At 41.0% G+C, this 144,179-nt stretch overlaps 2 protein-coding genes and 2 long non-coding RNA genes across 5 annotated transcripts; 2 read left to right on the top strand and 2 right to left on the bottom strand.

Moving 5' to 3' along the window:
• Nucleotides 1-71,113: 71,113 nt before the first annotated feature.
• LOC134213336 (diacylglycerol O-acyltransferase 1) lies at nucleotides 71,114-113,783 on the top strand. Of its 2 annotated transcripts, XM_062692320.1 has the most exons (9): nucleotides 71,115-72,062; nucleotides 91,311-91,494; nucleotides 111,332-111,460; nucleotides 111,527-111,618; nucleotides 111,680-111,841; nucleotides 112,035-112,181; nucleotides 112,609-112,934; nucleotides 112,996-113,162; nucleotides 113,227-113,783. In XM_062692320.1, exons 2-9 carry the CDS (start codon nucleotides 91,379-91,381, stop codon nucleotides 113,546-113,548), a joined length of 1,461 nt encoding a protein of 486 aa, XP_062548304.1. In that variant the 5' UTR covers nucleotides 71,115-72,062; nucleotides 91,311-91,378; the 3' UTR covers nucleotides 113,549-113,783. The 2 variants fall into 2 exon arrangements, with proteins under 2 accessions (XP_062548305.1, XP_062548304.1); XM_062692321.1 differs by lacking the exon at nucleotides 91,311-91,494 and having other exon boundaries at nucleotides 71,114-72,062.
• On the bottom strand, nucleotides 103,592-104,419 carry LOC134217598 (uncharacterized). The gene is made up of 4 exons (XR_009981108.1): nucleotides 104,352-104,419; nucleotides 104,218-104,287; nucleotides 104,095-104,162; nucleotides 103,592-104,020 (listed from the first exon to the last, which is right to left on the bottom strand). It is a non-coding gene; the product is annotated as an uncharacterized LOC134217598 (long non-coding RNA).
• On the top strand, nucleotides 105,076-105,754 carry LOC134217596 (uncharacterized). The gene is made up of 3 exons (XR_009981107.1): nucleotides 105,076-105,331; nucleotides 105,382-105,431; nucleotides 105,495-105,754. It is a non-coding gene; the product is annotated as an uncharacterized LOC134217596 (long non-coding RNA).
• Nucleotides 113,784-126,368: 12,585 nt separating the features above from the next.
• LOC134217595 (aspartate--tRNA ligase, mitochondrial) lies at nucleotides 126,369-128,984 on the bottom strand. The gene is made up of 5 exons (XM_062696373.1): nucleotides 128,655-128,984; nucleotides 127,883-128,578; nucleotides 127,278-127,826; nucleotides 127,097-127,219; nucleotides 126,369-127,029 (listed from the first exon to the last, which is right to left on the bottom strand). The coding sequence occupies exons 1-5, from the start codon at nucleotides 128,766-128,768 to the stop codon at nucleotides 126,454-126,456; spliced, it is 2,058 nt and encodes a 685-aa protein (XP_062552357.1). The 5' UTR covers nucleotides 128,769-128,984; the 3' UTR covers nucleotides 126,369-126,453.
• Nucleotides 128,985-144,179: the final 15,195 nt, after the last annotated feature.

The raw sequence follows: 144,179 nt of genomic DNA, 5'->3' as shown, positions 1-144,179 counted from the left end.
ATTGGTCAACTTCCGAGAAAATAGAACTTTTAACGAGATCCACGTTTAGTCGTTCGCACATACATACCCACTCAATCACTGTTTGCACTCGGTTCAACCAGAAAGTTTGCAATTTTTTCCTCGGTGTTTCGTTATTGGACCGTTCGCCTTCCGCGTGTCAATAGTGCAGTATTCCTGCTCCGACAGAAAGGTTCACCAATAACTGCCCTAATACTAATCCAAGTTTGTTCCATAGCAGCTGTACGGAACTGAGTCTAAACGGTACCCCAAATCGGGAATATTTATTTTCAAAGCCATCGTTCCTCTGCAGCAGCTGAAACTGCAGCGATGCACCCTCGCGAAACATTCCGATATGCCTGCTGTTGGCTACCTTGGTCAAACGAATGCCACATCTGCATGTGCCTACCTACTTCCGTCCGTTGTATTGGTCACTCGATCAGCCCTGTTGAGCTGCTACGAATGTGAGTTGTTAGTTTAATGCAACTCGAGTCCACTCAATTGCAAAGCTACCACGCTTTCGGTTGCCGACCAGCAACCGCCATGTGGACCGGGTGCCGTTCATCAACGCAACAGTCAGTAGTCGGCAGCAACGATGCACCGACTTCAAGCCTGTTAAGCCAGTTTTGAATCCTACGAGGACTTCATCATGGCTCAATTCGTGATTTGGCGAAATCGCGAAGACCTCGATGCCCGCCCAATACGCGCCTGTCCCTGCCAGTAGTAGCAGTAGCAAACATCACCGGGCGACACAAACTGGGCTATGGTATGTTGTTTTTATTCCGCTTGGTGAATCCCGTTTCGTGCTGTGGGGCGGTGGAACACAGTGACAGACCTGTAACAAGAACATGAAATCAATTTGAAGCCGAGTCAAAATGTATAGCAAATGGCTTATTAATCGAAAAATAGAAATGAAAACATTTCACACGAGCACCGTGAAGATATATTAGATATATTCTACAATGAAATATGGAAGTAGAACAAATTAGAAAATTGATATTAAAGTTGTAAAACCATTTGTTTGTTGAAATTACATAATGGTTTGAATTCGAACGATTACGTTACCAAATAATAAAAAATATTTTGTACATAATTCCAGCTTTAGGTCACTGTGCTACGGTATGAGAAGGAGTCACACGCCGTGCTCTAGAATTGCAAACGATAACAAAAGCATTAGAGAAGTCAATTGAACCGGGCATGCATTGCATGGTGGATAGTCGCTAGCAACAGGAGGATAGAGGAGAGTCTATTTTCCTAAATCCCCACAACACAGGATCCATAGGAACGCAGGTACAGGCAAACGTCCCGTCAAAATGACCATCCTAGCAGACGAAGTCCGTACCATAGTGATCGTTGCTATGCTGAATGAAACATTCGATTTCGTTATAATATTTACCAAGTACCTGTGTGAAATTGACTAGCTGTGAACAGAAATTCTAAACTTAATTTAGTTTCTAATGACTGTATGATACGTATCGTTCGATGCATACGCCCGTGAAGCGATTGGCTACGCGTGCCGACATTAGAAATAGTTTACACCTTACTGCCTCTTCTTCTAATTGATTTACGTTATACGAGACCCTGGACTGTCAGTACTATTTAAAAACATGTCCTTATGCAAATGAGCTAATTAACCACGAGAAAAACAACGTTAACTAAAATACCGTAATCTGGAAAATGACGTAAACGCCATTTTCCAAAAATGATGTTAACAAGTAGTACTCATCGCAATCTTTAACAGAAAATGGAAACCATGTATGTTGTAAAATGGCGCATACGTCACTTTTTTTTATTACGGCAATATGGTAGTAGGTAAAAATAAGAAAAAGGATATTTTTCTTATTTACTCTCAGTAGCTAAATATTGTAAATAAGCATGTGTTTCACTAAATCCAGTAAATTATACATGAAAACTATTCATAATGAAATTCGTACCTAGTTAAATGCTCCAATGCTGATTTCAAAAAGACAGAAACGAAAGAGCAAATCAAGCTTAATTTGTCATAACTTACTCTGTAATAAAAGTAAACAAAACGAGGTTTTTAATACAACGTGATGGGGAGCATGCTTATTATGTGACATGTATTGATGTATGCTTGTGGGAAAAAACTATTGAAAAATGATTTAGTTTTAAAACTGTTTGAGAAAAGTAAGAAAAAGGTTCATTAGCTTTCTCAAAAGGTTTCCTTGAATCTTAACAAATGTACAACAGTCGTTAAAATTTATGTTTGATATATTTATATATGGAGCATATTCTACTAATGCAATGAAGGGACATAGCCCATTTGATGTGGTGCCAGAGATTACAGAAATCGCTTTCAGTAGATAACAAACAACGATAAAAGAAAGACAAAAACTGTTCCGAATCATAACAAGCCATGATAACAAATTTTTTTAAACTTGTATACAGGTGCGAAAAAACAGAACCGGATAGGCAGCCCCCCAGAGAAGTGATGATTTTCGCTTTGTTTTCGCTCATTTTGTGTTGGGAAAATAAGAATCAGGCCTTCATACGAATAATTAGACGCTTTCAAGCAATTGAATTTTCATACATGTTCAACCATAAAAAAATAATCCATCATGCGTCTCCATCTATTTATATGTTTTTTAGAATCGAACTCTACTACGATACTACCGATAATGCCACTCCGAAGGCCATTACCCCGAATAGGGCACCACACCGAATGAGTCACTTCCCCCAATAAGACTCTAGCTTGAATGAAAGAAATCTCGAACGTCACATATCCTATCCTATGATGATCGTACACTTCGTGTTGTCCGAAGCAAAATCGAATGTAATGTCTTATTCCAGGTCGCTCGTTCTTGGGCCGCAAGTTGCCAGGCTCCCTGCTGTAATTTTTCCAGCTCAGTGATTGGGGATCTCGGGGTCGTTTGGAACTGACTTGTTTCTCAAATCTCCAGCTGAGGACGCGTCTATTGTGCAGGACCAGTTTACGGTACACTTACCCACTCATGTTTCGCTAATAGGTCGGCTGCTTAGCATAATGAACAATTTTACGTTGGAGGAGAATGCCAGAAAAGTGACGCCTGATAGCTCCGTTCGAGCTCGACAAAGCGAAACAATAACAAATGTGGTGGAAATATTTTAACCAAGGGCCATGCTCTTCAAATAAGTTACCACTGTGGAACTTTTTTACAAACTGATCCTATTTATTCTATAGCATTTGCGTCACTTTCGGGGTATTTTTGGTACTTGCGGTTTTCTAGTTTGTGGTTGGTAGTGGTGTGGTAGGGAACCTCTGGTGTTGGAGGTGTTGGAGGTACGATCCGACAACGAATTACTGCAGTCGGCGATAACAAGCCCCGATCAGACGAAATGTTGCGGATTCCAACGGCGAACCTGCAACTTTTACAATGGCGGATGGCTGCAGATGAGCGTGTCGGCCGTAATTCTGGTCTTTTTGGGGTCAAAGACACGAAATTGGATTACTAACATCTTTTTATAAGATGTGGAATATGGGGGTGAATGCGCAAGATTTGTTTTTCCACACGGCCTGTTTCTTCGGCTGTATTTTCGAAACTATTGGAAATTTCGTAATGAAACCCACGCAGTGTGAATAACACATGCTGAAGCCGTCTTCCACAAAATTTCGTTAAAATCAGTCTAGGAGCCGAAATGTTATTGACTTTGAAAGTGATGCAATTTGATTCCGTACAATCTTTATAATCCAATGTTATGCGCCGACCGATGCTGCCGATTTGCAAGACAAAGAGAACTTCTACAGCCAACTCAATGCCATCGTAGAAAGAATTCCGAAGGGTGATATCAATATCTGTTTGGGCGAATTCAATGCGAAGATCGGATCCGACAACTCGAACCATGAGCGCATTATAGTCTCGGAGAAATGAGCGAAAACGGGCCTTGAACCCACGACCTCCTGCTTATAAGGCAGAAGCGGTAGCCACTAACCCGACTAGAAGGTCATATCAAAATTATATCATACTATGTTATTATGTTATACTAAATTTTTATAACAAAATTTGTTAGAAACATGGTGCAGACAGGATGTTGTTAAAATAACTAAATTTCTATCAAAAACTGCACTACTGGAAACAAAAAACTGTCAAATATTGTTACAATTTTATCATAACATATTCTGTTAGAAATTTATAACAGAATCAGATACAAAATATATTGTTTCTGTGCAGTTGGAATTTTTACAGGTCGTGATAGGTCTCCAGATTGTGATCAACAATCATAATTTTTTTTGTTTTTGTCTGAACAAGAATATTTTTCGAGAACACGAAATTAACAACCAGGGTTGGTTCGCTCTGAGGAGTATTCAAGAGAAGGTGTAAAAACTTCTCTTTTCTCGATCTGTTATCCGAGTGTATTCCAAATCGTTGGATGTAAACACGGTGACCCCTTCCAGTTTCACAGTAGCCGGGCAAACAGTTGAGAAAATTGAAAGCTTTCAATATATTGGTAGCCAAATGGCGTCAGACGGCGGTATCAAGATCGACATAGGCGCACGGGTCAAAAAAGCAAGAGCTGCCTTTACGAGTTTAAGAAATATCTGTAAAAACAGGCAGATAAGCAGGCTTCGGAATTCTCACTCATATGAACAAAAACCCAGGATTGATCCCAACAGCGGAGTGCAATTTTTCCATATTCTCCTTTGAGCAAGTGTTCTCACACAATATTTTATCCGGATAGAAAGACGGGCGATAAACTCGCGAGCGGCGACTTGCCGGATAATTTAATTTTGGGCCTCCAAATTCTCCATCTCGCCACTTCTCCAGATAAGTTTTAAAAGCATATTCACAAAAATGTAGGTCCGCGACGGGATTCGAACCCAAAACAATTTTAAAATGTATAGAGCGCCCACTATAACCACGCCACCACACGAACCGATTGAAAGCAAATAGAAAAACTGCTTTCTTGAACCTACTACTTATCGTGGCGCATCGTCGTATGCAATCAGTTCGGAGAAGCAAAGTAAGCAGCATTTGATTTTCACGAAACATGGGAAGAGGGATAACAATTTTTCGCACCATCGCTTGTGCCGGAGTTTATCGCACTGTAATTTATCCGGATAAAATGGATGGTGGAGCGATCTGTTGTCGCGTGAGTGAGTGAGAAATCCGAACCCTGCAGATAAGTGAACGCACCAAAATACGAATTTTCAACTCTAACGTGAGATCTGTGATGTTATACGCTAGCGAAACATGGTGTATAACAGTGGAGAACACTCAACGGCTGCAGGTGTTCATCAACAAATGCCTGCCTTATATTATTAGGGCCTGGTGGCCTCACAACTGGATTTCAAACAACGAGCTCCATCGTCGTTGTCACCAGAGGTCGACAGCAACAGAAATTCGGAAGTGGCGCCGTGTCGGCCACACTCTACGTGGGGGCGGAAACGAAATCTGCAAACAAGCATTAAACTGGAACCCAGCGGGACATCACAGCAGAGGCAGACCCAGAGGCTAATGGCGACGAAGCCTCAATAAAGAAATAAAAGAAGTCGACCGAAATCTAACCTGTCAACAGGTTAAAGCGATAGCTGGACATCGCTCAGGATGAAGATCAAGTAGGTCCTTTGCACCACCGGCGGAGGTGTACAGGACCTATAAGTAAGAAAGTAACAGATTCGAAATGTTTTCGGAATAATGGCCTTTCGGGGTAAAGGTTTTCGGGGTAAAGGTTTTCGGGGTAAAGATTTTCGGGGTAGTGGCCTTCGGGGCAATGCCATTCGGCATTGGAAGTAGTGAGGTGGAGCCATAAAACACAGCATCTCTCCTTTGCTATAAAAACGACAATAATTATGAAGAATTGACCATATTTTACATTAGTTCCGAAATTGGAAATTACACAATTATTAAACCAAACCACCATTATGCCAAACAACCTTTATGCCAAACGGCGTTATGTCAAACGACTTTATGCCAAATGACCTACCACCTGAAATTCATGGCATTTTTTGAAAGATTTGTCGTACAGTAAAGATCTGGTTCGTTGTAGAGCGGCCGTCAACGAAGCCGATTTGATAACTTTCCACGAACTCATTCAATATTGATAACGGACGACGGAAGATGTCTGGCATTTTGGATACTTACTTGATACTTGATAGGCTACAGCTCTTCGATGAACCTACGCCGAATGGAGTATCCTTCTCCACTGGACTCGATCCTGGGCCAATCGCTTCCAATCGCCCTGAACATTGAGCGCCCTCAGGTCCTCTTCAACTGCAAAAAGCCATCGTGTACGCGGGCTTTCACGAAGCCTGCGGCCTCTTCCGGGCTCTCTACTAAATATTATCTTCGCTTGACGTTCTTCCGGCATACGAACAACGTGACCAGCCCACCGCTGTCTGCCGTGTTGTATAAGCTTGATAAAATCCAGCCTTTTATACACCTGGTACAATTCGTGATTCATGCGACGCCGTCAGATACCGTTCTCCTGTTTACCACAGAGTATTATCCGCAGCTCAAACACTTCGAAAGCTCTCCGATCAGCCTCCTTTAACGTCCATGTTTCATGGCCGTATAAAGCCACCGGAAGAATCAGAATAGTATACAGTGCGAGTTTTGTTTTCGTTTGCAGACTACGGGGCTTAAGCTGGTTACGAAGTCCGTAATAAGCCCTGTTTGCAGCTACAATACGCCTTTTTACCTCGTGGGTAACATCATTAATGTTACCACTAATTACCACTAATAAATGTCACCACTAATTAACCCACGTTGTTTGCCAGCGACCATGTACTTCGTTTTGCTGGTATTTATTGTCAGTCCAATCCTCACTGTCTTCCTCTTAAAAGGCACAAAAACCTCTTAAACGGCACGGCGATCAATCCCGATAATGTCGATATTGTCCGCAAATCACAGGAGCATATGCGATTTTGTGATAATGGTACCGCTTATTTGCACACCAGCTCTCCTAATCGCTCACTCGAGCGCTATATTGAACAGTAAATTCGAGAGTGCATCACCCTGCTTTAATCCATCTAAGGTAACAAATGACATCGATATTTCTTCTGCAGCCCTTACACTTGATTTCGATCCAACGTTATACGAATCAGCCGTATCAGTTTCGCCGGAAAACCATGTTCAAGCATAATTTGCCATAATTCATTCCGTTTTACTGAATCGTACGTCGTCTTGAAATCAATAAACATATGATGTGTCTGCAAGTTGTACTCCCGGAATTTATCAAGGATTTGTCTCAGGGTAAACATTTGATCCATCGTTGATCGGCCCTCACGAAAATCTGTTTGGTATTTCTATCTCCATTTTTCGTGGTACTTGAGAGGCTTCAGTAAGCTACCTTACCGGGGTACACAACCCTTAGCTGGCGGTCTTTTGTCATCGGACAACCCGTGGAAGCGTGAGATAGGAACTTGTGGGGACCAGAGCTCTGTAGGGCGCTTCTTCCTTGATATCAATCCACCATGCCACTATGGGGAATTCTCATACAAATGGGTGGCCAAAAATATTTTTTCAATGAAAACTGTTTCTATGCAACATATTTTATGTGCAGGAATATTTGAGAACCTTTTTTTAACCCTTTAAGGGCCATCGTTAACCCTTCAAAAAAGTCACCCGTGAAAAAACATTTTTTTTTAATTTCGGTATTTTTTTTGTTTTTTTTTTCAATACAGCATGCATAAAATAGCAAACAACTATGTTTTGTAGTAATAATGTTGTTCATTTTCTAATCATAACGAGGTATCTTATCTTCTTATATATATATATATATTATATATATATATATAAAACTCAATGTTTGTATGTTTGTATGTATGTTTGTATGTATGTTCCAGCATAACTTCTGAACCCATGTACCGATTTTAACCAAATTTGGAACACATATTCTTTATCTTAAGGAGACGACGATAGGGGGGTTAGGCATGCTCTTTGGAAAAGGGGGAGGGTGAGGGGGGAGGGGTATTGCTTAGTTATCGGTCAACTCAGTGTAAATTATGAACCTCTTGGCCGATTTCAACCAAATTTGGAACACAAATTCTTTATCTTGCAGAGGGGTCGATAGGGGGTTAAGAATGCTCTTTGGAAAAGGGGGAGGGTGTGGGGGGAGGTGTATTGCTTAATTATCGATCAACTCAGTGTAAATTCTGAACCCCTTGGCCGATTTCAACCAAATTTTGAACACAAATTCTTTATCTTACAGAGGGGACGATAGAGGGGTTAAGCATGCTCTTTGGAAGAGGGGGAGGGTGTGGGGGGAGGGGTATTGCTTAGTTATCGATCAACTCAGTGTAAATTATGAACCTCTTGGCCGATTTCAACCAAATTTGGAACACAAATTCTTTATCTTGCAGAGGGGTCGATAGGGGGTTAAGAATGCTCTTTGGAAAAGGGGGAGGGTGTGAGGGGAGGTGTATTGCTTAATTATCGATCAACTCAGTGTAAATTCTGAACCCCTTGGCCTATTTCAACCAAATTTGGAACACAAGTTCTTTATCTCACAGAGGGGACGATAGGGTGGTTGAGCATGCTCTTTTGAAGAGGGGGAGGGTGTGGGGGGAGGGGTATTGCTTAGTTAATGATCAACTCAGTGTAAATTCTGAACCCCTTGACCGATTTTAAACAAATTCGGAACACAAATTCTTTATCATAAGGAGACGACGATAGGAGGTTAGGGATGCTCTTTACAAAAGAGGGAGGGTATTGTTTAGCAATCGATCAACTCAATGTAAATCCTGAGCCCCATGACCGATTTGAACCAAATTTGTATCAAATATTGTCTAACAATAAGGAAGCGATTTTAGTGGATGTGGTTAAGTCATTTTCAGTTTCATTTTCATTTTCATTTTCAGTCAAAGGGGGAGCGTGGGAGAGGGGTATTGTTTAGTCATCGATCAATTCAGCATGACTTTTGAACCCATCTATCGATGTCCACCAAATTTGGAACCCATATTATCTGTCTAAGGAAGACTATATCAGACTGGGTAGGAGTGCCATAGCTAAATGAGAGAGAGGGTATATTCATTAAATGAACAGTTTAGTATACCTTTTTATCGTATAGGTCAATTCAAACCAAACACGTAAACACGTAATCTCTTCCCAAAGGAAACTATTATAGAGAGGCTGGAAGGGACTTTTGGAATGGGAGGGGGGGGGGGGGTACTGGGATTGGGTATTGTTTATAAAACGACTTAATTTAAAAATCCTTTATTTAGTACATCCGAGGTTCTTTGACATTGTACAATGCTCCGAAAACAAATTGCCCGAATTCCTTAAAAATAGCAAATCCTTGACAATAACATTTTCCAGGTCATAACATTTCCCCAAAAATGACTAACGAAAATGATATTTCCCGAAAACGATACTTCCCGATACACATATCCAAGAATACGACATTTCCATTAACCATTAGCCATTAACATAACACTATTTGGCTTAAGGTCATTCGACATGAAGGACATTTGGGATAATTATGAACAGCATCAGAAAAATCTTACATAGAAAGCAAGCATTTGCTGGGTATAAAACAATGATAATTGTTGTTCATCGGAATAATGGTATGCTCAGTGAAAAGCAATGATTAATGTGTTTCCTTCTGAATGGTGGATGTTATTGCTTCCTTTAAAGTAGGCATTTGCCCGGAATAAGGCAATAGTGGGTGTGATCCCTTCTTTGAAAATATGCGTTGCCCGGATGGCATCGATGGATGTTTTTCCTTCTTTAGAAATAAACGTTTGCCCGGAATAAGACCTTTCAAACCCACGATCCCTTTTTCAAAATTAGTCAATGTTTCCAAAAGCCTTTTTTATTCCAATGATAAAGTATGAATAAGTAAACACAATTACCCTGTTGACCAATTGGTTTTATCATTTTCCGATTGTAAAAGAAAACTGCAAACCAAACTGGCAATTCCGAGCAAGGCCGGGTACATAAAGCTAGTAGAGAATAAAAACCACAATTTACAAGAAAATTTGTAATTGCAGCTTTCTCGTAAACGCGCAAATATGCGCAAGCAAATCACTCACTAGAAGGTGGTACTAGGGTTATATTTTAATCCCCAATTTACAGATCAGGGGACATTTGGGGACATTAGGCTTGCGGGACCATTTTATAGCAAAGAATTATGATAATTAAAGTTTTTCTTCTACAATTTTTTGATATTTAACTTCGCGTGCAAAGCAAACCAATCTATCGGAAAGCTAAAGTTTTAAGCTTTGAAATGGTATATAAAACCTTATATTTGAAGAAAAAATGACTTCATAACATACAAATCAAAGTTAGTAATGATTTTATATTTTTATCAGCTTTTTTCACTTTACCAGCCCATATATTTTGACTGAATAAACACAGTGCATCAATATTTTCCTATTCTCTTATCTAGGGTATATACTCTCATATGATATATAAATTAGACAAAATAGAGATAGTAAATTTTCCGGTTAATGGCCACCCTTTTCCCCATAGTGCATGCTGGGCTGCAACAGCATTTTGGATAGTCGCTCAAAAATAATCTCACATTCCAGCTTGTCGTCTTTCTTGGGTCTCCAGTACGCCTTACAAGCAAAGGCGTAAGATTTCCAATCCGGAGATGGCGAGTTCGATTCTCGGTCCGGTCTAAGATACTTTCGGGTTGGAAGCATTATTGACTCCCTGAGCATAGTGTATCCATTGTACTGGCCACACAAGATACATACTCATGCGGGCGGGCTGGCAAGCTTTCAATATTGATAACTGATAAAATGCTAATAGAATACTTAGTAAAAAGCAGGCCAAGTTCCAGTGGGAATGTACAGCCATTGAAGAAAAAGAAGAAGAAGCTGATGACCTCTTTCTTCAACTCTTCTGGTAGCTGTTGTTTCTCTGATTCTGATTATCAATCTGTGCAGACAAGTGGCCAGTCTTTCAGTGCAACTCCGAAACAATCCTCATTAGCTGCTGGCCGATCTGTGATTCTGTCTGCAGTTGTGATCTCCAGGAGTACCGATAGGTGCTGCAAATGGCCATATACTTCGAAGCGGCAAAATAAATTATTCGCAGACAGCGTGGAGAGCATAGACTTTTCGAAACTATGATCTTCACCGATTGTTCGGATCTGTATTCTTTTCTGTTTGTGGGTTGGAAGTGGGCTAGTTCGCTTTGAGGGGATACGGTGGGGTCTGTCTGCGTATTTGTGCAGCTTTTTTTATAGAAGTCAAACCCCACAAGTCGTAGTTGCCTGGAGAGCAGTTGTCAAGCTCTTGGACATAGTCCCTGTTACCTCTAACTTAAAGACTGGTGAAAGCTTGATTGGTTTTATATAGATGTTACAAACTAAGATCCACGCCACGAAAGTGATTGTGCAGTTAATGAATATTTCATTTCGAATTATTTCATCCCGAATCAATGAATTAACGCAACAATCAATCAGTCTTATTAAACTGACTAAAAATTCAAACTGTCGCTACTATTGCACATAGCTCTCACCTCATCAGGAATAAAATGCGATACCGAACACAAATGAGGGGAACAATCAGCAAATGTTTGCGTAACTTACGGTCTCATTTGACAGTCATCAACCCTCATCGGGGTTGACATACAAATGGGGCTTCAGAGGATCAGACAGAAGGCAACGAGAAGTAATAAACTGATTACAGTCAATCATAATCAACGCCAATCGTTTTACCGGAAAATTGTAATAATCATATATACACGAGGAGTGAGACACAGCCGACTTTTATTCTGCCATTACATCCAATAAAGGGTGATCTGGTTTGTCGTCACCTCTCTCTATATGTGTATGTGTGTAATATTATTGATTTGTCTCCAAGTACTCATTCACGAGTAAAATTTGAACGCAATTTCAATTTCTATTGGAGCAATCTAGAGCTTTGGACAGCTTTTACCAATTTCAGAACACATAAATTAGAAAGCATTATTCATTATGAAGGGTTCAAGGTCTAAAGTATGATCCTCACCATCGAACTATGGCAAAAGTATTACACGCATAACCAAACTACGATTACGCATCGCACAAAAAGGTTGATTTAATAAATGGCCCTCTGCTATATTTATGCATGTTTGCACACATTTATTCTCCTCCGATATACGTTGGCGCATATTATTTTCGATATATTAAATTGATTTTTTTTCTCCTTGTTCATGATTTATTGTATTTATCGAATGAGAATGAAAAGGGAAAGAACTATGGGGGAAAATAGGCTCTAGGTCGAAGCACAACCGCGCCGGCATATCGAAGCAGACAGCGCGCGAAACAGCTAAAAATTGGCGATCCGATTTTCCGGCGCTTTTCCAGCCCATATGAAATTTACCCGTTCCCATTATGTGCGTGAGACGAAAAAAAGAATGGAAGCCAATATTGGTTTCGGGTATGGGCGGGCATGTGTTGGATATATCCTTTCTTACTTTGATTTATTCGTTGCGACATTGAATCAAGCAAATAATGTCAAAAAACTCTCCACCAGCATGCCGGAAAACTTGGTGCGCCTCAAGCATGCTACAACAAAAAAAACTCGAATCATATTATCTTCCATTCCGCCGGTCTCAAATGGTAGCACATCGTCGTTTCTGTACGTACACATTTTGGGTCTTGTGTACATTGAGAGGGGGACAGGGGGCTTATGATAAGGGTGTAAATTAACTCTACCAACAGGCCCTGTGAGTGGTGTCGGGTCGAACTCTGATGAAATTATGGAGCATCATACTATCAATGAAGGTAGGATGGAAGGTTCATTATTTATGCTGTCAATTTAAACATTTTCTTTGAGCATTTTTTTGGTGCTGTTGTTGTATGATCAATGAGAATCGATCATTCTATTGGAACAAACTCAAAACCTAGCATTGAATATGTCAACATATTTATGTTTTTACAACCGCCAAATCATTTGAAGGGGAATTTTGGCGGATGTGGGCCGATTGCGGTTCTGGGCTTCTCTAAATAACTTTTGAAATTTTACAGATGCGTTGTCTGAGTAATGTAAAACTACAGTATGGCGATGAGTTGACTCAAAGGATTAGAAAAACGACTATCTAATGATCTAGAACAGCGGTGCTCAACCTTTTCCTTGAGAGGTACCCCTTCGAACTATTGCATCAATTGAGGTACCTATTTTGTTTTGTTTTTGCTGTAAATGAAAATAATCATATCTCTTAAAATATTTAAAAAAAATGGCGTAGGTGGTTTTCGAGCCACTTAAAAGGAGGCTTCCGAAAGGACGGCTTGACCTTACGACCCATTCTAGGAGAGGCTTCTGAGCCACTTGCAAGGTGGCTTCTGAGTATCTTGAAAGGACGCTTCTAAGCCGCTTGAAAATACGTTTCAAGCCTCTTAAGAAAAGAATTCCGAGCATCTTGATGGGAAGTTTTCAAGCCCTTGAAAGGAGGCTTTAAAGCCTATTGAGTGGCGGCTTTTTAGCCACTTAAAAGAAGGCATTGGAGTATGTTGAATGGACGCTTCCATGCTTGAAGGAAAAAAGGAGGCTCCCTTTTTTTTAAAAAGGTCTTCCAAGCCTTTTAAAAGAAGGGTTCTAATCAAGGATGTTAACGATCATTCAGTAATTTGCGTTCGATCATTTAGTAGTGTGTCAATAACACATTCCAGGAGCTGAATTTCAAAATATGTTGTATGGTGGACTTCTAGTGCGAAGGTTTTTCCACAACTCTGCCTAATGATTCGTTGTTTGAATTCCACTTGTAACGGAGATATAGCTATAGTTTCAGTAACTTAGACTAAATGCTAACAAAATTCCAATCATTTAGTTTAAGTTGCTGCAACTAGCGCTCTAACTCCGTTATTAGTTGAATTCTAATAACAAACCATTAGCTAAGTTTTAGAAAACCTTCGCACTAGAAGTCCACCATAAAACATATTTTGAAATTCAGCTTCTGGAATGTGTTATTGACAAACTACTAAATAATCGAACGCAAATTACTGAATGATCGTTAACATCCTTGCTTCCAAGCCAATAGAAAGGAGGTTTTGAGCCTTTTTAAAGGAGCCCGAGTAGCACTCGTGTCATACACGAGTTTCTGTAACTGTAACTTCTGAACTCATAGCCGCCTCGCAACTTAGTGTTTATTAAGCACTTCCACAGTTATTAACTGCGAGGTTTCTAAGCAAGGTTACCATTTTTGCATTCGTATATCATGAGGCTAGCACGATGATACTTTTATGCTCAGGGAAGTCGAGACAATTTCCAATCCGAAAATTGCCTAGACCGGCACCGGGAATCGAACCCAGCCACCCTCAGCATGGTCTTGCTTTGTAGCCGCGCGTCTTACCGCACGGCTAAGGAGGGCTTCGAGTCTTTTGAAAAAAGGCTTCCGAACCACTCGAACCACTTCCAAGGCTTTTTGGATGAAAGGATGCTTCCAAACCACTTTAAAATAGGTTTGTGAGCCTCTTGAAAGAAGGCTTTCGAGCCACTTAAAATAGGGCTTCTGAGTATGTTGAAAGGACGCTTCAAAGACTTCCGAGAGTACGGTTCCAAGCCTCTTGAAAGGAACCTTCCGAACCTTTTGAAAAGAGCTTTCCGAGCCTTTTAAAAGAAGGCTTTCGAGCCTGTTAAAAAAAGCCTACACAGAAAAAAAAATTGTTTTTAGAAAAAAGCTTAGAAAAAGGCTTTCGGGCCTCTTGAAAAAATGTTTCCGAACCTCTTAAAATGAGGCTTCTGGGTCACTTCAAAGGAGGCTTCCGAACCTTTTGGAAAAAGGCTTACGAACCTCTTGAAAGGAGTCCTCCAAACTGCTTGGAAGGAGGCTTCCGAGAAGCGTAGAAGAATGCTTCCAATTCTCTTGCAACGAAGCAACTGAGCTTTTCAGGAAAAAGCCTTCATGTCTCTCAATAGGATGCTTCCGAATCTGTAGACGAATCTGTAGATTTTAGTTAACAATCATATTCTTAACATATTATTCAACATTCTGTTTCGATTTCGTAGATTGCATAGAAGATTTTTTAAATTTGTTCGTTCGAGGTTTTGCTTTTTTGATCTTTTGTCCCACAGCCCTTCATCTATTGTACTGGTTGTGGAGGGCAGGATTCAATTAGCCATGATTTACTGATCACCATACATATTATGTACAAGACAAAGTTTTGAAATGAAAAAATAATTATCAAAACTTTATCAATACATAAGTTTTGATTAAAATTGTAATTCATCTGCCATTACGCATCCCAAATAACATTTTAAGTTTTATAACCCTCTTGAAGACCATAATTTACTCTACAAGAGTGTTATAAAACATTCATAAAACCAAAATGTTACTAGGGATTGTTGTCCAAGGTACCTCTTGGGCCCGACGAAGGTACCCCCAGGTTGAGAACCACTGATCTAGAGCTACGAAGAGCAACTACAAGCAGCTATGATTGGATCCCGTCTGCTGCAGAATATCTGCTCACCATACAATCGTCACCGTCACCATACAACCAAGTTTCATATGGACAGATTCGGCAACAGTTCTTCTCGATATCATAAATTCGTATATTTCCATGTAGGCGAAATTCTGTCACTCATCAATGTGAATAAATGGCGTTATCTCCCCTCGAGAAAATAAAGTGGAGGACGCTAGGAAATGGAGTCTTTCATAAGGTCCTACATGCCTAAAAGCTCCAAAAAGTCATTGGCCACACGAGTAAAAATCCGTTCCCGGAAATGAATCCATCGTGTTTACACGTAATGAAAATACACCATAAATATAAATTATGATTTTATGTCAAAATGTACATTATTTGGAAGATTTTGATTTCAAAAATGTATTGGGGGTAATCACATTTACTTCGATGGGACTTGAACCAACGATCCTTAGTGCGCTAGACTGGTGCTTTATCCAACTAAGCTACGAAGGACTACCGTCGGCCTTTTTCGAAACTTATCGGCAACTGAATGTGCCCGAGATTCCCAAATTGGGCGCATAATCAAATCACTCACAATCCATTTGTCAAGCCAACCCTTCCACCATGTGTATAGTACACGTTAACATTAGAGGAGCGTGAGTATTTAGAATGTCTGGCGGCTACACACATTCTTCATCAGCAATTGTACTGATCAAGTGAGGTTGTGTGTAACACCACGTAATACCCCCCCAGAGTGGAGGACCGAATGTCTGGGTGAGGGTGGCGTTGAGGCACTAGTGATGTGCCAGGTGTTACACGCCCAAATGGATGCAAAGGAGGTGCACAAAGGGGAGACATAAGGGAGATGGGGGTATTACAAGTAATACCCACACGGAGCGAGTGACTGAATGTCAGGAGTGTGGTGCACAAATGGTACACGCGATTCTGAGCTGGAGGTATTACAAGTAATACCCCCACAGAGTGAGGTACCGAATGTATGGGCGAGCACACAATTAAGTCTCACATGGTACGTGTGGTCAGTGTGACTGCTTAGGAAGTATTATGATCCGGCTCTCAGTGACGGTATGCTGTGCTTGCCACATGTGGTCTGGACACTACCCCGGACAACCTAGTCCGGAGGATGTGTAAAGATGAAGTTGGCTGGAACGCCGTTTTATCGGCTATCGTCCAAATCGTCTCGGAGCTACACAGAAGGTGGCGCGTGGACTCGAGGAATGGCTAGTTCAGGCGCAAATAAGAGGTGGTCCAAGGGTTCGGAGTCGGCTTCATGGGTCATACCGGTGCCCTGTGGTCGAACTCGATCCTTTTATCGAACAAATGGCCGCGTGAAGAACAACATGGTATCGTCGCTTTCGCGGCGTCGGTCAACCGGGCGGGTTCCGAGCCCGAGGACGGAAAGGGGTCCTCGTCAAGGCTGGGGCAGGCGTAGGCACCGCGTCGGCAAGTCCCTCTGTGTGCTGGCGAATAGGCCCTATCGCAGAAAGGTCAATTTGGGGTGCACGCGGCATCATCATTCTTGATACCAGTCGTGCAGAGGGAAGCAGGCGCGAAGTCGACCCTGCCCACCTTCCGAGGACATAGGGCGTGGTAAGGCCACCTGGAAAGCCGGCAATGCGCTGGCACGACACCATGGTGCTCTTCTAAAAAAGCGAGTTACGATGTTCGGTGCTGCAAGGACACGCAGCTAACCTCGAGGGTGCGTTATGCACTGGCCCCCCTTTGAAGCATTACTTTCTGGTTGTACCGAAGGGACGATGGGCTTGGCGGCAATGGAAACGGTTTAGCTGGTCGGGGATGCAGTCCTGCCTCCCTCATTGGAGGTGGCCCCTAACCCAGCACTTCCTGGTCAACCCAGGATGTCTGTTGAGCAGATTCCCCCTCCATTGTTTAGGAAGAGAAAAAAGTGACGGTATGAGTGAAGTCTCGCTAGGCCTGACAGGACTGTCGGGGGGCAGATATCGCCGCGGCACCTCAGAATTAGGGGACACGAAAGTCCCGGTATGCCTGGTGTCGGGGGTTGATGCTTCTGTGGCGCCTCAGAAATAGGAGACGTGAAAGAGTCTGCCTCATAGCTAAGGTAGGAGCGGCATAGGAGTCACCTTCGCCTCCCGCTTGGTAGACAAGTGGTATTACTCCAATGCAGGACTGATAATTACCACACTGATTGAGGACCAACTGAGTCGTCAGATGCCAACTCGGGGTACCTCCTGCAAGGTACCTGGCCGTCTACTTGTTGGTGGTCTCGCGGCTCAGGTGGGTGAGTGTTGGGGTACATGTGGTGCCAGTGTGTCTTTGTGCACAGATGGTGCATGGGAAGTACATGGAGTACATTGAGGCGCATAAGTGCACTTGTGTACGTCATGTATCGTTTTGGAAGGAGTTCGTTTAGTAATACTCCAGAAGTAGTCCTGGGGGGATCAGGGTATTAGCAGAAAGGGTAACTCAAGTACCCTTCCGATAATTGGGTGGGCTTAGTGGGTCGGCCTTCTGTCAACCCCACTCCCTGATTGATAATTTCAGGTGTCTGTTTGCAGATTTGCCTTCATCCCCCTATAAAAAAAAAAGGAAGAAAAGACAGACATTACCTTAGTTCAATGAGTTTGATAAATAACCATTGGCGTAAATAAGGGGGAAAAGAAGGTGGACCTGGCCTCCCTCCAGACCTACTTGTGCCCCCACCCAGAAAATTTAGAAAAATAATTCCAACTTGGTTAATTTTAATTTCATTTACATATTTCCTACATTTTTACTTTGAATTTTATAAAACATATTTTTTTGCACGTTGAATTATATCACATCTAAACTAAACTAAAATCAATGCCACTGCAAATTCCGTCGCTGGCTTCAAAAAATAAATTTCTTCTGCATTTGTTTACTAGTTTCCTGGTCGAAGAAACCGATATTTAAATGAAATTTGTATGGGATCAGTTTGTTCAATATGGTAAGCGTTACAAGCGTTACTCTTAAAATCGTACTTCGTTTACGTGTTCGTTAAAAATCTGAGCATGTATACACTTTAAGTTCATGTCGAAACTGTGAATTAAAAACGCAATAATTTTTCTTATTGATGCATGACATTGGAAAAATAAAACTATGCATTGGGTCATTCGACCAACGTAACAAAAAAATTCGATTATTTTTGGAATGTCCAAAATGTGTACCCTTGGATGGCTTCTCAGAAAGATGCAATTTCGGGACATTAATGAATAATGCTCATTCTAAATTACTATTTCATTAATAAGACTTCATGGTAATATTCGTAAGCACTTTCTCTAAGGGTCCAATGTCGATATAACGCTAAGTATGTCTTTTTGGATTTTCATAGCCTGTAACGCTTAAACATTCATCTTATTTGTATACATTAGACTGGCCCAGGAAACAAAAAGTTGGCTAATTCCACGGGGCACCCCCCAGGATTGTGTCTTTGGGTGAGAAAATCAATCTCTGAAAATTTTAGCTCAATCGCTTGTTGCATAAGCTGGCGCATTTGATTTGAAGTTTGTATGGGGATTTCAGCCAAAATGTATAGGAAAATACACCTCCGTCACTCATTCGATCTGGAAATTGGTTCTGATTGCTCGATTGACCTCAAATTGCAAAACGGCAGTTGGTATGCTACAGAACAATTTCACAGAACATTGTATGATGATTAAATGATCTTTTATATAGGTTTCGACTGATGCGATTCGATCAAAAAATCCAAAAATACACAAATCAGCTCCTAATAAATCAGCTGAAACATATATAAATGTTAATTTAATCATCATGCAATGTTCTGTGAAATTGCTATGTAGCATACCAACTGCCGTTTTTGCAATTCTGAGGTCAATCGAGCAATCAGAACCAATTTCCAGATCGAATGAATGACGGAGGTGTATTTTCCTATACATTTTGGCTGAAATCCCCATACAAACTTCATATCAAATGCGCCAGCTTATGCAACAAGCGATTGAGCTGAAATTTTCAGGGATTGATTTTCTCACCCAAAGACACAATTCTGGGGGGTGCCCCGTGGAATTCGACAACATTTTTTTCTCCCCATACTAATCTGGGCCAGTCTAGTATACATTAGGAAGTTCTTCTGATTGTACCAAGCTCAGGAACAAAATTGTTTGAAGATATTCATTCCTGCTCTATTACACTGCAAGCTCCGATCCGCTTCTAAAAATACTAAAGCATTTTAGAACTACATGAAAATGAGCACATGTGCACAAATCCGGCCAATGAAATTTCGAACGATCATTCTTTCGAAAATCTTCGAGTCAATCGCAAAGTATGCCGCAAAACAGTTGATCAAATTCAAAAGAAGAAGATTGTTGATTGCGCCACTCAATATAATTCTGCACAGAAACTTATAACTGAACAAATATAAATAAAGCTGTTGATTAAGAAAGAACAGAACTTACCCCTTTTGAAAACAGTTTGAATTATTTCAATTGAAATGGATTCAGAATCTTTTCGGAATTTTACTAAGCATAATCATACACATTTAAAACTATGACTAGAACTTCAGAGCATTTTACGAAGAATCTCATGTATCTTCAAGATATCTTAGAATGCTCTTCTTTTAATACTTTAATAATCCTTTCTGGATCTCAACATTTTCTCAAAATTCCCAAACACCTTTTCAAAATTATAAAACAAAAGAATCTTTGTTGCAATGACAGGAAAAACTGCAAAGCATTCGAATTTGGTTCAAATATAAGGACAAAACTACACTCATATCGAATTCCATTTAGGAAAGGATTATTCAATCTTAGATTTCACATTTATCTGCTTTTAGTTATATGGTCACTGGCAATCAACGTGGGTTCATTAGTGGTGGTGGTAGCGAAATGGTGCTGGATGGTGAAAAATTTGAAGTGGTAAAAGAATTTGTGTACCTTGCAATATTAGTGACGTGCGATAATGATGTTACCCGCGAGGTGAAAAGGCGTATTGTAGCTGCAAATAGGACTTATTACGGACTTCGTAACCAGCTTAAGTCCCGTAGTCTGCAAACGAAAACAAAGCTCGCGCTGAATACTACTCTGATTCTTCCGGTGGCTTTATACGGCCATAATCATGGACGTTAAAGGAGGCTGACCGGAGAGCTTTCGGAGTTTTTGAGCGTAAGGTGCTGCGGACAATACTCGTTCCCGTAATGCTGGGTAGACACCTTTACGTGGTGTGTTACGGGGTAAGATCTACCACGGTCACATTGCCAGCTACAGGCAAATCCTGACCCAACAAAAACCTTCCCCAATTTCCAATTCTGTAGTGCTTATGAAATTGTCGGTAAGTCATTAAGTAAATACTACACTAATCCTTCCTTCCAACTTCCTAGATGCTCCCCGACCGCAAATAGTAACACTCATGTCCCTGTAATGTTCTACTTAGATTGGAATCAAGGATTTAACCCCCCTTGATTTCTGATAGCAGTCTGGAAAAGTATTTCAAAAATAACATGAGTATAATTAAAGTGTCCAATCTTCTAATGTTGTGCTAGCGCTTCTTTTATTTTCAGAATTGTCATCACATCTATTACCGAGGAAAGAAGCTGACGTTACCGTCTACTAATGATGATTTTCTTCTTTTCTTATTAATAGTGAACGTAGTTAATCTGAACACGACGTCAACCATCACTTGCCGAATGGAGTATTTCATAACTTTTAAATAGCTTCGCTCCCAACGAAAAATTCGTTAGTATAATATTTGATTACTATTTATACTAACTGGAAGCGTTTGATACGGGAGGTCCACGCTTTCTTCCTATCCCCTCAGTTTCATGGTATGGATCGACTTTAAGGGTTTACAAATTCTGAGGTATCAGAATCTAGTATCAGTATCTAGAAATCATCTCTGCGGTACATACTGCGTAGTTGGCCTGGCCGTATGAAAAGAAAAATGACGGAATTTATAAAGGCAGCCCTTACTTTGCACCGTTCAATGTGGAAAAACGATCCATAAAAAAATGAAAAACGATCCATAAATAACATCTGAATGTTCCATAAAACGCTACCATAAATCCATAAAATAGTTCGAGAGATTCCATAAAGAATATTTTTATGATCCATAAAAACTATATATTGATCCATAAAATTTCAAATTTGCGCAATTTATATCCTGATGATGATCCATAATTTCAGCCATATGATCCATAATTTTGGTCATATGATCCATAATTTTGATAATGTGATCCATAATGCTTGGAAAGAAGGCCAATGAAACTATATTAATTGATCCACACATTTAAAAAAATCTATGGATCATTTATCAAAATTTATGGATCATATCACCAAAACTATGGATCATTTGAACAAAGTTATGGATCATATGACTAAAATTATGGATCATATTAGTGAAATTATGGATCATCATCACGATAAAAAAATGCGCAAATTTGAAGTTTTATGGATCAAAATATAGTTTTTTATGGATCATTTTCCAAAGATTTATGGATCATTTGTCATATTTTCATGGGAAAATAGCAAGAATTGTATTGTTTTTCTTGACCATGTTAATGGAACATATTTCCCAATTAATTGCTAAATTTTAGCTTAGCTATGGATCGAAAAATTATTCTTTATGGAATCTCATTAACTATTTTATGGATTTATGGTAGCATTTTAAGGAACATTCAGATGTTATTTATGGATCGTTTTTCAGTTTTTTATGGATCCGTCTTTATCGTTTATATGCAAAAGTATGTTTTGCCATTTATAAACCGTCATTTTCCAGGATGCTTTCAAGTATTGGCTGCGCAGGTATGAGATTAGATTAGATTAGATTAGTAAGGTGCTGCGGACAATACTCGGCGGTAAACACGAGAGCGATATCTGACGGCGTCGCTTGAATCACGAATTGTAGCAGGTGTATAAAGGGCTGGATATTATTAAGCTTACACAACACGAACGACTACGGTGGGCTGTTCACGTTGTTCGTATGGCGGAAGAACGTCAAGCGAAGATAATATTTAGTAGAGAACCTGGAAGAGGCCGCTGGCTTCGTGAAAGGCCGCGTACACGATGGCTTTTTGCAGTTGACGAGGACCTGAGTGCGCTCAATGTTTAGGGCGATTGGCCCAGGATCAAGTCCAGTGGAGAAGGATACTCCATTCGGCGTAGGTGCATCGAAAAGCTGTAGCCCATCATGTATCAAGTTTTATGGAGAAGACAAGTTTACACAAACAGCGTTTTGAAGCAATCACAACATCATTTGAAATCAGTTGTATTTTTCGCGAATTTCGTAATGTTAGTTCTGGGTGCACGCTTTAATATTCACTATCGTTTTGATAGTTTCCTTATTTTTTACCATTTCTCTACTGTCTGTATAAACGCTTTTTCGACATCCAACAACCGGCTGTAGTGTTGGACACCCATGGAGAAATGACTTAATTTAATCCCAAATCAAATGAATACAATTAATATGCACCCGTTGGGCACCAACAACGCAAAAGCCGCACCAGCATTGGTAATCTGGAATTAAAAAAGAAACCCCTTTTTCACCACTACCAACTATAATGAAGTACCTTTTTGGGTGGTTTACATTGGATTGGGGAGCCCAAATAAATGTCGATAATATGCATTTATTATTTCATAAAATTGTGCACAATTGTCAGCCTCTTCTCTTTGAGCTCGCTACAATGCCAGCAACAGGGATAAACCTCCATTAACAACCTGTTCGGACGAATACCACGATGCCTGCGGAAAAATAGCATCAGCAAATGGTCGCAACTTTTAACCGCACACTGCAGCTTACCGGGCGAAAAATTTATCATTATTGTTATATCATTGTTATTATCCTCATTATAATACAACTGATTTACCCTGAATGGCCATCGCGGTGAGGTACTTGTTCTGCTTCCCAAACGCCAAGGTAATTGTTAAATTGCCCACCATCCAGCCACTCGCTGCTCCCAGCCGGATTTTCTGGGTGGGTGGAATGTGCCTCCGGGCAATGTATTTTTTAATTAGCTTGTTGCAACAAGCTATAATTGAATTCTAGCCACCAGGTAATGAATCATTATTCTTTCGATCGCTGGCATTATTATTTTTAAGTATTTAATTAATTAATTAATTAAATTATTATTATTCGCGCGGTCAAGCCTCCAGCATTTGTGGGTCGCGTCGGGTCACCCTCCTACGATAATTGGATATAGAGACCGAGACAGACAGCAATTTGGGTTGAATTTCGTGCTAACTAGCGCCGGAAAGTGGCGTTCATTTTGCTCTAACTGTTGGCTGATTGTTCCGTTTTTGCGGTTTTTAGTTCGTTAGTTTGATGGTCATCCACTATCTATCCGTCGCCAAACCCAGTTTGTTTCCTGAACACGTCCCGGTCCAGCACCAGAGTGAAACAGCATTGATGATGTTGTTTAATGGTCTTTGACATCGCTTATTATTTCGATTATTATAGTTTGGCACCTGGTGAAACGTAAAGAGTGCTTTGCACGATGCAATTATTGGCACAATTTGCGCGTGGAATTGGACAGTTACCTATGTTGCGTACATGGTTGGTATTGGTTAGATGAAACGCGGAAAATGGTAAACGCTATGCACGGAAAATAGTTTGTACCTTCTTCAGTGCGCAAGCTTTTCTTGACTTTATATTCCCTTACATGTTAATTTATATTATCTCAAAAACCGTATTTATAGTATTATTTAGATTTCGTTACCAAAATAGTACACTTCGGAACATTTGAGATCTATTCCTTTTTTTATAGCACTCGGGTGAATGAGGGGTAGAACATTACACACACTTTTATAATTCACTTTTTTATCCCTAAAATAAGTAGTTTTACCCAACCTTTCCAATCTTTAACAACGTATTAAAAGATACGATCCATAAAAAGTGTGCTAGCAGTAATTGACAATTGATCCCTTAATCACCGCTCAATAAGAGATAGTATTCTGCTGAGAGCACGCATATAAAAAAGAAGCACTTGGCAATTCCGATGCCCCTGCCTTTTTTGCTTACCCCCCACATGGTGATAAACGACGAACATCAGAACTCTCATCCATTTCAGAGGAAAACGCTTTGCGATGGGTAGTGGTGGTGAAACGACTCCCTTTTATCGTTGAATGACTATAAACTGGCCAAAGAAAGCAAAGCATCCCCTGCCTGCTGCCAAGGATGACTCTTTATAAACTCACTGATCCGCATACATGAAGTAGGAATCGCGCGCGAACTCTCGAGCGGGGGAAGAGAAATGGGATAGCGAAAAAAAAAACGTTTAGGATTTGCGGAAAATTGCTTGCGGATTGCGACGTTTGGGAGACCAGCGTGGACGACACTATCTTAAAGCTATTATCGCGTCATTTAGTGCTGCATCGCATTTCAACGGGATGGTGTGGATCAAGCATAATGGTTCACATGTGGAAAATCTTTCGAATGGGACACTTTCTTTTCGCAGTGAGTGATCAAAAGATTTTGGGTGGCATTCATTTCAGTCACTGGGACCGCTTTCTTGCTTTGTGTAGCCAGACACATTTGATGACGAGCCCGATTTTGAAAACGAGATAACAATTTGCTCGAATCAGGAAATCGTAGAATGGTTAGATGTTTGTCCACTTAAGTGGTGTAACTTGTTTTGAAAGTAATTGGAGCGATAGAATCTTTGGGCAAAGTTGATGTTTTCTTATTTGTAGGATAATCTAACGAAATTCTACTTCTTGGTTACGAAAATGTTTGAGAAAAAACAAAAGAATTCACCTAGCGGTTAACTCGTCTTCCTCGCTGCAAAATATAACTAACAATTAAAATGCTGAAACTTTAGAAATAATCTATCTATCTAATCTATCTATCTAATCTATCTATCTAATCTATCTATCTAATCTATCTATCTAATCTATCTATCTAATCTATCTATCTAATCTATCTATCTAATCTATCTATCTAATCTATCTATCTAATCTATCTATCTAATCTATCTATCTAATCTATCTATCTAATCTATCTATCTAATCTATCTATCTAATCTATCTATCTAATCTATCTATCTAATCTATCTATCTAATCTATCTATCTAATCTATCTATCTAATCTATCTATCTAATCTATCTATCTAATCTATCTATCTAATCTATCTATCTAATCTATCTATCTAATCTATCTATCTAATCTATCTATCTAATCTATCTATCTAATCTATCTATCTAATCTATCTATCTAATCTATCTATCTAATCTATCTATCTAATCTATCTATCTAATCTATCTATCTAATCTATCTATCTAATCTATCTATCTAATCTATCTATCTAATCTATCTATCTAATCTATCTATCTAATCTATCTATCTAATCTATCTATCTAATCTATCTAAATTGTTAAATCTTTGACTTCTGGACGCAATGACCAATTGCAACCAAATTTCGAATACACGACGATAGAAGGGGTGGGGGCGGCTGTGATGATCTTTGGAATAGGGGGAGGGGTATTCTTCAGAAAACGAACGTTCAACTTCTGAACCCCCTGACCGATTTCCACCAAATTTGGAACACATATTCTCTGTGTCAAGAAATGATCATAGTAAAAATAGGAAAGTCATTGGAAGATTTTTTTCTTTATTTTTGTGATTTTTCATATTAGAAACCTTCACTGGTTTCAACCAAATTTGTAACTCACACATGTTTTTTGTCCTACGGAGACGATTCTCATTGGAAAAGAGAAAGGGTAAGGGAGGAGGGGTATTTTTAAGATATCTGTCAACTTAGTGTGACTTCTGGGCCCCTTGACCGATTTTAACCAAACTTTAGGCACATATTCTCTATTAAAAAAAAACATTATAGAGGGGCTGGGAGTGTCATTTGGAATGCGAAACGATATTGGGGTTGAGTATTAGCATTAGTATTAGCATTGAGCAATTCGCACAAATTCTTAGGTGGTACAAGTCAAGAGAGTAGCATCACTTTCATCCGTTACCACACATATTTATTTGGGACTAATCAGGATCTCTTAGATAGAAGCGATGTACTGTCCAACAGTCGAGATCTGTCCTGACCACGTCATTTCGAATGCTGAGGAGGGGAAGGATGGTTAGTTGGACACCTACTTAAGAAAGATGCAAAGAACTCTACGACCTCTCGTATATGCCACGGGAGGTTTTTGGAATTGTTAGTGTGGAAGGTTATATAATAGTAGGAATCATTTTGGTAGAACGTGAAACACAGAAAGAACGAAGATAGAAATACAAAGTAGGAAAGGGAAAGGCTCGGGATTGAACCCACGACCTCCTGCTTATAAGGCAGAAGCGGTAGCCACTAGACCACCGAGCTCGTCACGTTATTGGGGTTGAGTATTATTTAGAAAACTAATAATTCAGTATAAGTTTTAAACCCCTTGACCGATTTCCACCAAAAGTGGGACACGTATTCTCTAACCTTACCAAACGATTATGCAGGGGGTGGGACGGTCGTTGAGAAAAGGAATGTGTGGGTGGTTATGCTTAAGTATGATAAGCACAATAACATTAGGCATAATGGACGTTAGGCATTATTTTAAGACCCCGTTCTTTAATTCATGTTAGGTTTTTTTGAGATTGAATAATTCCTCCAATTACCAAAATTTTGCATAAAATGGCAAAGTCCCGACTTCCGAACCGAAATATTTATCGACAATATTTATCTGAAAATCTTATGCGACGTTTGAAAAAATAAAGAAAAACAAGACAAAACTGGATGACCTATTGTACACTTAACCATCTGTTTACGGCACTTTTTATGCGTCACTTCGTTTTACGGTCCTATTTTTACTTTTATTTACTTTAATTTTATGTAATATTGTCATCCAAAAGTGAACCTATTAGAAGGCACTCTTAGAAACCCAAAGAACTAAGTAGCTGCTATGCTTCCTCAACCTTTGCCTTTAACAAGTGTTCCATCTGTCATAAGACGAGTTTATACAATCCCATTGAATTCCACCACTTAATTGTATCTTGACAGATACGTATTTCGACCTCAAAAGTAAGGCCGTCTTCAGTGTCTCGTACTTGACTCGACTTACTAGTGTTCCATTCCAGGTCATCCAAGAATTCCCTGAAGTCTACACGCGAAACCGAGACTATAAGATCTAAACACATAACCAAAAGGCTGATATCTCTTTCAAAAACTGGTTCATGTCCTATTTGATCCATAAAACCAAATTGGATATGTCTTCAATAACTGTTCAGTTTCAGGTCATCCAAGAATTCCCTGGAGTAAAGGCTCTAAGATCTACACGCGTAACCAAAAGGATGTTATTTATTTTAAATTCTGGTTCATGTCCTATTTGATCCATGAAACAAAATTCGATAGGTCTTCAACAACTGTTCATGGGGCCCTCCTTAGCCTAGCGGTAATATGCGCGGCTATAAAGCAAGATCATGCTGGGATGGCTGGGTTCGATTCCCGGAGCCGTTTTAGAAAATTTTCGGTTTGGAAATTGTCTCGACTTCCCTGGGCATAAAAAATATCATCGTGTTAGCCTCATATGCAAAAATGGTACCCTGACTTTGAAACCTCGCAGGTCATAACTGTGGAAGTGCTGAATGAACACTAAGCAGAAAGGCGGCAATGTCCCAGTTGGTGATGTAATGCCAATAAGAAAAAGAAGAAGAAGAAGAAGAACTATTCAGTTTCAGGTCATCCAAGAAATCCCTGGAGTAAGGTCATTAAGGTCTACTCTGCACGCGTAACCAAAGGGCTGTTATCTCTTTTTTTTTCAATGGATTATGTCCTATTCGATCTACTGAACCAAAGTGGATACCCTTTTAATAGCTGTTCCTTTCCAGTTCATTCAAGAATTGTATGGAGTATAGGCCTTAAAGTCTACACGCGTAACCAAAGGACTGAATTCCCTTGAAGTATAAGCCTTAAGGTATCTAAGCACCACCAAAGGGCTGATAATTCTTTTTTGAAAATGGTTCATGCCCTTTTCAATGCGTATAACAAAACTGTATACGCCTTCAATAACTATTTCGTCGTAGATCGTCTAAGGATTGTCTGGAGTCTAGTTGTTTCCTCTTTTTAAAAATAATTTATATCTTTTTCAATCCGTAGAATCAAATTGGATATCTCTTTAATGTTTAAATGTTTCGTCCCAGGTCATCCAAGAATTTCCTTTAGTACAGGCCTTGAAGTCTACATTATCTGTTTAACCAAATAGGATAATCCTTCAATAACTGTTCTGGTTAAGGCCATCCATGAGTTACATGGAGAATAAGCGCTAAAGTCTACGCGTGTAACCAAAGGGGCTGTTAACTCTTTTTGAAAATGGTTCATGCCCTATTTTATCTATTTGATCAAATTGGATACGGCTTCAATAGCTGTTCCTTTTCAGGTCATCCAAGTATTTTGAAGTTTAGGTCTTGATGCCGTCACGCGTATCCAAAGGTCCATGCTCTTAGTAATCCATAGCAAAAGAGCTTCTATATAAAAATAAGCTTCTTGTATATTAAAACAAGCTTCTTCAGCTGAAAAACTAACTGGTTCAGCTAAAATTGTTTGTTGGGGCGTATTGACTCTAAGGTCTGTACTTTAATTCTTGGAATTCATGGATAGCCTGAAATGGATCATGTATTCAATTCATAGTCAATTTGGCTCAAATGATCACTGAGAACTTTTTCAAATTATAAAAATGATCGCAAAGAGCATGTTCAAATTATAAAAAAAAAATTGTTACGCGTTCTAACCTTAAGGCCTTGAGGACCCTAAATTTAAAAACGACTATTTTGTTCGAAATCCATTGTATTGAAACAAAAGTAATAGATTTTCCCTATAGTTCAAATGGTTTTGGTTCCAAATATTATTGTCTCGGGTGAATGCGTTGATAGTTCTGCTTCATCTTTCTAGAATATTGTTGCCATTAAAACGTTCATCGATTCATCGGCAGCCATAGTACCATCTTTCCAAAGTTACGTACCATAATATCTATGTCGTCGGCGAAGCCAAAAAGCTGGACGGAATTATTAAAAATTGTACCTCTCGTGTTAATCCCTGCTCTTCGTATTATACCTTCCAAAGCGATGTTGAATAGCAGACACGAAAGACCATCACCTTGCCGTAACCCTCTGCGGGTTTCGAAGGGACTCGATAATGCCCCTGAAACTCGAACTACGCACATCACCCGATCCATCGTCGCTTTGATCAACCGTGTCAGTTTATCCGGAAATCCGTGTTCTTGCATTAGCTGCCATAGCTGGTCCCGATCGATTGTATCATATGCGGCTTTGAAGTCGATGAATAGATGATGTGTGGGCACGTTGTATTCGCGGCATTTCTGCAGTACTTGGCGAATGGCGAACAACTGGTCCGTGGTTCGCCTATAAAACCCGCCTGGTACTGCCCCACGAACTCCCTTGCAATTGGTGCTAGTCGACGGCATAAAATTTGGGAGAGTATCTTGTAGGCGGCGTTCAGTAATGTGATTGAGCGGTAGTTGCTACAATCCAGCTTATCGCCCTTTTTGTAGATGGGACACATGACACCTTCCATCCACTCCTGCGGCAAAACTTCCTCCTCCCAAACCTTGGTAATCACCCAGTGCAGCGCTCTAGCCAGTGCCTCACCACCGTGTTTAAATAGCTCTCCTGGTAGTTGGTCAACAATAGCCGGCCGATCTCCTCCTGGATTTCCTGGAGATCCGGAGCCGTTATAATTATGTCCTGCGCGCGTTCCCCCAGGTCCATCACCATACAGCCATCTTCGTCTGCCACATCACCATTCAGGTCCTCTTCGTAGTGCTGCCGCCACCTTTGGATCACCTCACGCTCGTTCGTAAGAAGGTTCCCGTTTATGTCCTTACACATATCAGGCTATGGCACGTGGCCCTTACGTGAACGGTTTAACTTCTCATAGAACTTTCGTGTGTTATTAGCGCGGTACTCAGGATAATAATATTTACAATAGATATCAGGATAATGATATTTACAATAGATATCATCTTATTACTAACAGTTAGCGGGACGTAGACCAACTTACTGGTGGTGACTCCAGGTTAGGGGCTTTACATAATTCTAGGACGAACAAGGTAGTGATTTGCATCTTGGGTTTTTCAGCTCATCCGGGCATTAAGCGTCATGTGAATCAGTGCGGTCAGAAAATAAATCAATCAGTGCCATCAGAAGTGAATACCAAGGCCCTTTCTCGTGGCACTCACGGAGATGCAGAAGATTCCTTGGTCTATTGTGTCGAACTATTGCAATGAGTGTCGAACAAATCTTCCTCTCCTAATACTAAATTGATTGTCTGGACGTGACCGGCATCGTTATTGATCTTGAATCAATGAAACTCCAAAGCATGTATAGTTTTCTAATCCCAAGAGGGCTATTCCATTTGTTGAACTATGCATACTTGTTCTTTCTCGACCAACAACTACGAAATGTACAGTCAATCAAGCTAAGCTGAGCATCCAGACCTTTAACGTCAAATGTAAAAATTATTGTTGGGATTGCAGAAATCGCTCTCAATAGATAACGAACAACGATAAAAGAGAAGCAAAAACCTCTTCGAATCATAACAAGCCATGAAAACAAAACTATCGCACTTGTATACAAGTTGAAAAAAAACTGATTCGGATAGGCGGCCCCACCGAGGGGGTTTGATAAAACGCGTTGTTCTCGCTCATTTTATGTTGGGGACCATATTTTTTCGCACAGCTGTGTAAAACAAGTTGAAATGCATCATCAGAACCAGTGCCCCCCGCAATTGGGGCTTATTAAAAGAAATTTATCATGGGTTGTACCCCCTCAAATCAGTTCACTATCGTAATAGCTACCGAAAAACGTCTCTCACGGTATGCTACCTATCGAGAGTGTATACAGACATATAAGTGAGAGATTTTCTCATTCTCCTTTGGATTCAAACCCTGACTTAGCCTTAATCCCTTCACAGGCATCTTCTGGCCGTTGTTTCTGTTTCCAGGATCGCATCTGGAATACGCTTGCTGATCGACGCTTCAAAATCTCGTCCGCTTGCTTCGTCAAGGTGGCTATGATGTATTGAAGAAAATCGTTTCTGATCAATTGCTTCACGGCAGAATCATTCAAAAATCAAATAGATTATGCAGAACTCACGGCAGAGTAGTTCCTCAGCAACTTGCATAGGTTCTAGGGCTTAAATTATTTTCCCAACCGCCTAAAAATCATTGGTTCAATTCAAATTGAAGCTTCAACTCATGGATCCGTTTGAGCATAAATAGCATGATATTCCAGCGGGATTTGGGGTCAGCCACTAATTCAAATTCTCTTTCAAAACCAGAACGGAAATATTTTTGCAACAAATCGTTTTTCACAGGTGATCTCTGGAGAAGAACTGGCTTACTGATAAACTCTAGTAATGAGAAAAAATAGTTCAATAAATCAGCTTTCAAAAATACTGTAGTACGTAACTTCTTCACAATTTCATATATTGCGAGAAAATTCTCGACGATGTCAACAATGTTCATTGAAGAAAAAAGCCATTGACAGATGGCTAAGAGAATGAAGCAACACGTACGATTAATGACAAAGATGATCATTTTTTGCTGTAGGTGAATGTCGTCATTGATGCTTGGTTGTGCAAAGCTGCATTCATGCGCGCATTCAATTGTTGTATTTTTTGCACGATGATTCTTTACTGCTTGTAACCGAATATTTCTTCCATCTTTACTTTATTTCTAATTTATATAGGACAGATATGCGATTACAAGGAGTTTTGCTGATATATGTGGGTGAAAACTATTCAAGATTTTACATTCTTGCAGCAACATTTGAAATACCGAAAATACCGGTATTTTCCGTCTCTAAAACCGGTATTTTCGGTACCTAAAATTGGCCGGTAATACCGGTATTACCGGTTTCGGTACTACCGGTTAGACCACCCTACTTGTAGTGTAGCATGGTGTTCGAATTATGAAATGGCAGGGCTTTCGGATGACAATATCTTCGTGATGCATAGAACAATATGGCAGAGCCTGCATATCAAGGGTGTCTACAGGAAAATTTCATCTCTAAGAATTACAACATCATCGGTGATTCAAATGCACAGGTCGGAAAGGAAACGTCCTTTTGTCCAGTCATTAGCAAGGAGAGCCTCCGCGCCACTTCCAATGGCTACCAGCCAGAGTAATGGCTATCTGTAGGATCTATTTTGCACGCAAGAATATTTGAAAGCACATCCCCGCGATACGTGCTCTCAAATCGTTCATGTTTTGACAGACGGTCGGCATTTCTAAGATGTCATGGATGTGAAGATCTTCCGATGCCAAATATCGACTCGGACCACTATAACTATGGATCAAGTGACCCAAATAACCAATAGGTTTCTTCTTCTTCTTATTGGCATTATATCCCCCACTAGGACATTGCCGCCTCGCAGCTTAGTGTTCATTCAGCACTTCCACAGTTATTAACTGCGAGGTTTCTTAGCCAAGGTACCATTTTTGCATTCGTATACCATGAGGCTAACACGATGATACTTTTATGCCCTGGGAATCCGAAAATTGCCTTGACCGGCACCTGGAATCGAACCCAGCCACCCTCAGCATGGTCTTGCTTTAAAGCCGCGCGTCTTACCGCTAGGCTAACCAATAGGCACTACAATTCGCCAAATCGCCACATAAGGCTAATATACGACTATTCAAAAACTTGTAAGCATTAAAGTTGTACTATATGGCCGATTTTGCAAATTGTAGTGACAAGGTTAAAATACTTCCATTTACCTTCGCTGTATTCACTTTTGTATCAACAGATACGTATTTCGTTTTCTATTTGAAAACTTCTTCAGCGTTTTGTTATCGACTGTACAAACTCGTCTTATGACAAGAACATACATTCCACTAAAAGCTTAAAATAATTTTCATACTTAGATTCGCATTTGGCTGAACATACAGCGACTGGTGCGGACGACATTGCAGAGCGATTCGCCCACAAGCTCGACGATCGAATCAAAGGACACCCATCTTGAAAAAAAAATAACGCATTGTGCCAACAAATCCACGAGACAATCAATACAGCAGCCGCAGAGGTACTTGGGCTCTGTCTGATTTCCCGAACTAAATTTAATTTAACATATTCAACTTTATGGCTACGCAGCCCTTATTAGTAGAAACGGTTTGGGCGAACGTTGGGCAACGAATAAACCCGAATAAACGAATAAACGTTGGGCAACAAATAAAGACTGCGTAGCGTACAAATAAAGTTACTGTCAATCTTGCATCAATATTAAATTTAACTTAGACTGATACAAATATTTCACATCAGTTTTGTCTCCCTCCCTCTCGGATTTTATTGTCAAAAAATAATATGTTGAGGGGGCAACAAAATACAATACGGATAATTTTGAGGATTTTCAAAACATTCTTTAAGAAATCCGAGTAGATTTTTTATTTTTTTATTTTTTTCATTTTAATATTTATTTTTTATTAACCACCCCCCCCCTTGAACTTTCGGAGATCAGTAGGACAAAATGTAAATTAAATATTTGTAACGGCCGGAAGCACGGAAATTGAAAAATCATTCGGTTAAAGGCCAACAATTCCAATAAGATATCTATCAAGAATTATTCCTGTCACTTTTAAGTTTATTTAAGTCGGGAAATGAGACAGACCTTGGTACTACACAAGGAAGCCAATGAAAAGGCTGGTTAGATGTGGAGCGACAGATGAAAAAAAACAGAATCCGCGTGCTCGTAGCGGTTACACGCCGAAATAGAATGATATAAAGAACTAATATCAGCTGAGAGAAAACTCCACCGCCAGCGCCGTAAGAAACGGTGCCACGATGAAAAAATATTCTCGGAGGCAGAGGGAAGCTTCGCCAGAAACGACGCGCGAAAGATCTACAAAACGATCAACAACATGGGTAAGAAAAGCAAACCGGCGCCAATCATGATCAATTGACAGGAAATCTGCTAAACGACCGAGTAGGGAGTGCCTGCTAGGTGGAAGGAGTAGTTGGGTTATTGTTGAATAGACAATTGGACAGAGAGAGCACAAACAGAATCAGAGTTAAGGGTTATGGACAGTGGAAGCACTCATGCTAGATGTAGCGAGAAAAGCTGTTTGAGGTCTAAAGATCGGTAAAGCCGTTGGAAAAGCACGAAATCCTGGTCAAGCTTCTAAAAGTTGGAAGTACCCGGCTGAACAAAAAAAACGCAAGCGATTGAAATGATTTTGAAGAGATAAAAACTGTCATTGATCTAGCTTGATGGCCTCTTCTTATCTACTTATGTACATATTACCTTCTTATCTACTTATGTCTTATGTTATATCCTACAAGAAAGGGCACAGACTCAATTATACTAACTATCGTGGTATATCACTCCTCAATACCGCTTACAAGGTACTCTTTTGAACTCTGTTTAGCAACTCTGTTTGTCGGCGAATTCCAAGGCGGTTTTTGAAAAGGACGGTCAACAACGGTCCAGATGTTTACTCCTTGATCCTTGATAAACTCCAAAGCCTTGATAAATTCCGGGAATACAACTTGCGGAACCATCATCTGTTTGTGGATTTTAAGGCAGGGTATGACTCAGTAAAATTGAACAACCTGTTAATAATGCTAATAATGCTAATCCATGGCTTTCCAGCAAAGCTTCCCGACCAGTAGATAGTAATAGATTTACATCAGAACTTGTTATTCTGTTACTGCGGTTTTTATAACAGCGGTTGATATAAAAAATGTACCAATAGTAGTTAAATTAACAAAAATTGTAACAAAAACTCTCTTAGCTTTAACAAAAATACAACTAAACATGTTATTAATTGAACAAAAATATAACTCGATTACATAATAAGTGGTATAAAAAGCTTATACTATAACAAATTGTGTTATTGAAAAGATTATGATTATTCATAATGTAGGCAATTAACTTTGTCTAGCTGGTTCAACTTTGAATGTAGATTCAAGTTATACCTAGGATAGGATGTGACAACTCAATTGGGATTGCCTTGTTGTTAGTTTAGTCGGTTGCTCTGACGAGGTGGTCGCAAGTGCAGCCAAATTAATTTGGTACAAAATCTTCCAAATATCATGTATCAGAATTTGATGTTTTTCTTCCCGCTCCATCCACTATTTATGTAAGAGAAGTGAAAGACTAACAGAGAGAAGTTTTCGCTACTGAAAAAATGACTTTTAGATCGAAAATGACGGAAAGGTGAATGATAATGCTTAAAATAAACAGTTTTAAACCTGTACAACCCTTGAGAATAATTTATATGGCGTTTGCAGTTCAATATAAATTTATTTCTTACCAAAAAACTGGAACTCAATCATTTTTGTATTTTGCTTAATATCAACTTTAAAAACCTGCAACACGGCCAAACTAACAACATGCTGCCCTATGGAAAACGCGCCGCTACCAATCGAAGTAATCGATTGTCATATTCAACCAATCAGCAACCGGTACGATTGTGACAGCAAATCGGTACGATTTTTACTGACTACTTGTCACATCCTATCCTAGAGTTATACTATAGGTGGTACCTCACTTTTTTTCCAATTCCTATCTACCAAAAAAGTAGGCTTTTTTTTCTGGGGAAATAAACATAACACATTGTGTTATAATCATGTTATGACTATCATGAAATTTTCTTTCCTTCATCTTTGGCAGAGAATTTATAACAAAATTATTGCAAGTTTTGTTATTTGTAACACATATTGATATAATTGTGAAAAAATTTTGTTATGACTAACTAGTCGGGTTATTAGGCTAATCCATGTATCCAAGTAACATGTATTAAACAAGCGGCACATACTGCACAACGATTTATGTAACCCAAATGAGCCAAATGATTTATGTAGCCTTTTTCATTGGTACGGAAATGTAGGCCGTTTTATCACTCAAACACAAGTTGTACGCCAGATATTAAGATCCGGATTTCGAATCAAAGGATCAAAATCCGTACAGCTATTTTTTAACTGAATATTTAAATTGAATCAGAACGATTGACTAAACTACCACTGTAAATAGTTCAATACGCACCTTGAGAACGATCCCTTCGATTTGTATTCCGCTTATCTTATGTAATGATTTGCAATTAGCAATTCAAATGCAGTAACTTTTGGTGCAATTATGCTCTACCCGCTAAAAAATAACAGCAGAAACTCCGCGTTTGGTGGGTGGCGATTTGTTTTTGATTTTTGCTGTTTTAATTTCAAAGCCTACTTTTCATTTTAATTCCCTAAAAGCTTACTGTCAAGTATCTGAACAGGATAAGATAAAATATTTCTGAATTAATTACCCTAAACTCCTTGTAATTTATTGATATCTCATGAGGTGGACGGTTTTCGGTGCTGTACGGATTTGGGTCCCACAAGGTAGTACAAACTCGTCTTATGACAAGTGTTCCTTCAATGGTATTTTCAAAAATTCGGGAAATTTCCCAATTAAACTTACGTGGTGTAAGTAATACACAAAAATTAACCCAAACGGCAAAATGTTATCGATCTTTGAAAGTTATGCAATTTAACTGTGGACACTTTTCAAAATATGTATTCCCTAAAAATATTGATAACTTAGTAATTTGATTTCTCTTCTGTTTTTTTACAGGCCAAAAAGTTAGCTAAAATAGCTCTATAAGATTGCTGAGTTCGCTTCTTGTCTGGTTCAGAAATTTTTTAGATGCACACTTTCTCGATTCTTGTTGGTATAAAAGTATTTGCTTGTCACATAATATACGGATGCATACATGATAATCCCTTTCAAATACCTTGCAGCTAAAAACCAGTCATAGGATTCAATGTCATTAAAATAGAATATCTTAACAAGAACCTTCCTTTAAATTTAACCAAAAACTACTAACATGAAATGAACGAAGCATTCTTTAATTTCGTCAACAATGAGTAATTGTGTGCATCTCCTCGCACTATAGCTGCACCCTGCTATAACGAGTCCAGCATAGTGCTCGGACATTTTCTCTAATTATCGTCCAGAAAATAAAACCCTTGCAATTAAACCTAATCTCGTCGGTCCAGTGACTCCGGGTCTTTTGATCAAACATCCGAAAATACCAGCTCAGCATCGTTGTCATCATCATCGTCGTCGTTGGTGTCGTCCTCTGCTACGACGTCGTTTTCTATTGCCGGATGACACATGTTCGAATAACAATGGCCTCATATCGCCTTTGAAGAGGTAGTCCAACAACAACGTGGCCCACAGCTGCAACTCAAGCCTTGAACAGCATCAGATTCCTCCCGATAGCGCTTTCTATGATGTACACCGAACGTCCCCCCGCACACACACACACACAGCTCAAGCCAGAGGATCAGCTCAGGAATGCGGTGAAAACGCATCGGAGAATAGCGTCGGAATTAACGTCCTCTCATTATCAACCGGTTTCGTGGTTGGTACCCCAGGTCCTAAATATCGACGTCCAGACCGGGGCTAGTAGTCAACCGAGCAAGGCATTCAGCAGGGTAGATCCACACCTCTGAACCCATCCCTGGCACGTGAAGCGTACTGAGGTGAGAGAACGATAGAATATGACTACACTGGCAAACGGTTCGTTCCGTTCGACATCTCTCCCCAGCAGGAGAGCAGGCCCACTGCCTGAGCAGCCAACTTTTAGAACTCCCCCCCATAAGCGCACAGAGACAAGCTTATTCAACCACGCTTCATCATCATTATCATCATCAACTTTCTATTCAGCAGAGAACTATTTCTCACTAATGAAGGTGTATTACGTTCCACAATGAACCATTTTCGATTCCCAGCGAACGTCAAGTGGCAGACTGGATAGGTGTAAGTCAAGGGGGGAAATGGCGATGTAGTCTGGTAAAATCGCAAACCGCTAGCCATCAGGCCAACGACGATGCTGCCGGTTTCGCCGTTCGTCGCACTAACGAACAAGATGTCCTCTGACATTCGGGGGACAATCTCAAATAACTTCCCTGCATTAGCGAGATGCGATGCCGGTTTAATTTGAAGGGGTCAGATCAAAAGGAGCGAATATGGTCGAAATTTTTCGAAGTAATTCTTTTCAATAGCTTTCTGTTTGTCGCAAAAATAAAAATGTATTCCAGTTCACCTTGTCTCTGAATAAGATTCTGGAAATTTAAAAACAAAATTGCGCTTCAACGTTCTCAAAAGTTCAAATAATAGGATTTTTTAAGCCGATAGATGCGGAAAGCGAGGACAATCGAGCCCATCTCTGGCATAGCTTGAGGAAAGATTGAAGAAAATCTTGATCTCACTTGATTGGATGAAGTTTCCGTTTTCCATACAACTGTGCCTCACTCTAATCTACTTCTTCTTCTTCTTCGATGGCTCTACATTCCAACTGGAATTTGGCCTGCTTCTCATCTTAGCATTTCTTCAGTTATTAATTGAAAGCTTTTATATGCCCTGCCCATATTTGTATGAGTATGTATCTTGTGTGGCAAGAACACTATGCACAGAGAGTCGAGAATGTTTCCCACCCGAAAACATTCAGATCGAGCCGAGAATCGAGCCCACCTTCTCCGGATTGACAACCCTTCGCCTTTGCTCGCAAGGCTTCTGGAGACCCCACATCTACTTTAAAGTTTTATACTGGTTTTCAAACATTTTTGTAAAGTACATCTTAGTCTTCAAGACCATTTTGAAACTAAAAATGTTACTCCTGGGCTCAAAGAATCCATTCCTTTTATCACAGTAAATGAAGCAAATTGATGAATAATTCGTTTTCCCTGCGAATCATATGCATTGTTTAATGCCAACCACAACATAAAAACAAGAACAATGACTCTTTTCGATGTTAATATGTCAAAATCAGAGCGAAATTATAATCGCTTAGCTTTCATCCACGTCCTGCCAATGTAAAAGTGGGGGATTATCATGGGTTTCTCTCGTCCTGCTCCATCCTCGACCCTTTGCACTTTTTTTATAACATCGATCAAATACCGAAATTACCCCCCAGAACGGTTTTGTTGTGTTATTTTAGCTTATGGATGGAAAGCATTGATGGCTGCCAGCAGGCAATATACAATACATATAAAGCAGCAGATTTTGTTTTTTATTCCATCATTGAAAATTTTCCACCAGCTCGACGGCCCCCCAACTTTTAAAATCATCGTGCTGCTATCAGATAAATTGGCCACCTACCACTGAATTTAGCGGCCACCAACCTATAGACCCCACCCACCCCGGCAGCAGCACCCGAGAAAGCACAACAATGCGGCAGTGTGTGTTGAAATTGTTCGCGTTGACGCCACAGATATCGTTGCTACTGCTGCTGTTTGGCGTGTTATTGTTTTCCACCTACCTGGCTGGTGGATGTCGTTTTTTGACGCATGTGGTTCCTCCACATGATGTTCGGCCAAACAAAATCGCCAAACCCTCAAACAATCCACCTATTGGACAAATTGTCCCGAAATGTGTCTCCCCGTTTCTTCTTATTTTAGTTATTATTTCCGGAGTTGTAAACTGTCTTCCAATTCAGTAATTAAAAGACCTTTAAGGTCATAAATGTTATTTACCACTCGAAATATTGTTATTCCACGATCAGCTCATTGTATCCTTAGAACAAATAAAGCTATATTTAATTATCGAGTCTAAAAAATATTCTATACAATAGAAATGAAACATGTGGAAAAAATACCCATGGGCAACTTCTTCAAAGATGGAAACAACTCGAAATTGCTGTAGAGATCACCTTACCCCACCTCACCGACATTATTTCACATTATATAGAAGATAGATATGGATAAAATTTGTAATTTGAGGAAATTGATATCCATTTACGCCACTTTTCAGCAGTGAAAAGTTATTACAAAAGTATGATGAGTGTTCAAAAATTTGCGTTTTTTTTTTCTCTGTGTTCCTGGAACGATTATTTCTCTCCATTTGAATACCCCAATTTAACGGCTGGCGCGGTGCGTGGGCGGATTATTCCACTGGGAACAACACCGAAACTCACCGGCAGCGATGATTGTGATAATATTTATTGAAGTGTAATTAATGCGATCCGTTTTTGTGCTCGGGCAAAATTAGCGAAAGTTTTGTTTTGAAATCAATCAGATCCGTTCGTTATAGAGGGCAATGCTTTCGGAAAATTTGCTGCGAACAGATCGATTTCGATTTTTTTTTAAACAATAAAGAAGATAAAAATGCAGTTCAATTCCTTCGCAAAATATAAAACAAAAGAAGACTAAATATTATTTTAAAGTGTGCCAAAATAGCAACTACCAACACCGTTTTGATCTTTCGTTGTCTACATTTTCCCCTCAAATGTGTTGATGATGTAGTCACGAATCACCAATCACGATGCTTCATTAAGCCATCAATCGATTCCTACTAGGTATAATTCTACGCTTAATTCATACACTAATTGGATAATTTATTTGATAAATTATGAAGAAAATAGTGCTGTCCAATGAGCAGCTCAAAGTTGTTCCCGTCATGCTCGTTCTTTTTTGTCAACAAATGCACATGGGAGGGATGGGAATAACTTCGAGTTGCTTACTGGACAGCACTAAATGATATATCGAACCATGACAGATCGGTGCTTGAATAGCTGGAAAGGGTTTGTGGAAACCGTAAGGTAGACATTATTAATGCTGTCCCAATGAACTGCTTGAAGTAGCTCGAATTTCTCCCGTCCCGCTCGTTCTTTTTTGTCAACAAATGGACATTAGCGGGATAGGAATAACTTTGAGCTACTTCAAGCTGCTCATTGGACTCTAATTATGTTTGGTATTGAGGTTTCCATCTACACACCCGTGACGAGCTCGATGGTCTAGTGGCTATCGCTTCTGCCTTATCAGTAGGAGGTCGTGGGTTCAATTCCAGGCTCGTTCATTTCCTACATTGTATTTCTATCTTAGTTCATTCTGTGTTTCACGCTATACCGATAAATGCATCATTAGGGCCCATTCACAAATTACATAACGTTTAAGGATGTGCGAGGGTACTTGTCTGAGCGTTAAGAACTATATAAATTTCGGAACGCTACCATACATAAAGCGTTACGAGTAGGGTGACCATATAGTATCACAAAGGAGGACATGTCCTCCTTTTTCATTAAAAATCAGATCCTTTTGGGCTAAAATGTACCTTTTTGAATATTTTGAGAAAACAGTTGCATGAATATTGTTTCTGAAGATATTTTAATTTAATAAACAATACTACAACAGAGATCCATTCGCTAATAAAACGTTGCACACTATTACGTTTTTTACTTTCTAATCTATAATATTTTTACTAAAGTTTTCGAAAAAAAATCAATCATCTTCTTCTTCATTGGCATTACATCCCCCACTGGGACGTTGCCGCCTCGCAGCTTAGTGTTCATTAAGCACTTCCACAGTTATTAACTGTGAGGTTTCTAAGCCAAGTTACCATTTCTGCATTCGTATATCATGAGGCTAATACGATGGTAATTTAATGCCCAAGAAAGTCGAGACAATTTCCGAACCGAAAATTGCATAGACCGGCACCGGGAATCGAACCCAGCCACCCTCAGCATGGTCTTGCTTTGTAGCCGCGCATCTTACCGCACGGCCAAGGAGGGCCCCAAAAAAAATCAATGGAATCTCAAAAATTAAATGCGTGCGTTACAGTAATGGATGCCGAAGATATCCAAAGAATCGGATTAGGAAAAAATCTTCTCAATACTTTCTATCGAATTGCCTTTTTAACGCATCGCACCGTTTATTTATTTATCACCAGATTGAGGCCGGAGTGGCCTGTGCTGTACATAAAAGTCTTCTTCAATCGGCTCGGTCCAGGGCTGCACGTCGCCAACCACGCAGTCTGCCGAGGGTCCGCAAATCGCCATCTTGTTCCCGTCGGATCGTTGTCGAGAACCATTTTCACCGGATTACTATCCGACATTGTGGCTGACCCGGCCCACTGCAGACGTCCGATTTTCGCGGTGTGAACGATGGATGGTTCTCCCAACAGCTGATGCTACTCGTGGTTGTTTCGCCTCCTCCACGAACCGTACGCCATCTGCACCCAACTATAGATGACGGGGCAGCAGGGACATTGTCCAAGGGCTTGACGATCTCTCCCCAGGCCATTTGCGAGTTGTGGTGCCTGCCTAGGATGTGGTGGGGTTTGACAGTAGGCTCTGTTAAACTTCTATAAAAAAAAACTACATGTATCCGCAAGTGGGCTCTGCCAAAGCGATCGTGTGCCGCTCAAAGCGCACAAGCCTAAGTCCTGGTGTTAAGTGGGACGCTAAACAGACCTAACACGACGGCCCTCCGACGAGACAGGAGGTTTGCGCAGGCCCAATAAGCCGCCTCTAAAAACAACCATTACGAACGACATAGAAGATAATACGCATCGCACCGTACGTTTCTTGAATATGTGAGGCGAAGAGAAGCTGCCATCCTATGCCTAGAATGAAACAGAAAGTTAAACTAATCTGAATATTTGCAATGTTCTGAAAAATCAGATGTAAATATGTACATTATGTGGAAGATTATGATTTAAAAATGTATTGGAGATAACTAACTACTTTCCTTCGATGGGACTCGAACCCACGACCTTCAGTACGCTATACTTACTTGATACTTGATGGGCTACAGCTCTTCGATGAACCTACGCCGAATGGAGTATCCTTCTCCACTGGACTCGATCCTGGGTCAATCGCTTCCAATCGCCCTGAACATTGAGCGCCCTCAGGTCCTCTTCAACTGCAAAAATCCATCGTGTACGCGGCGTTCCACGAAGCCTGCGACCTTCCACGAAGCCTGCGGCTTCTTCCGGGTTCTCTACTAAATATTATCTTCGCTTGACGTTCTTCCGGCATACGAACAACGTGACCAGCCCACCGTAGTCTGCCGTGTTGTATAAGCTTAATAATATCCAGCACTTTATACACCTAGTACAATTCGTGATTCATGCGACGGCGCCAGATACCGTTCTCCTGTTTACCGCCGAGTATTGTCCGCAGCACCTTATGCTCAAACACTCCGAGAGCTCTCCGATGAGCCTCCTTTAACGGCCATGTCTCATGGCCGTATAAAGCCACCGGAAGAATACAGCGCGAGTTTTGTTTTCGTTTGCAGACTACGGGACTTAAGCTGGTTACGAAGTCCGTAATAAGCCTTATTTGCAGCTGCAATACGCCTTTTCACCTCGCGGGTAACATCATTATCGCACGTCACTAATGTTCCAAGATACACAAATTCTTCTACCACTTCAAATTCTTCACCATCCAGCACCATTTCGCTACCACCACCACTAATGAACCCGCGTTGATTGCCAGCGACCATGTACTTCGTTTTGCTGGTATTGATCGTGAGTCCAATCCTCGCTGTCTCCCTCTTAAAAGGCACAAAAGCCTCTTCCACGGCACGGCGATCAATTCCGATAATATCGATATCGTCCGCAAATCCCAAGAGCATATGCGATTTTGTGATAATAGTACCGCTTCTTTGCACACCAGCTCTCCTAATCGCTCCCTCGAGCGCTATATTGAACAGTAGATTCGAGTGCATCACCCTGCTTCAATCCATCTAAGGTAACAAATGACGTCGATATTTCATCCGCAACGTCTTACACTTGATTTCGATCCGTCCAACGTTATACGAATCAGCCGTATCAGTTTCGCCGGAAAACCATGTTCAAGCATAATTTGCCATAATTTATTCCGCTTCACTGAATCGTACGCCGCCTCGAAATCAATAAACAGATGATGTGTCTGCAAGTTGTACTCCCGGAATTTATCAAGGATTTGTCTCAGGGTAAACATTTGATCCGTCGTTGATCGGCCCTCACGAAAACCTGCTTGGTAATCGCCGACGAAGGACTCTTCAAGCGGTCTCAATCTGTTGAACAGAATACGGGACATAATTTTGTACGCCGAATTAAGGAGGGTTATTCCTCGATAATTGGCGCACTCCAGTCTGTGCCCTTTCTTAAAGAGAGGGCAAATGAGGCCGTCCAACCAGCTAGCAGGCATTTCCTCGTCTTCCCATATTTTCGACATAATATGGTGTAGAACTACATAAAGCTGCTCACTGCCATGTTTGAGAAGTTCAGCCGGGAGCTGGTCCTTCCTCGCATCCTTATTGTTTTTCAGCGCTTTAACAGCTTTTTTAACCTCATCTAGTGTAGGTGACTCCACAGCTTGTCCATCGTCGCTAATATTTATTCTGTTCACCGACGCACCGTCACTTCCTCCATTCAACAAAGTCTCGAAGTGTTGCTTCCTCCTGGCAGCCACTTCAGTTTTATTTGTCAGCTAATTCCCTCGGTCGTTGCACATGACGGGAGATGGTGCTGTCTTTCTCCGCACGCCATTGACAGACTCATAAAACCTCCGCATATCGTTCTGCTCCATTTTTTCATGCGCCTCAGTAATAACTTGTTCTTCGTACTCTTTTTTCTTCCTGCGGTGGGTTCGTTTTTCGGCTGCTCTTGCTTTCTTGTACCGATCTCTATTCAATCGGGTACCCGACACCAACATCCGGCTTCTGGCAACGTTCTTCTCGTCTGTCACTCTGTGACACTCCACATCGAACCAACCCGTCCTGGGTCGCCTCTGTGCAGTGCCTACCACTTCTCGTGCTGTTGTGCTCACCGCTCCATGGATCGACTCCCATAGATCGTTGATGTTGTCGCTAACGTTGATTGCACTTATCCTTTCGTCGAGCTTCTGGCGGTACTCAGCCGATACTCCTTCCGCCGACAATCGCTGGATATTGTAACGCATCGTTCGCTGTGATCTTTCGTTCGATACAGTTGACAACCGTGATCGAATTTCACTGACAACGAGGTAGTGATCAGAGTCAATGTTCGGACCTCTGAATGTCCGCACATCGATAACATCCGAGAAATGGCGCCCATCCACCAGAACATGATCTATCTGGTTGCAAGTTTCACCATTTGGGTGTCTCCAGGTGTGCTTTCGGATATTCTTTCATGCAAAGTAAGTGCTACTGATGGTCATCCCTCTGGTAGCAGCAAAATTTACTAGCCGTAGGCCGTTGTCATTGGTAGCGGAGTGAAGGCTCTCCCTACCGATTATGGGACGGAAAAAGTCCTCTCTACCGACCTGAGCGTTAGAGTCTCCGATAACAATTTTCACGTCATGCTTTGGGCACTCTCCATAGGTTTTATCAAGACATTCATAAAACGAGTCCTTCACGTCGTCGGATTTATCGTTTGTCGGTGCGTAAACGTTGATTAGGCTGTAATTGAAGAATTTGCCCCGTATCCTCAACACACAGATTCGTTCGCTAATGGGTTTCCACCGTAACACTCGCTTTATCTACTTGCCCATCACTACGACACCAACTCCATGCTCTGCTTTTTCACCGCCGCTGTGATAGATGTTATACTAATGCAGTGTTGGTCGTGGGGTCCACGGCTCGGAATTCTCGTTCTCCGGATCTGGGCCATCGGACTTCTTGAATAGCGGCCACGTTCACTCCAACCTTCTGCAGTTCGCGAGCCAGAAGGCTCACTCGTCCAGGTTCATTTAGGGTCCTGACATTCCAGATACCGAGTTTCCAATCATAATCCTTATTTCGTTGCCGGGTCGGTTGCCAAAAATAACGTTCTCTTTTTCTTCTATCTCCATTTTTCGTGGTATTTGAGAGACTTCAGTAAGCTACCTTACCGGGGTCGCGTTACCTACATCGCGATGATGGGGCTGCCACCTTAGGTATAGCAGACGCGATACAGCATTTCGTTAATCAGCCGGTGGGTACCAGGCAAACGCTGTTTGAGCCGCACCTTCTGGTGAACAGACGCTCGAGGCGTACCTTCTCACTCTAGCTGATGTCAGAAGCTACCTTAGCTGGCGGTCTTTTGTTATCGGACGACCCGTGGAAGCGTGAGATAGGGACTTGTGGGGACCAGAGCTCTGTTGGACGCTCCTTTCTTGATGTCAACCCACCATTTTGCAGCCCTCTGTACGCTATACTGGTGCTTTTTAACCAAATAAGCTACGAGGGACCTCTGTCGGCCTTCGCAACTTAGCGACTACTGAATAAGCCCAAAATTTATGCATATTCGAAGAACTCTCAATCCATTTATCAAGCCAACACTTCCTTGTATAGCACACGTTCACATTAGAGGAGCGCGAGTATTTAGAATGTCTGGCAGCTACACACATTCTTCATCAGCAATTGTACTGATCAAGTGAGTTTGTGTGTGTTATTTGCCAGTCGGTCGTCAAGCTCAGACCTGACCGCATTGCGTAGGTAAGAGCACGCAACTCAAGTTCAGGCACCCCGTCGTAACTTTTGACAGAAAACAGATATTGTCATTTTGACATATGCCATACGTGTACTATATAAGCACGATCTTGTTATGCTCCTTTCCGGAGCACTAAGAAGCCTTTGTTTCATTTTACAGAGAAAACATTTTCTATCAAAACATTTTTTACAGAGAAAACATTTTACCTACTCCAAAGTTTTTTTTGTTCATTTGCCAAGTAATAGGGTTACCGGAGGTAATGTTGGCATAGGATAAAATGTTGGCTCATCACGCACATAAATCAATCATTTAGCAATGACATATCGTTTTGCTGGGAAATATTTATCATCGCCGCTTTAGAAAAGTATATCGAGCACATTTTAGTTACACTACACTAGATTCCTGCACTTTTTCTGCTGATAAACGCAATAAACTTGCGTGGAAAATCACTTTGACATGGTTTTTTAGCAGCCATGTTTGATCGACTTAAGCAGGCAGGCTGTTCAAGATTTTTTTATACTGCCCAATAAAATAATTTTCTGAATGAACTTACCTATTTTCACACATCAGATGAACGAATAACAATAACACTATGTTAGCTAATGTATTTATTTCACAATTTCCATTAGCATAGCGACACGATTAACCAAAACTTTATTGGACAATGTTGGGGGCACCCGTTGCCGAATAGCGGCATGCGATTTTGATTCATAGCAGCAGGAGAAAATCGAAAATCAAAACATTTCTAACGATAACCCGACGAAAATAACTCGAATATATTGACATTTGCTCATATAATAATCCGATGATATAATGGACCAGGATCACTTATTCTATTCGAAGAGCTTTAAAGATCGTTTCATGCTGATAGTTTTTAGTCTAATTATTTCATCATAATTCAGATAATTCGCTTGCAAAAAGTATTTGATCTGAAATATGGTATGGGAAAAGCGTTTTTGTTTTACTCGGGAAGTTGCAACACGTGAGAGTGTTGAGAGGATTCACAACAGCTGATCGATATAGAGAGGAGTGGTGTTAGACGCGCTTACTAAACTAAAACCATCAATGTATGCCGGGTCGAAAATAAGCATCAAATCATTGTAATCATGTACACTGGTAGGCAAAATAAAGTGCCCACTTCATATTTTTTTAAATCTCCCTCCATTATTTGGATCAAATTGAAGTAAACACACTGCGGTCTTTTTTAATATCTTGTTTTGTATATGCTTTTTGAGTTTCATTCACAGAATATTATTAAAAGTGAGTTTTTCCAACAAAAAGCAAATACAATTTGAATTGATTAAAAAAACAGTGACAAAAAAGTGCCCACTTCAAAAATCGATATGTTTTCGTTAGGTTTACATCGGAGAACCCCTCGATTGTTTATGGTTTAATATTTTGACATGATTTGAAGCAAAAGGCTTGACTTGGTGCATTTGTTACCGTGATCGATTGTGATTAAGTTGAAAAAATGGAGAACAGAGTGTTTTCGAAAGCAATTCCATTGTACATCCGAAAATTGGTGGTTTGTGATGTGCAAAATGGTCATTCTCACCGTTTTGTCGCTAAGAAGCACAATATAAGCAAAGCAGCGGTTGGAAAAATTCTAGAGAAGCAAAAAACTTTCGGATCAGTGGTGGATCGTCCTGGTAGAGGCAGAAAGCGCAAAACGGATGCAAGAACGGACGCCAAAATCATGCGTGAAGTAAAGAAGAACCCGAAGATAACTGTCCGCGAGATCCAGGAATCCCTTCAACTACCAGTTTCAAGTCGAACTGTTCGTCGCCGTCTCGTGGCACAGGGGTTGAAAAACAAAATTGCCCGGAAGCGCCCATTTATCAGCAAGGCAAACAAAGCTAAGCGGCTTAAATTTGCTAAGGAGCATGCTGATAAGCCACTAGAGTTCTGGAAGACGGTTCTATGGACAGACGAATCAAAATTCGAGCTGTTTAACCGAAAGCGGCGAGTTCGTGTATGGTGCAGGCCGGTAGGGGAGCTTCAGGAGCGCCACATCCAAGGAACGGTGAACCATGGAGGATGAAATGTTATAGTGTGGGGTGTTTTTCGTGGAGTGGATTGGGACCCTATGACAGCTGATTCCTACATCAACATCCTGCGAGAAAATTTAAAGGTTTCCCTGATTCAAATGGGCCTTGAAAGAAAATTTACATTTCAACAGGACAATGACCCGAAGCATACTGCTAAGAAGAGCAAGTCTTACTTCCGGTCTTGTAGGATCAAACCATTGGAATGGCCACCACAAAGCCCGGACCTTAACCCTATCGAGAATTTGTGGGCGATTCTCGATAGTAAGGTTGACAAAACTGGCGTTACCAATAAAGATAATTATTTTCAAGCCCTGGAGCGTGCCTGGAAGGAGCTGGATCCACAGCACCTAAAAAACCTGGTGGAGAGCATGCCGAAGCGCCTGCAGCAGGTCCTGAAGGCCAAAGGAGGACACATTAATTATTAAAGTGCATTTGTTTTACTTTAACCTTTGTTTTCTGGGGCCAATATGAAGTGGGCACTTTTTTTTGTCACTGTTTTTTCTAATCAATTTGAATTGTTTTTGTTTTTTGTTCAGAAAAACTCGTTTTACCAGAATTCTGTAAGTGAAACTTAAAAAGAATATAAAAAATAACTTATTAGAAAAGAAATGTGTAAATGTGTTTATATTAATTTGAACCAAATAAATAAGAAAAATCCATAAAATGAGCAAGTGGGCACTTTATTTTGCCTACCAGTGTATCTGGACGTAATAATATCAGAAAGGAGGTAGAGTTCTAGCTGTTCATGCAACATAATAAGCAAGTAATTGTCTAAAAAAAAGTTTACAGTTGAATTTCTCCGTTGGTGCGTTTTTTGCGGCATTCCCACCTAACGCATTGTTTACGTTTTGGGAACAAAAATCTCTCGAGAGCATCGCTCCACGAGAGCAGGTATTTTGATTTTCTGCTTCTGTTTGCATGCTGCCTTTGTTCAACGTAAGTAAAATTGCAACCAACCAAATAGCAACCCATCTTTATCTTTCGTATGTTCCTGTATGTTCGAAATCAGCAGCCGCTTATCCCAAGTGGGCTGAAAACAGCATCCACTAATAGAGCCAATATTGGGAAAATTAGCCGAAGTTTTATCCATTTCGCTTGACACTTTTGATGGCTTAAATAAGAAATTGTGGGCAATTATCGTTGTTTTTAACTACCTGGTGCAAAAACCAAAAGTAGGCAAGTCGCCTGATGGCATAATATTGGTTAGAGCTCCAATGTATGCTGATGTACAACAATAAATATGCTCAACCACAGCATAATATGCTAAGGTTTGAGCCATATACCCTATAAATCAAAGTAAAACGATCGGATGGGTAAGTGCATTACGTATTTACAAAGAAAATTTACTCTATTTTGTGATTCAATATTGGCATACGGTGACATAGCGGTCGCAGTTGAACTATCATTTTCACTTTTCTAAAAGGCTACTGTTATCGGTTGTCGGCACCCAGGTGGAAACGGTGAAATATCAAGGCAAATCATCAGTTTATTGCCTAATTTTAGGCTCTAAGCCAAGTTGTAAGTAAAAACAACAATTGACGAGTAGCATGATTTTTCTTCCTTTTACCCAAAACGTAATTGTCCGACACGTAATCTAAGAAAGATTTCATTTTCCTTGGTGCATTTTTTTCGACGGCAGCAAATCCTTCAGGCACTTCTTGCGGGTTCAAGAAGGCCAAATCTTGGCTCTGTCGAAATGCAATTTGCATTCTTGTGCTTCAAGCATATTGTACACTTAATCCAAGTTGCTGCGATGTTTATACCAGCTTTTGGAGAGATGGAATTAGCATCTGTAAATGCCTTTAATGCCTTTCCAATGGCATTCATTTCAGCCACCTCAAAATCAGTCATAATGACAGATGGATCAAGATTGATTTGATTGTCCCGGCACTTCTTGTTCAACAGCTTAAAAGCTCTTTTATATGTAGCCTCTGTTTTATTCGAAAGAAGAATACGCACGAAGGGAGCAAATTTTCGGCCTATTGGTCGACCTATTGAACCATGAATGATGAAAATTTGCTTTAACCCCTTTGAAACTACCGATACGTCTACAGCAATCACGTGACTGACTCAATCACGTCTAATCATTAACGGTAGCGAAAATAATTATCCGTTGATCGTCCCTTGCACTGTTGATCAACATAAAATTTCTGCCGTCAGAAGTTCTAGTAAATACACCTTTGTCCCATTGTTTCCTTTTGAAAATTGGCCATGTCGGACAATGGGATCAAAAGTTATGGCCAAAATACATTTTTTACGCTAAAAACGCGTGAAACGCAAATCGGACTATGGGATCAAAAGTTATGGCCAAAATACTAATTTCATAACCACAATACAAAATCACTTATTGCTCATCCGATTTGCTAACAACAAGTTGCGTTCGGCGAGAAATTTTATAATACATATAAACAAATATGAAAAATAGGACCTATCCACTTATTAGTGTTATTTTAGACTTTTCTTATATATTTCTTAACCCTTTTGAACGAACGAAAAAGGCACCATCACCGCAAGGTGGATTAATCAGGCTTCTGGACTAATAAGAAGCGTATAATTATAGTAGCAATTAAATGGTTTTTTTTTTCATAGGGAGTGAGTGCTAGTAGTGGACCCCGTGCGTATAATGGACCCCCTGAACAAAAACCGAGAGTTTACGCTTGAATCTACAATTTCCTGCAAACTTCCATAGGATAAAGTTGCTTCACTTATCAGGGTAGTAGTTCAATACAATGGTATTGCACTGGGAGACTGAAATTTGGTTGAATTAACTAATTCAAGAATGTAAACGCGCTAGAGGGTCCATTACTAGCACAGAAGGGGGGGGTCCATAATAGGCAACAGGAACATGTGGAAATGGAACATGTAAATCAAATGGGGGGACCATAATACGTATGTAAACAAACTCGATGTTGCGTATTATAGACCCGGGGGTGGCCATAATTGGCAACCTGGCTACATAATTTTGAAATACATATTTTAGTAGTAAAAATGAATGTTTTACCATGTGTTATGTACGAAACGCGATGCTGATACCTGTTACTTGTCATCTAGTGCTGCAGAATGACATTTTGACATGAGTCTTACTCTAGCGAAGCGATTGAAGTAAGTTTCCGCCGTTAAGGGGTCCATTACTAGCACTCACTCCCTAATAACGGTAACTGAAACAACGTGATAGCAAAACCAATCATTGTTTATCTTTCACAGTTTTTCGCTACACTTGAAAAAATAACACGTGTCAAACAGCTGCTAAATCCCTGCTAAAATGGCAATAAAACATTAGACTAATTAGATAATCAATTCATCGCACAATCCGAACGTCAATTGACCGTTGAAGCTCACATTTGCATACCGAAGCTCAAGCAACAAGCCCTAGCCTAGCCTTTTCTTGCTTAGTTGGGCTATCCTAGACACAAGCATCATCGCGAACCGACTTCATTATCGCTTAGTTGTAGTAACTAGGCAAACTGCCATAAATTGAGTAAATCAACAACCTCATCAAATCAGTGTCGAATCAGAAGTGCCATTACGGGCCATGAATGTCAAATCGCAGCGAGCGACATCACGAGGGGTGCCAGGAATAATAATCAAACGTTAAATAAATTTGAATGGTACACACAGAAATAATATATTAGCTTCATCTTTGTTTAGTTTGCATGCTCAATTTTTTTCCTCCTCACTTTTTCGCCGCATCGAGTCGACTTCTGGGCTGCCGATGTCGCCGGCTAGGACGATTTTTCTTCCAGTGATTTTCGCTTCCATTCTACACACTGTGGTGGGCGGCAAGCAATCGTCGTGAATGCTGTGGTTTTTCATCATCCCACCAGCCAACCGAAGCCCATGGAAATCAACTTCAAGTCGTGCCATGGAAGGGGGTTTTGCAGTCAGTCAGCCAACCTGCACAGCCCAACTGGTTGCCAGCAGCGGTGTTGAAGCTGAAGATAACTTGTCGGGTGAAAAATAAATGTTTCCCGATTCAGGACACGTCTTCCCTAATCCGCCGTTAACGAGGCACGATTATAAGATGATGTGTCTTGCTACTACCAGCTTGCTGCCTGCCTGCCACACGTTGAAAACTCGGTTCCTCTACTAGCCATAGTGCGCTCCGTCTTCGTCATCGGCATGTTTCTTCAGAGCAGCTGGGGTTTTTCACAGTCTTTTACCCGATGAATGCACTCCTCGACGACGCGATGGTAGGTTATCTCGGAGCATCTACCATGACGTCGCGAAGATAGACTCCATACTAACAATGATAGTAGTTTAGGGTAGTTCGCTGCGTGGAGTGCTGATGGGAGTTAGTTGCGCCGTAATAGAAACGTGCCTGCGGACTGGGAGGAAATGCAGAGAACTCGAAACCAAGGGGGGAAATTCTCGCGCAATTGAACTTGACAAATTATGATTTTAATTTTCTAAACAATTTCGAAAATTAACTTTTTTATTTGAAGCGTGCGTGTTCAATTGGTTTATTATAATTGTCATGTTAAAAAAAAACAAACGGATTAATTGTGTGATACAAACAGCAATGATATTTTGTATGTGGCAGCAGGGACTATGCCGAAGATCTTAAAGACTCCTCCAAAGGCCACTGCGAGTTATGGGGCTTGCTTAGGATGTGATGAAGTTTAACAGTGGGCTTTATGTTTTTTTGTAAAGGCTGCATGTATCCGCAAGCAGACCCCAGAGATTCTAAACAGATCTGACATGTGTAATTTACGATGAATTACATCCCCGCAACTACGGCTTCGTGGCGCTGCAGGAAAGTTGCTGAACAGGGAAAGCGGACATCGAGCGGCTACCAAAGCGGATACCAAACCAATGGCATCCCCAAGGTGGCAACCAATGCGCATAAGAATACGCAAGCTGAGAATAAAAAGCCGTCTCATCAACATCAGCATCATCAACGTGTACTACCCACACAAAGCACGACCCGGAGGAAGAAACGTTCTGTGCTCAGCTGGATCAGATATACGATGGATGCTAACTGCAGGACGTCAAAATCATCATCGATGACATGAATGTTCAGGTAGGAGGTAAGGAAGTGTAAAGACCGGTTATCGAACCGGATAGTCTGCATACGAATGACAACGGCCAACAATACGTAAGCTTTGTAGACTCCTGCAGAATGGTTGTCAAAGCACTTTCCTTCTCTGCAAAAAAAATATCAACAAGGTCACATATAGATCAAGCCCAAGAAACGGATAACCAAATCGACCACGTTCTAATCGACGAAAAATTCTTCTCCGACATCACGAATATTTGCACTTACCGCAGTACTGCACTTACATAGAATCCGACCACCACCTTGTTGCAGTATGTCTGCGCTCAAAACTCTCAACGGTATACAACACGCGGCTACAAGACCGTAAACTAGCCCAAGACTACGTGCAACAACTGGAAGCCGCACTTTCAATGGAAGAGCAGGTAGGCGCAGCTTCTCTTAAAGATCCACACCGCAAATGCTGCACTAGAAACGGTGCTCTGGATCTGTATGACGGCGAATGGAGGGCCAGAATGCAGTATGGGCGAGCATGTCGCAAGACCGTACGAGGACGAACGAGGCACGAAACATACAGGCACGGCACAGACAAAACACAGCATGATATGTGTAAGAACATAAACGGGAACCTTCTTACGCACGAATGTGAGGTTACCCAGAAATGGCAGCAGGGAGGAGAAGCATCTGAATGGTGATTTGGCATGATGGCGATAGGGTGCCGAACCTGGAAGCACGCGCACAGATCATACGTTTCTCAGCTCCGGATCTCCAGATCCTTGGGCCTTCCAAAGTTCCATCTCCCGTTTTTCCTTCTCTAGCTGTTGGCGCATCTCGAACAGCTCTTGCTGAATCTCCCCCTTCTGGTGCAAGATCCTTTCTTTCTCCAGTTTTCGCTTCTGCTTCTTCTTTTCCTTTTCGAGTTCCTTCAACTTCTTTTGAAGCCCGTTTGACGAACCGGAATCAGTGCACGAAATTGCAAAAGGTAGATGAGCCGAAGAGTGATGCAGAGTTGGAAGAAGAAGGGTCGTCTGAAGAAGACAGTACATACGAGGAATATGATAATTCCGAGGATGAGGAAGAAGAGAGTTCGGGGAGCTCCGAAAAGAGAAAGAGATAGGCAAATCCCACCGAATGCGTGCAGGAGGTGCATGAATGTAGGAGGGAAAAAAGGTCAGCGAACTAAAAATCAAGAGCCAACGAGGGCCCAGCCATCCGCTCGCGAGTTCCTGTCAAGGAGGCTGCCAACATTTTCTGGGAAGCTATGCGAAGGCGTGCGGCTTCGTGGAAAATCTGACACGGGTACAGGAGTGCCTAAAAGGAGAGGCGCTGGAAGCGGCCAGGGGAAGTTTACTTCTACAGAAATCGGTTCCGAAGATCATGGAGACACTGCGCATGTTGTACGGCAGGCCAGAACGACTTCTCAACATGCTATTGTCGAAAGTTCGCAGCGCAGCCCCACCAAAGGCGGATCGGTTGGCAAGTTTCATAAGCTTCGGAATAGTAGTTCAACAGCTTGCCGATCACTTGGAAGCAAGCCAACTTAGCTACGCACTTGGTCAAAACAATGTTCATCCAAGAGCTGACAGAGAAGCTCTCGGATGGAACTCAACTGGAATGGGTACAGTACCGAAGGTAGAGTAAGCCAGTGACGCTGCGGACGCTGTCTAATTTCTTTTCGTGTATAGTAAAGGATGTAAGCGAAATGGTTGCCTACGGAGAATTTTCCCGATTTGGAGAGCTTGGTCCGAAGAATGTGAATCCGAGAAGCAAGGCGAGTGAAGGGCACCTGCACGCGCATGACGCAAAGTAGTGTAGAGATTAAAGTCCGCACGCTAGGGAGAGAACTCCGTGCAGAATCTGTGGCGAAGTGGATCATCGAATTCGAAATTTTGAGAACTTCCAAAGACTATACTACACTGAGCTTTATGAAGCAGCTCGGAACCGCTAATTGCAAGCTAAATTTCCGTTGCAACACCAGTGGGTGCAAAGAGCGTCAGAACCCGGTTTTGCATACACCGAGGTCAATCGTTTGTTCGAATTGTAACCTCCACGCTATCCAACCGAAGCCATCCGTCATTTTTCGCATGATGCCTTTGGCACTGCACTGCGGAAACTACGCGGTGAACACATTAGCTTTTCTAGGCGAAGGTTCTTGTGGACCTTCGAAGGATGTGTGGACCTTTACATCTCTGCAAGACAATCTGGCCCACGGTTTTCATCAAAACTGCCCTTACGGAGGGAGTTTGAAGTTTACGCAGCATTCAGTAGCTGTGTCGGAAGTAGTGAAGCACAACAGCCACCTTCGCGGTCTACCGGTTGCAGATAGGATTGGAAGACATCCCCCTTTACGCTCCAATCGAGTCCAGAATAGGACAGCCGATCTAAGCTGGGATGGACCGTCTACTAGCCGACCGGCGCAAATACTACGGATAGTGGAATTGTCGGCCATCATACTTGCAGCACAATGAGCAATCAGGAGCTGCATACACTAGAACAGCGGTTCTCAACCTGGGGTACATGTACTCCTGGGGGGGCTTCGCTGGCCCTAGGGGGTATCTCAGACAAAAATGCATAATGGCAAATAATATTTCCAATAAAAACTTATTGATAAAGTTTTGGTAATTGTTTAATTTTTTATTCTAAAACTTGATTTGTACATAAAAGGCATAGTGTGGGGTGAATCAAAGTCTAGTTACCACAATCAGCATTGGAATCAATACCTTTTCGTCGAAAGAAATTCGACGAAAGAAAATCGAAAGGACATTGCATCAAATGCACATATGATCGAAGGGACATTTAGTCGAAAATGAATCTTAACACACTAGAGACGTAGGACATTTGGTCAATAATAATTAAAAATTATTTATTGCGGTTTTTCAAAAAGTAACATGATTATTGCTCCAATATTTTCCACAGAATGATCGGTTGATAAAAAGAATAAATAATAGGGAAACGGTGAATATTCTCGACAAGTTAGCGACTTTAAAGAAACTGCTGGCTGCCTTGCCGGTGGAAGTTTGCAAGTTTCGAGAGCGAGGGATCGAATTCGGTGCGGACATAAAGGATACGTACTATGAGCTACGGATCAGAGATGAAGATAAGAGAGCGCAGAGACTTTCGCTCCGGAATGATCCATCAGCGAAACCTGAGGTTGCAGATACGATCGACTTAGCGGTAATGTGGCCGAAGGAGACGAGATACGTCGATTCCAAGGGCAGTTTCGAGTGACGCAAGTGGGTCTCCAAATCTGAAAAGTTCCTAGAGACCGACAGGGGACGAAAGATACATGAGTGCATGAGTATCGGTAGAGCTAAGAAGCCTGGTGGCAGGGTGGCAGCGATCGTGTGGAGTCCAGCATTTGACGAAGTTTCATCTTCGACAAATCTATACCAGTGGATCCGGAGAATCAAGAAACGTTTCATATGGACCAACCCGAAGACTGTGTTATCCTGGATTCTCTGCGTTCACCATCGATTCGTGGCTTTACAGATCGGCCAAGAATGCGACTTTTAGCGGATTACAGAGTCTACCAGCACATCGATCCGCCTAGTACTCTGCGGTCTATTACCGTAGATCTGACCAAGATTTTTTTATGTATACAGGTTATCCGACTTGTCAATATCCCCAACTCAGCCATCTTGGATTTTTGTATGGAATTTATGCTCGTTTGTTTACGTTTTGCACTGAAAATGTATGTTTCCCCCCCGCGCTTGTTATTCCCATCTACTGACGAAGTCAGATAACCTGTACATAAAAAAATCTTGGATCTGACCGCTATTGCGGATGCCGATCAGAGGATGGAATCAGAGGCAGGAGACACGTTCAGGGTGAATCATTTCGTCTGCGGCGTCAAAGCGATGTACGTGGAACATCCCATTCCACAAACAAGCGAAAGTGAAGCATTGCGGCCCGTTACAAGCGGTCGCAATTGTTGGCGGACAAACCTGGGTTCGCGACTTTGTGACGGAGGTTTATCCAAGAGCGAACGGCCGAACTCGGCAAACGATGATAAAGAGAATCAAGGTCTTTGACGAAGTTAGCGATGCTGGAAGTCCAAGATGGTGAACTCCGGTCCAAGATGGTGAATTACTAAATTCTTACTAACCTGTAAAGCGGCAGTAATCCAGTTGTCGAATGCGATGCATGAAAGAGAGAGAATGGTTATCGATATTGTAGAGATTGGGGACCTATCATAGCTGAAATAAAAGTGCAATAAATCAGCTGTACCACTCAAACTCAATATTAGGTTCATTTGTAGAAATAGTCGATTAATGGCCCTAGATAGAACCTTCAGAAGAAACAGTTTCAAACTTATTGCCCAACATAACTGATACAATCATCATTATCATCATCATTATGCGTAGAAGAAACCAAAAAGAAATCACCCAGCTTCTACTGAAACTTTATGACTACACATGCCACGTGCTAGGAAAGCAGATAGAGATAACTACAATCACACATGATGGCAATAGCATCTGTTGTGGTGAATAGTAGCCGCCACTCTCACCCTGCTAAAAACATGGCAAGAAAAATCATTGGCGATGATTGCTTTTCGCCTTCTACGGGGACTGGATAGAAGTGTCTTAAATAAATTAAGTCATTTGCCATCCTGATAAAGATGTTTTTCTCTGATCCACATTACCAAAAATTGACGCGAGGACTATCTACGAACAATGGGTTCCCAAACTGATGTGTTTGTAACTTGTGACGCAACGAAAAGTATGTCTACTACATTGAAATACAATCAGCAGCGTTTAAGGACAAGTCTCCCGGAATCCAAAACTAAAGCCACTCGCGTTTTCAAGGGCACACCACTCAATATGGAAGCAAAGTACATTTGTCCATTTTATTGTGCATGCGAAGCTAAAATAAAAGGATGACAGTTGTGCGTGTAGAATAAAGCTATCAGTTTTTAATTGGATGTTCCAAAATATATATCTTAGAATTCTGTTTGAAATCTAGGTATCTGAAGATTATGTAAGGTTTCAATACAAATAATGTAAGCGTTTATACAGATACAGATTGAAATTATAAAATGGGCCCTTCCTTAGCCGTGCGGTAAGATGCCCGACTACAAAGTAAGAGCATGATGAAGGTGTCTGCGTTCGTTTCCCGTTCCGGTTTTGGGTTGGGAATTGTCTCGACTCTCGACAGTCTCGGGCTGGAAATTGTTTCGGTGGCTATTAAATTCTTACAAATTAACAGATGCTAAAATTGTATACAGGTTTTGCGAGGTTTTTATGCATTTATTTCCATTGGGAGAACCACTGATAAATACTAACGAGTTTCATTACTTTTGCCCTTTCCTACCGCCAAGCAGCCGTATTCTACTATATAAAAAGATTATCGAGCTTAACTTTGTGATAGATTGCACTCAATCGACAAAATTCGCCCTGAGGCGCCCGATGGTCTGTGATAATTTGCTGCCGGAAATGTTGCTTCCCATTCCGTTTATGTCGAGCCCTTGTTTTCCCGAGCCACAAATTAAATTACTCCAGACAATACATGACGCGAGAGAGGGTTTTAGCCGACGTTTCTATCGGCGGAACGCGAATTAAATGTCGATTATTTTGCAGGGATGTTACCGATGGTAATCAGTAAAAATCATAATCACTGTTTGTTTGTGCAAGTGCAGCCAAAATTTTCGATCGGCGGCGGCACTTTTGACCTGCATTAAAATGCCAATTCAAACACCGAGCGATGCAAGTGTCGGAAAGTGTTTGACATTAAAATATCATCGATCGAGAGCTAATGTTTGGCGGTATGAGAGCTGCTCATCCGGCATGTACTGCAAATGGATGCTCGCGGCTTCCGGGGGGGTTGAGCAGTGCGAAGGATGTGTTGGACACTAATAATTTGCTTGTTGACAATAGAAGGAAGCTTCCGGATTTGTTCACGCGATTTGCTGCGTGGCGTTGTATACAAACCGCAATCTGTCGGTCAATGGTTTCCTCCGGGCACGTTGCTATTTAGTTGGGACAAAGTTCTGTATGCTTTGCAGATGATTGTGCGACAGTATGGCTCTATGTATGTGCGTTTGAGCCTCTGTTCTGAAGTGCGGGACGTTCAACATAATGACGATTAGGATCTAATAACTGTAATTATTATTAAAACATAATCACTCAATCAGGACGCGTTCGGTTGCGTTTGAACGGACCACGTGTCGGGATACTGCTAACGGTCATTATCGGATGTTGACAGCCAAGCTGAGGCGTGGTCATTAAGCCACGTAATTGAATTTGTAGCTTTCGAATCGAATAGGAGAAATAGCATTTCAAAATAGATAAATCTTATGTTCCACGTTGCCAGAACGTAGCACAGCTTACGATCGTAAATTCCGGGAACTTTGCGCTAAGCCCCTTTCAACGTCCACGCCCGTAGCACCTGTAGAACCTGAACTGATAACGTAATCAGTAGAAGTTCCTTTACTCAGCAATACGTTTTCCATTGATACAAACGTCAAGCGCTATACAAAAGGACGACTAAAATCAGCAAAACGTGATTAATGATGAAAACACACAGAAAAAGGAAATAAATGGCATGTAAAATATTATATTATCAAAGAGCGTCTAGAAAGTTTGCACATTATTGCGCATTTCCAAGTTAGAGAAAGAATTTGAAAAAAAAAGTCTAATTTAAGGTTACTGAAAGGGTCAAATAGAGCGTTGATACTTGGATATGATTATATTCAATTCTAAAATCCCCGTCGAATGAAACTTGTTGCGAGCAATTCGGATACGGAGATCTTCTTCTTCTTATTTGCATTACATCCCCAACTAGGACATTGCCGATTCGCTGTTTTCATTCAGCACTTTCACAGTTATCACCTGCGTGGTTTCTAAGCCATGTTACCATTTTTGCATTCGTCTGTCTTGAGATTAAGGACGAACTTTTGTAATAAATAAGCAACGAGAAGCTGACATCTTTTTATTCCACACTTGCTGATACGAAGCAAAACTAAAATAAAAAGATGACAGTTATTTGTTGAGATTGTTGCCTCTGAAAATTCGAGGTGAAAATTATTTGGATTCTGGACAGTTTTACCTTAACAGGATGACATTTTGATAACCAGGGAAAACTAGATAACTTAAAATGTATGTAAAGCGCGACTACAACTCAAATCCATCCTACATTAATTATCATTGGACATCTTCAGCTGTATAATTTCCAAACCCTAAATATTAATATTATGGTGATAGCAGATTGTATTGGAACGAAAATTGAAATTCTCGAATAAAAGCAAGTATTATTTGAATGCATTGAAACTATTCATCAAAGCAATCGACTTCTGAATGCAGGTGCCACTCTTTATCTAAATGTGATCTCGATTGACAGAACGAAACGAAAACTGAAAGCTAGGATCTAATTCTTGCTAAGCTTACTTTCGATCATAATATTTCCTAATTTCCTAACTAATTAACCAAATGGCTGTATCTACCAGATCCAAAGCGTAAAAACTCTCCTAATGAATTCAGTGTAATGCTATTTGTGCTTCACTTTGTATCTAATTAGTGACCGTTTAGGGTTGGAAAAGCAACCGGGATGCACAGCAACTCTTTTCTCCAAACATCAACCTGGGGCGACACTGAACTCGCTACCCCGCCCGGGTATTCAGTTTCCCTCCTGTTCCGCACCCACATTAGCACAAAATGTTAAACGGTTTGCCTTTGAAGCAACAAACCTCCTTTGTATCCAACTATTCCTTCAGGTTCCAGTCGTAGACCAGCAATCCAGCAGCTGCTGTTGTGTTTTGTGCTTCTGAAGCTTTGGCTTCCGGTGTGCGACGTTATATGTCCCCTATAATGCGAAGCTGTTGGCATTGGCGAGTTTAGAGGAGCGTGTGCTTAAACTTTTACACACATGAAAAGAGCATCCTCGTACGACCCTAGCCTAGGTTTTAGGTTAGATACAGGTGAAGTGGACTGCGAAATGTTCTCACTTTTTCCCGCTGGTGTCATCTGCAAGTGTAGCTGTTTGTCCCTGCTAAGGGCAGAAGTAAAAGGGGAAAGAATGCGAGTGCCATTGCCGTTGGCAAAAGAAGATTAAAGAGTGTGTCATTTTCCTTTGTATTATGCGCCCGTTTGAGCCCATAGCTTTGATTGTCCTTAATTATGTCGCCTAAAAATGGAGGTTTCGCTAATGCCCATCCCAGCTCAATAAGTCGATCAATATATCAGCAAATATAATGATGTGTGTTAATTATGAATGTAATTTGTAGCAGGGATTTGTCTATCGCTGCTTTCAGATGTAAAAAATAGAGTTTCAATGAATTTTGAAACCTGATTCGTTTATGACACTACTTGATCTCAGATGATTTCTTAAAGAATTTTGATTAGCGGCAGAAAACACTTAGAAAAATATAAAAAGAATCTTCTTATGATATGTTAAGATATTTCACTGAGAATAAAATAATTAAAAAAGTTTACAATGTTCTGAAAAAATCCGATGTGAATATGTGTTTTGAAAAATATATTGGAGGTAACCACTTTCCTTCGATGGAACTCGAACCCATGACCCTCATATAGCTAAGCAGAATATTTTTTAGAAAAATAATTTCCCACTGAAGTTTGATGATCCATACAGTTTCTTAGCATAATCCAAAATTCATGAAAGTATCCCTCTAGTACCGGACAGCAAGGATGTTATCGATCATTTAGTAATTCGCCTTCGATCATTTAGTAGTTTGTCAATAAGTCATTCCAGAAGCTGAATTTCAAAATGTGTAGTATGGTGGACTTCTAGTGTGAAGGTTTTTAAACAACTCTGCCAAATGGTTCGTTGTTAAAATTTAACTAATAACGGAGTTATAGCGCTAGTTGCAGTAACTTAAACTAAATGATTGGAATTTTGTTATCATTTAGTCTAAGTTACTACAACTAGCGCTATAACTCCGTTATTAGTTGAATTATAACTACGAACCATTAGGCAGAGTTGTAGAAAAAGCTTCGCACTAGAAGTCTACCATACAACACATTTTCAAATTCAGCTTTTGGAATGAGTTATTGACAAACTATTAAATGATCGAACGCGAATTACTAAATGATCGATAACATCCTTGCCGGACAGTATTACATCAAGTTCAAATATAACCAAGCTCCGATTAATTGAGTAAAGACATCATTCAGAACAGTGATATTTTTTTTACTTGCTTTAAGTTGTAGATAATTAAATGTCTTAGTAGAGCTTACTTGACTCTCCAGGTAAATTTATTACCTCTTACTCCATATCTCCACCTTTTGACGTTGGACAACGTCTTGCCCGTAGATACTGGGTGTCAAATCAGATTTGAAATTGGGATTTTGTTGGGAATTGTAAGATTTTGAACGGTAATAAAGCCTTTATCTTTTGATGTATTAACGAGACTTATATATCAATCGACTCGGAAACTCTCCAGCAATTTGTTTGAAATTGAATTTCATTGAAACTTTTGATTACCGCCATCGGGGGTGACAATGGGTCTGAGGGGTGAGAATGGGTCATCGCTCTCACCGGCAGCCTGGAGGTCGTAGAGCAAAATCGTTCGAAAAGGTCTCTTATATTTTAGTCTTATTGCCCTCAGATACATTCAATCCATTCTACAAGCATTCTATGTACTTGAAACAGTGACCCATTCTCACCCCCATTTGACCCATTGTCACCCCCAACGACGGTATTTACGATTTACTATTGAAAATTTAAATTCTTGTCATACCCAGCAAAAAATATCAGCACCAACCAATCCCGTTAATGCATTCCCAACACGGACATCAGAATGATAAGTTTCGGGCCTTGTGACCCACTGTTTCATTTTCTCCGGGTATAAAAAGGCCCATGATTTGCTCTCGCCCGGATTCTCTGTCCAAAGGATTCAAATCCCGTTACCAACAACAACAACATCTCGCCCGTCATTTCTTTATGATGATCCACGGTGAGTGGTCACAGAGATCGGGAACGGAGAGCGCACAGAACCACAGAACCACTAGCATCGATGGGGGTGGTTCCTGCATCTGTAGCGGTTTATCGGAAAACTATCGAGTGGCTATCGTCGGCTTCAGCGGTACTCCAGTGAAATTTTCTCGCATGGTTGGTAATTGGTTTTTTTCAGGACCACCATTTTATACAAGGGAAGGTTATTGTGTGAAGAATTTTGTTCAAAGTTCAAATTAATTGTTTTGCGACCCCAGAAAGTTGCCGTCCGTAGCACTCGCGTCGGAGGGAGATGCTATAAATCTAGACCAACATTTGAAAAGGGTGTAACAGCCAAAGTTTATTCCTACTGATTCCTTGTCTGTATATCAAGCCTGGTAGCGGTCACTAAAAAGTCTCTTTTTTCGACCTCAAGTCACTAAAGTCACTTTTTCTCGCAAAAAGTCACTATTTTCAACTATTTTGAAACTATTGACTAAGATTTTTTTATAAAGCTTTATGTATCCATCGGAAGATGCTTTGTTCATGGTGGAAATGAAATTACGGATCTTGGAAAAATGATCACTCTGAAACATCGCCAGCCATTTAACTCGCTGCTCTTATTGGCATTTCACCAGTAGCTAATTGAAGGTGTTTTACGTCACAATTTATAAATTGGTATACAGCAGTGGCGTTTCCCTAACCTCAATCTACCTGTGCACTGGACTTAAATTTAAGGAATTGGTCTGCGGAAATGCATAGATTAACTAGATGTTGATTAGTTTAAACGACTCTGATTTTTTTCCATTTGGGCTGTCAAAATATCAAAATTTTCATTTTTTGGGTCAGTGCACAGGTAAAAAGTGAGGTTACGCGACGCCACTGGTATACAGTTATGCAAGCAAGAGACCTGTCGGTTTCGAGTTTTCTTAAACTCAAACTTTATGTAGTAGGGGAAGGTGGGGAGACTTGATTCCTTGGGAGACTTGATTCTCCCCTGTTTTACCAAGAACTAAACTGCCCATGATCGCATGTTTGTAACACTCGCATTTTTGTTCATTTTGTAAAAAGCCTGTGAATCGTTCACAAAGCTCAATTTCATGGATCTAATCCCACAACACTAAAAAAGGCTTTACTATCTTGCTTACCTGTGGTAAGCTGAAAATGATTGAGTTTGTGGGGAAAATTGACAAACGATTTACAAAATCAACCAAAATACATATGTCACAAATATGCGATTATGGACAGTATTGTTATAGCGTATTTTTATAATAGTTCCTCTAGATAAACGATCGTTTTGTGGCAAGTTATGTTTTTAATTGACAACCATATTTACTCTATTATTTACTGTGTTTTGTTCCTCCTGAAGATGTTTTTTAGTGGCCACGCAAAATTAGAAAAACTTCTTCCAATAATGACCAAATGCTATCATTTTTTCACAGCACAAATCCAAAAATATACTAGGGGGAATGACGGCTTTGGCAGGTTTTGTTCTATTATTGGCTGGGGGTTAATTATGACTGACTAGGCTCAAATTTGGCCTAAACATTTTTTGCATTTCAAAGAATATTGTGGCCAAATTTCATAAAAGCCGTCTTTCCCCCTAAATGATCTTTACTGAAAAAAATGCCATCATTCCACCACAATTAAAGGGTTTTTGGCATCCATATAAAAACTTGTCTAAAAAATTCAAGAAAATATATATTTATTGAGTAGATATCATAGAAAGGCGATCAAGTCTCCCCAATTTTGAAGATAGCATGCGCTGTCGAATTCCATAGCAAAAATAATACGGAAATCGGAAAATCTGCATATTTTAAAGTAAAAATATTTAAAAGTTTAGAAAGCATGGTCCTCATTGCAAGCAGGAGGTCGAGCGTTCAATCCCAGGCTCGTTGTACATGAATCTTCATAATTTTTGTATCGTTTTCTACCAAAACGATCCTACTGTTGTTCCTGTCTCACTAAAAATTCCAAAAACATCCGTGGAACCTATGACAAATCGTAGAGTTCTCTGCATCTTTCTTAAGTAGGTGTTCAGCTAATCCAATGATCGTAATTTTCACTCATTCTCACGAGAAAAGAATGCTCATTCACGCATATTTTCGCCGAGAAATAATGTTCAGAAAAGAAAAACAAAGTACTGTCATTATTATAATTTTACGCATGCTGCGACGCCGCCAATCTGAAATTATAAAGATCAAGATCTATCTGGAATAAGGCCGAATGTCGCAAGAGAGAATTCTCTTCGTCGACTTCCCCTCTTTTAAATAAAAGTGACAAGCAGCGGATTTCTTTGTGGTTTATCACCTCAGAACGATAGAAAACAATGCGAACTTGCATTCTGAAGTGATAAACTGCAAAGAAATTCCCTGCTTGTCACTTTTATTCAAAAGAGGGGAAGTCGAAGAAGAGAATTCTCTCTTGCGACATTCGCCCTTATTCCAGATAGAGCTTGATTTTTATAATTTCAGATTGGCTGCGTCGCAGCATGCGTAAAATAACCATATTTCGCTCACTTCCACTGGCGTAAAAATTTGATTTGCTTGAAGACAACTCATAGTTTTGAGTTGTCTTGCTTTTTACTGATATTGATTACATTTTCCGTGGGGTTAAAAGAGAGTGCAATAATTTTACTTAGTCACTAAGTAGATAAAAGTTAGCGAGTACGATTTTCGTTTCTCTTCTGAGTTTGTTCTAAGAGAAAAGAGTGGTGAGTGAAAGGTGTTTTCCGCCACAAATTACGAAAAAAATATTCTCCTTCGACCCAAAAACGCTTTCGTCTCATCGAACTTGCAATTGAAATTGGAAGTCGCTATTTAGTCACTTTTTCTGCAACTGAAAGTCACTATTTGGTCCCTTTTTTCGTTAGCTTCGGTCACTAAAGTCACTATTTTGAGTGGCTACGGTCGCTACCAGCCCTGGTATATATAGCTACATATGTAGACAAAGAATCAGAAGGAATAAATTTTGGCTGTTACGCCCTTTTCAAAAGTTGGTCTAGACATATGTATTCACATGATTCTAATTTGGTTTCGTTACTGTTTGTGACTGGGAAGGCGAATTTTTGTAATTCAATCGGTCACACAATTTTATGGAAGCGAAGGTTTAGCCGAGACGAATTTTGTTTAAAGTGCAAATCATAATCGCTTGGTGACAGCAGAAAGTTGCCGTCGGCAGCAGGATCACGAGCGCGCGTCAAAAGCAGAAGCTGCAAAAATGTATTCGCATGGCTGGAAATAAAACCTAAAACAAGTAGCAGATTACCTACCTACTAAAATTATAATCTTGAGAGGAAATTTTACTTGACTGCTAATGCTGCTATCCATGCGAATAACTTCCTGCAGCGTCTCTCTCTGACGCGCGCTCGAGATTCTGCTACCGACGGAAACTATCTGCCATCACCAAGCGAATCATTTGTACTTTGGTCAAAATTCGTCTCGCTCCAAATTATGGCTTAAGAGCTGCTTTCCTTGATGATAACCAATCAATAGTACTTTAGACGCCACCGTTACGGAAATGTGCTTCATCGCTCTGCTGCTACAGCCGCCATCATAGCAAAACAGGCTAGAAAATTTCATCTGAGTGCTGCTCTTGGGCTGCCGTGCAATGAGATGCGCGGGTACAAAGCAAGGCCATGGCTGGGTTCGGTTCTCGGTGCCGGTCTAGGCAATTTTCGGCTTGGAAATTGTCTCGACTTCCCTGGGCATACAAGTATCATCGTGTTAGCATCATGATATACGAATGCAGAAATGATACTTTGCCTTAGAAACCTTGCAGTTAATAACTGTGCTTAGCTGCAGGGCAGAAATGTCCCAGTGGGGGATGTACCGCACGACCCACACCATCGGCGGGAATATTTTATTCCGATCCGGCAGGAGTTCTTCGAGAAATCTCGAAGGAAATAACCCGGGCCTGCTGAGAAGCTGCTTTCTTGTAATCAATAAAGTTAATCCTGTAGCCACGCCCCTTTAGTGAGTTGTTACGGTTACACAACAAAGAGGCGGGACTAATGGGCCTTCTTTATTGATTATAAGAAAGCTGCACCGACATTTGAAATGTCGCGAAAGCGGAAACAACATCGGCGGAGTTGCTCGTTTTTAGCGCGTTTATTTAATAATACTTTTAATATACGATGCAGCCTAATGATGTCTTTCAGATATTTTATCAGTAAGTTAATGCACTTCTTAGGATGTATTCAGCTTAATGATCGATCCGATGATCGAGTCGAGACAATTTCCAAGCCGAAAATTGCCTAGATCGGCACCGAGAATCGAACCCAGACACCCTCAGCATGGTCTTGCTTTGTAGCCGAGCATCTTACCGATAAAAGTGATATGAAAAAAATATATTTTTCACATTACAACATACGAGGTTTGTTACTTCACAAAAGTTGTAGCAAAACTTCTTCTGAAAAACTTTGTCGAAGACGCCAAGTTCGTAATTTCATTACTTTTGTAGATATATTACTATTTATGCCTACCAGAGTTGTAAATATTCGTTAGCACTGGATGAAGGTGATGTATTTTTTCTCTTCCTTGAAATGAATCTCACATTCCCGAAGAGGGAGAGGAGTAAACAACAAAACTCACATCACCCAGTTCGCCACGAATATGAAATTAACCACAGTAAAATATACATATTCACCCAGCAAATGACAAAAACTCACCACGCGTTTAAGGGTCTGTCTCATTTGGAGAATTAAACTTAAAAGTGACAGTTCGAAAATTAGCAAATAACCCGGTAATAAGAATGGCTGGTGCTGCCCAGCAATTCCAATAAGACATCGATGCAAAATGATTCGATATCTGTCAAAAGTAATCTTGCTCTGCGAGCAGGGTTATTTGATAATTATTGAAATGTCACTTTTAAGTTTAATTTCAGTTTAATTCTCCAAATGAGACAGACCCTAAATGGGCCACTCACATCCATGCGGTAACGCACGAACTGAGCAGCCTGTCAGAGTGACTTGTGTTGGGTTGAATGCTAAATTGAATGGTCAGTGCTGGAATGATTTTTTGGCTGCCCTACAGTCGCACTCACGACGGCGGCGATAAGATTGACCGGAGAATATGCTGAGATCCATGCTTTTCACTGCATTGACTTTGACATATTTCAACCCTGATGCCTACAATTTTTGAACATGTTCAACATATTTATATTATAAGCATACAGGCATATGGAACTAAACTTTTTGTGCAACAATTAAAGGTTTATAATATTCTGCATACCAGTGAGAGCATATTTGCATGAAGTTATGATCAAAACAACCTGGCGTGATGTTAAGGCCTATTTAAAGTTCCACAAAAGTAATGGCAAAATACCGAAGATTGATTTTTGCTTTGAACAGTAGGAAATGGATTTGAAAATGGATTGGAAATTGATTATACATGCCGTACATCCGCTTACAACTCGACAGTTCAAGTATTAAATCATAGTCAATTATTTGTAAGTACTTTGAAATGCGTATGAGATTGTCTGCCACAATTTGCCCCTTGTCAAGTTGCAATTGTACCAAATATGCATAAAATATCCATAGAAACTGTTATAATTTTTTTTTGTTTTTCATGTTTTGAAGTCGCAACAGTCACCAAATAGCGTATTTTTATATTATCTAGAACTTCATAGAACATGCAAAAAAAATTAGAAATGATAATGAAAAATATTTATGAAAAAAACATTTTTAAGGGGTTGTTGGCATAAGATGTGAAATATCTCCAAAAATAATGAAATTACGAACTTGACGTCTTCAACAAAATTTTTCAGGGGAAGTTTTGCTACAACTTTCGTGAAGACACGACCTTGTATGTTGAAAAATGAAAAAAAAATCTTTCCACTAGCGCAACAACTTACTAATTAAATGCTTCTTCGTAACATTGCATTGTTACGCTTAATCGCATAATAAAGGTACTATTAATTAAACGCGTTAAAACACACAATTTTAGCCACTGTGCGATGGCGGGGTCGTGTGGTCGTCGTCGTAAGCTACACGCTAAAAATGAACTACTCAAAATTGAGTCGAATCCGACTCATTTTCATTAAAAACGGGACAACTCAAAATTTGAGTAAAAGATACTACTTCAATAAAATGATGATTGCACTTAAGCTAGGAGTCTGTTTGTCGTAAAATGCACTTAGATAGATAGATAAACTTGATTCGCACCTGTCGTATTAAAAATTGATGGAAGGCCAAGCTTAACTTTCGCGAAATCATCATTTTATTGAAGTAGTATCTTTTACTCAAATTTTGAGTTGTCCCGTTTTTAATGAAAATGAGTCGGATTCGACTCAATTTTGAGTAGTTCATTTTTAGCGTGATTGTTGAAAATTGATCGGTTCTTCTCAGGACCATCATTCTATATAAGGAAAGATTGGGGCGAGACGAATTTAATTCAAATTTCAAATTAACCACGACGCCAGAGAATTGCCGTCCGTAGCAGAATCACGAGTGCGCGTCGGAGGGAGATTCCATTAATTTCATTTCATTTTCATTTATTCAGACTAAGGCCGAAGTGGCCTGTGCGGTATATAAGAGTCTTCTCCATTCGGCTCGGTCCATGGCTACACGTCGCCAACCACGCAGTCTACGGAGGGTCCGCAAGTCGTCTTCCACCTGATCGATCCACCTTGCCCGCTGCGCACCTCGCCTTCTTGTGCCCGTCGGATCGTTGTCGAGTAGAAATCAATTTAATTTTTCGCATATAAAGTGATATTAACATCAAGAAAAATGAGCTGCAAATGCATAAAAAAACCTTGGCAACCCGTGCATGCAGTGCTCTATATCGCCTAAGAATATTATCTCTCGCCAGCTGGGGCTGTAGAATTTCTCATGTAAATTCCAAACAATTTTCTTTGGAAACTTGGAAGAGGTTCCCTTGGAAATTCCAAAGAACTCTCAAAACTGCAAAAAAGCTCTTGTAGAAAATCCGAATGAAGTTTTTGCTAGAACTTGAAAAGTTCCTAAGATGTTTACGGTGAAATTAAAAGATACTCTCGTTAATGTCTTGAAAATATCCCGAAAAAATCTAAAAGAAACAAACGCAATCAAAAATTCCACGCTGACCAGAATGAATCTGATATACATATATGTATATCTTCTGAAAACGGATGATCAAAGCACATCAAAGTCTTGTTGGACTACGAACTAGATCTTAGTTAAATTTGAAATTTTTTGAAGAAAATATACATAATCCACCTAGCAGAACTTACACCAAGTAGCAAAAGATTACTTGAACTTTAGCACTTGAAGGAGCTTATCGTACTTTAACTATCTGTACTAAAACTATGCTTAAAGCACGTTTCAATGCTTTAAGCTTCGATGCAGAAGCTTACTCTATTGCCAACGTGAAGAAAATGAGAAGTGTGAACAGATGGAATAGAATAATTACTGATAACACCATAAGCAGTGATGGTGTACGTGACTTTAGTTCGCCATAGGGCAACATAGGACATTCGTATGAGAGTAGTTCGATACTATGTTTCCGATGCATTTCTTTCCATTCAGTTACTTTCCTACAACCATGGAATTATGTAGTAAAAAAAAGTACGCTTGGTGTTCAAAGGTACAAAGGCTATTGACGAATCCCAGAAGTGTAGTATTACGAGCAAACTATGGATTTATAACATGTTATTGAAATTATCGATAAGAGAATTGTCATTCATCAACTGAATAGATTCTAATCAACATTTTACCACCGCGAATATTGTTCTGTTTACAAACAACTAGCAACATATACGCCAGTGCATACCACCTATCTATGTGAGTTTCAGTGTAGGTACAATTTAGTAACTTACGGCCTCCTCAAATAAGCAGAGAGTAAGAGTTTCACTTTGTGTTGTCCCTAACATCATATATGAAGAATGAAATGCATATCAGACGTTCCATCACACTGAAAACGCTCCCGTCCTACTTGTTTCAGTCGAGTACGCGCACACTGTATTGATGGTTGATTTCATCATCTGTTCGTCCCATACTCATCTCGCGTGCAACGTGATTGATATTAACTTTGAACACATCACACATCACACCCGCTCTCAGTCCGTGTGAGAACGCCGTCCATACTATTCCAGTCGTTACCGGTGGTGTGTATACCAGTTGGGCGCAGTACAAGTGCTTTGTGCAATGATTCTTCCGAACGATCACTTCCATGTTGTGCTCCTCAACTGATAATAGGCATTTACCGGGCAGCAATAAACGCCTTCAGTCGAGATAATACGCCACTGATAAGCGACAATTTGTGTGTGCCTCGTTCAAGTTCGATTCCGGTGTCGGTAAAAAGTGAAGCTGCTCCTGTGCGGTCAGTTAGAATGCAGCAGCTTCAAGTGAAGCATTGATAGTAGCAAATCAGTACAGCGCGCATACGTCAGGCTCTTTTGTGCGTTATATAACTCCAGAACTCTGTGCTCGTTCTTATTGTGTCCTCGTATAACAATAGTGAAGAAGCTGATATTGTTCGTTATTTCAAACGGTTCGACTCGCTGCGCATAGGAAGATCAAGGCCAAAAAGTGACCAACAGCCTATACTGCAATGAAGTTGAACCTGCACGTTTGATTGTCAGTGACTGTGAGTAGTTGCCGCCGTACTTAGTCATTGTGGAGTGTTGTTGTTGATAGTGCTACGAACCCCTCATTGAGGGACAAAACGAAACCGGTTTTAGTACCCCGGTGGCCGGCCGACGGCTTTGAGCAGGGTCACCACGAGATTTAATGATTTCCAGTAATTAGCAGAGTGCTCTTTTTATCCGCGTGCTTACTAAAAAAAACTAAAACAAGGTTAGTATAATATCCGCGAAAAGCGTTTCGGTAGTTTGATATCTTTCTTCTATACACATCTTTGGTATAGAAGCATGTCACTAAATGAAACGTAATTGAGTTATTGTACAACGAATCGAACGGTGGAGATGTAAACAAGAATGTGGCAACAGAGTCGAAGGTTGTTCACTTTGGGTGCTTGTTTATGTGTCTATAATGCACAGGTCAAGTTCAAGAATTGTTATGTAGTTGTAATAACGGCTGTTGATTGATACTCGTTCTAAATATGCAGCTTATTTTGGCAGCAAGTTCCAGGATGCATTGTTTCTTGTCAATAATTCAATATTTTACCGTTGACAGTATATAGTTTTGGTATTTGATGATATCACTTGCAGCATGTTTTCAAGCAAGGTCAAGCTGGACAACGTAAATCTTTTTCCTATATGCTGAATATTAACCTTAGTAAGATGTTGGGGTCAATATGACCCAAAACGAAACTTCAAAGTAGAATAACTTTTGACCTGATAATCCGATCGTTCTGAAATTTCTTGACTTTTAATATTTTGTGGAAATGAAGCATCTGACATGAAAAAAGTATTTTAAGGTGCAACAGGAACGACCCTACAAAAAAAGTTACGAATAAGATGTTGGGGTCATATTGACCCAGAAATGTAAATGCTTATAAAACAGTCAAATTATAACCGAATTACAAAGTTTATATACCGTTCGAAAGATAAACTCATCAATTTTGTGGCTATGTGGTGATATACTGGTTCTGGAGACAATGGCCACCGGGAAACGACTTCCACGGGGACCTTGTCGGTCATATAAGGGGAGCATAAAAATCGCTCCATATATGCCATTCGATCGCTAATTTTTCATATATTCTCTTAAAACGGTAATGTATGGTCCATGAGAGGGTTTCCGATGAAAGTGGCCACTCCTGGTACATGCAAGGTGCCCCCGGGGAACCCGCAGGAGGGGACATTTCCGTTTTAGCACCAAAATATGCCGTGCGGCGGCTCTTTTGTCATGATTTTCCACCAAACAGATGGTTATGCGCTTGAAATCGATAAGTGACCACATTGGCCACTCCTGGTACATGCAAGGTGCCCCGGGGAATCCGCAGGAGGGGACATTTCCGTTTTAGCACCAAAATATGCCGTGCGGCGGCTCTTTTGTCATGATTTTCCACCAAACAGATGGTTATGCGCTTGAAATCGATAAGTGACCACAGTGGCCGCTCCTGGTTCATGCAAGGTGCCCCCGGGGAATCCGCAGGAGGGGACATTTCCGTTTTAGCACCAAAATATACCGTGCGGCGGCTCTGTCGTCATGATTTTCCACAAAATAGATGATTATGCGCTCGAAATCGATAAGTGACCACATTGGCCACTCCTGGTACATGCAAGGTGCCCCGGGGAACCCGCAGGAGGGGACATTTCCGTTTTAGCACCAAAATATGCCGTGCGGCGGCTCTTTTGTCATGATTTTCCGCCAAACAGATGGTTATGCGCTTGAAATCGATAAGTGACCACATTGGCCACTCCTGGTACATGCAAGGTGCCCCCGGGGAATCCGTAGGAGGGGACATTTCCGTTTTAGCACCAAAATATACCGTGCGGCGGCTCTGTCGTCATTTTCCACAAAATAGATGATAATGCGCTTGAAATCGATAAGTGGCCACATTGGCCACTCCTGGTACATGCAAGGTGCCCCGGAGAACCCGCTGGAGGGGACATTTCCGTTTTAGCACCAAAATATGCCGTGCGGCGGCTTTTTTGTCATGATTTTCCACCAAACAGATGGTTATGCGCTTGAAATCGATAAGTGACCACATTGGCCACTCCTGGTTCATGCAAGGTGCCCCCGGGGAATCCGCAGAAGGGGACATTTCCGTTTTAGCACCAAAATATACCGTGTGGCGGCTCTTTCGTCATGATTTTCCACAAAATAGATGATTATGCGCTCGAAATCGATAAGTGACCACATTGGCCACTCCTGGTACATGCAAGGTGCCCCGGGGAACCCGCAGGAGGGGACATTTCCGTTTTAGCACCAAAATATGCCGTGCGGCGGCTCTTTTGTCATGATTTTCCGCCAAACAGATGGTTATGCGCTTGAAATCGATAAGTGACCACATTGGCCACTCCTGGTACATGCAAGGTGCCCCCGGGGAATCCGTAGGAGGGGACATTTCCGTTTTAGCACCAAAATATACCGTGCGGCGGCTCTGTCGTCATGATTTTCCACAAAATAGATGATAATGCGCTTGAAATCGATAAGTGGCCACATTGGCCACTCCTGGTACATGCAAGGTGCCCCGGAGAACCCGCTGGAGGGGACATTTCCGTTTTAGCACCAAAATATGCCGTGCGGCGGCTTTTTTGTCATGATTTTCCACCAAACAGATGGTTATGCGCTTGAAATCGATAAGTGACCACATTGGCCACTCCTGGTTCATGCAAGGTGCCCCCGGGGAATCCGCAGAAGGGGACATTTCCGTTTTAGCACCAAAATATACCGTGCGGCGGCTCTGTCGTCATGATTTTCCACAAAATAGATGATTATGCGCTTGAAATCGATAAAAGACCACATTGGCCACTCCTGGTACATGCAAGGTGCCCCGGGGAACCAGCAGGAGGGGACATTTCCGTTTTAGCACCAAAATATACCATGCGGCGGCTCTTTTGTCATGATTTTCCACCAAACAGATGGTTATGCGCTTGAAATCGATTAATGACCACATTGGCCACTCCTGGTACGTGCAAGGTGCCCCCGGGGAACCCGTATGAGAGGACATTTCCGTTTTGGCACGAAAATATGCCGTGCGGCGTCTTTTTCGTCATGATTTTCCACAAAATAGATGATTATGCGCTTGAAATCGATAAGTGACCACATTGGCAACGCCTGGAACCTATGAGGGCCCCCCAGGGAACCCGTAGAAGGGGACATTTCCATTTCTACACCAATATAAGCCGTGTAGTGGCTCTTTCGGTGTTTCTGTTTGACAGATGGACGTGCGCTCGAAATCGATAAGTGACCACATTGGCTACATTTGAAATCTATGAGGCTCCCTCGGAGAACACGTAGAATATGACGTTTCCATTTTTACACCAACATATGTCATGCGGCGGCTCTTTCGTCGTGATTTTCCTTCAAATAGGTGCCCTCGAAATCGATTATTGACATATTGTCCACCCTTAGAACCTATGAGGTGCCCCCGGGAGCCCGTAGAAGAGTACATTTCCATTTTAACACCAAAATATGCCGTGCGGTGGCTCTTTCTTTGTTATTTTCTACCAAACAGATGGTCACGTGCTTGGAGTTGATTAGTGATATTGTCTACTCTTGGAACCTTAGAGATGCCCTGCGAACCCGTAGGAGAGGACATTTTCATGGTTATATGAAATGTACTGTGCCGCTTGCGGCAGCTCTATCTTCGTCTATCATTGTCTACCCTGGCCACAAGTCTTCAAAAAGTTGGTTATGCGCTTGAAATTGTTCTTCATTTGAAATTGAGTACTGAGTCAAATTAAAAAATAGTTTCTGGGCTACTGTGATGATTCCTTCGAACAGCTCTCCAAGGATTTTCTATTCCGCATCTCGATATTACCATTAGTCGATGGTCCCTTCAGTATTGACTCATAGAAGTTTGAGGTTTTCACCGATCGCCGTGGACAATGATATGAAAACGCAACATTTCGATATAAAAAAAATCTTTCCTTCTGCGAGACTCCTGCGGGTACCTTGTAGGTTGTAGATATTAAGTTCAGAATGAATGACCTATTTGATAGAAAAAAAACAAGATTAATCTACCTAGTGGTGATGGTGCCTTTATCGTTCGTTCAAAAGGGTTGAGAAATATAAAAGAAAAGTCTAATATAACACTAATAGGTAGATAGCTCTTATTTTTCATATTTGTTTATTTGCATTCTAAAATTTTCTGCTGAACGCAACTTATTGCAAGCCAATTGGATGAGCATAAGTGCCAGAAAAGTGATTTTCCCATGCAGCTGCTGAAATTAGAATTTTGGCCATAACTTCGGAGCCCATAGTCCGATCTGGCCAATTTTCAATAGGAAACAATAGGGCAGGATTTTCGTCGAATGCTATTTACTGCGAGCAATTCGGTTCAGGAAAAGTTCCTAAAAAGTGAGTGAGATTTTGTGTGCACAGACATTTTCAATGGATTCTTCACGGCACTCCACAATTACCGAAACTGGGCCTGGGGTTCCCCCGGGTTAATATTAGATTTCAAGAGCATAACCAACTATTTGATGGAAAATTATAGTGAAAGAGCCGCTGCACGGCATGTCTTTAAGGGCCGATGTCCACGTAAAGTTTTTTCACGCTGCTTGCACGCCGCGTTCACGCAAGGTACCCAGCATTAATTGGAGTAATGCACACGTAAACGTGTGGAAGACTACAATTGATGCCGGGTACCTTGCGTGGACGCGGCGTGCACGCAGCTTGAAAACACGCTACGTGGGCATCGGCCCTAAGTAAGAGTAAGAGTAAGCGCGGAAATGTCCTCTCCTATGAGCTCCACGGCGGTACTTCATAGGTTCCAAAATGGAAAATGTTGTCACTTATTCATTTCGGTATAAAAACGGAAATGTCACCATCTACGGGTTCCCCGTGGGCATCTCATTGGTTCCAAGAGTGGCCAATGTGGTCTCTTATCGATTTCAAACGCATAATCATCAATTTTGTGGAAAAACATGACGAAAGAGAAATGTCCATTTCTACGGGTTCCCCAGGGGCACCTCATACAGTGACCTGCATAATAAAAAGCCCACTTGCTGTTTTTCAACTTTGGAGATCTAGATCTCGATTGCGTGTGAACCAATTTTGCTGAAAATTTGACCAGAGCTCAGATATAACTTGAATTTTACCACACCTAAGTTTCGACCATACTGATTCATAAGTCATCAGTTTACAACCTATAGAATTCAAGATATTTGAAATATACATTTTTGTCAATAAATTCATTTTGGTATTACCGCAATAATTTTTTACCTTATGAATCAATATGGTCGAAACTCAGGTGTGGTAAAATTCAAGTTATATCTGAGCTCTGGTCAAAATTTCAGAAAAATTGGTTCACATGCAATCGAGATCTAGATCTCCAAAGTTGACCATTTTGTATGAAAAACGGCGAGTGGGCTTTTTATTATGCCGGTCATTGTAGGTTCAAGAGTGGCCAATGTGGTCACTTATTGATTTCGAGAGAATAACCATCTCTTTGGTGGGAAAACACACTGAAAGAGTCGCCGCTCTGCATATTTCGGTGTTAAAATGGAAATATCCCATTCTACGGGTTCCCTGGGGGCCCCTGGTAGACTCCAAGAACGGCCGATGTGGTCAATTATCGATTTCAAGCGCATAATCATCTATTTTGTGGAAAATGGAAAATGACGAGAGAGCCGCAGCACCGCACATTTTGGTGCCAGAACGGAAATGTCCTCTCCTACGGGTTCCCCGGGGGTACCACACGGCATATTTTGGTGTTAAAATAGAAATGTCCCCTTTTACGGGTTCCCCAGGGGACCTCATAGGCTCCAAGAGTAGCCAATGTTGTCAATTATCGATTTCGAGCGCATAATCATCTATTTTGTGGAAAATCATGACGAATGAGCCACCGCATGGCATATTTTGGAGTTTAAACGGAAATATTCCTTTCTACGGGTTCCCCAAGGGCACCTCAGAGGTTCCAAGAGTGGCCAATGTGGTCAATTATCGATTTCGAGCACATAATCATCTATTTTGTGGAAAATCATGACGAAAGAGCTGTCGCACGACATATTTTGGTGTTAAAACGGAAATGACCCCTTTTACGGGTTCCCAGGGGGCACCTCATGGGCTCCAAGAGTGGCCAATGTGGTCACTTAGCGATTTCGAGCGCATTATCATTTATTTTGTGGAAAACCATGACGACAGAACCGCCGCACGGTATATTTTGGTGCTAAAACGGAAATGTCCCTTCCTGCGGGTTAACCGGGGGAACCTTGCATGTACCAGGAGTGGCCAATGTGGTCACTTATCGATTTCAAGCGCATAACCATCTGTTTGGTGGAAAATCATGACGAAAGAGCCGCCGCACGGCATATTTTGGTGCTAAAACGGAAATGTCCCCTCCTGCGGGTTCCCCGGGGGCACCTTGCATGTACCAGGAGTGGCCACTTTCATCGGAAGCCCTCTCATGGAACATACATTACCGTTTTAGGAGAATCTATGAAGAATTAGCGATCGAAAGGCATATATGGAGCGATTTTTATGCTTCCCTTATATGACCGACAAGGTCCCCGTGGAAGTCGTTTCCCGGTGGCCATTGCCTCCAGAACCAGTATATCACCACATGGCCACAAAATTGATGAGTTTATCTTTCGAACGGTATATAAACTGTGTAATTCGGTTATAATTTGACTGTTTTATAAGCATTTACATTTCTGGGTCAATATGACCCCAACATCTTATTCGTAAGTTTTTTCTAATATCCGGAGAAGGTTAATGAAACAGGTGAACGATTAAGAAGTACTGACAAACTCTTCAACTTCAGCTTGAACAGTGCACTTAATTGTATATAGCCGTGATTCCTTATTTAGCAACACTTGTAAATACAACGTTAATGGAATAAATTTAAAATGGTTTTAAGAGAATCCAGAGAAGTTATAATCATCATTTTTTTACAATATAAAACTTGATAATTCTATCTCGAAAATATTCACATCAATTAATGATAGTCAAATTAAGAACACAATCGGTCCAACACACTACAGGATGTTTTTCTTTACAACCGCGAAGCGATTAAATTTGCTAGCCAAAGTTAAATATTTACACGCAAAGCATTAAAAAAAAGACGAGCCTTCATTTCGTTATCAAAAACCGTTGAAAAAGTTTTTTTTTGTGATTAAAGCAAAACATAAACAATAATACTTGTTTTTGTTTGGATGTTTTGGCTCGGCCAAAATTTTCGCCAGTCATAATCTGAATACCAGGTCACCATAAGATGCTGTAAAAAAAGCATGCGTAATTCCTTTGACATAAGCGCTAAGTGGGCTTGGAATAGAAGTTGTTTATTGCTTTTAAAAGAATTGTCGTGAATAGAGTAAACGTAATCCACGTCACACATCCAAAATGGCACTCGGTATTGGGATCTCCAGTAGCCTTGCGAACAAAGGCGTAGGATTGCCGGATTCGGAGATGGCGAGTTCGATTCTTGGTCCGGTCTAGAATGTTTGAAAACATTCTCGACACCCTGGGCATAATGTATCGGGCATAGAAAAGCTGTCAATTCAATAACTGATAAAATGCTAATAGAATTGTCAATTCAATAACTGATAAAATGCTAATGGAATACTAAGTGGAAAAGCAGGCCAAATTCCAGTTATAATGTAAAGCCATTGAAGAAGGAGAACATTGGGATCTGATATAATATGAAAATAATATTATGGATGGTTCTATGGTTTCACACATCGTACGCTACACTGTACTGAGAGTATTCGTGATGAAAAATGCATTATGAGTACCTAAATGTTTTTTTCAGCAATGAGCACAGCACATATACGAATAAAGTTATTTTTTTGTTTGATTATTTTTGAAGTTGTGATCACTGCGATCACATTTTTGAATTTCTATGTTTGATATTATTAAGTCACAAAATTAACTGGAGAACATTTTATGATAAACAACTAAATACCTTGATAAACAACTAAAAACGCCTAGGACTTTTAAGATGGCCACTAAATGGTGAGTTGACAGCTGAGAAGGGCCGTTCAACATAGTTCTGGTCCTCACAAATTCAATCTCACGCTTCCACGGGTCTTTCGATGACAATCAACGACTAACCGAGCAGCACAAGTCAGACAAAAATAGTTGCAGCAACTTGATTGTAACTGAATCTAGTAACATATGAGTTGCAGTAATCTACGTGGAACATGTGTGCTGCTAGGGAGTTAAGTGTTGCGTACTTAGCTGACAGTGTCGTCCTTTTGACATCATCTAGGGTAAAGGTGTACGGCATGTGGTAGCCTAGGATGCGGTGGGGTTTGACAATGGTCAGGCCCTAGTAAACCGACCGAGTGCTGCTTAAAACACACTAGCCCACGATATAACTAAGATTGAAGAATTGATTAGCTGTTTCCAGAATTCTGTGGTAATCTGACTACACATTGCTCAGATTCAGCGACGAATGGCGATTCAATACACGCCGATTAGAATATCCTGATGTGAAGAGATCGTTCGTTGAAGTACATGAAAATCGGAATGCGGATGTTCCGGATGGCGGTAGCATAAAAAAGCAGTGAACGATCATCAAGAATCTCTTCAAAATTAGAAACTAATAAAAATATCCAGGGTGAGGTGGTCAACAAAAGGATTAGCTTACTGATGCAACCTGGCATGAGATTGAGGAGCGTAGACAAGCACAGGCTGCTATAGAGCGGGCAATCAAATATGAGTTCTGCAAAAGTCTGCAGCTCTAGGAATGGCAGGTAAACGTTGCTGCAGATGGGACAAACAAACGGAAGATTTTTTGGACTATGAAAGGGAGAAAGCCTCAACAACTGGCGACATTCGTCTTCTCTACATCTCACGATACCTGAGTCATCTACTTCTCGGGCTGAGCCACCAAGCAGGGGATTGAAGCAGCATTTCGAAGCATGAAATCCAACAAGGCTGCCACATATCAGCGGAAATGATCGAAGCAGACCCTGTGCTATCCGCGCTAATGTTGCATCAACTATTCGGCAATATCTGGGGTACTACAGCTTATTTATTCAATTGTATGCAAGGCATCTTGGTGAATGTCCCAGAAAAGAGAATCTGACTGTGAGCGATAACTGGTGGAGCACCAAGTTAATATGCTTTGTATTTAAAATCATGTGCAAAGTTATCATAAATCGATTCCAGCAGAAGACAGACACGACTCCCCGATGGCAGAATACAAGATTCCGTGCTGAAATATAAGGTGAAGATCATAATATTATGAGGCTCCGGATCATATCCCGGAGCAGGTGTCGTATTCATGATGAGCAGCAGCAGAAATGAATTCTAAGAGTTCTTCTATTTGGCATTCATTGACTACGAAAAAGCTATCGATCGCCTAAACTATGAAAATGTGGGAGGGTTGTCCACGCATAAAAAAATGAATTTTGTATGTAAGGGATGTTTAGGGTTCATGAGTGAAAGAACGATAGCACCACGAAGAGTGGCTAGTGGCTAATGACTACCAGCTGAACAAGACACACAAGTCGAGTCAAGTACGAGACACTGAAGACGGCCTTACCTTTGAGGTCGAAATACGTATCTGTCAAGATACAATTAAGTGGTGGAATTCAATGGGATGGTATTAACTCGTCTTATGACAAGTGAAGACACACTAGCCGTTGTTATTCCACATCTTTATTGCCACCAATTACTTAAGATGAAACTGTGCAGAATCCATATCAATTTTACCTCGCATTTTTAAAGGGCACGTCGGCATTTTTAAAGAGCACTGCGTCGCAGCAAGCACAGAATAAAAATATGACAGCTGCTCGTTGCTTCAGTATTTATGGCGGTGCCCTTGAAAACGCGTGGTGAAAACAATATTGGATTCCGGAAAGTTCGTCCTTAAACGAATGGATAACTGCAAATTCTCGACAAATTCAACTCAAAGACATATCTGGATTTTATAGGGGATATATGTATTATAGGAGTCTTATTTTATGGCCCCGGAACCATTCAGTTTTGAAGATCCGTCTGCGGACGCAGAAGGCCTTATTTTGCTCCGAGTCTCAGGGTCTTTGGTGTAGGAAGGCTTTTGGAAGCGTAAAAGACCTAATCGTGAAATTTAGGTCCAAGAGAACGGTGGCTAGGCGGCTAGTCGGAAGATGAAGCAGACGAACGGCGGCCAACAGATTGCCTAGCAGAAAGGGCGATTGGCAGGATACTGGTCGATGCTGCGGTAAACGGGCTGTTGTGCAGGAGGCGATCGACTGAAAGCTGGACAACGATTAACCAACGAGCGAGAGTGGCTAGGTGGCCGACGGACGGTCGGACGATACGGCAACCGACACGTGGCCACTAGCCATGCGGTGATACGGCTAGTGGGCGAATCGTAAAGTTGCCCCCTAGTAGCCGGACGATGATGCAGCCAACGCTTTCCAGATGGTGATGCCAAATCTGAGCTGCTTTGTGACAGCTTGGCTAGCGGGTGGCTTGGCAAACAATATGTCGGCCGATAGTAAAACAATCGCGTGGCCAAGTCCCGTATAATACAGCCCACTGCATGCTGGCTAAAATCGTGTTTTTAGCGCGTTTATTTAATAGTACCTTTACAATGTTATTTAGGGGGTCGTTCAATAATGATGTCACAGGTTTAAGGGGGGGAGGGGTCTAAGATTTTGTGACAGTGCATATACTAGGTACACAAAAAAGCGTGACAGAGGGGGGAGGGGGTCTAGAAATCTAAAAAAGTAGTGGACGTCATAGTTGAATCACCCCTAGGGTAATGGCGTCTTCAAGACATTTTATCAAATAATTAGGAAAGCTTTGATCACCGCGTGACTTTATCGAAATTAATTTATTGGCTTTTTTGGTCTGTCTTGGTACAGTGATCACCACGTCACTATCCAAGCCGTTCCTGGGTGGACGTTTGGCAGAATAACAGCGATTTCAACAATGCTTGTTCTCTCATATGGCCCTCTGCTAATCTTCAGTTTCTATTCATTTCACACTTGCCGCTCGCTTGCGGTGTCAATCGAATCTGTATCTTCATTACTTTCATCTGCTCCCTTTCGCTCTGAGTATTATAATTATCACCGAAAAAAAAAGCCAATAAATTAATTTCGATTTTATCAGATAGTCGATGCGTTTCCTTGGAGGTATTCAATCTGTCTGCTCAAATATTACGTAACGCAAAAAACGCAATTTTCAAGAACCTCCCTCCCCCTTGTAACAAACTGTAACAATTATCTCAACTACCCCAACCCCCTAAGCGTAACTTAACTAATTTAATTCAATAAATAATCTTTTTTAATAGAATTCGAAGCATTTTAAAGAACGCAAATATTTTTTTTTTAAACTGAAAGTTTATTTTACTCTATCTCTATGTGATAAATTTGTTACGCGTATCAATATTTTAAAATACAACAACAAATAACAAATCGTAACAAAAATTGAAGAATCCCCCGCCCCCTATTGCGTTACGTAATATTTAAACGGGCGCTTATGATTAATCCCCCTGAAGTAAGATGAAAAATTCATTTTGTTCAGAGTTGTAGCAAAAGTTCTCCTGAAAAACTTTGTCGAAGACACCAAGCTCGTAATGTCATTGCTTTTGGAGATTTATTGCTTCTTTTACCAACAAGCTTTGAACATGTTCGACGTATAAGCATCAGGGCAAATCTCAAATCATGTCTGCATACACTCTCGATAGCTAGCATACCGTGAGAAACGTTTTTCGGAAACTGTTACGATAGTGAACTGATTCGGGGGGCTATACCCCATGATAAATTTCTTTTAAAGAGTCGCCCGTCCCTACACGGTGATGATGCATTTCAACTTGTTTTACACTGCTAAGCGAAAAAATATGGTCCCCAACATAAAATAAGCGAGAACAAAGCGTTTTATCACAGCTCCTCGGTGGAGGCCGCCTATCCGAATAATATTTTTTTTCAACTTGTATACAAGTGCGATAAACTTGTTTTCATTGCTTGTTATGATTCGAAGAGGTTTTTGTCTTTTTTTTATCGATGTACGTTATCTATTTGAGAGCGATTTCTGCAAACCCTGATTAGCATACAAACATATGGAGACGCATGGTGCATTGGTTCTTCAACTCAACAGAACATAATTGAGTTTAATTGGCAGTGGCGCACATCGAGTGCTAGCCATTGGTTCTGATGTATTAGTTAGTATATTTAAAATGAGCAAATAGTAATGAAATGAATATTTGCCAACAAAAAACAGTTACACATTGTGAAATTATTGTAAGAAAACATTAATTGTGCGGAGAGAAAATAGTAAAAGCATGGGCTGACTGTCGTTTGCTTGGTGTGGCTGCTGCTGCGGCTGCCGTGGTTTTGTTTTTCTGTGATTGCATGGAAGAATGAATGGTAAAAAGAAATGCCAACCATTCCCCTCCCTGATCTCTACTTTACATAGTAGGAAATGGTTTTTGATGAAACATTCCTTACATTAGCTTACAACTCTACAGTTCAGGTATAAATTTAAAGTTCATTACTTGTGCTTTGTTATACGAATGAAATTGACTGCCGCAATTTGCTCGATTTCAAGTTGCAGTTGAATCAAATACGGCTAAAAAAAATCAATAAAACTGTTATGACATTTTTGAGTCACCAAACGCCTATTATAATATTATCTAAAACTTTCTAGAACATGCGAAAAATGTATAAACAGATGTTAACCGCGCCGGTAGCAACATCAACGAACAAAGTCGTTTTTTGGGAATCTCGAAAAATGAAATCTGTTGAAACATACAGAAATATATAATAGTACACCCAACCGGCGGTTGTTAGATTTTCCAACAATTCTGTATAAGAATCTACCAAAACCTGTATCAGAATTGGGCATATGCGAAATTTCTAGATTCTTATACAAATATTGTATAAGAATCTAACAATTTTGTAAGCTTTTCTAACATTTTTTGTATAAGAATCTAACAATTTCGCATATGCCCAGTTCTTATACAGGTTTTGGTATATTCTTATACAGAATTGTTGGAAAATCTATCAACCGCCGGTTGGGTGTAGTAACAATGAATTTTCGTTCATCCCGCAAAGAGTTATGATTTCTTAAAGGGCGCAACCCAACAAATAATTTAAGCCAAATAAGCTAGTTTTTTAGCTGAAGAAGACAATTTTTGGCGGTATAAGCGCTTTACCCGTCTCCAATGTTTGTTGGGAATTATGTGAAAACACTAAATTGGTCTTGAAAAACGAACGTCAGAACTCCAAAAAATAAAATAAAGTAGAAAGGCAAATATTTTTTCCAACTCAATCACTATATAACCTAAGACAGGATATTCAACATAATAAATATCAATGCAAAAAAATATGGCTTTGTGGGTTTTTAACAAATAACAACTTTAAATCATCCTTACACTCAGAAATTATGCTCTGTTCGTAAAAAACTATTCCAAAACCTACATTTCAATTTAATTTCTGGCTCAATATCATCTGGAGTGTTACTAAGCAGCAAATAGAGCCACTACATGTGAAATAATTAGATCTTATAGATACACTAGCTTTATGTACCCGGCCTTGCATTGCCAGGTTGGTTTTCAGTTTTTTCACAATCAGAAAAAGATAAAACCAATAGGTCATCAGAGTAATTGTGTTAACTTAATGATACTTCATCATTTAATTAAAAGAAGGCTTTTGGAAACATTGACTGATCTTGAAAAAGGGATCGTTGGCTTGAATAGGTTTATTCCGGGCAAACGTCAATTGCTAAAGAAGGCAAACGCCCATTTTAAAGAAGGGATCACACTCACCATTGCCTTATTCCGGGCAAATGCCTACTTTTAAAGAAGCAATCACATCCACCATTCAGAAGGAAACACATTAATCATCGCTTTTCACTGGGCAAGCCATGATTCCGATGAAGGGTAACAATTATCATTGCTATATACCCAGCAAATGCATGCTTTCTATGAAAGATTTGTCTGATCCTGTTCATAATTATTCCAAATGCCCTTCATGTCGAATGACCTTAAGCCAAATAGTGTAATGTTAATGGCCTGCTTCATTCAGGGATATGTCATTTTCAGGGAAATGTATCGGTAAGAATCATTTTTGGGAAATATCATTTTCGTTGAAGTCATTTTTGGGGAAATGTTATTACCGGGAAAATGTTATGTTCGAGGATTTGCTATTTTTGAGAAATTCGGGAAATTTGTTTTTGGATCATTGTGCCTCGAATGAACTAAATAGGAGGGATTTTAAATTAAGTCGTTTTCCAAACAATATCCAACCCCAATAACCTCCCGCATTCCAAAAGTTTCTCCCAGCCTCTCTAGAATAGTTTTGGGCAGAGAATACGTGTGTATAAATTTGATTTGAATTGATCCATGCGATAAAAAGGTATACTAAACTGTTCGTTTAATAAATATACTCTCTCTCTCATTCAGCTATGACACTCCTATCCATGGACTGCAGTCTGATATAATCTTCCTTAAACAGAAAATATGGGTTCCAAATTTGGTGGACACTGGACATCGGTAAATGGGTTCAAAAGTTATGCTGAATTGATCGATAACTAAACAATACCCCTTTCTCACACCATCCCCCTTTTAAAATGATCTACCCTAATGCTCTAAAGTTGTTTCCTTAGGACATACAATATTAGATACAAATTTGGTAGAACTCGGCGAAGGGGTTCAAAACCAGGGCTGGTAGCGATGAATGCCGTTCAAAATAGTGACTTTAGTGACCAACGATGACGAAAAAGTGACCAAATAGTGACTTTCAATTGCAGAAAAAGTGACCAAATAGTGACTTTTGTATGAAGTTGGGTAAAGAGCTACAAGTTGCATTAGCATTGTTACGGTATAATTCGTAAATTGCAAATTAAAGTTTTATTTTTGAAAGCCTTGTCTAGAATGCTATCAGAAATCAAGGAAAAAAATACAAGCAAGAATCCAGTGAGTGACACTCTCATAAGTACCACGGAGTTGGATATTGAGGATGGTATTCGTTGGATCAGCCAGAAGCTAGGAATGTGACCATGGTACCTCAAGTTAAGTAACACACCACGAGAAGGTATCTACCCGGCGTCTCGGGAACGGGTAGTAAGTTACAAGTTGGGTCACAACATTATGTTGATAATTACAACAACATTATTGTATAGAATGATATAAAATAATCTAATAGGTTCTTAGACGATACAATTTTTGGACTAACAAAACTTATAAATCTTGAGGAAGGACCATTTGTTTGAAAAATATAAAGTTATTAAAATAATGAAGAGATTTTAAATGTACGATTTGACCCGTTATTGAACTATGGTTGAATAACAAATTTAAATGAAGCTTCTGAGATTTTGAGCTCGACGTGGCATTCTGAGGAAAATTTTGAAAATCCAATAAAACCATGGTCTCTAGAAATCCATAAATTTTAATAAACTTTAATTTCAAAATGTGTATTTTTTCAATGCTCTTTGCATAAATCTAGCAATGAAGCACGTGAAGTATTACCACTGATTGATAATGGATAGAGCACCACTTGGCGTAAGAACGCTCTCTTTGTGAACTACAGCGTGCTTACCAATCTTCGAGAATAAAATCTGTTGTGTGCTGTGCGTATGATTTTTCTTATGTTAATCTTCATTCTTTGATTATTACTTACTAAATTTTCCGAAAAGATGTACTTTGTTTATTTACTTCGACTATATAAATTTGCAATAGGACAATATTAAACTCCCCGGATAATGTGTTGTAATATCAAATGGAGCGGATCCAATATATACGGAATGCAATTCAATCGCTTTATTTGTTAATACCTTCGTCGGGGGTGACAATGGGTCTGGGTCTGGGGGTGAGAATGGGTCAACGCCCTCCCTGACAGTGTGGAGGTCTGATAACAAAATTGTGTAAAAAGGTGTCCTATAATACAGTTTTCTTGTCCTCAGAAACTTTAAATCTCTTCTACATGCATTCTACATATGTAGTTGGAACAGTGACCCATTCTCACCCCCATTTAACACATTGTCACCCCCGGCGGCGGTAGCATTTTACATCCCACAAATGCGTATGCTTCTTATGTATTGGTGTGTTCATCCAAGTCTCACTCTTCCTTGAAAACGAAACATAATTTATGTGAGCTTTGTCGTTCCAAACTATGATTATTTAATTTTTTTTTGCACAACTATTTTTGCAAATTTCACTATATTGAAATAAAAATAAGTCACGATTGCGTGAGGATGCATGAAATGTTTCTTGTGGAGCTTATTAAGGAAACTCCAATCTTTCCAACACTGACAATTTCATTGCTCTGACGGGTTTGGGACCCAATCGAAAGTTTTATTTTGTGAAACATATTATGCATAGTAAAAAAAGGCAGAAAAAAAGCTTGCAATGAATCGCCTGCTTTGAGCGTGCATACAGTGGCACACTAGGAGTTTACTTTCTGAAATCAGTATAGCGAAAGGCATCTAAGGTTCGATTTCTCGAATTAAGCACCTTAATCGAAAAAATATTTGGTAGGCGTAGTAGCGGACACCATCCTGCATAACCGGTACCAAATAGTTTTTCATGGAAATTTCCTAATTTTGAGAAAACCCGCGTTAGATGCCTTTCGCCATTCAAATTTCTGGCGGTTAACTCATGCTGGCTATTTTGCGCATATACAATAGCGCCTGGATGTGGAAGCGGCGGGTAAAAAATCAGCCACTGTCAATAATTCATTGATATCATGATTAAAGATCAGCTGAAAACGGTTTCTGATTGAATCATGTTTAAAAACGTTTTACTTACCCTCCTCATTGATACCTATATTGATTTTTATCATGGAAATTATTATAATCCAAGAAAAACACGATTATACCCAGTGGCGTCGCGTAACCTCACTTTTTACCTGTGCACTGATCCAAAAAGTGAAAATTTTGATATTTTGGCAGCCCAAATGGAAAAGGAAGTTATCAGATTCGTTTATACTAATCAAAATCTAGTTATTCTAGGCATTTCCGCACACCAATTCCTTAAATTTAAACTCAATGCACAGGTAGATTGAGGTTAGGGAAAAGCCACGTGAACATTTTTCATGCACATTTGCGATTAAACTAACATCTGCATTATGGTGATGTTTTGACAGCCAGCATTGCTTACAACAATATTGTTTCACAAATCCTATGCCAAATTAGTATTACTAATTGAGAGTACAAAAATGAAAAATAATTCGGAAATTAAAGATTTTTTTTTATTTTTGGCCAGGATTTGGCTGAAATACTCCTCAGTGTGACGTTGAGAAACATCAAATATTATAGTCATGTGATAAAACTGAGGCTGTTCACTATCTTGTCATCGGAGGGTATTAACGCTCACCTGCAAACGTGGTTCTGGTTCCAATATTCCTCGTTTCTGTCCTCTATACTCGAGATCAGCTCTTTGCATTTTAACAAATTCCATTCGTGAAGAAAAAGATCATAGTTGACATGAATCGGAAATAACCTCACGATTTTCAAAAACATACTTGGGAATTTTTTTGGTGCATATTTCCCAAATTTAATATATTGCTACCAGATTTACATTTGATTTGGCTTATAATAATAGAAATATAACAAATGATTTTTATTTTGAACTTCTTACAAGGCAATGCAAAAATAGTGACTTTAGTGACCATTTTCGGAAAAATAGTGACTTTAGTGACTTTTGAATGAAAATAGTGACTTTATAGTGACTTGACTCAAAATAGTGACCAAGTCACTAAAAAGTGACTCGCTAGCAGGCCTGCAAAAGGTACACTGAGTTGATTAATAACTTAGCAATACCCCTACCCCTACACCCTCCCCCTTTTCCAAAGAGCATCCCTAACCCCCCTATCGTCATTTCCTAAAGATAAAGAATGTGTGTTCCAAATTTGGTAGAAATCGGCTAAGGGGTTCAAAAGGTACACTGATTTGATCAATAACTTAGCGATACCCCTCCTCCCACACCCTCCCCCTTTTTCCATAAAGCATCCCTAACCCCCCTATCGTCATCTCCTAAAGATAAAGAATGTGTGTTCCAAATTTGGTAGAAATCGGCTAAGGGGTTCAAAAGGTATACTGATTTGATCAATAACTTAGCGATACCCCTCCTCCGACACCCTCCCTCTTTTCCAAAGAGCATCCCCAACCCCCTATCGTCATCTCCTAAAGATAAAGAATGTGTGTTCCAAATTTGGTAGAAATCGGTCAAGGGGTTCAAAAGGTACACTGAGTTGATCAAAAACTTAGCGATACCCCTCCCCCCACACCTCCCCCTTTTTCCAAAAAGCATCCCTAACCCCCCTATCGTCATCTCCTAAAGATAAAAAATGTGTGTTCCAAATTTGGTAGAAATCGGCCAAGGGGTTCAAAAGGTACACTGAGTTGATCAATAACTTAGCGATACCCCTCCCCCCACACCCTCCCCCTTTTTCCAAATAGCATCCCTAACCCCCTATCGTCGTCTCCTTAAGATGAAGAATGTGTGTTCCAAATTTGGTTGAAATCGGTCAATGGGTTCAGAAGTTATGCTGGAACATACATACAAACATACAAACATTGAGTTTTATATATATATATAGATAGATAATCAGAAAAACGTATCATTTGTTGGTGGCAATATACAAGTTGCCACTGCCTTTTAAAGAAACATGACCATAAAGCACTGGATGCCTTCTTGATCACAGACTCTTCAAATAACCTTAAGCAGTATATTACGCTAAACCGCCGTATAGGACCAATATACGGCCATTTAAAAACATGTAAGCAGTAAAGTTCAATAAAGCAATTCAGTTCCAAAACTACTCCCAAATATTGAACCTTATTAGTTTAATAACGGGGTAGTTGAAGAGCGTGCTATCAATAATGGAACAGATACCCTATAACATAGGTAAATTGCATCAGCATCACGTGCGCACTACAAATTAATCACAAATGTTTTATACTTCAACTGGAAGCTAAAACTCATAATCCAAATAAACGTGAATCGGTGTGTCCTCTTTCTTTTGCTATTTATATCACATCAAACAGAAAATCTTATATAGATATAGACACATAAACAAATGACGGAAACGGAGAGTTTCTGAATCTTGGAAATGTTGACTCATTTAGATTCGTTTGTTTCAACCTTTGAACAGTTCATTTCGTATTTCGAGACATTATTGGCAATCAGCACTCAATTTCGGAAGTGATAATGAAACCAAACGGTAGCACTGCTAAAACCAACAACAATGCCGCGCAGAAGATGTTTATCATTATATCCAATCTTATCTAATCTAATCGTGGCGGTTGGTTCCAATTGTGAACAGCATTACTTCGAAGCCAATGACGATGTGACAAATGTTTTTGTCTCTGTGTTCAGTTTTGCAGCCGGCTCAAACACAGAGCAATTTTGACTCGATCATTATCTTATCACAACGCATAAGGCGGGTCTTATCTATGCATTTCGAAATGCCGGTAAAATGCCAGATTAGCGTTCACTCTTAATACCTTGATCCCTTACTTATTATGTATAGCAACAAACAAAACGCAATTATAGATTGTATTGCAGACATTATATGCTAGCTTCATTTCAAACAGAAACGTATACCAAATCGACGCCACAAAAACAACCCAAAGAAGACATCCACCCACGGTTTGCTGTGAGAATGTCCCATGACACAGATGATAGCAAAGTGCGCTACCGGCGGACACAAAGCGTGACAAGAGCCGAAGAAATCACCAAAAAGGAATCGAACCAGCGAAAGTCACAGCCAGACAAACCGTGAGTATGCCCAGTTCCTGTTGTTCGACCAATGTAGTTTTTGAAGCATCGACTGATGCTTTTTCGTCAATCAGATCGCACCCGTATGGTACTGTGGTACAGTCATGTGCATTGTACATTACTTCATATGTAGTCTTTTATTCTTTTACCCAGAGCAGTCGGCAAAATTGGTCAGCTGTCCTGTGTTTATGCATTCCTTTTGGGTATTATGTTTCTCAGCTCATTCTGAGAAGGTACAGCCAGCATGCTATATGTACAAGTTATGCGTTAACAAATGTTCGTTTTAACGAATACCACATCTCTCTGCTTCATCATGATTAGAATGAAAGAATCAACAAAATAGATCTTCCACGCTCATAATCATGATCACCCTGCAAATTACTGGTCTGATTTAATGCCAACTAGGGTATCTGTTGCAGACGATTGGGTATCAATGTTCACTATATCTTTTATTACCATCTATATCTTTTTTTAGTTGCTCCCTTACATTCGCTATTTTTACTCCTAAACTTTGTGATAATTTGTATACACGGTGACGTCATTACATCGTCTATCATTTTTCCACGTGCAGAAAATTAGAAAACAAGAGGAACAGGACTTGTCAAATTTGACATGAAGTGGTCCTGTTTTTATCTAATTTTTATCAAATGTGAAAGAGATAGTTAAGAATCGTGCAATGACCTATAGATCTAATAGCTGGTCGGAGTGACACAGCCGAATAAATGGAATAAAAAATCACCGGCCACGAATTTGAACATTTTCTCCAAGGGTCTATCTCATTTGGAGAATTAAACTGAAATTAAACTTAAAAGTGACATTTCAATAATTATCAAATAACCCTGCTCGCAGAGCAAGATTACTTTTGACAGATATCGAATTATTTTGCATCGATATCTTATTGGAATTGCTGGGCAGCACCAGCCATTCTTATTAGCGGGTTATTTGCTAATTTTCGAACTGTCACTTTTAAGTTTAATTCTCCAAATGAGACAGACCCCAATGTTAAAGTTAATGGTTAATATTCTAAAATTCTGATACTCCAATATAAAATGGTATCCCGTCAATTTTCATAAAACATGGAGAAACTTCCGGAAGAATTCTTCGAAGAATATTCAAAGAAATTCCAGGAATTCCCTGAAGAATTCGCAAAGAAAATTCTGCAGGAATTCCTGAAGGTTTTTGTCGAAGCTCCTGAGTAATTTACGAATTTTTTCGGAAATTACATTAAGAATTGCTTCGGAAATTCGGTTAAGAATAACTTCAGAAATTCCATTGGTAATTCTTTCCGATCAGGTTCTCACTCGGAGATTTCTTCAAGAATTCATTTGGAAGTTGCTCCAGGAACTTCTTTAAAAAAATTCTAGAAAATATTCCAAAATTTCTTTCAGGAATTCCTCCACGTTCTTCAAACGAATGAATCCACCGGATTTAGGTCAGGGGAGCTAGGAGGTCATTCTGCCCTCTTCAAAAAATATTATATGGTCAAATCTGTACGTTAAATGGTCCAATCTTTGCGATCGTGCTGGAAATAATGATCTTCTTAAAATAATTGATGTAAGGAAGTAATATTACCACAAACACCTATATCAAATACACGATCAACTGATATTGTAGTTGCGCACGAAAAAGTAGATATCCAGAAAAGTTGGAAGAACTTGCTCTTGGAATTCGTGCGTGCCAGCCGTTACACTATTAAAAAAACATTTGAATCTGATTAAGACAGAATGAAGGAGTAATTTCCAAATAATTGCTGTGGTTTTTCTATACAAACAGTGCATTGAAAGATTACCGCACGACTGTTGATAATGTTAGGGGATAACGTTCCAAAATGCACCCCTTAAGCTGTTTCGATGTTTTCACCAATATAAACAAGAATAACAAACCATTTCAACGTGTAGATGCAAAATTTACAAAACCAACTACATTTCACAATGATCTCCTATTCAAAACAATAAGGTTTTCATGACTTTCTAACGCATTTAAAAAAATGTTTTAAAAATAGGCCGGGGGCAAAATGCTTGAATGGTGGTGTAAAATTACTCAATTGCATGTAAAATAATGGTGAACGCATGGTTGTTTGTTTTTTCTTAATGGATTGAACTACAATCGTACGGGAGAGGTGTAATAATCGCAAATCGTTAAATGTGAGTGAATATGAAGAAATTTTGTCCATTTTTTCATTTTTTTTTCAAAGGAGCTCAATAATGGATAACTAATTACGAATTGTAATGGTAATATTCGTTCCTAAATGTCCTACAACAGATTTTATGAGTGATCTAATGAGTAAGGCCATTTTGCCCCGGAGGTGCATTATGCACTGTTCTCCCTTCTTCTCTTGTGCGCTAATAAAATGCTAAAACTGTCTTGTGGCATTTTAAAACGTTATTTGATTTAAAAGTTAGTCCAAATTTATTGATCACAGTGTAGTTTCCGTTAGATCAAAATCGATAAACTACTGGATGAATTTCTTTGAGAAATTCCTGAAATAATTGCTGAACTCCTAGGAAATCGAAGGAATTACTTAATCACGATTAGTGAGCCCTGGAGAACATCGATTTATTCCCTGGCGGTCTTGGTTTTTAGTGCTCCGAGTTGCATCCGAAATAAGCGGTCCAGTAGAAAATTCTTAGTTTAATTGTTCAAGCGTAAAATATATTTTTTACGTTGATGAATAATTATTGTTTAAAATTTAAATTTTGTTGAAATAGGCTATGCAAATAGATGTACAGAGCAATACTTCAGAAATGAAGGCATTAATAAAAAACGAAAATAACAACGGTCCTAATTAAAGATCTTTGTGGTGCATATGGGGTCATTCAAAAAGTACGTCACGCTCCGAGCAGCGTTAAAATAATGAAATAATGGAAATCACCAAACAAACAAACGGTGAAAGCTGTCGATTGGGCTGGTTGGGATCGATCAATCAAATATGAATAGACAAGTTGATGTTCTTGATAACAATGTGAAGTTGTTTTCGATGAGATACGCATTCGAAAGCTTTAGCAAAGTCGATAAGCAGTAGTATTGCAAATGTTTTTTTTTATCTAGGATTTGCGCAATATCGACGTGCAGCATCAACAGGGTTGTAGTCGTACTATGGTACAATGTTCCTCAGGGTGCCCAATATATCCAGAATCATTTCGGGATGTCTCTACTTGCAAGACAGCTTAGTGTTCATTAAGCACTTCAATCAAAGCACTTGTGGTAACATTTTAATTGTAGATTTTACCCAGAATTGGAAATGTAATAGCGGATTAAGCAACACTCTGGGTTAAAAACTAGACATCATGAGAAAGTTAAGGCTGTCTTTACATGTCATAAGACGAGTTTAGCCGATGTGCTCAAGGACCGTGGATTCGGCATCGTAGCGCTGCAGGAGGTTTGTTGGAAGGGATCAATAGTGCGAACGTTTAGAAGTAATCATACCAGAGCTGCGGCAACACACATGAGCTGGGAACAGCTTTCATAGTGATGGGCGATATGCAAAGGCGCGTGATCGGGTGGTGGCCGATCAATGAAAGAATGTGCAAGTTGAGGATCAAAGGCCGGTTCTTCAACTTCAGCATAATCAACGTCCATAGCCCACACTCCGGAAGCACTGATGATGATAAGGACGCATTCTACGCGCAGCTGGAACGTGAGTACGACAGCTGCCCAAGCCACGACGTCAAAATCATCATAGGAGACTTGAACGCTCAGGTTGGCCAAGAGGAGGAGTTTAGACCGACTATTGGAAAGTTCAGCGCTCACCGGCTGACGAACGAAAACGGCCTACGACTAATTGATTTCGCCGCCTCCAAGAATATGGCCATTCGCAGCACCTACTTCAAACACAGCCTCCCGTATCGGTACACCTGGAGATCACCACTGCAGACAGAATCACAAATCGACCACGTTCTGATTGATGGACGGCACTTCTCCGACATTATCGACGTCAGGACATATCGTGGCGCTAACATCGACTCTGACCACTATCTGGTGATGGTTAAACTGCGTCCAAAACTATCCGTCATCAACAATGTTCGGTACCGACGACCGCCGCGGTACGACCTAGAGCGACTGAAGCAACCTGATGTCGCCACTGCATACGCGCAGCATCTCGAGGCAGCGTTGCCGGAAGAGGGTGAGCTCGATGGGGCCCTCTTGAGGACTGCTGGAATACAGTCAAAGCAGCCATTAACGACGCAGCGGAGAACAACGTCGGGTATATGGGTCGAAGTCGACGGAACGATTGGTTCGACGAAGAGTGCAGACAGATTCTGGAGGAGAAGGACGCAGCGCGGGCGGTCGCGCTGCAGCAAGGTACCCGGCAGAACGTGGAACGTTATAGACGGAAGCGGAGACAGCAGACCCGCCTTTTTCAGGAGAAGAAACGCCGCCTGGAAGAAGCGGAGTGCGAGGAGATGGAACAGCTGTGCCGTTCTCAAGATACACGCAAGTTCTATCAGAAGCTCAACGCATCCCGCAAAGGCTTCGTGCCGCGAGCCGAAATGTGCCGGGATAAGGATGGGAGCATCTTGACGGACGAACGTGTGGTGATCGAAAGGTGGAAGCAGCACTACGAGGAACATCTGAATGGCGCTGAGAGTACAGGCAGTGAAAGTCAAGGCAGCGGAGGAGATGACAACGTCAGTTCAGCGGACGATGGAAGCCAACCAGCCCCCACCTTGAGGGAAGTTAAGGATGCCATTCAACAGCTAAAGACCAATAAAGCAGCTGGTAAGGATGGTATCGGAGCTGAGCTCATCAAGATGGGCCCGGAAAAGCTGGCCACTTGCCTGCACAAACTGATAGTCAGAATCTGGGAAACCGAACAGCTACCGGAGGAGTGGAAGGAAGGGGTTATATGCCCCATCTACAAGAAAGGCGACAAACTGGAGTGTGAGAACTTTCGAGCGATCACCATCCTTAATGCCGCCTACAAAGTGATATCCCAGATCACCTTCCGTCGTCTGTCACCATTAGTGAACGAGTTCGTGGGAAGTTATCAAGCCGGCTTCGTTGACGGCCGCTCGACAACGGACCAGATCTTTACTGTACGGCAAATCCTTCAAAAATGCCGTGAATACCAGGTCCCAACGCACCATCTGTTCGTTGATTTCAAGGCGGCATACGACAGTATAGACCGCGTAGAGCTATGGAAAATTATGGACGAGAACAGCTTCCCTGCGAAGCTTACCAGACTGATCAAAGCAACGGTGGATGGTGTGCAAAACCGTGTGAAGATTTCGGGCGAACACTCCAGTTCGTTCGAATCGCACTTGGGACTAAGATAAGGTGATGGACTTTCGTGCCTGTTGTTCAACATTGCGCTAGAAGGTGTCATGCGGAGAGCCGGGTGTAACAGCCGGGGTACGATTTTCAATAGATCCAGTCAATTTATTTGCTTCGCGGATGACATGGACATTGTCGGCCGAACATTTGCAAAGGTGGCAGAACTGTACACCCGCCTGAAACGTGAAGCAACAAAAGTTGGACTGGTGGTGAATGCGTCAAAGACAAAGTACATGCTTGTGGGCGGAACCGAGCGCGACAGGGCCCGCCTGGGAAGCAGTGTTACGATAGACGGGGATACCTTCGAGGTGGTCGAGGAATTCGTCTACCTCGGATCCTTGTTAACGGCTGACAACAACGTTAGTCGTGAAATACGAAGGCGCATCATCAGTGGAAGTCGGGCCTACTACGGGCTCCAGAAGAAACTGCGGTCGAAAAAGATTCGCCACCGCACCAAATGTGTCATGTACAAGGCGTTAATAAGACCGGTTGTCCTCTACGGACATGAAACATGGACAATGCTCGAGGAGGACTTGCAAGCACTCGGAGTATTCGAGAGACGGGTGCTTAGGACCATCTTTGGCGGTGTGCAAGAAGACGGTGTGTGGCGGCGAAGAATGAACCATGAGCTCGCCCAACTCTACGGCGAACCCAGTATCCAGAAGGTAGCTAAAGCCGGAAGGGTACGATGGGCAGGACATGTTGCAAGAATGCCGGACAGCAACCCTGCAAAGATGGTGTTCGCTTCCGATCCGGCAGGTACGAGACGGCGTGGAGCGCAGCGAGCGAGATGGGCAGACCAGGTGCAGAACGACTTGGCGAGCGTGGGGCGTATCCGAGGATGGAGAGATGCGGCCTCGAACCGTGTATTGTGGCGTCAAATTGTTGATTCAGTGTTATCTGTTTAGATGTTAACTAAATAAATGAAAAAATGAAAAAGACGAGTTTAGTACTATTCCATTTAATTCCACCACGATGTAAACGTTGTGAACGAGCTTGGTGGTCATATGGCTACCACTTCTGCCTCATACGCAGGAGGTCGTGGGTTCCCAGGCCCGTTCAATTCCTCCTACTTTGTATCTTTCCATATATCGCTAGAACTGGAAATGGGCTTTCATATCGTTTCCATCTTCTATCCCTTTACCTACAACTTGATTAGTTCTAGCAGGTAGCTGTTAGAATTCAAAATGAGCGAAAAAGCACATTAGAATATAACTGCCGTAATCTGAAAAAGTGACGTATGTGCCATTTTACAACATACATGATTTCCATTTTTCTGTTAAAGAGTACGATGAGTACTACTCGTTTTAACACAATTTTTGGAAAATGGCGTATACGGCACTTTGCCAGATTACGGCAGATAACTACCCTTTCATTACTATCACATTGGCAACCCGTTAACCAAGATGAACCTCTGCCATAGAACCTAACTCCTAGATTTCAATAAAATTCCGCATGAAATCGTGGCGAGTGCAGAGATGTTCTCGGCTTGCAGTGGACGAGCGATTGCATCATCAATTCCTTCAGAATACTAGAGCTCTCGGATTGTGCACATTGAGGTTGGAGAGTAAATACCATGCTTCCATCCATTGGTTCCAAAGCTGAGGCTAGGGCTGCGAGCACGCTTGCCAATTCGGTGATGATTAGCATTGGTCCGTTGCTCGGCAGGGACCCAGCCTGGAATACTGCTGCAGCTGCCGAGAAGACGAAGCAAATGTCCGGTAGGAGGCGGATGGGTTGTCGCTGGAGTCAATTCCAATCTCCACCCTGCCTGTGGCTTTAGAGCCGTCCGTGTACGTTGATCGGTATCAGTACACGATACGCTGGTTGAAGAGGCTCTGCGCTTGCTGCTTGTTAGAAGCTTTACGTAATTGTGTCTTCAGCTACATATCGAGTTTCGGGGGTTTGGACGACCAGTCCCTTGGGCCAAGGCGGTGGAGATCGGCGATTTTTGGTAGCTGCTGTTGACTGTCGGAAGCCCTGATTGGCCCTGTCGAGGAGGTAGCAGGGGCCGTTGGCGGCTTTAGTTTTCCCCAAGTAGCCTATGGTTTTGGAGCTGAGGGCTACGGTCACTTTGTAGCGGAAGAACTCCGGATTTAGCGCACGCGATGTCAGCAGGTGTAGATCTGGGAGCTGCGGACTCGATCGAATCCAATTTTCAAGATATTTTGCTTGAAACTCGCAAATTTCCTCTCGGTGTTCAATGTACACGTTACGATTTTCTCAAATTGAATTATCATTGTGTTTATCTTTATAAACTTAATTACAAAGATTTCGTCAATTTACTGCATCGCATAAATGAACGTGTCGAATATTAAATTAATTCATACCCTCCACTTATTTTAAATCCGTCGATATATTTAAAATGACGCCAGAAAATTGAAATTTGTTTGAAATGAGCTATATTTAGTATGAGTTGATTTATACGTGTACTCTCTCGGCTGCGCTCAAAATGCACAAAACCTCTCTCGATGCGATGGATACTTTTTGACAGCTTACTTTGGAGATTCTTTGACACTCGTTTTGACTCTATCCGCAGCTCCCAGGTGTGGATGGGAGGTGTCCCATTATGTATGCATTCTGGTTTTGTGGGATCTTTAGTTTTGGCAACCGACCCGGCAACGAAATAGCAAAGTCCCTATTTTGGAAACTCGGTAACTGGAATGTCAAGAACCAAAAATGCGCATGGATGAGCGAGCTCTCTGGCTAGTGAATTGCAGATGGTTGGAGTAAAATTGGCCGTTATCCAGGTGACCTAGATCCGGTGAACGTGAAGTCAGAGCCAGGGATCCCACGACCAACACTGAATTCAAATGTAACATCTATCACTGCGGCGGCGAAAAAACAGAGCATGGTGTTGGTTTCGTAGTGATGGAAAAACAGATTAAGTGAGTAATGAAGAAACCCATTACCTAACGGATCTGTGTGTTGAGGACGCACCGGCAAAGGATAAATCCGACGACTTGAAGGATACGTTCTATGAATGCCTTGATAAAGAGTGCCCAAAGCACGACGTGAACATTTTTATCGGAGACGCTAACACTCAGGTCGGAAGAGAGGACCTTTTCCGTCCCCTTTCACTCCGCTACCAACGATAACGGCCTACGACTGGTAAATTTCGCTGCTGCCAGAGGGATGGCCATCAGTAGCACCTACTTTGCACGAAAGAATATCCGAAAAAAAACCTAGAAACACGTAAATGATGGAACTTGCAATGCAACAGAGATAGACCATGTTCTGGTGGATAAGCGGCGTTTCTCGGATGTTATCGATGTGCGGACATTTATAGGTCTGAACATTGACTCTACACTATTTCGTTGTCAGTAAATTTCGACCACTGTTGTCGAATGGATCGAACGTTACAATATCCAGTCCAGCGATTGTTGGTGGAAAGAATATTGGCAGAATACCCCCAGAAACTCAACGAACGGATAAGTGCAACGATAGCAACAACATCAACGATCTGTGGAATTCGATCCGTGTATCGTTGAGCACAACATTTGTCCACTCGTTAAGAAAGGGCAAATAATGGAGTGCGTCAATTACCGAGGAATGAGCTCTTCCTTATTAAGCGTACAAAATTACGCCCGGAAATCTGTTCAACAGATTGAGACCGCTTGAAGAGCCCTTCGTCGTCGAATACCAGACAGATTTTCGCTAGGGTCGATCAACGACGGATCAAATGTTTACCCTGAGACAAATCTCCGATAAATTCCGTGAGTACAACTTGCAAACACATCTTCTGTTTATTGCTTCCAAAGCAGATTCAGTGAAACGAAATGAATTATAGAAAATTATGCTAGAATATGGTTTTCGGGCGAAGCAGAAACGGCTGATTCGCGTAACGTTGGATGGATCAAAATCAAGCGTAAGGGGCGCGGATGAATGGTGGAGAAGAATGCAGCGTGGGCGAGATTTCTGCAACATCGCCCGAGGGCAAACGAGGCACGGATTCATGGGCGAACGCTCTACTACGAATCAAGTGTTCGCTATACGCCAGATATTGCAGAAATGTCGCGAATACAACGTGCCCACACATCATTTATTCATCGACTTCAAAGCCACATATACAATACAATCGATCGAGACCAGCTATGGCAGCCAATGCACGAACAACTAGATGTCTTATATCATCCTCGATCTCGATAACCTCCCTATCTCGATATGTTCTGGTCATATTTTCCTCAGGATTCTCTCTCCTTGTATCGATATATTCAAATTTTTAGGCTACTAGACCATCTTTGGACAATAGCAAACACATGAAAAACAAGAGATGGCATTTGTTTTGTTGTCGTTTTCCATAGCAACGAGCTTTTTTTTCATCTAGGACTCATTTAAATTTTCCTTCTATTCATCGATCTCTTCTGTAAATGTAAATGAAAATTTAGATGTGTTGGGCTCGGTGTTGATAAACTATACAACACTGTAGACTACAGTGGGCAGGACACGTTCTGAAACATTCTCAATTTGTCCTGGAAAACAGGTCACGGCACAACGTCAATCAAATGAAGCGCAGATTAAGTTCATTTTAGATGATTCTTTTTTCAAATCTGCCTTACCACATATTTTTCAATTATTAGATTCTTTTCGAAACATTAAGAATCATTCACAGTCTTTTTGAATAATTTTGAATATTTCAAAATCAAAAAAACGAAGACATGAAAAAATATCTAAAAATGCGAAAAATTTTCCCGAGGTGTAAAGTAACCTTAAACCAGACTATAAAATAAACAGGATCACTTGTCATAAGACGAGTTTGTACAATCCCATTTAATTCCACCACTTGATTGTACCTTGACAGATACGTATTTCGACCTTACTGTTGAGGTCAAAATACGTATATGTCAAGGTACAATCAAGTGGTGGAATTAAATGGGATTGTACAAACTCGTCTTATGACAAGTGAAGACATTCCACTAAAAAGCTCAAAATAATTTTCTTAATAACCAGGATTTTTTTAGTGTCTTTATTCCAGGCATGTTTGGTAGAACAGTATTATCATAAAAAAATGAACATTGCTTAAATTTAAACTTCGTGAAAAAATAACTTCTAAACTTTCATTTTCTGGGCATTTAAAAAAAAATCTACCGAGGGGTCCCGAACAACTTTTACCATAATACCACGAGTCACTCGTAAGTTGAGTCTTTCATTCATTTTTAATCATTCTTCATGAATCAGAGGCAATAAATGAATATTCTTCTTATTCTTTTATTTTAATTTCAAAGGCTCAGATGTGGACGGAGCCGAAAGTTTTAAATTCAATATTTGGCTAGCAAACATTACCGCTTCGCAATAATTAAACTCACTGCTGTGAAATCTCTCCCAGATCAATATTTTTTTGTTTTGTTACACTTTTCGGATTTAAATGTAAATTAGAAAAATTCGTAGAGATTTATCCAGATATATGAGAGTTTACAAATTAATTGTTTGAGCTCGAAAAACGATGGAATTCCGACATTCAAGACAAAGGATTTTTAAAAACCTTACAGTTTTTTTATCACATTTCCAAGGATGATATTATCAAACCATTTTTACCTAACTGTGAGCTGAGCATGCTAAAGGCTTGACTAAATGACTAAATGTTGTTGAAAGTGATTGCCAATAGCAATAATGCGACTATAAAATGAAAAGTAAACCAAATTTTTAATTGTTTATGAATTTCTGGTGAAAATAATCGTTTCTAATGAGTATTTCTTCAAGCTTACGCATTGCAATATCATAGAAAATTGACGTGTTAATATTTGTTGAAAAAATGTGGTGAAAACTAAGCTGCTGTTTAAAAGAGCCACATCATTTGTAGTGAAATGATTTTTTTTTTTTGATTGAATCACTCGTTCTCATTAGCTACGCATCGCAGCGATATGACTTCTAAGACAAAATACAGCAATTTTTCTTGATTTTTATACTTCTATTTCCAGCCACGCATATAAGGCCTATGAAATCTACACCCAGATATTTTTTTGGATTGAATTTGTCGGGAAGTAGCAGCTACACATTCATTTTAGTAATGCACGGTATTCAATCTTAAGCGGGTATCATATAAAAATTGTAAAAAATTGAGGAGTGCATTCACATTTTGATTTGCTTAATTGATTGCTTAATTACAAAAACTTGCACGCTGGCAAGCATTCCCATCGAACAAGTTACCATTGCTTTACAATGATCGTCATCAAATATTTTTGGTTGGGACCTGAAATGATGAGACAAGTTATCATTAATGACTTGGTAGATTGTCATTCAATTTTAACGTCATGCTGCAACGGCAAGCGTATTTGGTGCAGTTGGTAGGGCGTTCGGCTGATAATCAAAGAGTCATGAATCGAATCGCACAGAAACTGAACAAAAATTTTGTTTGTCAACTTTTTGAAGAATCTTCTTGATATGGAACAGTAGTACTGTATTAAGTTAGTTATGGAAAATACTAAACTACAAATATTTTACTCTTCTAAGAGACGCAGACAAATACACGAAGGAGCAGAAAATAACGCATCGTTCAGCATAAAAAAAAATAATCTGAAACTTGCCTGCTCAGGGATTAAGGATCTCGGGATCGTTTTATGCGGACTTGTCTCTCAATTCCGTAGCTGAGGACTGTCATATCAAGCAGGAGTACAATACTAGTTACCTTACCCAATGGTGTTTCACAAAGTGGTGCTCGTAGCTGTTGGTAATACGAAAAACATTGAAATCTAAAGGGGGGGTGGGGGTTCCTAGAAAGGCGAGGCCTGATGGTCCCTTTGTGGACCCGACAAAGCGGAAAAATAGCAAAAGTGGCGGAAACATTTTAACCTAGGGCTATGCTCTTGAATTAGGAACTACTGGCTCAGTTTTACGACCTCGTCTGTTTTATTGTTGTGACGTCAGTTTTGCAGGGGGTTTATACTTGCGGTTGTGGTCGGTCGACAGGTTTTGGGGGAACCTCCGGTTCCGCATACGGGTAGCTCGCTCTGTAACCTAGTAGAGCGATCTACGTTGAGCCAGTCTAGCAGATGCCGACGGAGATGGCGGAAAGCGGCCTCGGAAGCGTGGTTTGACTCCAGCGGCAGGCGTTGGCGAACATCGGTGAAATTACCGGACGTCTGGTCGAAATGTTGGGCTCCGTTGCGTTGAGCCACATGGATGCCATAACAATGGCGGCTTTGGCTGAAGCAGATTGCGGTGCGCTGCTGATGCCGACCTTCTGTCGCCATTCTCGCCGCCGAGGTTGCTGGGGATTATTCCAAAAATACAGAAAAAGGCCCATACTTTGGACCTAACCACAAATTAGACCCCTATGACGTCACTAACTCGCTTTTTAACATTTTCACATTTTTACAATAGTTTTACCTTTTTCTTGTTGCTTTTTAACGTGTTCGTTTTTGTTGTTTGCTTTGTGTCGTGTTTTAACTATAAATCTAAACATAGAGATGATTTTAGCTTCTTACTAACACATATTAACACTGTACATACTTTTATAACAATTTTACAGCGACTAACACCTTACTAACGAACTTTGTATTAACTATCTTACTAATTGAACCTAAGAAAGAGACAAAAACACCAATTTAAAACAATTGCACCACATGAGGAATTAACTTTCTAACCTCTCACATTAAAGAAAACTACACACGCGCGCACTTCTAGACCTTTCTAGAAAAGTTCAGCCAAAGAGAAGGCTGCAGGATTGTCGGGCTTTTTATAGGAAAACCCGACTCAAATTAATAATGTTGTTCGCATTATGCTTTTACAACCTGTAGAGCATAGCACTTGCGCTCCATCTGTGGGCTCGACGCGATTACAACAGGGCTGTATATGTTTTGTCTCTGCTCAAACTGCTCGATACTGACCTGTCACTGCAGCGTGACGGATGGCCGTGAGAGTGAAACAGGCATTAGGTCACTGCGTGAGTGCCAACTGTCTCATTTAATGATACTGTGTTCATATTTGATTCGGGAGTATCTAGTCGTGGGATGGATTGATTTGGAATTGTGGTGGAGCCACAAGTTAGGAATGTAACCAACGGTTACAATACCCCGTCGTCCCTCCTGAAAATGAAAGAATTTCCATTTTTTGAAGATGAAATAATTATTAACTTCAAGATTTAATTTCAAAATCTTTTTTCAGTTCTTTTGGTTCTTTGTGGAGTTTACGCTTATTTACCTTCTTCCTTGATGTGAAGAACAAAAGCACTCCCAAAGATTCCAATGTTAATGAATATTTTTTGGTTTTCCGTGAATAGTACCTTCTCAAAGATATCGCTTGAATACCTTCTTCACTTTTACGAAGAAGCAAAGCTCTCACAAAGGGGAATCACTACTCACACTGATATGTAATTGATCTGTCAAATCGTCTAACTTCTCAATGTTTACGTTCGACGCTAAAACAACGGTCCGCGAAACCGTGTTTACAACGTTTACCGCGACGACGAAACGAACCAAGATTGTGTTCGATACCGAAATGTTTCCGCGATTTACAGGTGCGCGATCGAATTTTAATCATTTGCCGGTCTGCTTCCATCGAACTGTTCGGAGGATCGGCCCGACGAAGAACTTTCAGCGCGAATGTTCAATTAGGATGTTTCCAAGTGAGGGTAATAAATTGTAAACATTGGAGTTGACTAATTAGTTATTCTAGTTTCAGCAACATTCGTGCTTTGTTTTCGCCCGCGTCCGGACGGATGAATGGTGAGTAAATACTCAATCAAACGACTGATCTGAAGAATTTTCATTGATCAGTTTCGGTTTCAGATTCTACTTTGATCGTTCACCGAATATGCTGCCTGCGATGGGAAGTAAAAACCGCCAACTCGTTCTTCGAGTTGGTCCCGATCGAGGGTGGGGAGGATACAGCAGAGCACATCAACAACCTGCCGTTGAGGCTGGGAAGTGTCCGCTCAAAACAGCCCAAATTAATTAATTATCCTCGGGAATTAGACCCGAGAAAGTGAAGTGTATTACTCTCGCTGATTTATTCAGGAGAAAAGTGAATAAAGAATTCTATTTGTGTGTTTACTTTTTTTTGGAAAAGAGTTTCCAAACAGTAAATGGGTGGTAGTGCCTCGAATGTTTACAATCATTATGCGTGATAATGAATTGTGTTTTACATCATTACTTCGGTTACTGAGGCGAGGGATTGGAAATTATCGTTTCTAGCGAATTCGCGTTGTTTCACGGACTTGTATTCGAGTTTGTATGTTTCGCGGAGGAATTTTGGCTAGTGCGCGGTGCTTTTTCTGGTGGAATTATACGGAATTCCGTACCAACGACCACGATGGCCGCATATCTGGATTTTATTTCTCGGAAGTCGATCGATTCGACATCTCTTCGGATTTCACTTCGATAGTGTTTCTCAACGAGACTGATACGGATCAGCTAAACTTATTGATTAATTGCATGAAATCAATTAAAATTTGATATTCTACGCGACGATTGCAATCAATCGAATTGAATTAAAAAGAAAAAAACTAAACGACGGTTCACACGCATTTGAATACCTATAATTTGTTCTCGCGTTTCCTAATAATTTGTTATTCTAGGGGTGGCTTCAGCCAGGTGAGGATAAAGAATCCAAATTTGGCTATCAGAATTCTATCAAGTTTCTTCGTTAGGAGAACGAAGCTAGTTAATTAAAAATAGGGCACTATTTTTCTCGCCCTCCCCAGGGGAAAATGAAAGATTCAAGTCATTTTTAGGTGGGCGCCAATTGAAACTTGCCTGCTCAGGGATTAAGGATCTCGGGGTCGTTTTATGCGGACTTGTCTCTCAATTCCGTAGCTGAGGACTGTCATATCAAGCAGGAGTACAATACTAGTTACCTTACCCAATGGTGTTTCACAGAGTGGTGCTCGTAGCTGTTGGTAATACGAAAAACATTGAAATCTAAAGGGGGGGGGGGTTCCTAGAAAGGCGAGGCCTGATGGTCCCTTTGTGGACCCGACAAAGCGGAAAAATAGCAAAAGTGGTGGAAACATTTTAACCTAGGGCTATGCTCTTGAATTAGGAACTACTGGCTCAGTTTTACGACCTCGTCTGTTTTATTGTTGTGACGTCAGTTTTGCAGGGGGTTTATACTTGCGGTTGTGGTCGGTCGACAGGTTTTGGGGGAACCTCCGGTTCCGCATACGGGAAGCTCGCTCTGTAACCTAGTAGAGCGATCTACGTTGAGCCAGTCTAGCAGATGCCGACGGAGATGGCGGAAAGCGGCCTCGGAAGCGTGGTTTGACTCCAGCGGCAGGCGTTGGCGAACATCGGTGAAATTACCGGACGTCTGGTCGAAATGTTGGGCTCCGTTGCGTTGAGCCACATGGATGCCATAACAATGGCGGCTTTGGCTGAAGCAGATTGCGGTGCGCTGCTGATGCCGACCTTCTGTCGCCATTCTCGCCGCCGAGGTTGCTGGGGATTATTCCAAAAATACAGAAAAAGGCCCATACTCTGGACCTAACCACAAATTAGACCCCTATGACGTCACTAACTCGCTTTTAACATTTTCACATTTTACAATAGTTTTACCTTTTTCTTGTTGCTTTTAACGTGTTCGTTTTGTTGTTTGCTTTGTGTCGTATTTTAACTATAAATCTAAACATAGAGATGATTTTAGCTTCTTACTAACACATATTAACACTGTACATACTTTTATAACAATTTTACAGCGACTAACACCTTACTAACGAACTTTGTATTAACTATCTTACTAATTGAACCTAACAAAGAAACAAAAACACCAAATTAAAACAATTGCACCACATGAGGAATTAACTTTCTAACCTCTCACATTAAAGAAAACTACACACGCGCGCACTTCTAGACCTTTCTAGAAAAGTTCAGCCAAAGAGAAGGCTGCAGGGATTGTCGGGCTTTTTATAGGAAAACCCGACTCAAATTAATAATGTTGTTCGCATTATGCTTTTACAACCTGTAGAGCATAGCACTTGCGCTCCATCTGTGGGCTCGACGCGATTACAACAGGGCTGTATATGTTTTGTCTCTGCTCAAACTGCTCGATACTGACCTGTCACTGCAGCGTGACGGATGGCCGTGAGAGTGAAACAGGCATTAGGTCACTGCGTGAGTGCCAACTGTCTCATTTAATGATACTGTGTTCATATTTGATTCGGGAGTATCTAGTCGTGGGATGGATTGATTTGGAATTGTGGTGGAGCCACAAGTTAGGAATGTAACCAACGGTTACAAATCTACTCTTAGTTTGCTTTAAGGATTTTATTATTGACCAATTTTAAACAATTTTCCAATTCTGAACAATTGAAAATAACATAAGAAAATTATTTTGAGCTTTTTAGTGGAATGTCTTCACTTGTCATAAGACGAGTTTATACAATCCCATTGAATTCCACCACTTAATTGTATCTTGACAGATGCGTAGTTCGACCTCAACAGTAAGGCCGTCTGTTGGGATTGTATAAACTCGTCTTATGACAAGTGAAAATAACAACCAATAGTCAAAGTACCCTGCCTAAGGTTTTTGGCATTATAAGAAAAAATAGTTCTAAGAAAAAATATCAAAAAAGCAATAGGGCGGGCTTATTGATTTCCCGTGCTAAATCCCTTTTCCATGAATTTAAGTGGCAAAAATTCTGCGGATATGAATAACAAGAATCTCAACAAGTAAAGAACATTAAAAAATGTTTTTTTTTATTTCTATTTTAAATTATTTTCATGAATATGGTTGGCGCATAAATTACCTCCTAAAAGTAGCCTCACACTTCGGGAATCTCGTCCATTTTGTATCGATGTGCTTCCAAAAACAGCGGGACTCATGCAATTTCGCCCCGAAAAGTATTAAAATCCTGACCAGATTATAGTCCGGTTTACAGCACTTTCAGAGATTTCCGCCGGATTGTATTTTAAATCAGGAATCCCACAAATCCCGTCCACTTATGGGAGCGAAATCTGTACACAAGCTCCTGATTTGTACGCTAGCCTTAAAGTACATGAGGACCTTGAATCTAGCCTTCAATCCGACCAAATTTTCATGCCGTCATTTCTTTACAGTGCATGGTTTCGAAATATTCAAAAAGACTTTGAATGATTCTTAATGTTTCGATGAGAATCAAATTATTGAAAAATATGTGGTAAAGAAGATTTGAAAAAAAAAGAATTACCTACTTCGGCAGATTCAAAAAGAATAATCGAAAATGAACTTAATATGAAGATTAGAATGTTTGTCTCTGCCCTTTATTTTATTGACGTTGAGGCGTGATTTTTAAAAAAAGACTTGCCTTCCAATTCACTGATTCCGTTCAATCCACTGATGGAATTAGCCAAATGTTAATGTCTCCGGAATGAGCAGCAAAAAAATTTATTGAAATGAAACTGAGTGAAAAAAAATCTCCCGGATAAACACTTGTCGTCATTGACGGTTAAAAACCTTAAGAAAAGTCAATGGAAATTTCAAAACGGCATAGATAGCATTCTTTTTAAAGCAAAAATAATTACATAACATCTCACACTCTTTTAATGGGTTTCGTCCACGTACTCTGTTGAGAGAAAAGTCAGCCAAAGGCTGCAAATCTTTCTTATAAAGACACAAAAAAAAACATTTTATATGTATTTGATTTTAGATTCCTGCCTAAAACATTGAATTTGTTTGAATAATATTTTGGAGCTCTTTGGAAGAAACCATGAAAAAACGGGACAAATTGAGGATTTTTTAGATTACGACGGGACAGCACAATAACATCTAAAAAACGGGACTGTCCCGTTAAATACGGTACGTACGGTCAGCCTAACCAGAAGTCTATCTTAGCATAAGAATTAGGAATACTGGTTGACTGGTCGATTTTAGGAAACTTTTTGAAATTTAAACAGATCTAGTGTAAATGTGCATAAGATTACGATGCAGTGCATAATCTCCATCCAAGCCTTTCTTAGCTGTTTTCAGAGGATAACATAAATTTATCGAGTTCGGCTTCGTTATGCTTTTTGACGCTTGAGCTCCAATAAACCAGTTAGTACCATATTACATTATGGTAATAATCGAGTCCTCCTTTGTTCTTATATGACAGTTTGAAGGAAAAAAATCCAGGAATAGAAGACGCAGTAAGTTTTCTTTAGTTTTCCAACTAAAAAGTTTCTTTTTGAAGGAGAAAAAAAAGTTGTTCGCGACCCCTTGGTAGATTTTTTCAAATAGTCACGAAATGAAAGCTAAAGAGCTATATTTTCACGTAGTGAACGTTTTAGCGATGCTCATTTTTTATCATAAAGGTACCCCATGCACACGCCGTGTATTAAGGAGACTTTCAGCCCTAGACTGGCTCGTCTCCGGTGGATTTTTTTTATTTTCGTTACGTAATTGCATGAGTCCCGCTTTTTTGGAAGCACATAGGAACAAAATCAATGGACAAGATTCCCAAGATGTGATGCTTCGATCAAAAAGGACTGTGAATTGATTAGATTTGACACTTAAACCCCAAACCTAAAAATGGGCTTGCTGTCAATTCTGCCGTTTCCGTCGCTGTTCCGCTGTATTACGTAGGGGGCTTATTCTCATGCGTCAACCATATTCATGGAAATAATTAAAATTACATTTTATTAATGTTCTTTCCTTGTTTATATTCTTGTTTTTCTTATCCGTAGATTTTTCTGACTTACATTCATAAAAACAGGGGTTTGCCCAAAACCGTCCTTAGGCATGGTACTTTGACTATTGTTTGTTATTATCAATGGTTCCGAATTGGAAAAGTTTTTTTATATAGGGCAATAATAAAATCCTTAATCTAAGAAAAGATCAAAATAAAATTTCAAAATTAATTTTTTTTTTTCAAATATTGAAACATACGTAATTTTCTGCTCCTTTGTGTTTTTGTCCGCATCCTTTTGAAAAGTGAAATATTTGTAGTTTGGTATTATTCCACACTAACTTAATTCAATAGAATGTTATGGTTGTGAATGATTCACTCCAAAATATTTCTAATTTCTTATACGGAAAATGAAAATTAAGCCCATAAATTTAGAAATTTTCACATCTCTTAAATTTTATTACAAGGTTTTCTGATAGCGGTTTTCAAGGTTTGTCCCGTTTTTTCACCGAAGCCTAACGATATTATGTCCGGGGGATGCAGTTCGGCTAGCCACGGAATCTCACATATCTTTTTAATTCACAGGTAGATACTCCCTAAACCAATGTGCTGATACCTGATATGATATCCGATATTATCCAATGCAAAATGCTTCCATTACACTAACTTACGATAACTTACTTGCCTCCTCGCTGATCACTGATTTAGCAATGTGATCACACTAAAGTTAGAAAAGCGAACGCGCGATTCGTTACATATTCCTGCCAAGTGGTAATGACAATGAATTCGTTTAAGTTAAAACAAATAAAATTGCACGAGTGATCTTTTTCTTTCCCACAGTGGTTTTTAGCTTATTTTAGTACAACTGCAACCCAATTAGCAAAGGGCATTCCTGGAAAAAATACACTATCAAATGAATGCAATTTTCATCAGTTGTCTCCAGAAAGAACATGTTCTTAATGTTAAACCTACATGCATGCAGCAATTCATCCTTCCAGGAATCTAACCCATTATCGGCGCTTCTTTCTTCCGTTCTACCAATTCCAGATGTCACAGGCCGCGGGATTCGCTGTTCTCATGGAGCTCGGGCTTCGACAATTTTACCGGACTAGTCAATTGGGGCTTTCTGCTGCTCACGATGGGAGGCTTTCGGCTAGTGTTGGAAAACTTTATCAAGTACGTAGCAAATTTACTTCCGCCGGATTATGTGCGCGTTCTAATGTTAGTTTACGATCTTGCCAGATATGGTATCCGAGTAGACCCGGTCCAGTGGTTCGTGGTGCTAACCGGGAGAAATGAAGGCCAAGGTCACCCTTCCTTGCTGTTGGTGCTTTGTAAGGATACGATGCATTTATTTTATATTCAATAGACTTATCAACGAATGTTTCGTTACAGATTCATTAGTTCCTATAGTGATATGTTTGACGGTGGAGAAAGGCTTAGCTTCCGAAGTGATCATGGAAAGTGCCGGCATGGTAGTGCATGTAGTTAACATTATTGTGCTGGTGCTAATTCCCATGGTGGTGATACACGTCAAAGGGCAAGCATTCAGTCTCGGTGAGTAAATTAATTACACGCCTTCCCCATTGATTAGCCTCGTACAGACATAGTGCATTGCTTAATTAAACGGTGCGAACGACCTGGAAACCTTGCACTTGAAATCAACTTGAAGTGTGGCAAATGGCTATATTGTTAAGTAGAACACCGCTACATGTTTGTAACTAATCTATCAACAATTTGCATATTTCAGTTGGCGCTATGACAGTGTGTTTCGTTTATTGCATCTTGTTTCTGAAGATGTGGAGCTACGTACAGGTAAACCTATGGTGTCGAAGTGAACACAAGCATAGCAAGAAAAGATCCAGCCGTCGACAAAGTATTTCCATTGCTCAGCTACGTAAGTATTCATATTAGGGATATGCGTAAAAGTTGAATCTAGTTGGTGAACCAAATCAAAATATGCAGTACGTGCGAGGCAAAATTCAGGCTGACTAATCTTTAAATTCTAAATTATTAATATTTGCGTATAATGTGCAAATTCTCAAACTTTACATCAGAATTTTTCTAACACGTTCAGAAGCTCTACCACATTTAATCTGTAAAGTGTAAGTTTTTCGTCAAAATACTGAAGTTATTTAGTTATTTCGTAAAATTCAGTAATCAATTATCGCTACAAAGTTATTCATATAGGCCAGTGTCTACATTAAGTGCATATCTTTAGTTTTTCTCGCATCTCACGGCACATTTATTAAACTGCAAACTGCTCGCCTATGCACGATCATCATAACGACCAGTTTTTTTTTTCGTTGAAACCCTTTTGCTAGAAAACGATCAAGTTAATGGCAATGGAGTGGCATCGGGTGCTGAAAAGGACAAAGTGGCAATACTGGTACACTATCCGAACAACCTGCATCTGAGAGACCTGTTCTACTTCCTGTTGGCGCCAACGCTGTGCTATGAACTGAACTTCCCACGAACCTCGCGTATACGAAAGCGCTTCCTGATCAAACGAATTCTCGAAGTGGTCATCGGAGTGCACATCGTCATGGGACTGTTCCAGCAGTGGATGATACCATCCGTGAGAAACTCTTTGGTTCCTTTCTCCAACATGGATCTAACGAAAATGACCGAGCGATTGCTCAAACTAGCTGTAGGGTCACACTTCAAATTCAATGATTTACATGATTCTAAAAAGCATTTTTAATTAACAGATTCCTAACCATCTGATGTGGTTATGCTTCTTCTATCTAACTTTCCATTCTTTCCTGAACCTGATGGGTGAGCTGCTCCATTTTTCTGATCGTAACTTTTACAGCGACTGGTGGAACGCCAACAACATCGATACCTTCTGGAGAACATGGAATATGCCTGTTCACAAGTAAGGCTCAAATTTTACTTCAATTGCTAGCTGACTGAGTAATACTAATTCTTCCTTATTCCAGATGGTGCGTCCGACATCTGTATATCCCGGTCGTAGAGATGGGCTACTCCAAGATATCCGCGTCGGTGTTTGTGTTCTTCATCAGTGCCTTCTTCCACGAGTACCTGGTGAGCGTCCCGCTCAAGACATTCAAAATCTGGGCCTTCATGGGCATGATGGCGCAGATTCCGCTCTCTTTCGTGTCCAAATTCATGGAGAAGCAGTACGGCGCCCGGTGTGGCAACATCGTGGTGTGGGCGTCCATTATCCTAGGGCAACCATTGGCAATCATGATGTACTACCATGACTACGTAATTACGAATTACAATGACGTATTGGTGTGATTACTACTTACCACGTAGACTTATGATCCGTCGAGCAATGTGAGACGAATAACCAATGCATATCGATTAGGAAATTCCAATTACATCACTATCTTGCATTACTGATAGTATAATCCAATTTGCGTTTGTAAGCGATATACATCAAAAGTTTTGTCATGCATTTCTGTACCTAATATAATATGGCTTTCTATTGTACGATTATTATTTTTTTATAATAAAAATGTTTGTAAAAATGGTTATAAATTTCTGATTAGAAAGATGTTCCAGACCTGCGTAGCACCAAATCTATATAATAAAAATGAAATGGTCTGTGTTCGTATCCGCATAAATCAAAAACGGCTGCATGGATTTGATTCATTCCTTCAGCAGCTACATTCGTTACAGTTTCCGACGGGTTTATATGATATTTCCTCATGTAAAAATCACGAGTATGGATGAGTAAATCGTGGAAACCTCGTTGAATTGTATTAGGGCATTTCAAATTTCAAAAATGTTCGAAAATTCCAGCTCCCATATGTCTATTAGCATCATTTTGATAATATAGGAGTCCTGGCAAAATTTCAGGCAATTCGGTGACCATTTAGGGGTGGCGCGAAGTCAATTTATGTTTATATGGAAATTTGTATGGGAAAAATTAAAAATGTATTCAAGTCTCCCTACAACTGTCTAATTGTGATGAATTCACATAAATATCCCCAGCCTCCCTTTTTGGATTCTATATAAATGAGACCTCTGGATAACACATTAGTTATGAGTGGATTGAACGGTTCTATTGACAGTGTGAATATGAGATAAATGGCTAAAATGGTGTAATTAGCCTCAACGTAGCAGTGGAAATGTAAATCAAAATTAATGAGTTATCCACTGGTTGAGCTCAAATAGATTTCAAAAATGGAGGTTGGATATGTTTATTTGAATTCATCACGATTTAAGAGTTGTAGGGGGATTTGATTTTTTTTTTTAATTTTTCCATACAAATTTCCATATAAACATAAATTGACTTCGCGCCACCCCTAAATGACCACCGAATTGCCTGAAATTTTGCCAGAACTCCTATATCATCAAAATGATACTAATAGACATATGGGAGTTGGAATTTTCGAACATTTTTGAAATGTGAACTGCCCTAGTGTGCATTCAAAATATTTTATAAGATCGTCTTATGAAAATCAACACATTTTCTTATGTCGCAATTTCAAAAGAGTATCTTATGATGTTCATACGACCCGTCTCCTCAGTGTATGAGTAACATGTTCAAACAAGTGTTATGTATTTGCACTTTCCTTTGGATATAACATATCAGCGATCAGGATACTCCACAATGCAATTATGATTGATAGTATGTGTTGTACTTAATGTTCCATTAAAAACACGTTAATAAAGTAGTTAAAAAACATAGAATAATCCACCTATCGGTGATGGTGCCTTTCTGGTGTATTATAAAACAAGAAAACACATAAGAGTAACAAGAAAAGCACATAAGAGAGGTCAAAATTGCACTTTAGGGAGATAGAATCATTTATTTCCATCAATTCACATTTATTTGCGTTCATTTGAACCCATTGATCGCAATGAAAGCAATGATCGATTGGGCCAATTTTCAATAGCAAAAAATTAGGAAAGATTCCGCGACGTTTGCAACCTGTTGGATCGGATAAGGCTAAGTACAAAAAAGTGTGTCTGCATTTTTTTCTTTTTTTTTGCACAGACATCACCTCAATTCGTCGAGCTGAGTCGATTGATATATAACACTATGGGTCTCCGAGCCTTCTGTCAAAAGTTCGGTTTTGGAGTGACCTAGACCTCTCATGTTCAGTCACAATTAATATATTAATTAATTAATAAAAAAATTAATAATAAATAAATAAAATTAATTAATATTAATTAATATATTAAATATATGCTAAAATAAGCCTTCTGTCAAATTTTCAGGTAATTCGGATAAAATTTCGAGGTGGCTCAAGTCGATTTAATGTTTAATGCCGGAAATTATTGCAACAACCTTTAAACGGAAGCTTTTGGTGTGCTCTACAAGTCTTGTGAACATTGCGATTTGTTCCGTTTACGTTTTGACCATGTTGAAGTGATTTTCAAGCTTTTAAGTGCATAAAAACACGGTTTCTCCTAAAAGTTGTAGAGCACTCCAAAAGCTTCCGTTGTTGCGATAATTTCCGGTGTTTTTTATATCCTGTTAGATTTTTTTTTTTTGAAAATTGAAAATAGCCCATAAACACTAAACCGACTTAAGCCACCTCGAAATTTTATCTGAATTAGCTGAAAATTTGACAGAAGTTTTATTTTAGCATATGAATTGTGATTCTGGACTGACCGGTTGATTTTTTGATACTTTTTGAAAACATGCAGAGGTCTACTTTATAGCCTTTACGTATACTTAGTAAACGCGAAAGGCAAAAAGTATGATTAAATACCAAATTTTCAAAACGACTTATCTGCTTTTGTAAACAAAGATTCAAACGACAATTTAGTGATTCTGCTAGGAAACCAACAGCATCAACGCCTAGCAGAAGCCTTCGCCTACGTGTTGATGGGGTTTATTTGCGTGAGAGTGCTATCAGAATCGCCAAATCGACGTTTGAATCTTTGTTTACAAAAGCAGATAGGTAAGTCGTTTTGAAAATTTGGTATTGGATTGATCTGCAATGTTGTCGAAAATTCGGGTCTTGTGCTATACCTTCATAATAGCTTCAGAAGTATAGAAAACCAATTTACGATAAAATTTCAATGCGCTTTCGTGATCATTTCAAACAACTTTCGTGATCATTTCAATGCTCTCATGGATGTGCTGAATTTATCCGCAATACAAATAGCATTTTCAGGCAAATATTGGGTAAAGCGTACCATTGGTACTTCGCGTACCTGAAGGAATAAAATAGACCCCATCTCGCGGTCCTAAGCCTCTTACCCAGCAACTCCTATCCCTACCTCCCCGTGGTGCTGGCCGGGATACGAGCAACCTTAGGGAAGATCGGGTAACCAACCCCGGTGGGAACTATGGTCGTATGCTGACAGGGAAAGGGGGTACAAATCTTGCTGGGCGTCTGTTGTCCATGTCAGGATCGGTTCACAACAGCGTCTGTTCTCCATGTTAGGGGCGGCTAATCATCGTCCGAGTGCCAGCGAGGGACTCTAAGTGAAACTGTGCACCATGGTCTACCGGGAATAAGGAGGAATGGTCCTCCGGATATTTAGAGGGTTTGGTGGCCCTGCAAGCCAGCCTTAAAAAAAACTTAAGCAACGAACAATCAACAAGAGAGTACGGACCGGTACCATCGGCGAAGACCACCGCGACGAAAAGGGACCAGCGATTGAAAACTCGGTTCGTGGAGCTGCAAATCTCTCAACTTCATCGGGAGCACACGCATACTCGCCGATGTGCTCAAGGATCGTGGATTCGGCATCGTAGCGCTGCAGGAGGTTTGTTGGAAGGGATCAATGGTGCGAACGTTTAGAGGTAATCATACCATCTACCAGAGCTGCGGCAACACACACGAGCTGGGAACAGCTTTCATAGTGATGGGCGGCGATATGCAAAGGCGCGTGATCGGGTGGTGGCCGATCAATGAAAGAATGTGCAGGTTAAGGATCAGAGGCCGGTTCTTCAACTTCAACTTCAGCATAATCAACGTCTATAGCTCACACTCCGGAAGCACTGATGATGATAAGGACGTATTCTACGCGCAGCTGGAACGTGAGTACGACAACTGCCCAAGCCACAACGTCAAAATCATCATAGGAGATTTGAACGCTCAGGTTGGTTAAGAGGAGGAGTTTATACCGACTATTGGAAAGTTCAGCGCTCACCGGCTGACGAACGAAAACAGCCTACGACTAATTGATTTCGCCGCCTCCAAGAATATGGCCATTCGCAGCACCTACTTCCAACACAGCGTTCCGTATCGGTACACCTGGAGATCACCACTGCAGACAGAATCACAAATCGACCACGTTCTGATTGATGGACGGCACTTCTCCGCCATTATCGGCGTCAGGACATGTCGTGGCGCTAACATCGACTCTGACCACTATCTGGTGATGGTTAAACTGCGCCCACAACTATCCGTCATCAACAATGTTCGGTACCGACGCCCGCCGCGGTACGATCTAGAGCGACTGAAGCAACCTGATGTCGCCACTGCATACTCGCAGCATCTCGAGGCAGCGTTGCCGGAAAAGGGGGAGCTCGATGAGGCCCCTCTTGAGGTCTGCTGGAATACAGTCAAAGCAGCCATTAACGACGCAGTGGAGAACAACGTCGGGTATATGGGACGAAGTCGACGGAACGATTAGTTCGACGAAGAGTGCAGACAGATTCTAGAGGAGAAGGACGCAGGGTGGTTGCGCTGCAGCAAGGTACCCGGCGGAACGTGGAACGTTCTAGACGGAAGCGGAGACAGAAGACCCGCCTTTTTCAGGAGAAGAAACGCCAGCATGGAAGAAGAGGAGTGTGAGGAGATAAAACAGCTGTGCCGTTATCAAGAAACACGCAAGTTCTATCAGAAGCTCAACGCATCCCGTAAAGGCTTCGTGCCGCGAGCCGAAATGTGCCGGGATAAGGATGGGAGCATCTTGACGGACGAACGTGTGGTGATCGAAAGGTGGAAGCAGCACTACGAGGAACATTTGAATGGCGCTGAGAGTACAGGCAGTGAAAGTCAAGGTAGTGGAAAAGATGACTACGTCATATCAGCGGACGATGGAAGCCAACCAGCCCCTACCTTGAGGGAAGTTAAGGATGCCATCCAACAGCTAAAGACCAATAAAGCAGCTGGTAATGATGGTATCGGAGCTGAGCTCATCAAGATGGGCCCGGAAAAGCTAGCCACTTGCCTGCACAAACTGATAGTCAGAATCTAGGAAACTGAACAGCTACCAGAGGAGTGGAAGGAAGGGGTTATATGCCCCATCTACAAGAAAGGCGACAAGCTGGAGTGTGAGAACTTTCGAGCGATCACCACCCTTAATGCCGCCTACAAAGTGATATCCCAGATCATCTTCCGTCGTCTGTCACCATTAGTGAACGAGTTCGTGGGAAGTTATCAAGCCGGCTTCGTTGACGGCCGCTCGACAACGGACCAGATCTTTGCCGTGAATACCAGGTCCCAACGCACCATCTGTTCGTTGATTTCAAGGCGGCATACGACAGTATAGACCGCGTAGAGCTATGGAAAATTATGGACGAGAACAGCTTCCCTGGAAAGCTTACCAGACTGATCAAAGCAACGGTGGATGGTGTGCAAAACTGTGTGAAGATCTCGGGCGAACACTCCAGTTCGTTCGAATCGCGCCGGGGACTAAGACAAGGTGATGGACTTTCGTGCCTGTTTTTCAACATTGCGCTAGAAGGTGTCATGCGGAGAGCCGGGTGTAACAGCCGGGGTACGATTTTCAACAGATCCAGTCAATTTATTTGCTTCGCGGATGACATGGACATTGTCGGCCGAACATTTGCAAAGGTGGCAGAACTGTACACCCGCCTGAAACGTGAAGCAACAAAAGTTGGACTGGTGGTGAATGCGTCAAAGACAAAGTACATGCTTGTGGGCGGAACCGAGCGTGACAGGGCCCGCCTGGGAAGCAGTGTTACGATAGACGGGGATACCTTCGAGGTGGTCGAGGAATTCGTCTACTTCGGATCCTTGCTAACGGCTGACAACAACGTTAGTCGTGAAATACGAAGGCGCATCATCTGTGGAAGTCGGGCCTACTACGGGCTCCAGAAGAAACTGCGGTCGAAAAAGATTCGCCACCGCACCAAATGTGTCATGTACAAGACGTTAATAAGACCGTTAGTCCTCTACGAACATGAAACATGGACAATGCTCGAGGAGGACTTGCAAGCACTCGGAGTATTCGAGAGACGGGTGCTTAGGACCATCTTTGGCGGTGTGCAAGAAGACGGTGTGTGGCGGCGAAGAATGAACCATGAGCTCGCCCAACTCTACGGCGAACCCAGTATCCAGAAGGTAGCTAAAGCCGGAAGGGTACGATGGGCAGGACATGTTGCAAGAATGCCGGACAGCAACCCTGCAAAGATGGTGTTCGCTTCCGATCCGGCAGGTACGAGACGGCGTGGAGCGCAGCGAGCGAGATGGGCAGACCAGGTGCAGAACGACTTGGCGAGCGTGGGGCATTAGACTGGCCCAGGAAACAAAAAGTTGTCTAATTCCACGGGGCACCCCCCAGGATTGTGTATTTGGGTGAGAAAATCAATCTCTGAAAATTTCAGCTCAATCGCTTGTTGCATAAGCTGGCGCATTTGATTTGAAGTTTGTATGGGGATTTCAGCCAAAATGTATAGGAAAATACACCTCCGTCACTCATTCGATCTGGAAATTGGTTCTGATTGCTTGATTGACCTCAGAATTGCAAAAACGGCAGTTGGTATGCTACAGAACAATTTCACAGAACATTGTATGATGATTAAATGAACTTTTATATGGGTTTCGGCTGATGCGATTCGATCAAAAAACCCAAAAATACACAAATCAGCTCCTAATAATTCAGCCGAAAATTATATAAAAGTTTATTTAATCATCATGCAATGTTCTGTGAAATTGTTCTGTAGCATACCAACAGCCGTTTTTGCAATTCTGAGGCCAATCGAGCAATCAGAACCAATTTCCAGATCAAATGAGTGACGGAGGTGTATTTTCCTATACATTTTGGCTGAAATCCCCATACAAACTTCAAATCAAATGCGCCAGCTTATGCAACAAGCGATTGAGCTGAAATTTTCATAGATTGATTTTCTCACCCAAAGACACAATTCTGGGGGGTGCCCCGTGGAATTCAACAACATTTTTTTCGCCCCATAGTAATCTGGGCCAGTCTAGTGGGGCATATCCGAGGATGGAGAGATGCGGCCTTGAACCGTGCATTGTGGCGTCAAATTGTTGATTCAGTGTTATCTGTTTAGATGTTAACTAAATAAATGAATGAATGAAAATTAAATATTTTTCATCACTACACACTTAAATCATTTCACAGATTGAATTTTACTGACAACGAGGCAGTAATCAGAGTCAATGTTCGGACCTCTGAATGTCCACACATCGATAACACTCGAGAAATGGCGCCCGTCCACCAGAACATGGTCTATCTGGTTGCACATTCCACCATTTGGGTATCTGTTTAACCACAAGTTTAAATAATTTAAAATACAACATGAAGAAGGAATTGGAATAATAATAATTTAATTTTTGAAAGAAAACGGATGTGGTAGTATGATATTTATAACTGTTACGTATGTATTGGTGTGGATCGAAGAGGTTCACCCTGATCTCTTGAGAGACGTTGAAGTCCGTCTTGCTCGGTTCGTCATTGTGTGTAGTTCACCTTGCGTGTAAAACCATACTCTTGCGTGTTAGTTACCACTGTCTTATTTACCCAAAAACAAGCTACTTCAGCAAAAAAAAACTAGCTTATTTAGCATAAATTGTTTATTCGGATGTGATATGAACGCAAAAGACGGAATTTTAATTGGATGTAAGAAACAAGTTTTTCCTGCATTTCCAATTCTAACAGTTACAGCTAGACCATTTTCGTGTTATACGGATACAAACACAGACCATTTAATTTTTATTATATAGAGAAGAAAAAGATACAAAGTAGGCAAATGAAATGGGTCTGAGATCGAACCCACGGCCTCCTGCGTATGAGCCAGCAACGCTAGCCATATGACTACAAGCACATTTTTCTGAGCACATTGGTTTTAAAATTCCAAATAACTGTTAATGACGGTACTTTTAAAACCCACATATCCTGAGATATCTGTCCTACATACCACCACCCAGCGGATGTAATCCAAACTAAACAGATTTTCAGTATATTGGTTTCTGTTCTAATAAGTACACCCCTGTAATTATAAGAATGACACCCCTACATCTACTTCTGGGGTTGAGTTTTAGTCAGTTGATTGGAGTAGACCACGCTGTATATATCGGAGTTAATAAAGTATAATCTGATTTTCACAGGTTTTAATAAATACTAGAACATGGTGTCAGAAGCCGTGGACTTGTGTTGCGTTTTTTGGCGTCATTGAAATCGTGATAAGCGCAGTGGTAATAATTGCCATTGAACAAAAGTGGTTTAGAATATTTGAAGTGATTCGCCCGTTCGAAGAGTGTACACGTCGATTGCAAAATAAACCGCCATTTTGTTTTTCAAGTGTGATAGTCGAAAGCGTTAAAATCCTCATAAAATGGATGCCAACCAATTCCAAGCGTTTATGGAGCATCAAACCAGAATGATGTCTCAACTGCTACAAGGTGTTAGTTCGTACGCCGCTGATGTTGCGGCACGAGTTGGGAACCATTCTGCGCCACCGCAGTTGCCGCAAATGCCACTTCTTTCGCCGCTTGTATTGGAGGGAGATATGGGAGAAAACATGGATTTTTTCGAGAAAAGCTGAAAGAATTATGTGAAAGCCGCAAAAATGGACTTTTGGCCCGCCATAGACAACCAACAGAAAGTGAGTATCCCATTGTCAGTGATTGGGGAACCAGCGCGCAAGAAATTCTTCAATTTCGAGATTACTAGTGCTCAGCTTACCGATCCGGAAGAAGCATTAAAAGCAATCAGAGGTAAAGTAACACCGAAGCGTAACGTTATCCTGGACAGACTTGAATTTTTCAGTGCTACGCAGTTTGCCCATGAGTCAACCGATGACTTTACACGCGCCTTAAGATATTGGCTCAGAGTGCAAAATTGGGAAATGTGAAAGAAGATCTCATAACCTAATTTGTTACGGCTAATAAATGGCCGCAGATTCGCTCCAAAATGTTGACCATAACAGACATAACCCTTGACAAAGCAGTCGACATGTGCAGAGCGGAGGAAATCACCAGTAAACGATGTCAGGAACTTGCAATGTCAACAGCGGATTTGAACCCGGAATCTGAAGTCAAGAAAGTGCAGAAATCAAAATTTCGACCGAAGTCAAGTTTGCCCCGTTGTAAGTTTTGTGGGGAGCAACATGAATTTGTTAAAGGAGTTTGCCCTGCTTTTGGTAAAAGGTGTAACCGTTGCAAAGGAAAAAACCACTTCGAACGTGTTTGCAAACGAAAATCGAGCAAAAGGTCCAAAAGAGTGAAAGAAATTAAGGAAGATAGTAACGAGTCTGAAGAATCATCATCCACACTATACGACACGTCATCAGACGACAACGAACTGGAGTACGAGATCGTAAAATTTTTCGATGATTCAGATAGCCGTGGCTGTATTGCTGCCGAACTAGATATGAAATTTTGTGGTGAGTGGAAAAAGATCAAATGTGATCTGGACACTGGTGCCAATACCAGCCTAGTTGGTCACAATTATTTGGTGAAACTAGTAAGCGTCGAAAATATTGTGTTACTTCCATCCCTTTACAGAGCTTTGGTGGGAGTCCTATCAAAGTACAGGGTCAAGTCAAGGTGCCTTGTAAGCGAAATGGACGAAAATATACCTTGGTTCTACAAGTGGTTGAGGGTAGCCATCGCCCATTATTGTCAGCAAAGGCATCCAGAGTACATGGGTTCATCAAATTCTGCAAATCAGTAACTGTCGGAGGACCCAACCCAACTGTATCGCCGGCGAAGTTATTAAACGTTTATCGTATTGAGGCTCAGAAGATCGCAGATGCACATAAGGACTTGTTCACAGGGAAGGTTCACGGAAAGCTACCAGGTGATGTCTCGTTGGAGGTTGACCAATCTGTTGCACCATCTATTCAAACACCTCGTCGAATTCCAATCGCATTGCGCGGTAAGCTGAAGGCGGAGCTAAAAAAATGCAATATACTAATAGTGCAACGTGGATCCGACCAAGCAGAGTATCCGAGTTTGTCTGGACCCGGTCCCTCTGAGCAAAACACTCAAAAGGCCAAACCTGCAGTTTGTTACTGTTGCGACGGATTTTTCCTGGCTTGATAGAAACGGTTTTGACAGCAGTTTACCATTGACGAAATTCAACCAGAACTTGGAAAGGCAAAAGTGTTTTCAACAGTTGATGCTAAGAAAGGATTCTGGCATGTTGTTCTTGAAAAAGCGAGAAGCAAATTAACAACATTCTGGACCCCTTTCGGACGATATCGATGAATTCGGCTACCGTTTGGTATTGCACCGGCTCCCGAAATATTCCAGATGAAGCTTCAAGAGATCATCCAAGGCCTGGAGGGTGTTGAGTGCATCGCGCATGATATTCTGATTTTCGGTATAGGAGATACGTTGGAAGAAGCTTTGGCAAATCACAACGTGTGCCTCGAAATGTTGTTCTATCGATTGGAAGAGCACAATGTAAAGCTCAATCGTGAAAAGAAGAAAATGAACCTATGTCAGACTGCCGTCAAATTCTACGGACACATTTTGACCGATAAAGGTCTCCAGCCACATGCCAGCAAGATTTCGACCATTCGTAACTACCCGATACCATCGGACCACAAGGAGGTTCATCGTTTCATCGGAATGGTGAACTATCTTACCAGATTTATACCGAATCTTAGTGCAAATGTTATCAATTTACAAATACTTGTTCCACCATCACAGCCGTGGAAATGAACAGCAACAGAAGCAGAATAATTTGTTCGAGTCAAATCTATGGTCTCAGATATCGGTACGCTTCAATATTACAACGTAAATCAGCCAATCATCATCGAATGTGACGCCAGCTGTTTTGGATTAGGAGCTGTGGTATATCAAAAAAGGGGGTAATAGCATATGCATCCCGCACTTTAACCGCCACCGAACGTAACTACGCCCAAATTGAGAAAGAGTTGCTGGCTATTCTGTTCGCGTGTATACGGTTCGATCAACTAATTGTTGGTAATCCTAAAGCAATCGCCAAAACGGAACACAAGCCGCTCCTCAGCATCTTTAAGAAACCTTTGTTAGCCGCACCTCGAAGACAGATTTAATCGACGGAGTGCCCGATACTGTAAAGATTTATCACAGCTGCCGTGCTGAGTTAACAACTCAAAATGGGATTATCTTTAGAGGAGACCACATTTTAGTGCCACATATCCTACGTCGTAGGCTGATTGACTCCTGCCATGTGAGTCACAAGGGAATCTAGGCAACACTCAAATTGGCTCGAGCCAGCCTCTTCTGGCCCGGCATGAGCTAGCAAATTAAGGAAGTAGTAAAGAACTGCGAAGTGTGTGGTAAGTTTTCCGTATCACAGCCGACGTATTTTTTTGCCGAATATGAGGGACGCAAACGAGCTTTTCTGGTACCCTTGATCATTATTCCGACTTCTTTGAGGTGAATATCTTGAAGGATCTTACACCCCAATCCGTAATTTCGGCTTGTCAACAAAATTTCTCAAGGCACGGGATACCTCAAAGGGTGCTGATGGACAATGCAACGAATTTCGTAAACCGGCAAATGGTCGAGTTCGCGAAAAATTGGGATTTCGAGTTGGTAACCTCTGCACCACACCATCAACAAGCGAATGCGAGAGCGGAAGCGGCCGTAAAGATAGCCAAACGGTTGCTATTAAAGGCCACGGAAACAGGAAATAACTTCTGGTATGCGTTGTTGCACTGGAGGAACATCCCCAATAAAATCGGATCTGGTCCTACGGTTTGTTTTTTCGCTCAACGCGATGCGGTATTCCTTGAAGTGCTGAAAATTTGCGACCAAGAATTGTGGAAAATGTTCCTGAAAGTATCGAGGACAACAGAAGAAAAACAAAATACAAATACGACAAGAAATCTCGAAACCTACCAAATATAGAAACTGGATCCCCTGTCTTCGTACAGCTGACTCCGGAAACATCCAAGTTGTGGACTCCAGGCACCATTTCGAAGCGACTGAATGATCGATCCTACGCCGTTGCTGCTAACGGAAGGGAGTATCGCCGTAGCCTGGTACACATTAAACCCCGCAATGAACAAATTCAAGAGCTTATTCATCCATTCGCTCCGGAACAAAACACAGAAATTGAGCCGCAAAAAAACTGCATCAACAACCAATGAATATTGACCATATCAACACGATAACACCATTTGTCCGTCGCCTGCTGAAACGGCGGAAACCTCATCGTGCTTGTCATCGCCACCGCTGTCGAAGTCGTCGTCCAACAAAATAGTAAAAGTCGGCAACTTCCTAAATCCCATAGATCCCGAAATATCAAACCAAACTAGTAGGTTCATATACACTAGCACCTCTAAGTGGAAGAATTCCAAATCATTTTTCCTTGACTCGTAGGGCTGCATGGGATCATAGGATGTACAGTACAATTTGTTTCACTACGCCAGGATTGTTATAAATGATATATATAAAACACCGCGCAGTTTATTCAAAAAATTTACTATTGTCACCGGTGTTCTGTTGGCTCCGGATCTTAGGGAGGACCAGCGAACAAATCATTGGACTTAAAGAAAATAGAGAGTCTATCCCCTTTATTATTTTCCCGAAAAAAATCACATTGATAACATCTTAATTGGCTTCAATATAAAGGATTTTCGGACTGTAGTATTTTTTACAACATGGGAGTTCTCGTGTTATGAAAGTTGAAGCGAGTTGCAGAAGGTTAAAGATCACGTTTGTCATCATCACAAGTCATCAGAATCCGAGTATCGACCCTCCACGCCATTAGTTCTTTTTTGGAAATTGAATATTCTTCGGATTCTTGATTTGCCCAAACACGACGTGCAGTCGTGGACCGAGCTGAATTGTGACGACTTTTATGTACTGCATAGGTCACTCCGGTGTTATTTTGAATAAATAAATAAATAAAATCAATAAAAATGCAAAATTTTGAAGTTGTAAAGTGTAACCAAGAAATACGGATATGTTGTGTTGAATTTAGACATACTTGATGACAAGTACTCAGCCACAGCCAATTTAATAACTGTTGTACCTAAGTACGTTTATAGGCCGCTAATTGTGATTGAATACCTTACCTCAACTTTCATCCAACGTCGAAATGTGATAAAGCCGCTTCTCCTCTTCACTAATCGGAACCGGTGCTTTCGAGAGCGGGTCCTTACCTTCGTTAGACTTGGGAAATGCAATCACATCTCGAATGGACTGAGCGTTGCAGAGAAGGGCTATGTACCGATCGAGTCCCACCGCAAAACCCCCATGTGGCGGACAACCACACTCTAACGCATCCAGCAGATGCTGCAGATGAGCATGTTCGATCTGCAAAACCTCATCCAATACCATTCTTTGCAGTGCCCCATTGTGGATACGGACTGACCCACCGCCGACCTCAACGCCGTTCCAAACCAGATCGAACGATTGCGAACGAATTGTGTCGAGGTTACTTTTTGTGAGTAATTTATGCAAATCATCCGGATGCGGCGCAGTGAAAGGATGATGGACACTTTCAAGCTGTCCAGTCTCTTCATTGGGGCTAAACATCGGGAAGTCGTACACCCATAAAAATTGCTGTTCGGTAGATGACCGTTTTGCCACGAGATTGCGAGACTCGAGACTTTCGTAGAACGCCAACCGGATACGACCCATCATATCTTGCTGTTAAAAAAAAAACAAAATATTTCAATAATTCATTGTTTTTTTCCTAATACAAGCATAATCTTACGGTATTTGAGAGCTTTCCAAAACCTAAAAGGAGTAAATCTCCGGTATGTAACGATAGCTGGTCAAGCAGATTTTTAGCTACATCATCACTGAATAAATTAATGATCGATGAGTTCAGCCAATTCTGTAATAAATAAAAATGTTCATTTTTCAAGAACACCCTACAACATTTGAAAACATACATCCGTGATGGTACTCATAACAAATCGACAATTTTTATGCTCACTAGATATGGCTTCCAGTGCTTTCTTCAGCGTTGTAGGCGTTCCGCTTTGAGGATTTTTCGCAACAATGGCAAAGGCCCCGAATTGTTGTTCCCCATAATTTTGTGTAAGACTGGGATTCTGCTTCATCAGAAGTCCTACATCTTGTAGTTGATACCCGAATCGAATATCTGGCTTGTCCACACCGTAACGGCTCATGGCTTCGTTGTATGTCATGCGTTGGAACGGAATTTTCAATGGATCGTTGCTCAGCGGCCAGGAACTAGCCAATACGCCTTCCAACAAGTTCATGATGTTTTCGCGATCGGTAAAAGACAGTTCGATGTCGAGTTGGGTAAATTCCGGTTGACGATCGGGACGAGTTGTTTCGTCCCGATAACATCGAGCAATCTGGAAGTACCGATCTATGGCGCCAGACATCAACATCTGCTTGAACTGTTGTGGACTTTGAACCAAGGAATAAAAATGGCCTGGTTTTCGTGTTGGAACGACAAACTCCTGAGCACCCTGAAATATGAAAATGTTTGCTAATGTCCTTCAGAATGACGAGATAAAACACTTACACCAGGCGTTCGACGAAAAAGCGTGGGTGTTTCTACCTCCACGAAATCGCATTCGTTAATCATGTATTCGCGCATTTTCATTATGATCTGCGAGCGCAGTCTCAAACTGCGCTGCAACTGTGGACTCCTCAGATCAATATACCGATGTTCCATTCGTAAATGTTCCTTTGCTTTGTTATGTTCCTTAATATAAATTGGCAGTCGATTTCTGGCTCCATTCAAAATTTCTATCTTTTGTAGAAGTATTTCAACTTCTCCCGTTGCCAACCGTGGGTTTTCCTGGCCTTTGGGCCGTAGTACAACCTTGCCTTCCACTTTTAATACACTTTCAAATGGTATACCGTTTAAGTTGACTTCAGCAGCCAGTTCGTCCGGTATAAATATCTGAATAGTCCCATATCCGTCCCTAAGCGTAAAAAATTTGTTCAGTCTGGAGAACTCCAGCCAACCGCATATAACAATCTCCTGATTTACATGCGAGGCTCTCAATTCACCGCAGTTATGCGTTCGATTGGTAAATTTATTGACTGCAGGCTTTTCTTCAAAGGTGTCCTTAGACCGGACCGCTTCATGACCAGCATTAGCTTCGTGAATCTTTCCGGTGGAGATATTACGTATGATTTTTTGACAAAATACCGGTGCATATGGATTTGGCTCTTTCCAAATATTATGCTTTCCGACTATTGAATAGTGTTTCTGGAAATACAATTGTTAATAGGTATATAAAACATTATGATGAAATTTTCATCTATTTGAATGCAAAACAACTCACCCGGCAAGCGAATTGAAAACCGTTCAAGCTGAATTGTAGAAACTGAGACGCTGCTTGCGTACGAGTCGACTGATAAGTTTTTATTAAACTTGTAGAAACTAATGCGAATATCATTTTCAATATCTTTCAACGGCTCGTATTTTTCGGCTAGAACATTAAGATCCAAAAACACCGAACAATTCAGGAGAACTTTGTTCAAAGGAGAATATTATCACCTGTTATCATTCGATTTCAAGATAAAACACGGAGGCTAAAACGCGATTCGCGCATAATCAAAACAAATTTACGTCACGAAGAATGCACTTAAGTGCACTGAAAAACTAGGAGTGTTCATGACGGCAAAATGATTCAAAATCAATGTCATCAATGAACGCACCCCAGTGCAATAAGCCATTTTATGAGACAGATTCGAACAGCTGATCAAAATTTTGAGTGGAGGGCTCGGTCTTTGTTTTGGTAAATTTGCATGTAAACCATCATCATTTCGTCATCATCATCATCATTTCATTTCATATTCGCAAATGTTCCTTGTAAAATGTAAATATTAGTATTTGGTCTCCTGCACTGTTAGTTTCGATTACCGAAGTCGGTAAAATTTTACTGGGTTTTTGAACAGCTGACTTAACTCGGTAATTTTAAATGCTACTGAAAAGTCGGTAAAGATCCGAGCTCATGAAATGTCAAAAAATAACTGACTTTCTCGGTAATTTTTTCGTTCACTGTGGTTTACCGAAATTTCCAGTTATTGAACTCATCATAAATATTTTGTGGAATATTTAAAAAAAAATATCATTGTTGGCTTAATATGTTAGAATAATAAGAACAAATATGTATCATTGCTTCATCTTCAACTATAGTCATTTAAATGAGTTTATAAACGTTTACGTGAATCAACAATTTCCTACTAGATTCGACAATCAATTTCGATTCTGATTCCCTTCTGGCCTTGATTCTGGAGGTGTGCTTGGGAATGGATTGCCGTTGGGAACCTGATAGCTTACGGCTAATGGAAACAGCAGCAGCCGGCATACATGTAAGGGCCAAAACGAACCAAAACTTCTACGCAATTATCAGCGGTACTTTTTTTTCAATTCCGGGATCTTCAAATCGAGGTTCTATCGAGGGTGCCTGCTCAAGACTATTTGATTCTTCAAAAGTCCTGCGAAGAAAAAACACCAACTGTACCGTTTGCTTCCAGATCCTTGAAAATAGGCGAGAAAATTAATGTTTTGCCTTTTCAAACCACGAGCTTAGCTGACGTTTAGTTTTGAAACGCATTGTCAGTAAAAAACAACAAAATACCGTAATTTCGGTATTCGTGTTTACTGACTTTTTAATCTATTCACACTGTTAGTTTCGATTACCGAAGTCGGTAAAATTTTACTGGGTTTTTGAACAGCTGACTTAACTCGGTAATTTTAAATGCTACTGAAAAGTCGGTAAAGATCCGAGCTCATGAAATGTCAAAAAATAACTGACTTTCTCGGTAATTTTTTCGTTCACTGTGGTTTACCGAAATTTCCAGTTATTGAACTCATCATAAATATTTTGTGGAATATTTAAAAAAAAATATCATTGTTGGCTTAATATGTTAGAATAATAAGAACAAATATGTATCATTGCTTCATCTTCAACTATAGTCATTTAAATGAGTTTATAAACGTTTACGTGAATCAACAATTTCCTACTAGATTCGACAATCAATTTCGATTCTGATTCCCTTCTGGCCTTGATTCTGGCGGTGTGCTTGGGAATGGATTGCCGTTGGGAACCTGATAGCTTACGGCTAATGGAAACAGTAGCAGCCGGCATATATGTAAGGGCCAAAACGAACCAAAACTTCTGCGCAATTATCAGCGGTACTTTTTTTTTTCAATTCCGGGATCTTCAAATCGAGGTTCTATCGAGGGTGCCTGCTCAAGACTATTTGATTCTTCAAAAGTCCTGCGAAGAAAAAACACCAACTGTACCGTTTGCTTCCAGATCCTTGAAAATAGGCGAGAAAATTAATGTTTTGCCTTTTCAAACCACGAGCTTAGCTGACGTTTAGTTTTGAAACGCATTGTCAGTAAAAAACAACAAAATACCGTAATTTCGGTATTCGTGTTTACTGACTTTTTAATCTATTCAGTAAACATTAGTAAACATGCACTTATTGCAGTAAAGTCGGTAATAATCATTACCGAATTCAGTAAACCATTTTGCTTAATGCTGACCGTCGGAAAGAATGTGTCGAATTACCGAGTTTTCAGTATTTTTTACGTTTTACGGTTCGAAAACCGTAAAAAAATTTACCGAACAAGAAAGCCGTGATTAAGTGTGATGTCATTTGAGCTTTCTATAAAATGGCTTATACATCACTGAAATTAAGGGTCTGTCTCAATGAAAATAATCTTTCTCATTGACTTCTCCAAATAAATAAAAGTGTGCGTGACTTCGCTGTATTCCTGTCAATGTATGCTGTCTTCCTCCAAAAGTATTCATTATATTTTTGCCGCAAACGAGATTACCACACACTTTTATTTTATATATCTTATGAAACGTACACACGGTCAAGCAGTTTGACCAACAATGATGGGTCAAACACAATTGGTACGTTTGCGTGCGTTTTGACAGTTTTTCCATGGGAAAACTGTCAAAACGCACGCAAACGTATCAATTGTGTTTGGCCCATGACTCCACCTCTCGTTTATTCAAACATCCATCAAGTTTTGCAACAGCGACACGAACAATCAATTTATTCGACCAACAATATCACACACGAACGACCGAAGCGCCAACTTGAGCACCAACCATCAAAAAATATATGGGGGTTTGTGGAACTTCACTACAAATGCTCAAACATGTTAGACGAACCTTGACTCCACCCCCGACAACTCAAATCAAAATCAAATCGTTTTATTTTTTTCCAACCAAGCCGCCAACTGTCAAATAGTTGTTCGAACAACTTCTCACACGTTCAAACAAAGCAGCAACCGAAGCGTTTTCTTGGGGGCGGAGTCAATGTTCGTCAAACTGCTTGACTGGTGTGTACATTGCATTTTATATAGAGACGGAGAGAAAAGATTAATAAATTATTTAAGAAAATGTCAATTACTTAATCAAATTTGAACTGTATGTAGTATTCAGAGTAAGCGGCTAATGATTTTAGTTTGTATAAGTGATTCTAGACTATGAATTGCGGATAGTACATTAAACATAAGCAATCAAATATACCAATCGTGAAATCACATATTTCGCGTGCCCCAATTTACCGTACAATGTGACAAGTTATACTTAGACTTGATTCGAACTCTCAATTTTGCATATGCACTTATATTGATCTCTATCGTGAAAGAATCTGTGCATGACTGGGTATTTGAGAGTATTGAGAGGAACATATTGAATTTTCTGACGAACTTTGCTTCATTTAAGCGTGTGCCAATGAATCGGTAGCTTGTGAGGGGCTGATAGAGGTTGCGCGGCAGGGTATGGCAATGCTAGCGCATTGCTGCCACCGCCGTATGAGATGGTGTTGGTAGCGCCATCGGGTTGAGTAGCAACGACGAAGATTGCACCGTCAGTTTGTTGTCGAATTTTAAAACGAACAGTCGCACCGCTCTTCAACGGCGGATTCCATTCAGCCGTTTTCGGCTGGAATACGACACATACCAACAGAATGGATGCTTTAATGACCATTATGCAACTCAAATGGGTTGCATAATATTCATTATAGCACTCATTTGGGTGCTATAATGAAAAACCTACATTGGGACAGTAGTTACATGACTACATTTAGCTGAATTAGTTTGGGTAAGTGTTTAAATAGTGTACTCTAAGCGTCTCGTAATAAATGAAATGGTTTGTTGGACATAACATCACAATTTTCCAAAGGCAATTGCATCCATCGCTTCATAGCTTTTCAAGCTATGCAATTTGGCACGATAAGATGGAAGTCGCACCGCTCTTCAACGGCGGATTCCATTCAGCCGTTTTCGGCTGGAATACGACATGTCGCAGTTGGTAGTGTTTAGTTTTATAGTTGTAACTAGCGCATGAAAATGGTGCTTGCCACATCCATTAATGTGCTAGTTACTAAATGGTAAGTATGCTCTCATGTTGTGGATTTCGGAGCGAGCAGGTCTCCGAAATCATAGAAAAAATACCGAAGCGAGCAGGTCTTCGAGTGTTTAATAAAACATGATCCCGGAGCGAGCAGGTCTCCCGAGGATAAAATAAAAGATACCGGAGCGAGCAGGTCTCCGAGGCATTTTTTTGTTTATTCCGGAACGAGCAGGTTTCCGAGGCATTTTTTTTTGTTTATTCCGGAGCGAGCAGGTCTCCGAGGCATTTTTTTTTTTGTTTATTCCGGAGCGAGCAGGTCTCCGAGGCATTTTTTTTTATTCCGGAACGAGCAGGTTTCCGAGGCATTTTTTTTTGTTTATTCCGGAGCGAGCAGGTCTCCGAGGCATTTTTTTTTGTTTATTCCGGAGCGAGCAGGTCTTCGAGGCACTTTTTTGTTTATTCCGGAACGAGCAGGTCTCCGAGGCATTTTATTTTGTGAATGCGATTAGAACTCCGAGGCATGTTGGCATCGAACTTCGTCTGTGACCACTTTGCAAATGCGAAGAAGGATTCCAAGACATTTTGTGTTCATTCCGTAGACGTAGGACTACGGCTGTGTATTCTATAGAGGAGTACACTTTGCGAATGTGAAGGACTCCGAGGCATTTTCGTGTTTATTCCGGAGCGTGTAGGACTCCGAGGCATGTTGGAGTAGGGGTTCGTCTGTGTATGTGAAAGAAGAGTACACTTTGAAAATGCAAATCAGGACTCCAAGGCATTTTGTGTTCATTCCGGAGCGAGTAAACATCAGATACATTTCGACGTAGGACTGCATCTGGGTATTCTATAGAGGAGTACACTTTGCGAATGCAGACTCCGACGCATTTATTTTGTGAATGTGAGTAAAACTCCGAAGCATGTTGACGTCGAACTACGTATGTGACCACTTTACATAGGGGTACCTCAATGAATACAAAAACACAAAGGGGTACCTCTCAAGGAAAAGGTTGAGAACCACTGGGTTAGGCAAAATCAGGGTAGACAAAATCTGGGAGTGACAAAATCGGGTAAACTTCATCTGAGTGAATATACGCATTCCTAGTACAGTAGCCGTTCGATAACTGCAAAATGTTTACTTTTCAGTTATCGAATGCCGTTCGATAACTGCAACGCACTCTAGACGTCAAACGGTTGTCAATCGACGTCAAATGCAAGAAAAGTGCATCTAAATGTGCAGCGCAATGCAGCTGTCATTGAGTCTGACATCGGTTTGAAGTTTAGCGGTCCGATAACTGTAAAACTGTTGCAACTATCGAAAAATTTCAGGAGTATAACTCCGAGACATGTTGACGTAGGATTACGTCTGTGGCTTCTATGAAGGAATACATTTTGCAAATGGACTCCGCGGCGTTTTTTTTTATTTATTCCAGAGTGAGTAAAACTCCAAAGAATGTTGACGTAGGACTACGTTTGCAAGTTCTATAGAGGATTGCTCTTTGCGAGTACCGAACAGGACTCCGAGGCATTTTTTGTGTATTCCGAATTGTGCAGGAGCAAGTAGAATTCAAAAAAAAAATAAAAATGTGCCCACAATCATTATTAGTTTTTAGCAAAAATATGACGGTACTTAACATATCAAGTTTGTTCTTCTTTGCATTAGATGTTGATGGTACTACAATATTAAGAATTGTTTTAATTTATTTTGAAGCAATTTGGGTATGATTTTTCTTTATAATGAAATATTTATAAAATTGAAATCATATTCTTACAAAGTTGAAAGAGTAGGGAAGGAGAAAGATGTAGTATTCAGAGTAAGCGGCTAATGATTTTAGTTTGTATAAGTGATTCTAGACTATGAATTGCGGATAGTACATTAAACATAAGCAATCAAATATACCAATCGTGAAATCACATATTTCGCGTGCCCCAATTTACCGTACAATGTGACAAGTTATACTTAGACTTGATTCGAACTCTCAATTTTGCATATGCACTTATATTGATCTCTATCGTGAAAGAATCTGTGCATGACTGGGTATTTGAGAGTATTGAGAGGAACATATTGAATTTTCTGACGAACTTTGCTTCATTTAAGCGTGTGCCAATGAATCGGTAGCTTGTGAGGGGCTGATAGAGGTTGCGCGGCAGGGTATGGCAATGCTAGCGCATTGCTGCCACCGCCGTATGAGATGGTGTTGGTAGCGCCATCGGGTTGAGTAGCAACGACGAAGATTGCACCGTCATTTTGTTGTCGAATTTTAAAACGAACAGTCGCACCGCTCTTCAACGGCGGATTCCATTCAGCCGTTTTCGGCTGGAATACGACACTGTACAATATGTATAAATAAACGAAAGGGATGAATAAACTCTACCGAGGTCAAAACCCAAAAAAAATTGATCTTAAAAGATGTTGAAATTACGTTAAACTTCTATCATTGTGGTATATATTCTGACGAAACAAATGTCAAAAAATGAACATGTTATGACATTGTTCGTAAAATCTTCCTGTAGACATGTTTTATCAAGTGTTTTATGTTGTGAGGGTCTGTCTCATTTGGAGAATTAAACTTAAAAGTGACAGTTCGAAAATTAGCAAATAACCCGGTAATAAGAATGGCTGGTGCTGCCCAGCAATTCCAATAAGACATCGATGCAAAATGATTCGATTTCTGCCAAAAGTAATCTTGCTCTGCGAGCAGGGTTATTTGATAATTATTGAAATGTCACTTTTAAGTTTAATTTCAGTTTAATTCTCCAAATGAGACAGACCCTGAGAATGTAAAACGAAACATCTCAAAAAAACAAACAAATGTCAAAAATTGACATGTTATCAGCAAGTTGTGAGAATGTAGTATGAAACTTCTTCTCTGATCAAATTGCTGTATGTTTTGCAAAAACCTTATCATAGTTTTCCTTGACATAACATGTTTTGTATTTCATTTTCCCGACCTTTACTCAACATCATTATTGGATCTTCATTAATAATGATGTTTTCGGTGTTACTGTCAAATCGTATGTATTTTTCCTTCATTGACATTTTGATCCCCTATCCTATCGCCAGCAGTTCCGAACAGCGACAATCTTTATCTGGTAACTAAAATAGACGATTGCACGAGCCAAAAACTCCATATAAAAAAATGTAAACATTGTTCTCAGACGATCCCGACCGATGTGTATCCAAATGAGTGTCTAGTATAAGAACGAAATGCGTTCATATTTTATTTATGCACTTGTTCTCGCACCGGTTGTTTCTATCAAGGTTGTTGAAGTGCAATCATGCTTCGCACCGGTGGTGAATATCCGGTTGCTATTGAGGCAAACACGGAAATAAATAAAATCAGGAAGAAATTATTATTTATTTTCAAATCTTTCAGAACGCGCTCCAACTTTTGTAATATAAATATGTGCGTAATGCATTTTGTGATTTTCAGATTAGCTAGACACACATCTGCTAGGTGGCGCTAGCTTATATGCAATAATTTAGTGAGGTGGATATCTCGAGATCTATAAGACTTAGAAAGATTATGTCTTCTACAAAGTTGTTCGGGTAGCCATAACATTTATGATGGAGACTAGTTGAGTTTGGAATTCATACGCATAGCTGCGCTAGTGTATGAGAAATAACCTGTTAGGTTAAATATTACTAAATCCGTTAGAGTTAGAAAGTGGCCATCTTCTACAAAGTTATCCGAATTATCTGTTAGGTTGGTTATTATGTAAGATTTAAAAGGGTAGTCAAAACCAGAAGTTTAGTTTGAAACCGCAATACTCGTTGGCGCTCGAGTTGAGTCGAATAGAGTCAAGTACGAGACACTGAAGATGGCCTTACTGTAGAAGTCGAAATAAGTATCTGTCAAAGGTACAACCAAGTGGTTGAATTAAATGGAATTGAACGAACTCGTCTTATGGCAAGTAACTTTGTAGAATACGGCAATATTCTGAAAATTCCTGATTTCGAGATATTTAACCTATCAGCTTATTTCTTATACACTAGCGCCACCAGGCGGTTATGTCTTAATCTAAACCTGCGTTGGTCATAATAGTTTTGACCACCCGAACAACTTTGTAGAAGGCGGCAATATTCTAAAAATTACATACTTTGAGATACCTGACCTATCTGGTTATTTCCAAAACACCAGCGCCGCCAAGTGGTTGTATTATCAACTAAACATGCTTTCGTCATGATGGTTTTAATCATCCGAACAACTTTGTAGAAGACGGCAATATTCTTGAGATTTCAACTATCGAAATATCTAACCTTTTAGGTTATTTCCAATTCACTAGTGCCGCCAAGCGGTTGTATTTCAAATTAAACTTGTTTTCGCAATGATGGTTTTGACCACCCGAACAATTTTGTAGAAGACGCCAATATTCTAAAAATTCCAGATTTCGAGATATCTAACCTATCAGGTTATTTCATATGCACTAGCGCCGCCGCCTAGCGTCCCTACGGGCAGCAGGGACTATGTCCAAGGGCTTGACGATCCCTCCCCAGGCCATCTGCGAGTTGTGGGGCTTGCCTAGGATGTGGTGGGGTTTGACAGTGGGCCCTGTTAAACCTCTATAAAAAGCTGCATGTATCCGCAAGTAGGCCCCACCAAAGCGACCGTGTGCCGCTCAAAGCGCACAAGCCCAAGTCCTGGTGTTAGGTGGGACGCTAAACAGCCCTGACACGACGGCCCTCCGACGAGACAGGAGGTTTGCGCTGGCCCAATAAGCCGCCTAGAAAACCAATCATTATGAACAATATAAGAGATAATGTGACTCGATATAATCGGCAAAGACCTCGGCGACGAATACAGGATCACGATTGGAAGCTTGGAACATGGAATTGCAAGTCGCTAGGTTTCGCAGGTTGCGACAGGATGATCTACGATGAATTACATCCCCGCAACTTCGACGTCGTGGCGCTGCAGGAGATTTGCTGGACAGGACAGAAAGTGTGGAAAAGCGGGCATCGAGCGGCTACCTTCTACCAAAGCTGTGGCACCACCAACGAGCTGGGAACCGGCTTCATAGTGCTGGGTAAGATGCGCCAACGCGTGATTGGGTGGCAGCCAATCAACGCAAGGATGTGCAAGCTTAGGATTAAAGGCCGTTTCTTCAACTATAGCATCATCAACGTGCACTGCCCACACGAAGGGAGACCCGACGACGAGAAAGAAGCGTTCTACGCACAGCTGGAGCAGACATACGATGGATGCCCACTGCGGGACGTTAAAATCGTCATCGGTGACATGAACGCACAGGTAGGAAGGAGGAAATGTATAGACCGGTCATCGGACCGGATAGTCTGCACACCGTATCGAATGACAACGGCCAACGATGCATAAACTTCGCAGCCTCCCGCGGAATGGTAGTCCGAAGCACCTTCTTTCCCCGCAAGAATATCCACAAGGCCACATGGAGATCACCTAACCAAGAAACGGAAAACCAAATCGACCACGTTCTAATCGACGGTAAATTCTTCTCCGACATCACGAACGTCCGCACTTACCGCAGTGCGAATATTGAATCCGACCACTACCTCGTTGCAGTATGCCTGCGCTCAAAACTCTCGACGGTGTACAACACGCGTCGAAGTCGGACGCCGCGGCTTAACATTGGGCGGCTACAAGATGGTAGACTAGCCCAAGAATACGCGCAGCAGCTGGAAGTGGCACTTCCAACGGAAGAGCAGCTAGGCGCAGCGTCTCTTGAAGATGGCTGGAGAGATATTCGATCCACCATTGGTAGCACCGCAACCGCTGCACTTGGCACGGTGCCCCCGGATCAGAGAAACGACTGGTATGACAGCGAATGTGAGTAGTTAGTGGAAGAGAAGAATGCAGCATGGGCGAGATTGCTGCAACACTGCACGAGGGCGAACGAGGCACGATATAAACAGGCGCGGAACAGACAAAACTCGATTTTCCGGAGGAAAAAGCGCCAGCAGGAAGATTGAGACCGTGAAGAAACGGAGCAACTGTACCGCGCTAATAACACACGAAAGTTCTATGAGAAGTTAAACCGTTCACGTAAGGGCCACGTGCCACAGCCTGATATGTGTAGGGACATAAACGGGAACCTTCTTACGAACGAGCGTGAGGTGATCCAAAGGTGGCGGCAGCTTTACGAAGAACACCTGAATGGCGATGTGGCAGACGAAGATGGCGGTATGGTGATGGACCTGGGAGAACGCGCGCAGGACATAATTCTACCGGCTCCGGATCTCCAGAAAATCCAGGAGGAGATTGGCCGGCTGAAGAACAACAAAGCCCCTGGGGTTGACCAACTACCAGGAGAGCTATTTAAACACGGTGGTGAGGCACTGGCTTGAGCGCTGCACTGGGTCGTTACCAAGATTTGGGAGGAGGAAGTTTTGCCGCAGGAGTGGATGGAAGGTGTCGTGTGTCCCATCTACAAAAAGGGCGATAAGCTGGATTGTAGCAACTACCGCGCAATCACATTGCTGAACGCCGCCTACAAGGTACTCTCCCAACTTTTATGCCGTCGACTAGCACCAACTGCAAGGGAGTTCGTGGGGCAGTACCAGGCGGGTTTTATGGGCGAACGCTCCACCACGGACCAGGTGTTCGCCATTCGCCAAGTACTGCAGAAATGCCGCGAATACAACGTGCCCACACATCATCTATTCATCGACTTCAAAGCCGCATATGATACAATCGATCGGGACCAGCTATGGCAGCTAATGCACGAACACGGTTTTCCGGATAAACTGACACGGTTGATCAAAGCGACGATGGATCGGGTGATGTGCGTAGTTCGAGTTTCAGGGGCATTCTCGAGTCCCTTCGAAACTCGCAGAGGGTTACGGCAAGGTGATGGTCTTTCGTGTTTGCTATTCAACATCGCTTTGGAAGGGGTAATACGAAGAGCAGGGATTAACACGAGTGGTACAATTTTCAATAAGTCCGTCCAGCTATTTGGTTTCGCCGACGACATAGATATTATGGCACGTAACTTTGAGAAGATGGAGGAAGCCTACATCAGACTGAAGAGGGAAGCTAAGCGGATCTGACTAGTCATCAACACGTCGAAGACATGAAGTACATGAAAGGAAGAAGTTCAAGAGAAGAAAATGTGAGCCACCCATCGCGAGTTTGCATCGGTGGTGATGAAATCGAGGTGGTAGAAGAATTATTGTTCTTGGGCTCACTGGTGACTGATACCAGCAGAGAAATTCGGAGACGCATAGTGGCTGGAAATCGTACGTACTGTGGACTCCGCAAGACGCTCCGATCGAATAGAGTTCGCCGCCGTACCAAACTGACTATCTACAAAACGCTAATTAGACCGGTAGTCCTCTAATTGACCTTGACCTGGACGAGACCTGGGCGATGCTCGTGGAGGACCAACGCGCACTTGGAGTTTTCGAATGGAAAGTGCTGCGTACCATCTATGGTGGGGTGCAGATGGCGGACGGTACGTGGAGGAGGCGAATGAACCACGAATTGCATCAGCTGTTGGGAGAACCTGGGACGGGACTTGCAAAGAGGAAAAATGTAACTTCAGCTGCTGCCAGTCAACTGCTGTCACGAACTGTCAGGTGCAACCAGCAGCTTTTTGTGTGAAAGTATTGGTATCCTAAATAAAATATTCCGCATGAATTTTGTTTTACGAAGACTTTTTCACTTAAACGAGTATTCCAAATCATCCGTTTAGCTTATTAATAATCAGTTAGAAACTTGTGTTTTGTTCCCGGTATAAAAATGCTTATGAAAATGAATTTACTAATTCGTGAATTGTATACACTTTTATTGTGCTCAGGAGAGTCCACCCGGGGCTTAGGTGAAACAGTCAAGGAAACAGTTGAAACTCGATAATCAACTGTGATAAAAAGAAGAACAAGTGTCAAAACAAGGAAAAAGAAGCTGTCTTTGCCGGTCTCGTCTCAGGGGAGAACCATCCATCGTTCACACCGCGAAAATCGGACGACTGCGATGGGCCGGGCACGTAGCCAGAATGTCGGACAGTAACCCGGTGAAAATGGTTCTCGTCAACGATCCGACGGGCACAAGAAGGCGAGGTGCGTGTGAAGACTTAAATACCGGCGGAAAGAGATCACTCCGAGCTGCCACTCCGAGCTGCTCGTCCAGTATGTTTGAAAGTCAGAAACTGATTGAGGTAAGGCAGCATCGTGGCTACTTGGATGATTAGGAAAAGGCTCACGGTAAGTATATGCATGGAGGTTTATCATGCCATATTCAGCACACGTCATAATGTTCTTTACCATCCTGGCTAGTACCACACATCCACCTTTCTCTCCAAAAAAAAAAGTATACGTCAGATTTCCAATATAAAATTCTTGCAAAAATATGTTTACGCCTTCATTTATGATTGATTTAAAAATAATAGTCAGTATTAGTTATTTAGCATATTTTCAAAAGATTATAGTTACTATTAAACTTCATTTCATTTGATTGACTTACTTTACCTATTGGTCCTCTGTACACCGGTGGTGCGAAGGGCCGACTTCAAAGAGCTTCACCCTGGGTGATGGCAGCTATCGTTTTAACCTGTTGCCAGGTTAGATTTCAATTGGGGCCTAACCGTGCGGCAAGCTGCGTGACTACAAACCAGGTCCATGCTGAAGGTGGTTTGGTTTGATTCCCGGTCCGGTCTGGGAAATTTTCGGGTTGGACTTTTTCTCGACTTCCTTGAGCATAAAAGTATTATCGTGTTTGCCTCAAGATACACGAATGTAAAAATGGTAACTTGGCTAAGAAACCTCGCAGTTAATAAGTGTGGAAGTGCTAAATGAACACTAAGCTGTGAGGCGGAAATGTCCCAGTGATGCCAATGAGAAGAAGATTTCGATCATAGTAAGGTTTCGGACCCGTATTTTAAACTTGGTAACGATTATCCTTTCATTCATAAGTTCCCACTAAATCAGCGCAGAGTGTGCCTGGGCGGTTAGTAGGAAGCCAACTCCACGATTCCGGGGAGCGTGTTCATCCCGTAAACCAGAGAATAGCAGAATTTGTCCCGATGGCATTTGTGTTCTCAGAAGTTTGGCCAAAAGACTTCCCTTAGTCAGATCTCAGATCTCAAGGTTCATGCGGCGTGCCTCATTGGAAAGTTGTGTCAATTTACCCGGCTGGGCTAGGGTTAATACGTTCCATGTCCGTATTCTTTCATTGTTGGATTCTCCAACAAAATGATGTTTTGGGAACAGTATGTTGTTGGCCCAAGGTTTCCTATCCACCGGTAATACCACTGCCATCTTAGGTACACCGAAAAAATTCTTTATATTGAATATATTTGTCGCACACATATTTTTTTGCAATTTGGCGACCCAAATATATGCAATTTGTACCCACACATAAATTCAATAACTGCATATTAGAGACCACACATACATTTTATTTGATTATAGATTATATTTGTACTTCGCGTGGAGAGTGGTTATGTGTGCACTAATTAGAATCATGAATTGAATTAATGGATTTTTGCCAATAAAAATGTGTGGAATTTTTGTAGTGTAGGGGAGAATAGTGCATAATGCACCCTCGGGGCAAAATGGCCTCACTTATAGAATCACTCCTATAATCTGTTGTAGGACCCGTGAAAATGGTAGTAGAACTTGTGAGAACCAGAGCTGGCGACCGTGACAGGACGTTGTATAATCATTCTGCGCGGTAGTACACATCCGCTATACCTGACCTTGTTGACTAGTTATGCGCGATAATGAATACCTTATATGGTCTTGGTTCTATTCAACCGCTATTTCTTTATTAATTTATTTCATCACAGTGTCCCAAACACATAATTTGATACACTACACAATATCTCAACAACGTGAAACAATTATCACAAATTGTCGACATTGATTCCAAGAGATGATTCAACTTATCAACTTGTACGCGCTCCTATTAACTCGCTTTTGTGCAGTCCTATCAACTCTGATGCATGGTCCTATAAGACTACTTTTGCGCAGTCCTACCGACCCACCATCTGTGGGATCCTAATGACCCGCTATCTGCGCGATCCTAATGAACCGATACATGCGCGGTCCTCCCGACTCGATATCTGCGCGGTCATAATGACCCGCAATTTGTGCGGTCTTTCCGACCCACCATCTGTGCGGTATTTCCGACCCGATATCTGCGCAGCCCAACTGACCCGCTATCTGCGCGGCCCAACTGACCCGCTATCTGCGCGGTCATTCCGACCCGCTTTCTGCGCGGTCCTTCCGACCTGCTTCCTGCGCGGTCTCTCCGACCCGCTTCCTGCGCGGCCTCTCCAACCCGCTTTCTGTCCTCCCGACCTGCAACTTGCGTAGTCCAATTAACCCGCGACTTGCGCGGCCCAACTGACCCGCTATCTGCGCGGTCATTCCGACCCGCTTTCTGCGCGGTCCTTCCGACTCGCTTCCTGCGCGGTCCTTACGACTCGCTTCCTGCGCGGTCTCTGCGACCCGCTTTCTGTGCGGTCCTCCCGACCCGCGACTTGCGTGGTCCAACTGACCCGCTAACTGCGCGGTCTTTCTGACCCGTTATCTGCACGGGGTTTTATCGACTCGCTTTGTGTGCAGTCCAACCGACCTGCTATCTGCGCGGTTATTCTGACTAGTTATCAATCATACTTACTGCTTCAAACAAATCTGCTGAACCGCTAAATTAAATCACTTTTGTCATTATAAGTTAAAAACACTTACACAAACACTGCAATTTGTGCTCAGAGTGATCTCTTTTTGCCCAGTTTTTTAGGTTCTGAAAATCGTGAAAATTCTGCTGGCAGGATCGCCATTGTGAAGACTTAAATACCGGCGGAAAGAGATCACTCCGAGCTGCCACTCCGAGCTGCTCGTCCAGTCTGTTTGAAAGTCAGAAACTGATTGAGGTAAGGCAGCATCGTGGCTACTTGGATGATTAGGAAAAGGCTCACGGTAAGTATATGCATGGAGGTTTATCATGCCATATTCAGTACACGTCATAATGTTCTTTACCATCCTGGCTAGTACCACACAGTGCGCAGCGGGCAAGGTGGATCGATCAGGTGGAAGATGACTTGCGGACCCTCCGTAGACTGCGTGGTTGGCGACGTGTAGCCATGGACCGAGCCGAATGGAGAAGACTCTTATATACCGCACAGGCCACTTCGGCCTTAGTCTGATTAAATAAATAGCGCCGCCAATCAGTTGAAATCCAAACTAAACTGACCTCCATCACAATGGTTTTGATGATGAATAACCGAACAATTTTTCAGAAGGCGGCACATTTTTTATTTATGCGTTACTCTATATTTCCGTGTGATGGTTTGGCAACGGTTGGAGCGGGTCGCCAAATTTGACAACTCGTTATTCACCGAAGGTTGCGTTTACATTTCCCAACGACCGGTGCGAGTACGCGTCATGATAGAGGTTGCTATTTTGGCTTTATTTACGCACTGGTGGGGATCGTCTCACGAAACTTCAGTCTCCATTTGAACACGGGAAAAAAAATTGCCGTGTGACGTCATGATGCAATAATGGTTCTT

Source organism: Armigeres subalbatus, chromosome 2 (assembly GCF_024139115.2).
Source record: "Armigeres subalbatus isolate Guangzhou_Male chromosome 2, GZ_Asu_2, whole genome shotgun sequence".
In the NCBI taxonomy this organism is placed as follows: domain Eukaryota; kingdom Metazoa; phylum Arthropoda; class Insecta; order Diptera; family Culicidae; genus Armigeres; species Armigeres subalbatus.
Note: the sequence above shows the minus strand (reverse complement) of the source record. Positions and strands in the feature narration are given on the sequence as shown.

Bases quoted from the DNA above. Each gene is read 5' to 3' on its own strand.
- LOC134217595 (XM_062696373.1), bottom strand. From the start codon at position 128,768: ATGATATTCGCATTAGTTTCTACAAGTTTAATAAAAACTTATCAGTCG. The intron at 128,579-128,654 runs GTGAGTTGTTTT...TTGTATTTCCAG, and splicing joins GTTTTCAATTCGCTTGCCGG to AAACACTATTCAATAGTCGG. The intron at 127,827-127,882 runs GTAAGTGTTTTA...TTCATATTTCAG, and splicing joins TTTTTCGTCGAACGCCTGGT to GGTGCTCAGGAGTTTGTCGT.
- LOC134213336 (XM_062692320.1), top strand. From the start codon at position 91,379: ATGTCCCATGACACAGATGATAGCAAAGTGCGCTACCGGCGGACACAA. The intron at 112,182-112,608 runs GTAAGTATTCAT...CCCTTTTGCTAG, and splicing joins TATTTCCATTGCTCAGCTAC to AAAACGATCAAGTTAATGGC. The intron at 113,163-113,226 runs GTAAGGCTCAAA...TCCTTATTCCAG, and splicing joins TGGAATATGCCTGTTCACAA to ATGGTGCGTCCGACATCTGT.